Raw genomic sequence first — 144,179 nt, 5'->3', positions numbered from 1 at the left:
TTGAATGCCAAGTTGGCAATCAGTTTAGGCAGTCCACAGAACATGTAGACTTTGTTGGCAACTTTGCAAGGCAGCAAGGAAATCAGCACCACCATGCCTTTAACCCTGGATGGAGGGGCTACCCGAATCAGTCATGGCCAAATCAGCATGGGCCAAAGCTCTTTCCCCAAAATTTTCATCAGTCGGAAAAGAAATCTAACCTAGAGGAGCTGATGACCAAGTTCATAGTCAGTGCTAAAACCAGATTTCAGAACCAAGAGGCTTCAATAAAGAACTTGGAGAATCAGGTTGGGCTGTTGGCACAAATGATTTCAGCAAGAATACTGGGCACTCTACCGGAATTAGAGAAGTGGTAAGGCGCTACCGGAATTAGAGAAGAAAGCAAGGGATGAAAACAAGGCAGATGCAACCCTTGAAACCGGAAACAAGAAGGAGGAGCAATTTGAACCGCAACAAGCAAGACACCAACAACCGCAAGTTCCCTTTCCCAATAGGCTGAAGCAACACAAATTGGAGAAAGAATTTGGTAAGTTTCTTGAAGTGTTTAAAAGTTTACATATTAATATCCCTTTTGCTGATGCTTTAGCCCAGATGCCACACTATCCAAAATTCTTGAAGGAGATGTTGGCAAACAAAAGGAGATTGGGTGAAGTGGCTACAATTGCTCTCAATGAAGAATGCTCAACAATCCTTCTCAACAAGCCGCCGCAGAAGCTTAAAGATCCAGGGAGTTTCACTATCCCATGCACGATAGGCCGTTTAAAAATTGAAAAGGCATTATGTGATTTAGGAGCTAACATAAACTTGATGCCATATTCGGTTTTCAAGAAATTGGGGTTGGGAGAACCCCAACGCATTAGAGTTGCATTGCAGCTAGCTGATGGATCCATAAAGCATCCAAGGGGAATCATAGAAGATGTGCTTGTTAAAGTAGATAAATTCATCTTTCCAGTTGATTTCATTGTATTAGACATGCAAGAGGATGTTGATGTTCCTCTTATCCTAGGGAGACCTTTCCTAGCTATGGGGAAGACAATGATTGATGTCCAACAAGGGCAACTCAGCCTTAGGATTCAAGATGAGGAAATAATTTTTAAAATGTCTAATGCCATGAAACATGCATCTTCTAGTGATGATTCTTGTTACATGGTTGATGTTATTGACTATGCAGTTTATGATTGCTTTCAGGTTAGCAGGTTGGCCGACCCCCTTAACCTTTGCATACAAGAGTGAGGAGCTGCAAGAGATGAAAATGAGGAGATTCAAAGCATGGCAGCATATCTGAATGCCAATCCACAGTTTCAAGGGAAGAGATTTATCAAGTTAGAGAGCTTGGACAGACCGCCAATACCAACAAGCAAGCTTTCAACCCAAGAACCTCCCACCCTTGAGCTGAAGCAACTTCCACCACATTTGGAGTATTCTTTCTTAGAGGCATCATCAGCTCCACCTGTAATCATATCAGCAACATTGAACCCTTTTCAAAAAGAAAAACTGTTGAGAGTGTTACGGGAACACAAGACAACAATGGCTTGGAAGGTAGCCGACATCAAGGGCATCAACCCATCGGTATGCACGCATAGAATTCTGATGGAAGATGGCAGCAAGCCCTTAGTTCAGCCCCAAAGACGCCTGAACCCGAACATGAAAGAGGTGGTGAAGGCTGAAATCATTAAGCTCCTGGATGTCGGGATTATTTATCCTATCTCTGACAGTTCATGGGTGAGCTCCGTACAAGTAGTACCGGGTGGTGAGTATGCATTGACTATAGAAAGTTGAATGAAGCCACACACAAGGATCACTTTCCTCTCCCATTTATTGACCAAATGTTGGAGAGGCTGGCCGGGCGTTAGTACTACTGTTTCTTGGATGGATATTCAGGTTACAATCAGATTCCAATTGCACTAGAAGACCAAGATAAGACCACCTTCACTTGCCCTTATGGTACCTTTGCTTATAGAAGAATGCCATTCGGATTGTGTAATGCTCCAGCAAATTTTCAGCGGTGTATGATGTCAATCTTTTCTGATATGGTTGAAAAGTTCATGGAGGTTTTTATGGATGATTTTTCAGTCTTTGGCTCTTCATTTGACGCATGTTTGAACAATTTGGAGAATGTGCTTAGGCAGTGCAAGGAGACACATCTAATGCTGAATTGGGAGAAGTGCCATTTCATGGTGCAAGAAGGCATCGTGCTTGAGCACAATATTTCATAGAGAGGTATTGAGGTTGACAGAGCCAAGGTGGAGACAATTGAGAAATTGCCACCACCAACATCAGTCTGAGTTGTGAGAAGCTTCTTGGGACATGCCGGGTTTTACAGAAGATTTGTCATGGACTTCTCCAAGATATCCAAGCCATTGTCCACTTTGCTTCAGAAGGAGGTGGCCTTTGATTTCACAGCTGAATGGCTACAAGCATTCAACATCTTGAAGGACAAACTGATTAATGCACCCATTATGATATCACCGGATTGGACACTTCCATTTGAGCTGATGTGTGATGCGAGTGATTCAGCCGTAGGAGCTGTGCTAGGACAAAGATTGAACAAACACTTTCAGCCGATCTAATATGCTAGCAAAACTTTGAATGGAGCTCAACAGAATTACACCACAACCGAAAAGGAACTACTAGCGGTAATATTTGCTTTTGATAAGTTTCGTTCATATCTGATTTTGTCCAAAGTTATTGTGTATACAGATCACTCAGCATTAAGGCACCTACTCGCCAAGAAGGATGCAAAACCGAGGCTAATTAGGTGGATCCTCTTGTTACAAAAATTTGATGTTGAGATCCGCGACAAGAGGGGCACCGGGAATGTAGTTGCTGATCATCTTTCCCGGTTAGATAATGCGGATTTAGAGGAAAAGACAATCAACAACATCCGAGAGGAGTTTCCGGATGAACAACTCTACTCCATTCAGATAAATTCATCACCTTGGTATGCCGATTTTGCAAATTACCTTGCTGCACATGTTATCCCTCATCTTTCATATCAGCAGAAGAAGAAATTCTTCTCTGATGTGAAACATTATTTGTGGGAGGATCCCTTTTTGTACAAGCTATGTGCAGATCAGATCATAAGGAGGTGTGTCCCTGAGGAGGAGATGGAGTTGGTGGTCCGGTACTACCATGATAGAGAAGTGGGAGGCCACTTCGGAGCCAACCGCATTGCAACCAAGGTTTTGCAATCCGGTTTCTATTGGCCTACCTTGTTCGCATGTGATTAATGTCAGAGAGCAGGTAAGATTTCCCGGCAGAACGAAAACTCAAAAACTCACGGATGCTGAAGGAGACCCAAAAACTCATCGACCAAATAGCAGCCTTGAATCGCTTCATGTCAAAGGCAGCCGACTGCTGCCTACCCTTCTTCTGTGCCATCAAGAAGCTGAAAGAGTTCTAGTGGACGGAGGAGTGCCAACGCACCTTTGATGAGCTCAAGGTGTACCTTACTTCGCCTCCCCTTCTCGCCTGATCGACCGAGTGGGAAACCCTATACCTATACCTCTCAGCCGGGGATGAAGCAGTCAGTTCAGTCATCATCAAGGAAGATGACGTGCAGAAGCCAGTGTACTATGCCAGCAAGGTTCTCTAAGATGCCAAGACCAGGTACTGTGAGATAGAAAAGTTGGCTTTCGCCCTCGTGATTTTGGCAAGGAAACTCCGGCTGTATTTCCAGGCCCACATTGTAGTGGTCCTGATGAACTAGCTCCTCATGGCCGTCCTTGCCGAACCTAAGACCTCGGGACACCTGGCGAAGTGGGCCATCGAGCTGTAGGAATTTGACATCTAGTACGAACCGAGACCCACGATCAAAGCACAAGCCCTGATAGATTTCATAGTGGAGTGCATCTTCAGTTGAGCCCTTCGCCTCGATGGATGACGAGGCTCAGCCTCGATGGAAGCTTTTTGTCAATGGTTCCTCCAATGCTAAAGGAAGCGGAGCGGGCCTCTTCCTCCTCACCCCATATGATATTGTCCTAGAGTATGCGCTAAGGTTCAACTTTCAAGCATCGAACAACGAAGTCGAGTACGAGGCCCTCCTCGCTGGTCTCCATCTTGCTAGGGACCTCGGCTCCTCACATGTCGAAGTGTTCAGCAACTCTCAGCTGGTGGTGAATCAGGTGAACAACGAGTACGAGGCCAGAGAATAAAGCATGTCCAAGTAGCTCGCCAAAGTCCAAGATCTAGCCCACAACTTTCAATGCTTCTCCCTACAACGGGTCCCGCAAACTAAGAATGCACGAGCTGACGCTCTCTCCAAGTTAGCAAGTACCTCAAGGGGATCCCTCAGCCAGACCGTGCACGTCGAGAAGCTGCTTGAGCCCTCCATCGAATAAGTCCAAGTGCTCCCCATAGAAGCTGAACCTTCGTGGATGGATCCCATCATCAACTTCCTGTCAACAGGACGGCTGCTCGAAGACAGAAATGAGGCAAAGCGACTCAGACGACTGGCAGCCCACTATACCCTGTTGGAGGGAAAGCTGTACCGAAGATCATTCACCTTGCCTTACCTCCGATGCCTCCACTCGGAGGAGGGCAATTCTGTGTTACAAGAAATTAACAAAGGCATCTGCGGTAACCACTCAGCAGGAGAGAAGTAGCCCAAAAACCTCTAATGCAGGGCTACTTCTGGCCTACCCTCCACAAGGACACAACTAGATTGGTGCAAAGGTGTAACCCATGCTAGAGGCACGCCAACTTATGCCACAAGCCGGCCACCACTCTCTCGGCCCTTAGTAGCCCATGGCCCTTTGACAAATGGGACATGGACCTCCTTGGTCCCTTTCCTCCGGCCACGGGGGGCAAAAAGTACCTTGTTGCAGTAGACTACTTCACCAAGTGGGTAGAAGCCGAGCCTTTGGCCGCCATCACGGCGCGAGCCATCCAAAACTTCTTTTAGAAAAACATCATCTGCCGCTCCGGCCTACCCTATATGCTGGTCACCGACAACGGGAAGCAATTTGATGATGCCAAGTTCTAGGAGTGGTTTGCTTTCCTCGGCATTAGGCAACAGTACACTTCGTTAGGCTATCTCTAAACCAATGGCCTAGCCGAGGTCACCAACAGGACAATACTGGATGGACTGATTACCAGATTGGACCAAGCTAAAGGCCTATGGGTTGAAGAACTGAATATTGTACTATGGGCTTACCGAACTATGCTTCGGATAGCCATGGGAGAAACCCCATTCGGCTTAACCTACGGCACAGAAGCAGCAATCCCAGTAGAGATCGGCCAGCCGACACTCCGAGTTGAAGCATGCGATGAAGCCGAGAATGATGAAGACCTCAGAGCAAAGTTAGACCTACTGGAATAAGCCCAAGAGCAAGCATAGATAAGGGTAGCCGCTTACCAACAGCGAGTGCCCTGCTACTACAACTCCAGAGTAAAAGAAAGACACTATCAAGAGGGAGACCTTGTTCTTAGAAAAGTCATGGTCCCCGAACCCAGGGTCGGGAAGCTTGGCCCCAACTAGGAAGGCCTCTACAGAATCAAACGAGTCGTCGGCCCCGACACTTTCCACCTAAACTAGATGGAGGAGTTGTACCTCAGACATGGAATTCGGGCAACCTCCGAATGTACTACAAATGATTGTAACATCTTTTTGAAGTTGTGGAATGAATGAAGTAAAGTTCTCCTTCGACTCAATGCGTAGTGTGTGGTACCTACTTAGTCCTTATAACTCTTCGGCTTCGCGACTGGCAGGGGTGCACGGCCTCCTCCGAGGCTATACGCCCTCGCTAGACTGAAGCCAAGACTTAACGAATTAGTAGGGGACACCTTAGCTATAACTTAGCCCATCAGAATATGCCAGGATGGCTGAGGGCCCCATGTGCCTCAGCACCCCGCCTCGGCTGCGACTAGCCTCCTGAACTTTCACACTTAGTGCTACAATCAAAAGAAGCCAGCCCCTACAGAGCGTTGCTCTCGACCTCATCGAAACAAGTATGCAGGGATACGGGAGCTAGGCAAACCTCGGCTCTGCCTAGGCCCCAGGGAGCCAGACAAGCCTCAGCTCTGTCTCGGCCACCCCCCTAATAGGGCAGGCCACCTAGGCCTCGCCAAAGCTAATGCAAGGGATGCGGGAGGCAGGCGAGCCTCGACTCTACCTACGTCTCGCAAAGCTAGAGGGACTTTGCTCTGTCTCGGTCACCCCACAATATGGCAGGCCTTTTCGGCCTCGCCGAATTCAACACTTAGAAGAATGAGAGCAGGCAAGCCTTGGCTAAGCCTCGACCCCCATTCTCGCGTTGACAGGTCATCTTTCTATTTACCCAAATATAGGGAATGGGGAGAGAGTTGGGCAAGCCCCACACTCTGCTTTGGCCTCTGTTCATCATAGGCCTTTTTGTCCCTACCTAAGTGGACACATAGAAGGGCGTCAGGACATGCAAGCCCCGGTTTAATCGCGGAGGCTTCGCCTTGGCCACCTCTTCACCACGCTTTTGACGCACAAAGTAAATCGAAGAGAACTACGCTTATCCCAAGCTGTGTTTTTTCTTTCGGAGGGGCAAGGACCCTTCGACAACAAAAGCATAAGTGCAAAAAATAGTGCAAAAACTTACAAGGAAAGATAACACAACAAAACACAAGTGTAACAGTCGAAGCAAAAGATCAAAAAATTCCTCTAATTTTCATTATGCACAAAAAGTTCCTTTGGCTTTACAGATTTGTTTCATGGCCCTTCAGGCCGAATACATACACAAAAAGAAAGAAAGAAAAAGAAGCTTGGATTAAGCCTTGCCACTAGTTGGAGTAGGAAGTGCAGAGTCCGTAACCTTTTTGGGAGTATCGGGAATCACCTTCAGGGATTCAACATCGAAGTCCGGAAGCACCGCCAAGAGTGTCTTCTTGGTGTCCTCGATCCCATCCAAATAAGCCCCGGAAGCGACATCGGCCAACTCATTAGCTTGCTTCTTTGCTTCCTAGGCCCACTTCTCGGCATCAACTACCTTCTACTCGGCGTCGGCAGCCTTCTTAGCTGCCTCCTCGGCCCTATGCTCTGCCTCGGTCGCCTGCCTGTTCGCCTCAGAGATTCCCTCCTTGGCTTGATGAAGACACCGCTCGGCCTCGGAGACGAGGCTCTCGACCCGAGCCCTCTCAATTTGCTCCTTGGCAAGAAGATCCTACATCTTCTTCTAGTTTTTCTCGGCCTCCTTGTGGAACTTTTGTTCATCAGTGTAGAACTGCTGCATCTCGCGGGTCTTCTCCATGGCGTTGGCGACAGTCTACTGAAGCTTGTCTTTCTTAGCCTCCAGCTTATCCATATTGGCCAAGGTCAACTTCAGCTGATCCCCTAGACCAACAAAATGATGGCAGACCTGCAACAAGAAAACAATTAGTACCCAACAAAAAGAACAAAAGAAAAAAGAAAAGCAAAGAGGAACAGACGGTTACCTTGGCCAAGCTCTGCAACCCTTGGTCATACAGCTTGTCCGGGGCCCTCCCCAACATCTGGAAGCAGTCTTGAGACAACAGGGGCATGCTTACATTTGTTGGACCAACTCCCTCGTTGCGGATCGAGTCCCCCTCTCGGACCTCCCACTGAGGGCGGAAGATTTGATCAGACTGCTTGGCGTGCTCCTCCAACGGCGTGGGAGCAGAGAATGGCCCCATCCGCTCTGTGTGGGACCCTCTCGAGGCGTCATTGGAAGAACTCCTAGTGCAGGCCACCTTCTGCTGTGGTTGACCCCCCATGACCCCCTTGACCGACCTTTTCCTCCTTGCCTCGACCTCATCGACAGGTCCTCTTGGCACCTCGGCCGCTTGCTCCTCACGCCCCGGCTGGCGCTCCTCGATGGGCCCCTTCCCCTTCGCTGGGATCTGTGGAGTGGCTCCCTTCGGGGGAGCTGTTGAAGAAGTCCCTTTGGTAAGGACCTGTGCTTTCGTCCCCTTAGCAGGGACCTGGCGGGAAGACCCCCCCTTTGCGGGGGTAGTGACCTTCTCCTTCTGCCCATCAGAAGGCCTCTGAGGTATCTTGGCCTGTTCCTTCTGCATGGCACGAGCACGTTCTAGAACAGCCTTACGGGCATCCATTGGCACCTCTACAAACAAAATAAAGCCATTAGTAAGGTAGCAAAAAAAAAAAAGAAAGAGAAGAGAGAAGAAAAAGGGAGGGGGAAAAAGGACGTATTAAAGGACTGTAGGGTCTCTCGTACCGAGGGGAGTAGGGCTGAGCCCCGCAAAAACTAGTGGGACCTCCTCCTCCACCAAGGGCTGGGCTCACACTCTTCTCCACAACCTGGCTAACCTCTCCCCACCCTGACTTGAAGAACCAACCCTCAAGGCATGACAGAAAGAAGAACTTTCCCTTCCAGTTATGAACGGAAGAAGGGTTGTCTATCGGCTTGTTCTTATGGGGTTGGAGGTTGTACATGTCGTTTTCGGAGGAATGCCTCTTTGGCACAAACAACACTCAGAAGAGCCTTAGCGTCAGTTCCACCCCCTACAACTGAGTCACCACCAGCATGACAACTATGGTCCTAACGGCGTTGGGCACCAGCTGGCCGAGAGTAATCTCATATGTCCTCAACAGTCTGAAAATCAACGGATGAAGGGGAAACCAGAGACCGAACTGGAGGAAATGTTGGTAGATGTAGATTTCCCCCTCAGGAGTCCACGGCCGTTCGCCTACTTCGGGCTCCCTCATACCATAGGACGAGGGAATGAAGTACTGCCTTGCCAGAGCTTTGACCTAGTCCCCATCCAGAGAGTTCTTGAAACCCAGGTGGAGGACATCAGTCTCAGCTACTACTTGGGCAGCCCTCGTCCCGGGAACATGGTCAAGGGTTCCCTCTCCCATGGCTGGGTAGGCCCCTCTGGCCTCCCTCGGTGTTATAGAAGCGACACTCTCACAGGGAGGGTCCTCGCCTTGGTGGCTGCGTTTGACACCCTCAGGGGCTACCATTCCCCGGAGCACCATGACCTCCCGCCAAAGGGGGGCAAGAGTAGAAGGACTCAAGGGGGAAAGGGGAGAAAGGGTACGGGAAGAACTCCCTTCCAACTCATGCGAAAGTTCATAGCACTCTGGTCCAGAATATGAGAAATACTTTGTTTAAAGTTACCTAAGAAATGTGGAGGAAGAAAGAGTGAGAGTAAAGTGTTGAAGGTTGGAGAGTCTGGAAGTTGAGTTCACTTGAAGGCAAAAGCGCTTAGAGGCAAACGACAAGAATGCTGCCGCTAAGGGCCCAATATAAATAGGAACAAACAACCCAGATTTCTCAAGATCCAACGGCTAAGAAGCCACCTTCTCAACTAGCAATGGCCCAGATTTCTCGAAAGGCAAAATGATGTGTTAGCAACGGCTTGGATCGCCCCTGATCCAACGGACGCGAAATGCCTCCGCACCTGTGACCCAGCTGTGCCGCATCCCTAAACGCCCACCCTTGGAAGGCGAAATGACGCTCCAGGTACATCAACGTGTCCTCCCATTGTGTACCACCGACTTATGCGACCCGGCTGCGCGAATGCGTGCACCGGTCAGACCGAAAAGCCGTCCCTTGCGCGGGTCCTTGGGCATCACAGGTCTTCAGGCTAAAACAACCTTCGGCTTCACAGGTCTTCGGCCTAAACAGCATTCGGCTCCACATGTCTTCTGCCTAACCAGCCTTCGGCCCCCCATGTTCTCAGCCCAAATGACGACACTAGAACATTAGCACTGAGTGCACCTCCCAAATCACTCGTTCGAAGCAGTAGTGCCGTAAACCTCTCACAGCCTCGACCCAATTCATAAAGACGAATCAGGCAGAGACACGAAAGAGGATGCCATCACAAGGTACACCTTGGCTGCTGGGCCCACTGGTGGTCACCATTATTACTCCCATCAGCCGAAGCCAAATTTTCCTCTTCGGTCTCGGGAGTGGGGGGCAAGTGATGTGGGGTGACCCAACCCAGCCCATTTAAGGCTGGGAGAACCAGCCCACGAGCGCCAGATCAGGGAACGAGATCCACTATAGCAGGGGTTACCCTACCCCCATCCTACGGAGCCAACCGCGATGCGCTCACATGACCTTACCAAACCCATTGTAGGCCCTCGTACGACTCCCATCTCAGGCGTTCATCTCCACTAACCTCCAGGTAGCTCAAGTATAAATAGGGGTACACCCTCTATGTAAAGGGGTTACACAAACACAAGGTCTACAACTGTTGTCATAATAGCTATTGCAGTAACTGCTATTGCAACTTTAATCTAGAACTATCTAGTAGGATTTTGTTATGGTACTCTCGCTTCATACCTTGTACTAACTAGACCATCGGAGACTGCCTCGGGTTCTCATTCAAAGCATCTGACGAGTTTCTGCCTTGCAGCACTTCGGCAATCTACCCTTGGCTTCTACCGTACTTGGGGTCCACCCCACCTCGACCTCAATAGTGACCTCTCCGAGTCCTCAAAGCCTTCGGCCAGCCTTCGAAGTGTAGGAGTGAAATTACTTTGTTGTCCTTGGCCATTCCAATCACCAACAAAAATAAACAATGATATATCAACAGAAATGACTCATTTCCCATATATTAACAGACAATTACAGAAGATGGTTTTGCAGAAGACACCAGATTCCTTCCTTGCTGATTACACCACCATCTCCATGCAAAAAAGATTGACAAAGAAGACGACTATACAAATCAAAGAACAAACAGGGCCAAGGCTAATCAAGATTCACAAAAGGAAAGCAGCTAAGAAAGAAGAACAGGAACAAGATTACAACAATCACCCGTGGGCTATTCGTATTACCGGGTAATGAAGAAGGAGCGAAGCTTTGAGCATCTGCATTCGATACATTTTTTCAGAAAAAGGAATGCTGGAAATTCGACCAACCTTGGAGTTGTCGCCATAACCATGAATTACAATCAAGCTGGCCAACCCCAAGAAAATGGAACCGCCACAACTTTTCTTGCCATTGTTGCTTTCATTGGTTCCTCGTCTTCTTCCTGCTGAAGGTCACAGTCACACACAATACGTTGACAAGAACCTCTCTGCAATTGTCTACTTTTATATATGGAATAAAAAGAGAATGAAGAGGAGAGGAGAACTTAGAAAAAAGAGTGCAGGGAAAGAGAGAAATCTGTGAACATGGAAAGAGGAGGGCCCAACTAAGAGATGGGTTTCTATGTTTTCATATTAGCTCATACAAATAACACCCACATTGGCTCTTCCTCTATATTTTTTTAATTCCCTCCTCCCTTAACCTTTTTGAATTCTTGTGAGTTGTTAGGCTTAGTTTGGAAGGGATACAAATACAAATATATATAGTGCAAAACCTTCTATTTTGTATTGTTTTGTATGTATTTGCACTATACATATTTGTATTTGTACTGCTTCCAAACTGAGCCAAAGCCTTTGTTTGGTTGCAGTGCAATTTTATTTATACTAGTACAAAGGCATGGAAGTGCAAATGAAAAGAATGCAAATTCTAATTTAATTTTGTTTTGGGTTTTACTTTATTCTGATTCAGGTCTTATTTTACTTCATTTGTATTGCAATTGATGGAGGGTGATTTGTCCCGACCTCATAAGAAGGGGATACATGGACATGACTCGACATAAGTGACAGCTCATCATAACGAGCTTCGTACATCTCAGCGTAACGAAGCTCACTGACCTAGCTTGACAGCCCGCCGAAAGTGGTAGCTCTCTACAAGATAATACTCCGATATCCCGAGCTAAGACTCCCAAATAGGGAGCACCCCGAGCTAAGACTCTCCCAAGTAGGGAAAACCCCGAGCTGAAGACACCTCGGGTTAAGCTCGTCAGCCCCCTAACTTAACCATCGGAGTGTTCCCGTTGGGTGAGCCCCCTGGGATCCTTCATCTTCTTCCTTACAGGTACCTCTTGTTCGTCGCCAGCTAGGAGTGACCAGATTGCGCACCATCAATTGGCGTCGTCTGTGGGAAATGCTGTGAAAAGCCTTTTTCCACCAAACCTTTCAAGTTTAGCTTCCATGGCTTCCTCCAGCAATGTCGGACGCAGCGCGAATATGAACACTTTCGGTGAGCAACCTCAGACCCCGACGGTGTGCGTTGGTCAGTTCACCCTACCACTCTCTGTGGATGGGGTCCCGACTCTAAACGTGCCTCAGATCACAACACCAGTGAGTGCTCCACTCCCCTCCACAGTAGGTACAACCTTCGTTGAACCGTCTATCCCCCCGGTGGCCGGACAGAACCAAGTCGAAGACCTGATGCACTGCATGCGAGCTATACAAGCTCAAATGCAGCATGTTTAGCAGCTCCAACTGTATCAGCAACAAGCACTGCACCATGTTTATCAACAAAAGTACCAACAGTAGTTTCCACTACTGCCCTAGAACCAGCAGCCGATTCCACCTTGGCATCCGACCACACAGCAAGCTAAGCTTCGCCGTCGGAATGATCGCCCCTCTCACCGAGGAGAGACCTCCCAGACCCAGAATACTCCTAGGAGCCAAGTCTCGTCTCGAGGCAGAAGGGAGAAACCATTTACTCCCACCTCGCTGCGCATGGTCAGGTCAGGAGATTCTCAGCCTAACAGACCCACATCACCTTGGCTTTCAGAGTTTGAGATCCTACTCGTAGAAAACCGGTTCGAGGTCTTGGCATCAGACTCTAGACAAGGTCCCTCTATCCACAGTCATCCAGAGCTGTCCGGGCCACTCCTCGCGAGAACTGTGCTTGACAACACAGAGGCCAACAACACCAATGCGGAGCCGACAAAGAAGCAACGGAGACGCCGTAAAGCTCGCCGAGCTACAACCTAGAACTTACCCGAACTCCTCAAAGGAAAGCAAGAAGCGAGCTCGGGAGCAGTGAAAGCCACTCCTCTCCTCTCTGTGCCATCTCCCTTGTCACTCGAACTCCTGGCCGTCCCGATGCCTAAAGATTTCAAGGTACCTTCCCTAGACAAGTATGATGGATCATTTGATCTGAATGATCATGCAGATTCCTTTCAGTCCCAAATGCATTTAGTTGGGGCAGGTGAGTCCTGCATTTGTGTAGCTTTCTCTACTACGTTTAAGGGGGTAGCTCACACAAGGTATAGGAACCTCACGCCCGGGACGATCAAGAGTTGGGCGCAGTTAGTACAGATTTTCACCTCACACTTTATTACCAGCAAGAGGTGTCCGAGGTCCCAAGAGAGCCTTCTCGGCATAGTCCAGAGGGAGGGGTAATCTATCCGCAGTTACATCAAGAGGTTCAATGATGCATGTCTGCAAATACCTGATCTAGACCCCATAGTGAGGCTCATAGTAGCCAAAAGAGGCATAACGCACAAAGAGTTCAAGTGGCATGTGGTTGCCAACAAGCCTAAGGACGTAACTAAATTCCTCAAGCTCGCAGACTAGTTCATCGGAATGGAGGAGGAGATGAACCAGAAAAGCGAGAACCCATCGGAGAAGTGGAAAAGAGAAGGTGAGACCAAAACTAACGGGGACAATAAGTGGAAAAAAAGAACCAGCTTGGGAAGGGAAGCCAGACCAGTCTTTCTGAGCTCCTCCAGCTGAAAGGATGAACTACCCGTCCTTGAACGCGAAGCGAGCAGAAATCCTCATGGCGATCAAGGACGCGTCTTATGTGAAGTGTCCACCTCGGATGAGAGGAGACCCGAAACCTAGAAATAAAAATCCGTATTGCCATTTTCATAGAGATCACAATCATAACACCGAAAATTGTAAAAACCTTCGCGACGAGATAGAAGAACTCATCCGTCGCGGGTATTTGAGAAATTTTGTACAAAGTAATAATAAAGCTGGGCGGTAGGGGGAGCAAGGCAGAGATGCTCTGGAGTCCAGCCACAGGCAAAATGAGCAGCCGCAGAGGCAGCCGCCCGAAGAGAGGCCAGTTTGGGGAACAATCCAAATGATCACCGACGGGTCGATCATCGCGGGCTGCACCTCAACCGCAGCAAGGACCTCGGCTCGCGAGATTGAAAGAGAAGAGCGGAATCCCCCGAAGCGGCCAAGGAAAGAGGAGCCGATTTTCTTAACCGAAGATGATGTATGCGGAGTCCAGTACCCACACGATGATGTGCTCGTTGTAAAGATGAGAATCCATGATTTCGAGGTAAGGCGCGTCCTCGTCGACTCTGGCAGTTCGGCGGATATATTCTTCAGGGCTGCGTTTGACAAACTTCAGCTTCGGGAAAGTGATCTGAAGCCCGCGAACACTCCCCTGGTGGGCTTCAGTGGAGAGGAAGTCAGACCCCTAAGGAAAATTACAGTATCCGTGGAGGTCGTCACATGGCCTAGTATTGTGAGATTTGACCACACTTTTCTAGTGGTCGTGACCCCCTCCCCATACAATGCCATAATATGTCGGCCAATCACTCACGCTTTATGTGCAGTAGTGTCCACCTATTACTTGGCTATGAAGTTCCCAACGAACTTTGGAGTAGGAGTAGCGCGGGGCGACCAACTCGAGTCTCGCAAATGCTACGTTGCTGCCTTGAAAGGGAAAGCCAAGGTGGCCGACAACCTCGAGTAGGAGCGACCTGTGGTGGAGCATGAAGAGCGAGCTACGCCCATAGAAGAGACGATTGCTGTACCTACTTCGACAGACGATCCAGCTTGGACTCTCCAGATCGATGCTTCAATTTGGGAGCCTCTACGATCTCAGCTGGTAAGCTTTCTACTTAAAAATTTAGATGTTTTTGCATGGTCCGTGACAGAGATGCCCGGTATAGACCCTAGAATCATCACTCACAAACTGAACAATGATCCTGTTGTTAGGCCCATTAGACAGAAGAAACGTAGGCTAGCCCCAGAGCGTTGGAGAGCAGTTGAAGAGGAGGTTGGGAAGCTCCTCGCAGCCGATTTCATCAGGGAGGTCCATTACCCGAGTTGGGTAGCCAACCCTGTTTTTGGTAAAAAAGGCCAACGGTAAATGGCGCATGTGCGTCGATTATACCGACCTGAATCGAGCTTGCCCGTTGGACTGCTTCCCTCTTCCCAAAATCGACCGTTTGGTGGACGCCAACTCAGGGCTTGAGTTGTAGAGCTTCTTGGATGCTTATTCGGACTACAACTAGATTAGAATGGACCCTGCCGATGAGGAAAAAATGGCCTTCATAACCGAGCTAGGTCTGTACTGCTACAAGGTCATGCCCTTTGGGTTGAAAAATGTCGGGGCTACTTTTCAAAGACTTGTAAATCGATTGTTCGAGCCATTGATCGGCAAAAAAGTAGAGTGCTATGTAGACGACATGGTCGTCAAAACCCAGTTTTCGAATGATTTAATAAAAGATCTACATTATGTTTTTGAAAATTTGTGCAAGTTTAACATGAAATTAAACCCGAACAAGCGTGCTTTCGGTGTCACCTTAGGTAAATTCTTAGGTTACATCGTCAACCGACGTGTTATTGAGGCCAACCCTGATAAAATTAAGGCCATCTTAGATATGAGACCACCCCGGAAATTGAAGGAGGTTCAGAGGTTGAATGACCACATAGCTACTCTGAGCCGCTTCATGTCTAAGTCGGCAGATCACTGCCTGCCCTTTTTTAAGGCAATTAAAAGAAGCGAGGACTTCGAATGGACCGAAGAATGCCAACTCACTTTCGATGAGCTCAAAAGGTACATCGCTAGCATCCCGGTGTTAACCCGACCCGAGGAGTGTGATAATTTGGATCTGTACCTCTCCGCGAGTGACGAGGTAGTGAGCTCGGTACAGATAAAAGAAGTAGATCGGGTCCAACGACCCATCTATTATGTTAGCAAAGTGTTGTAGGAAGCAAAGATGAGGTATCTAGAGTTTGAAAAGTTGGCGTATGCGCTAGTTGTTGCAGCTCAGAGACTTTGACTGTACTTCCAAGCTCATATGATCGTCGTCCTCACCAATAAGCCTTTGAGGCAAGTTTTGCTCAAGCCCGAGGTCTCCGATAGGTTGACGAAGTGGGCCATCGAACACAACGAGTATGACATCTAGTACAAACCGCGAACTGCTATTAAGGCCCAAGCCTTAGTTGACTTTGTCGCTGAATGCACTTTCAACACCGAAGTCCCCAGGTCGGACGAGCCCGAGCACAACGAGAAAGCTTCAACCAGCGTGGCCTCTCTCCTGGTCAGACCAAACCCGACCTGGGATGAGAAGCCCTGGATCCTCCATGTAGATGGTTCGTCAAATCAGTAGGGTAGCGGTGCTGGAATCATTTTGTACGGGCCAAGTGGTGTGAAATTGGAGTATACACTAAGCTTCGATTTTGCTGCGTCCAACAATGAAGCGGAGTATGAGGTGTTGATAGTCGGGCTAGCCCTAGAGAATGAAGTAAAAGCTAAGCACATCATTATCTGCAGCGATTCCCAGCTCGTGGTCAACTAGGTCGTCGGCGAATATGAAGCTTGCGAGCCAACCATGGTCGCTTACTTAGCTAAAGTCAGAGAGGCTCTGCTAAACTTCCAGTCCTACTTCATCAAGCAAATCCCAAGATCCGAGAATGCTAAGGCCGATGCCCTGTCCCGATTAGCCAGCACAAGCAACAACACCATGAGAACCGTGTGCATAGAGAACCTGCCTCGGCCTAGTATTCTCGGAGGGGGGGGGGTAGAGGAGGTTGCTCCTGTCGTACAAGTAGAGCCGAGCTGGGATGATCCACTCGCGAGCTACCTACTACGCGGGACCCTCCATGCAGATCGTAACGCTGCTAGAAGGGTAGAGCGTCAAGCAGCCAAATACGTCATGATAGACGAACGACTGTATCGATGATCCTACACGCTCCCTTTCTGTGCTGCTTACGACCCTCTGAATTCGAGCTCGTACTTCACGACACTCATGAGGGTTTGTGCAGCGGACACATGGGGGGCAGGGCTCTCTTCCAGATGGCGCTACGATAGGGATATTATTGGCCAACGATGAAGGCAGATGCGATTGAGTTCGTTAGAAGGTGTGACAAGTGTCAAAAGCACGCCAACATCCACCACCAACCCGCTACCGACCTCAAGTACCTCACCAGCCCATTGCCCTTCGCACAATGGGGGATCGATATACTCGGACTGTTTCCACCAGTGATAGGACTGAGGAGGTTCTTAGCGGTAGCAGTTGATTATTTCACTAAGTGGGTGGAGGCCGAACCTCTTACAACGATCACAGCGTGAAGTGTGCAGAACTTCTTCTAGAAGAATATAGTTTGTCGTTTCGGACTACCCCGAGTACTCATCTCTAACAACTGCAAATAATTCGAGGACATCAAATTCCAGAACTGGTGTAAAGACATGGGGATACAACAAAATTTCACCTTGGTGGTGCACCCTCAAGCAAATGGTTAAGCGTAAGTCACAAACAGGGTCATTCTCCGCGGACTGAAGGCCCGCCTAACCCGAGCTAAAGGACGGTGGGTAGACGAACTACCCAGCATACTATGGGCTTACCGAACCACTGTGAAGACCGCGACGGGTGAGACTCCCTTCAACCACATTTACAGGACAGAGGTAGTCATCCCAACCGAGATCGAGGTCCCTACACTACGCCTGTAAGCATACAACGACGAAGCAAATAAGGATGAGCTATGCACCAACCTCGACCTATTTGATGAGGTACGGGACCTCGCATACATTAGGACCGCAACCTTCCAGTAGAGAGTAGCTCGGTATTATAACACCAGGGTCAAGAAGCAAAACCTCCGCGTTGGTGACCTGGTTCTTCGTAAAGTCATGGTACTTGAGCTCGATGTTGGTAAGCTCGGGCCAAATTGGGAAGGACCCTACCGAGTAAAGCGGGTGCTCGGGGAAGGAACGTATGAGCTCGAAACCCAAAAAGGGAAGCAGATACCTCGGGCATGGAATATTGTCAACTTAGGGCAATATTACCTGTAATTGCTAAGCTGAGTGGACCACAAGTCGCTCCCAAAGCCTAAGGGCTAAAGTACCGAGCTAACAAAAGAACCTTGACACTATAAGACCCAGTCGCCTCTTTGGCATGGGCGAGCTCCAGAAGAGAGTGGACTATAAGTCGCTCCCCCAGCCTAAGGGCTAAAACGCCGAGCTTACAAAAGACCTCGACACCACAAAAGACCTAGTCGCCTCTTTCGCATGGGCAAAGTACTCTAAAATGCCTAAAGTATAGGCAACTCGGGTATGAACACCTATGATAGCTCGGGCATATCAGACAATTTGACATAGGCGAAGTAACCAATGCACAGACAGGTCAGGCATGCACCCTACAATGTCGTTCACTTTGGTGTACACCTCGTGAAATTGCCCCAAAGTGACAGTTCGGGGTAACCGCTAAAGAAACCCCCACTTTGGTCATCTAGCTCGATGGCTTAACAGTTCAGGGAAAATTACATCCTTAATTTGCGATCAGGAATAAGGTAATTGCACGACACTTGGCAAGAAAAAGTGTATTTCATTAACTCTACAGTTCATTACAAGGATAGAAGAAACAAAAAATGCTGAGCTCGTAGGCTCAAAATACAAAGACTACTCGAACTACTTGGGGGACTCGTCACTCTTGCCCGAAGCCTCCGCGGAAGTACCAGTCGGGTCGGTGGCATTAACCTCTGATGGGTTGTCGAAGCCCTCAAGATTAGTACTAGTCCCACAATAAGATATTTGTAGTAATAGTGGTGCTAGATCGAATCCCACATGGAGCAAATCAGTAATCTCTTAGCCGAATGGATAAAGTAATTGAGTGGAAAATTTAATAACTAAAATTTAAAAGAATAAGAAAGCAATAACAAACTAAACGAACAAGAGAAAAATCAGTCTTACCGAATTCTGGTTCAAGGGTTCAGGTTGAATCGATTGGCCATCGATCCTAGATACAATTCAGCATTCTTGCAATTCAAGCATTTAACGTTAGATTTATTAGGATAGCCATAATAAACCTTGTGTTTTCCTAATTCAGTTGACCAAACCCAGCATTCGATCAACACTTATCACCACTCAACTGGGTACGATAGCGTCCATATTAAACAGTGATAGCATTAAGATTTGTGAAAACAGTTAAACTAAAATAACAATAGTTGAGATAGCTACAATTATTGAATCTTGTTCCATCGATTCCTTTAAGTTGAACCATGTTAAAACATTGGTCAAAGGCTGTCACAAACAATTGACCCAAAAAGATATCAACCTAATTGCTACTTGCACCATTATTCGTGACAATTACGGATCACCGAAATCATGGATAGCCGTAGGAAAATCAACATTAATTCAGTTTGTCAAACTAATTAACGTCAACATCCAATAAAAATATGCACAAGAATCAATGAATACTTGAATTAGAAAGCAAGAAAATAAATTAACTACAGGACCTCACAATGACACAATCGAACCTCCCCGCTTGAACCAAAAAAAGAAGCTTAGCTGCTCATGATCTGCGCAATCTCCATGCTTTTCTTCTCCATAACCGAACTGCCTTCTTGAGCTTCTTGGTCTTCTTGATGATCTCTTGGATATGAGAGTGAGTGATGCTAGAGCTGGTTTGCCCCCCTCTTTATATAGCCAAAGGAGAGGGCTGTTTTCCAACTCCTTCTAGGAGATCATCTTATCTTTAGGGAGTCTTGATCTTCTTTGAACTAATCCTATCCTATCTAATGATCTAATTTCAATCTTCTTATCTCTCTAGGATTACATTCAAGACTTTAGATCTGATAAGACTCTCTCCTTGGAGATTACATTCGAGATTTGGACTCTTGACTCTTGAATTCGAGTTGGGCTGCTTTAAAACTTGGGCTGCTTCAAGGTACTTCTGCGAGTTGGGCTTAAGTTGTGAAATGGGCTTGACTACGAACTTGCTCCGACTTCGGGCTCGTTTTCGTACTCGATGCGGGCTCGTTTACAGTAGGCCTCCACTAATGCCCCATCAAACTCTTCCGAGTTCTTGTAGTCTTTGACAGCCTTGACCTTGGCCTCATCCATGGACTGGAGAAGAATCTCAGTTCGCTCCTTGACGTTGGCCTCGAGGTTCTCTACCTGGTGCTCCAGAGTTCTTTTATCTGTCTCAAGGATTTCCACCTTGTGCAGCAGGTCTTCCTCCTCTGACATCAACGACTTGATTAACTCTTTCTGAGCTAGCACATCGCCCTCTAGCCGGTGGATCTGGCCGCGAGCTAATTTCAGCTCAACATGGGCCTCAAGGGACGAGCTCTCGGCGGCTAGAGCCCGCTTCAGATGCATCTCAGATTCGAGAGTCAGGGCGTGCACGGTGTTGTTCACCTGCCAAGAGTGCCAGTTAACACTAGTATGGCTACAAATGCAGAAATTGAAGTTTAAACAAGACTTACCACCATGCAGTGGGTAGCTGCTAGAGCTCCGAGCTGAGCAGGCGATAGTTCGGCCCAGTTGGAGACCTCCTCGGCACACACAACCCCTTTGCTCTTGCGAAGGCTATATTGCGGATTCAGAATACTTTGGGCTGATCCCCCTTTCCCCGAAGTAGTAACAGCTGTCTTAGGAGCAGGTCCCGCAGTTGTCTCAGACTCATGAGGTGGGGCCTTCTCCGGTTCCTCTAAATCAATCACCGGGGCACCAGAATGTTGTTCAGGCTCGGGAGTAGGAGGCCGTGAAGATTCAACGTGAGCTCTTTTGACAGCCCGCTTCTTCTTTCCCTTCATTTTCCTGAAGAGCTTGTCCGCGCTGAGCTGCTCCATGGGGCTTGCAACAAAGCTTGACATTAGAAAACATTATCAAAAAGAGATGACAACTATTAAGGTAAGATACTAACTCTAGGCCAAAATGACCTATCAGGGCTCAAGCCGGCTTGTATGAGCTTATCCTCGGTGATATAGTGCTTGTAGTCGAACCCGAGCTCTGCCCAAGATTGGAGCATCTCTCTTGTTTTCAAGTCCAACCTAATACCGAAGTCCTGAACTGTCACCATCCAATGAGTAGGAAAGGGCCACCCCACGGAATTGCGGACTACGAAATAATCTTGTTTCCAAGCCGGGATTTTACTAGGAAGCTTGGGCAACAACTTATAGCCCAGGCGAGGGGACAAGTAGTAGGCCCTTCTATGCTCGGGGAGAACACTAGAGGTATTCTTCTTTATGGATAAGATGGAGGAGAAAATGTCGAGATCGAGGGGTCGGGCGTAGTCGAAGCAGAGAGAACTTGTCCCGACCACATTTCGAATGGAGTTCGGGTGAAGTTGGACTATGGTGACGTTAAAAGACTTCAAGACCTCTATGATTAGGGGGTGCAGAGGAAGACGGAGTCCAGCCGCGAGCTATTCTCCGAAAATCACGATCTCGTCATGACCGTGTTCCCAAGAGAAGTTGCCTGCGGAAAGGTTATAGGTATACTCATTCGGAAGGTTATACTGACGTATCAGGGCCCTAAGTCTATCTACAGAGGGACCGAACTTGTCCGGTACCCGAACTTGATAAAAGGTGGACGCTGGGTTATCCGAGGCCTCCCGTGTCTCATAGGTCGACTGTGCCTCAGAGACACCTACTTGAGCCGAGGTACCGACCTCGGGCTCATCTAGAAGACTGTCGAAGCTATGGTTTGACATAACTACGAAATGAACAGTAAAAAAGAGGAGCTAGGGAAACTCACCAAGGGAAAACGACCGAACTGGGAAGCTAACGAGCTGGAGAACCCGATCTAAGGAGTTTAAGCGTGACCTCAGAGTGAACGCTAGTGAACTTATGGTGGAGAAAATGACTCGGGTCCCCCCTTAATATAGCCGTTACATTCGAGAATCAATGATCAAGATTAGGACGATCCAACGACTCTCAAGAAAACCGGCTGCGCGACCCCGAGGTGAAATCAATTTAGTGCATTTTTTTGGTGTCCGCGGAGTCTATAGATCGTATAACGTCCGCGCATGAACTCTACGCAACCCGGGTTATCCTTGATTGAGCCCAGGAGCAAACTGGTCCGACTAGTGAACTATTTGGCTAGACGACCTAGACTTCGAGCCAAATCCACCCGTCACGTCATAAACTCCCCACACCAGGTCAGGACCCTTGGCCCGGGGAGTGGGGGGAAATTGATGGATGGTGATTTGGCCCGACCTCATAATAAGGGGACACGTGGACATGACTCGACATAAGTGACAGCTCAGCATAACGAGCTCGGTACAAATCAGCGTAACGAAGCTCGTTGACCCAGCCTAACAGCCCGCCGAAAGTGGCAGCTCGCTACAAGATAATACTCCGATATCCTGAGCTAAGACTCCCAAGTAGGAAGCACCCCGAGCTAAGACTCTCCCAAGTAGGGAGCACCCTGAGCTGAAGACACCTCGGGTTAAGCTCGTCAGCCCATTGACTAGGATAAGCTCGCTCTTGCCTAAACTTAAGTAGGCTCAGGGACCCGCCTCGAAGAAGCACCTTGGCGCATCACCGACAGCTCAATGTTTTGTAGCTCATTGCAGAGCAGCTCGGCGTATCGTAGGAGATTTTCTGCCTGACAACCGTACCTGCCAGACTGCACCCACGTTTCTCGCCAGGCGGCATCGTGCCTGCCAACCCTGAAGGTTGTTTCTTATCTGGTAGGACCGTACTCTGCAGCGATCACCTTTGCCCGCCAGCGCAACTCTGACAGATAACGGCCAGCCACTCTAAGCCGTTATTTGACAGTAGATTGCCGCTGCAGGGATTTGGAGGCGGTTGCACCTGACATGTCAGAAGACCAGTATATAAGGACCCAGACCCCCAGGGGCGAAGGTATTGTGTGATCGTCACCCTAGCTCTAATTTCTCTGCAACTCTCTCTTTCTCTCCCAACTTTCAATCCGGTTACTAACTTAAACATCGGAGTGTTCCCGCCGGGTGAGCCCCCCGGGATCCATCGTCTTTTTCCTCATAGGCACCTCTTGTCTGTCGCCAAATAGGAGCGCAGCCACTGCCAACTAGGAGTGACCAGATCGCGCACCATCAGCAATCAAACAAAATAAGGTAATTTTTAAAATAAAAATAAATTATAATTTGCACCAAAATCATTTACACTACTATGATTTTACACCAATACAAATAAATTCGCATTGCAACCAAACACAACCTAAGGGAAAACTAATAAAGAGGCTGATAACCAAACTCTAGCCTTACCTTAGAAATATCACAATATAATCTCAGTAGAGATGTTGATGAGGTGCATCTAGGTTACATCATTTGGTTTGTGGTTGGCAGCTGCCGAAGGCTTGGTTAATGGTGATTGATTTCCACATTTAATTTAATGGGGCCAGCTAGGTTTGTTATAATACATGATTGAATCTTCTAATGGGTTTTGTAGATTAATTGGAGGCATTTATTTGGATGACTTATTTGCTTGGAAAATTGGAGCTACCCATTGAGAAAGAAAGATTCCGACTGCATCATCAAATATTTCCCAAAGGTAGACATTTTCTCTTCTTTGCTAATATCATACATTTTCCCTTCTTTGGGTAAAATTAGATGCCCTACAGGTTCAGACATGAAAAGAGAAATTAAGGCTAGGGCAGTCCACCTACCATGTGGCTCCCATTTCTGCTGTCCCATTCTAGCCATACTGCCATAGAATTATTCTCCAAAATTTCCAAGGGTATTTTGTATAATATAATACTAGTAATTTGTTTATTTGTTAATCTTTTATTCAATAAGGGGCGCCCTACGTGAGGGGTCCCTCTTCTGCCATCAGATTAGAATCATCAACCATATATTAGCACTAAAATCCCTGCCATCAGGTGGGGACCTCATTAGATCACAACCCCTTTTATTCTAGAATTATTACTTAGAAGCAGGATGGAGTGGGCGGATGTGGGAGCAGAGCATATTGTCAGAACCAAGTTTTATGTATCAGAATAGTAGTTGTAGTTGACTGGGTCCAACATAAGAGAAATTAACCATTTGGTTAGTTAGTTTGAAGAGTAATATGAGAGGTAATACTATCAAACTCATGGAGAGACAAGAATACCCTTTACATTCGAGCCAATCTCTCTCTCTCTCCTCACTTTTTCTCTCCTTTGTTTCCAACTTTCCCAAATGGAATTGTTCTAACTCAAAGAAAAAATAGTATCCAAATACAGAGTAAAGGGTTTCCTTTAGGGTGTGTTTGGTTTGAAGGAAAAGTAGGAAAAGGTAAGAAAACTTTTACAAACCTTGTATGGGTTTTTCCACCTTTTCCTTCAAACCCAACATAGCCTTAGATTCTTTTTTTTTTTTTTGAGAAAAAGGAAGGGAGTCCGATACCCTTTTAGGTTGTAGTAGGAAAGAACATGGTTTTTAAAAATGAACCGGTGACCAAACCGGTCAGGGGTCCGGTTACCGGTTTGAACGGTCCGACCGTTCAACCCGAATGACCAGCCCGTTCTAACAAAAAAAATAATAAAAAAATTGAAAAACAGTCAAAACCGTTCGAACAATTAATCAACTGGTTCAGCGGTTTGCTGATCAAAATCAATGGTTTTGAGAAAAAAAACAATTTTGGGAGAAAACGGAACCGGTTAGATGATTGATTCCCGATTTTTCCGTCCGACCGTTCGATCCGATTCAATTTTGAAAACCTTGGGAAAGAAGTACTGAAATGCTAAAAAGTCATGGTCGTCCATAAAGTAATTAGATATAGCGGTTGTTATGCCAACAAAACTTACTTTTTATTTGTTGTTACATTTATGGCCATCATTCACATTATATAATAATAGCTTTAGTTTAAACTTAGTTTGGTTATTAAGTTATCGGCTTCACTTTGCCCATTTTATAACTTACCAGCTTATATATTGATGAAATGTAGCCACCGTGCGAATAATTTCATGCCTCATTCTCATCGTCATCTTCAATACAACAATCAACCAAGCCTTATCCCAATTATATGGGGCTAGACCTATTCATGGACTGGGCTAGGCTTTGCCTCTTTATAAACAAAAAATTATTAAGCTAGTGAATGCCCTTAGCTCCAATCAGATTGATGTATAAATACATTTATTGTAAATGAATAAAAGTACATTATTGTTTCATGTTGTTATTGATATGTTTTTGTTAAATTACCCCTTAAACTGGACACTTATGAGACTCGTGTTAGTTTAGAATGTTCTCAGCTGTTGGAAAAACTTGGGGAGTTTATCCTGCCAAGGCTAACATTGATGTGCTACCAAAGAAGTTTGAGCATCTTGTCTCGTCTACTAGGGTTAAACCCGAAGCACATATAGTGTGTGTTTAGTTAAAACATTGAACTCAAACCATTTTCCAGTTATGCCCTATATGTTGGAGATTGATGGACAAAATTGAAAAGTTACGCATAACCCCTAGACTTGATTATGGGATTCCACTAGGTGTTGGATTAGGCTATCTTTGGTATGCCAATCAGTGAGATTCTTTGTGGGTCAAAACCTGGGTATGTTAGAGCAGTTCGAGAATTCACTTAAGTGGGTGATCGTAGTGATAGGATCACCCCTTTGTTAGACAAAGTGAATGATTGAGACTGCACTCTCTCTTATGAAAATCTAAACTTCCGGTAGTGGATTTGAACCGTGTTTTAGATTTGGTTTTGCAAAATATATTTATATCATATATATATATATACATTATGTTTTAAGAAAAGTGTTTGCAAAAGGTTTTAATTCCCAGGATCCATCTGAGCAGAGAGTGTAACATTCCACCTTGCAGTCAGGGGATAGGTCTTTCTCTGTTAAGCAGTGTTTGATCATTGTGGGCTAAGAGGTTAAGTGTAAGAGACCTTTAAGGGCTGATTACCTGATGGGCTATATCTCACTTAAGTCTATTATCCTTGGGTCTTCATACGATGGTTGTATTCAATGATCATTTAATTGTAAATGTTGGGCCCAATTTGAACCCATAGTGATGTGCTCAGGGGTTCACTGCGTTTAGTAGTGATTTCATTGTGGGGTCCCACGCCATACAAATCAAACCTAAAAGGGCCAACAACACTCTTGGGTCGTGAGCCACATAGCTAATGGGCCTAAAGCCCATGATTAATATGATTAATCAAGATGCCACAAGACTGCTTAAGCTGTCATGTGACATGGGCGAATATGGGTATGGCGCACCCATTCTCTTAAGAGGATAAGATCTATCTCTTGATAGAGTCCAGATCCAAATGAAGATTTGGATATACCTCCTAATTCGATTAGGAGAGGTGCTCCATAAAGAATAAAAGAAGAAGAAATCGAACTGCTTCATACCACTTTGCGAATTCTACATTCTCTCTTCTCCTCTTGCCGCCCAAGAAACCCTAGTTCGATCTCAGTTTTTGGGACTGATCTTGATCAGTTCTTTCTCTGATTTTTTCAAGAAAAATATAGAGAAAATTCGTGCTCACCTCCCTAGTTTGATTCAAGTTATTGGATTGCAGTTTTGCTGAAAAACTGCGTTGCTGAACCGGGTTTAACTTCAAGCTATGCCATCTTCAGTGGAAGCTGGTTTTGAGATTTGATTTGGGTGTGAAATAGCAACTTGGGAGCTACATTTGTGGAATTCGTATCATGTATACATCTTCCTCTTGTTTGGTTTCAAATCTGGTCCAGTTTTAGTGCAAGATCAATCTTGGAAAAATGCAATTTTTTTCTAAAACAGGGAATACGATTCCCAAAAGGTTAAAGAAAAATTTTTGAAAATTTGTCCAGCCATCTAGCATTGTTCGGACATCCATATGATAGATCCTAACCTTCCTTCAGTCCGAAGCCTAGGCTTGAGCTTGAAGCTCGACTTTGATAGGTATTTTATAATATATTATTATATATTATTAATAGTATATTACATATTATATAATATTTTATACATTCAATATATGTAATACTTTTTTTGCTATTAATTTTATTATTATAATATATATTATGTATTGTTAGCATATATTATATTTCTATTATATATCTGTTAGCACCCAATTTTTGCTCGGTCCCTTCTTTGACCCATCTTCTACATTCAGGATGCCTGATTGGACCACACTAATCACTTTAAAACATGCCTAAACCCTAAGAAACCAATTTTTTTGCCCAAATGCCCATAAATCCACCTCCAAATCTACTTGTTTCCCTTTTGATGATCTTGATTATGCCACCTGATCCCTGATCAAAATCCATCACGTGAAACAAAATCCTCAAACAACCAATCACGCAAAATTTCAAGCCCAAATTCCTGGATTTAGCCAATCATCCATTAGAGATCCCATTTCGATGCATATAACACTATGACGCTCATCGAACCTAAAACTTGTGATCTGTACACACCTAACATGATCAAACCCTTCCAACAGCCTCATAATCTCAATCCATACCTACCCACCAAACTTTATCCCAAAATTCATTCGACCTAACGTCAAGCCTGGATTCTGTTTTGGCGAATCTTATTAATCAAAACCTCACCTGTCACAAACCTCCATCATCCAAGCCTTATCTGACCAATCAGACTCCACCACCATGTTTAGTGACCCAAAGAATTTCATCACGTCAAATGTGACGACTAAACACCTCCATTTGACCGTTGAAAAAGCAAGATTCTATTATGGGCCCTTTCGTTGATTAAAAACCATAAGCTAAGACCATGATCTGAACAAAATTAGTCAATCCATACCTCTGATCAAAGATCTGTCACTTTCATCCGATTTGGGATGTTTGAAAATGCCAATTCACCAAATTTCATTCCAAAATTCCCTCGTTTGACCCTTCATCAAATAAAGATTATATTTCAACAAATCTTATTGATCTGAACTTATCAGCCACAGATCTTAATCTTCCCAACCCCGTTTGTCCAATCAGACCTCACCACTGTGTTAAGAGACCCAAAAAACCCCAACGCACCAAATTTCATTACCAAATTCATCCGTTTGACCATTAAACTAGAGATATACCTTTTTGACGCACCCAATTGAACTGCCACATCAGCTGTCCAGCCTAGGATCTTAAGTGGGTGGGGACTGACGCCAGATCCTTACTTAACCCCATTAAGACACCTGGACCAGTGATTTTGAGCCTAATAGGCTTAAAAAAACCCAAAATGCCAAACAAACCCCTACTTAAAATCAAGAAAAGACAAAATGACATTTAAAAGTTCTTCAAATTTACATTTTTTGCTACTGTCAGCCCCAAATACGGGGCTGCAACGTCTAGCACGCCCCAATCCCTCGTTGGATGCACAAAACCCTTGGGAAACCACCCAAAATCGAGAAAATTTGTTGTATAAAGAAAGAAGGGTCAACTGCAACCCCTTTTAAAATCTTTGCCCATTTTGGTGAAAAAACTCTACTAAGCTACAGACACTGTAATTGGACGAGTTTTTGACCCATCTCCCTCATTTTTCTCTATAAATAGAGGCTCAACTTGAGATTGAAGAGGGAGGAGAGTTTTCCAACTCCTGTAACGTACCCAGTTTGCTTGAAATCTCAGAATCTTTGAAGCCAAGCTCAAGCCTAATCTTAGGGCTGTTCATAAGAAGGCCCAACCCGAGTTGGCCTGGTTTTCATAAGCACCGGTCGGTTTCGGGTTGTACAAATTCATAAACCGATGGTTCGGGTCGGTTTCGGTTTTCTAGTGTGAAAACCGAAACCGACCCGAACCGAACCAACTTAGTTCCTACTTAACTAAGTTTCCTCTATCCTAATTCCTAATTACAACCTAACCTAGTCTTCTAGTTCCTACTTAACTAAGTTGTCTCTATCCTAGTTTCTATAGTCTTTTACACCAAATAGGCAACCAATTAGGTAATTATAGTTAGAATTAGGTGCCATTTTTTACTTAGATTAGAACTTAGAAAGTTTTTTGAAATATACAAATTTCATCATTCTTTATATAAAACAGTTTGACTTTCTATTTTCTTGATAACTTTTGTCTTCTAATCTAATTCTAACTTGGTCCGCCCCCCTTAGCCCCTCAACTCAAGCACAATCTCTATTCTCTAATACAATTTGACTCTCAACTCAAGAATAAAAAATTTAAAATTTCAAGTTCTCAAGTCTCAGCTTCAAGACATCATTTGAACTTGGCTCTCCCAACTCCCATCTTCTCAAAGTTCTCATTCTCTCAACTCAAGCTCAAGTCTCATTCTCAAAGTCTCAACTTCAGTCATTCAAAGCTTAGTATTTTTTTATTTAATTTTTTTTTTAATTTAGTGCATGTTACAAGTTGATATATTTTATTTGTGTTTTGTTTAAGTTTAAGCTTTGAAAAAAAATCCGGTTAATGATGATATATTTGCACAAAAAACTTCAGTTTTGTATGAAAAACCTAATCTATTTAAATATATATTTCGGTTTTAATTTAAATATATTTTATATTTAAAACTGTTAAATAAAGATATTTCAGTTTTACATAAAAACTAAGATATCTGAAAAAATCTATATCTAAGAAATGTATATATTCTGAAATATGTGAGATATATATTTCCAGAAAATATATATTCCAATATATTTGTATGTATATTTTTGTTTATATATATATATATATATATATATATATATATATATATATATATATATGTTTCTAAAATACATATTTCAGTTTTAAATATATTTCCAGAAAATATCTTAAAAACTTCAGTTTTTAGTTTTGTATGAAAAACCTAATCTATTTAAATATACATTTCGGTTTTAATTTAAATATATTTTATATTTAAAACTGTTAAATAAAGATATTTCAGTTTTGCATAAAAACTGAAATATCTGAAAAAATCTATATCTAAAAAATATATATTCTGAAATATGAGAGATATATATTTCCAAAAAATATATATTCCAATATATTTGTATGTATATTTTTGTTTATATATATTATATATTTCTAAAATACATATTTCAGTTTTAAATATATTTCCAGAAAATATCTTAAAAACTTCAGTTTTCAGTTTTCAGAATAGATATTTCATTCTAGGCTTCTATGTCCTTTTTGTACAGGAGCAAAGCCGAAACCGACCCATCCCGACTCAAACCGACCAGGTCGGTTTTGCTTAACACTGGGTCGGTTTTGGTTTCCATCTCAGGTAACCCGACCAGGTCAGGTCGGTTGGGAAAACCCCAGTAAACCGACCCAACCCAACCCGTGAACAGCCCTACCTGATATTTTGTTTTTCCAGATTCAACTCCAGAAACGCTAGCCTAGCTCCTGCCTAGTTCAAGTTTTCATTTGAAGTCCCTTCAGTTGCTGGAAAGTTGTTTCAGGGTCGTACACGAGAGGTAAGCCTCTCATTCCACCGTCTTTTTGCTTTTAGTTTAGTTTTAAGTTGCTTAAAGCTCTAAAATCTTGGGGAATTTGCATTCCCAGCTTCCTCTGGATTGAGAAAAAGAAGTAGAGAGAAGAGGGTCTTAGGGAAATTAGTACCTAAGACCCGATAACATCACCTCAAATCAATTCTCAGCGAAGTTGATAACATTTTTGCCAGATTTTAGGAGCTTTGAACAATCTCGTTAGTGCGTGTTTCTGCCGGAATTTGAGCCTAAATTACTTTCGTAGTGGGCTGCTAAGCGGCTTGGAGAGAGGGGTGCCTAACACCTTCCCTCTCCCAATCCTTTGAACTCAATGCCTTTCGGTTTAGTGCCTTTCCTTGGCGGAGACGGAGTCACTATCAAGGCCAATAAACCGTTTTTTCAAACCTGAAAATGAGGGACCATTTCCTCTGAAAAATGGATGGTGACTCCAATTATTTTAAGCCGGCCATGAGCTTTCCAGAGCTTACAATATCTAATATTATCGGTCTAAGCTTGGGCTTGAACTTGAGCCAGACTTATTTAGGAAAGCTTGAGCCTGGATAGTCAGGCTTGATTTTTAGAGCCCGAGCCTATGAGCTTAAAATTTTATCCAAGCTCGATTTAAGACGGGATAGGTCGGGTCAGCCCATCGAGCTACCTCGCCTATGAGTAGGTTTATATGGGGCTGGCTGCATGAATCTTGTTGCGCCATGTGAGTACTTTTATACCCAAGGTTTAAAGTTTTGTCAACGTATGTATCATTTTAGCAAGGGCTCAATATGTAGAATACACAGAAAGCATGTGTTTCATTCCTTTTCATTTGCATCAGACCGATATAAGCCTGTATCAGGCCGTTTTGGATTTGTATCGGTCAATACAAGCTCGATATAGATTAATGCTTTGAGTGTATAAGCACAAATGTTTTTTTTATTAATTCCTTAATGACCCCTATAATTACAGAGTTACTCCTTTTCTCTCTCAGTAACTCATGTTTTAAGGCAACTTTTCAATGAAAGAAATTGATCTAAATGTTTACTCGATATTAGTTAATTATGACCCTTGCTTAGAGGTCAAAAAGTGTTCATTTTAGAAATGAATCAAACTTGTGAATCAAGGGATCTAGAGTTGAAAAGAAATAACGATTTTGGAATACACAAAGAAAGGACTTGGAGAAGAATGTAAAAAAGTTGTTTCTTTGAAGGTATAGTATGCTTTCATTTAAAATGATGAACGGAATCGTTTTAGAACCAAACTTGTAAATATTGTAAGGTAGTAGAGTGGAGTAATTGATGGGAGATTGTGGGTTTTTTTGGGCAATAGAGATTGTGGGGTTGATGGCCAAGGGAAAAGCAACTCAATGCTTATTCTTTGGTTGAATGCTTTTGGTTGCTTCAACCGTTTCTTCATGTTTAGTAAAATAAGGATAAAACAAAGGAAAACCTTCTTCGCGTGTAGTTGACATCAACTCTCCCTAATTCGAGTAACTTTGGCTATTTCTGGTCAATAACCTATATGCTGTTGAGAACATTTTTAGACTGGACATGTTCACCAATTCACGCCCATTATGATTGAAAAAAAAAAAGGAGGCAATTACTATTTTACTCCACTCTATGATAACATGGCATTCCCAAAAATGTTCTCAACAGCAAAGGCTATTGGCCCCCAACAGCCAAAGTTTTTTCCCTAACTCACCTAGTGTGTTGGTAGGGTCAGGATCAACTCAACTCTGAACCGACTCAATTATGAATTGGGTCACAGATGCAGATGCCCATTTGGGTCAAGGAAAACCAGGCGACCCGGTGTAGGGGAGGTGGAATATAATCAATATAAATAGACATTAACAAGGTTTCTTTTTTGTTGAAATAGAGGGATTAAATTATGGTTTTGTGAGCTGTTACATATTATTGTCCTTTTTGTGATTTAAGAGATGAGGAATTCAAATCTATCAGGGAATTGCAGAATTGATCCCTCCAAACGACTGGAATTACAAATTCCTTCCCTTAGGTCTCATCTCCATGTCTCCCACTCCCACCTCACAAATGTAGGAATGATAACGAGGTGGGGTGGGAACGGGAAGCCACTCCCTATACCCGTTCTTGTGAAAACCCCTATCCCTATCCTTGTTCTTGTAGGTTATCTCCGTCCACGTCCCCATGAGGATCCCCACTCCCCGTGATTTTTTCTAATTTCAATGTTTTTATTTTGTTTTTTATTTTATTTAAAATTTTAAAAATAAAATAGTTAGAATTTGTAATCCTATTAAAAAAGGTCTAAATATATTCGAACATATTTTAAAACATTAATATACATACATATACATACATACATACATACACACAAGCGGGGATCCCCATCTCGAACCTGCCAACATGGGATGAAAAATTTTCCATCCCCGTCCCCAGGGAGAAATCATTCCAATCCCTACCCCATTCGGGGTGCGTCCCCTTGAGGATTGGGAAAATGGGAAAAATTGTCATCCCTATCCAAATCCAACCACACGCTCCTTTAACTAGGTAGAAAAGCTTGATAGTTGTTTAGAAATAAACTTTATGAAAGAAGAAAGATAAAGGAGCCGAAACGTTTCAGTAAGAAAGGAAGGGAAGAAGTAAAAGACAATCAGAGAAAGCCAAAAGGAATTAATTTTGGCCGCCCCCGTCCTTTTAATTTATATACTTCATAAAAATAATGTACAAGTACAAGTATGCCCTTAGTGGTCAACTACTTGTAAGTAGCTGAAAAGAAATAACTTAACTTAACATAAACTAATGGGCTTAAGGCCCAATAACTCCCTAATTGAATTATGTAAATGAAAATAAACGAAACTTGCCTAATAACTCAATACTCCCCCTCAAGTTGGGAATTGATATCGCACATTCCCAGGTAGCATAGATCATGCTCCAGCTTGTTTCTTGCAACTCCTTTTGTAAGAACATCTGCAAGCTACAAATCAGATGCAACATATGGTAAGCAAACTTCCCTTAAAGTCACCATTTCTCTTATAAAATGTTTGTCCACTTCAATGTGCTATATCCTATCAGGTTGAACAGGGTTGTGTACAATGTTAATTACTTCTTGATTGTCACATTATATCATCATAGGTTCTTTTGCCTTAATCCTAATCTCCCCTAACAAGGAACGGGTCCAGATGAGCTCTGAAACTCCATGCGCCATGGCTCTGTATTTAGTTTTGACACTTGACCTTGTTACAACTGGCTGTTTCTTACTCTTTCATGAAAATAGATTACCTCCAACAAGATTGCAAACTCCTAATGTAGATCTCTTGTTATCTAGACACCTTGCCCAGTTAGCATCTATGTAAGTCTCTACCTTCAATTGTCCATGGTCAGCAAACAATATGCCTCTATTTGGGTGCCCCTTTAGATAAGCAAGTATCCTGTCAACAGCCTCCCAATGCTGAACTCATAGGCCATGCATGTATTGACTCACCACACTAACTGCATAAGAGATGTCTGGTCTTGTCATACATAAGTATAGTAATCGTTCTACTAATCTCTGATATCTCCCAACATCCTTCACCAGTTCACCTTTGGAAGCATTTATCCTATGATTCTAATAAATAGGTGTACTAGTTGCCTTTGTTCCAAGTTTCCCTGTCTCCTGTAAAAGATGTAGAACATATTTCCTCCGTGAGATGAAGATTCCATGCTTTGATCTTGCCACCACATTGTCCAAGAAATACCTAAGCTCTCCAGAACATACTTCCTCCGTGAGATGAAGATTCCATGCTTTGATCTTGCCACCACATTGTCCAAGAAATACCTCAGCTCTCCAGAACATACTTCCTCTGTGAGATGAACATACTTTTTTGTGCAGATTCTTCTTCAAGCTGTCAATCTCACTTAGATCATTTCCTATGACTACAATGTCATCCACATACACTATCAGAATTGACACCAGGGACCCCCTCCACTTCACAGATTAAGTCTGAGTACAGACAAATACAACCAAGGATTTTCTAAACTTGTCAAACCATGCTTTGGGTGATTGTTTCAAACCATATAAAGACTTCTTCAATTTGCATACATTTTCCTTTTCCATATTATTGTAGAAACCAGCAGGAAGATCCATATACACCTCTTCTTGCAGGTCGCCATTGAGAAAAACATTTTTCACATCAAGTTGGAAGAAGGGCCAAGAGTATGTAGCTACAAGAGAGAGAAGGATCCAAATTGAGCTCATCTTTGCTACTGGAGCAAAGGCCTCTAAGTAATCTATGCCATAGGTTTGAGTGTACCCTTTTACAACCAGCCTTGCCTCATACCTTTCTATACTCCCATCCACCCTGTATTTCACTGTATAAACTCATCTGCATCCAACTATCTCCTTGCCTTATGGTGGATCCACAATCTCCCACATCTGATTCTTAATCAAAGCTTTCATTTCTTCCTGCATAGCTATCTTCCACTTAGGTTTGGAGAGAGCCTCACTGACACCCTTGGGTATAGACACAGGGTCGAGGGAAAAAAAAAGGCCTGGTAAGGAGATAGTCCATTGTAGGAGAGATAATGTGAGATGCAATGAGTATTACACTTTCTCTTCCCTTTTTTGAGTGCAATAGGAAGATCAAGGCCATCTGCAATGGGGTTAGTGATATCAATAGGAACTAAAACATCAAAGGAAACAAGAGGCATACCTAGGCCAGTGCCAACCGAATCTGGAATCTCCGAAGAGTCAATAGGAAGTGATGTGGGTTCTTCTGTTATGGAATCAACCTCCCTGTGTAGGTGTAGACACTATCGTGTAAAGCACTGAGAAACTGGACGCAAGGGAGGTGGTAAAGTAGGTGAGATAGGAGGGTCGGGCACTGGAGTGGACAAGGGGACTGAAACCAGAAGTGGTATAGATTGCTCACTTCCTTCCCCAAAACACCCCCCTTGAGAAGAACCCCCCCGGAAGAAATGTGTGGAATAAAAAAAGGTAACATCCATAGTGACATATCGACTCCAAAAGGCTGGGTCATAGAAACAATATCCCTTCTGTTTTCTGCATACCCAAGAAAGACACACTTCTTTGCCATCGGGTCAAATTTTTAGTGGTGAGGATCAAGTACATGGACAAAGCAAACACAACCAAACACCCTTAGAGGAATGTGAACCACCTCCCCCTCAGGAAAAAGAAGGCTGAATAGGGTGCTATATCCAAGAATACGAGAAGACACTCGATTAATCAGGAAAACTGTTGTGAGAACTGCATCACCACAAAACCCAACTAGGATAATAGAGGTCATCATCATGCTTCTTGCAACTTCTACAATGTATCTGTTCTTTCTTTTTGCTACACCATTCTCTTGTGGAGTTTATGAACAACTAGTTTGATGGACTATGCTCTGATAGATACGATGCTAGGGTTTTTTTTTCAAAATATTCGTTGGCATTGTCTAACCTAAACACTTTCACTCATACCCCAAATTGTGTTAGCACCATCTGATGATACTATCGAACCAATGATGGCACCTCATCATGGGATCTCATCAAGATTCTATAAGAGTACCGAGAAAAATCATCCACAAAAAGAAGAAAGTACTGATAGCCACTCATAGAAGAAACATGGTATGGTCCCCACACATTAATACGAACAACATTAAAAGCAGAAGAACACCTTTTATTACTAGCTTTAAAGGAATGCCTAATGTTTTCCAAGTTGACAACATTCACACTCCAAATTGGACAAATTAAAAGACTCAAATAACTTTGGAAACAAGAAACAAAAATAAGTAAAAGACAAATGCCCTAACCCATTATGCCAAAGCATAATCTGACCCAAAATCCCTGCTGACATGATGACTAGGAACCACATCAAGAAGGTAGATTCCATTCACCTCACGACCACTTTCAGTCATCCTCTTTGAATCCAGATCCTGCAAAACACAATAACCCGGAGAGAAAGTCATTGAGGAATTCAAATTCTTTATCAAACTACTAACAGATAAAAGGTTAGTACCTAGTCTAGGAACATGAAGGACAGAGGGTAGGGAAATGGAATTGATTATCTTAACAAACCCTTTCCCAAAAATGGGAACATGTGATCCATCAGTTGTGAAAACTCTATCTCTGCCAGAACAGAGGTGGTATGAGGAGAAAATGGTGGAAATGTTGGTCATATGCTCTAAGGCTCCTGAATCTATAATCCTAGGGGGGTCCCTCCTTATTTGTAGTAGAAACATAGTTTGTCGTGGTATGTGAACTTCCTATGTGTGCAAAAGATGTACAATGGCCACCTCTTGATCCACATATACCTTGTTGTCCACTCGATAATGGGTTAAGAGTAACTGTTATCTCGTTGATTAAGTAACTGCCCATATCTCTCTAGTTCGACCCTCACTGTAGCTACTACAACTGACTCTAGGAAAGATATAGTAGGAGGTCCAGACAAGTGACCAGTTACTATCATGTTCACATTTGCCTTCTTGTTTCTAAGTCGGCTCAGCACAAGGTGAGGGTGAAGCTTCTAGAAGGTATCTTTGGTATGCTTAGGCTTCTTATAATAGTCACAGATCTGATCCTTCTTATCTTCCTTCTTGAGTTCATTTCCACCCCTGTCCCCCACTCTGCTTTGGTTTCATTATGCTAACCAAAGCAGACTGCTCAAGACTTGGGTTCGTCATCATCACATTTCTCCTACTCTCCTCTTCTGATACAAAGGCATATGCCTGAAAGAGAGTAACACTGTTTCTAGAAAGAATATGATGCTAGGGGTGATCATTTCAGCCCGGCCTAGCCCTGAAATTCTAGGCTTGAGCCTAAGTTTTGTGTTAAGGCCTGGCCTGGGGCTGGGCCCACATCAGGCCCACAAATTTTAGGGCTAGGCTTAGGCATAATACTTCAAGCCCAGCCCGGGCCCGACCCGACCCGCATATATTTAAACTTACACATTTGGTGTATAATATATACATGTTATTTTACATTATAATATATATTTTATAAATAAATATTATAACATGACATGTATAATTTATATTATATGTAATATTTTATATTATATAATATATAAAATAAGTTTATATGCATCTTATGTCATTTAATATATAGATATGTAATTTTTATATATGAGTGACATTGGCCCAGATCAGGCCCGTATAGACTTGGGGCTAGGGCTTATGTTTCAGGCCCAGAACCCCGGGCCCAAGCTCGGCCCGACCCATGATCACCCCTATATGCTGCCATGTAATGTCATACTTGAGGTTAAGTCCAACAAGAAACTCAAAAACCCTAATCTTCAAATGATAGTTTCTGGTAAGTTGTTGTGTCCTTGCTACATTCCCAAACCACAGTCTCCAAATTGTCTATCTCTTGCCATAAGGTTTTAAGGGCCGAAAAATAAATAGCAACAATCTTATCTCCTTGTCTGGTAGCAATTATCTGGTTTCTTAACTAGTAGGCTCTAGCAACATTCTCACTTTGTGCATAGGTTTCTACAACTCCATCCCAAATCTCCTTAGCTGCGTTAGCCCATAAAAAGTTTTTACTTATGGGCGACATGGAATCGCACAGCCAAGTCATTTCCATATAGTTCTCCTTTACCTATCGGGAGTAGTTAGTCTCGAGTTTCACTTCCTCATTGGTGACATACCCCAACTTCCCATGAGCACCAATGGCCATCTTTGCATATTGTGACCATTCTAAGTAGTTCGTACCATTTAACATAATTGTAGTGATTGTCCTATCCCCGAAAAGGTCTCCAGCACCTCCTCCTCCTTGTCCCATTTCACTCCCCAGTTTGTTTTTAACTCTATGGCCCTTCATTATTCCCCAAAAAAGGGTTAGAAAATCACTTTGAGATGAAAAAATAGGTATTTATCTCCTTCAGGCACCACAAACACCCTTCTGGTACCCCAGAAGCTCCTCCCTCCAAAGATTCCTTTTTCGCAGGAGCAGGAGAAGAGAGAGAAGAAGCAACCACTCCCTCTAGAGGCCTCCAAATAAGGATGAACTTGAACCGCCCCTTTCAGGAAACTCCAAGGAACCCTAAAAAGTAGGGTGCCACTTTGTAGGTAAAAAATGAAGAGTTCTACTAAAATAGGACTCTCTCCGTTTCTCCAGTTCTTCCCGATTTTGGTGAAAAACCTAGACCAGCTACAAGGAATTGCAGATCCACAAAAAAAAGGGCTTACCTGTGGTCTTCGATCAGCATTTCACCTCACCATGTAGTCGGTCGATCTGGGGCTGCATGATGGAGCAGCTCAAGAAGTCTTTGATGTGCTCTGATACCAAGTAGAAAATCTTGATAGTTGTTTTGAAATAAACTTTATGAAAGAAGAAAGAAGATGGAGACGAAAAGTTTCAGTAAGAAAGGAAGAGAAGAAGAAGTAGAATAGAATGAGAGGAAACCAAAAGGAATTAATTCTGGCCGCTCTCTTCCCTTTTAATTTATATACTTCATAAAAAGAATGTACAAGTACAAGTTTGCCCTTAGTGGGTCGGCTACTTGTAAGTAACTGAAAAGAAATAACTTAACAAAAACTAATGGGCCTAAGGCCCAATAACTTCCTAACTGAATTATGTAAATAAAAATAAGCAAAATTGGCCAATAACTCAACAAACCACTAATGGCCTTATAGCTAATCAGGGAGTCTATTTAATATTGTTTTTCATAAAAATTGGAACGTTTCTTTCCTATGTTGTTGGGTTGGGATCTCCTACCATCAAAATATGTTCCAACACCCTTCTAACGTGATATGACACCACCTGTCTCATACATGAAGGGTCTCACTTTTATGGTGTGTCTCAGTCCCATGTGTACTCACTGGTTTGTTCTTGGCTTCTTGCATCGTATGAGTTTTTCTGTTATGGAAACTATGAAAATTGCAGTTTTTGCATCTTAAGATTTTTGTGACAAACCATCAATCTATCTATATCCGTATACTATGATACAAGAGTGTAAACCTATTTATGTAACTAATTAGGAGTTAAACATCTTTCATATACGAGATTGGATTTGGTCCTCGTAGAACCATCCTCATAGCCTTTTGTAGTTGTGCATTGGAACATTTCTCTCCATGCTAACATGTTTTTTTTTTCATGCGAGATATTCTCTATGCATGACTGCAAGGGACTGTGAGGACGAGCCTAGAGGATCAAATCCGAATTATCCATAGGCATGAGGCCCAGGTTCACTAGCAACATGTCTCATATTGTTAGAAATTCTCTTTAACCTCGAGTCCGAATCTCTTAATAGCAAAAATCATGTATACACCTTGATAATATGACTTCCGACCATAACAATGGAATATCTCTTGTAGTTGCATGTTAAATTCATGATAGATATTCTTGATGTGCGGTGGATGTTGTACTTACAGGTGTTAGAGATCCCTATGTTTTTTCTTTAGGGGAAGTTATCTAAAACTCACCGTTACTTTTCAACATTTCTCTTAAACTAATCATAACTTTTCAAAATGTTCAGGGAACCCCATATTAGTGAGCTTTTGTTTTCCAAAATTCACCATTCGTTAGAGCACTATTGAAGTTGTCCACATCAGCATAAATGCATTTTTCATGACAAAACTACCCCTGAATAGTGATCCAGCCTTATTAAACATATTTTTTTGACTAAAATGCCCTTAAGTGCCCAACTACATTATATATAAGATTTCTACTTGTTGAGAGACGTTTTGCTCTCATTGTGCTGCTTGAAAGTATTCCAAGGAAGCTGAAAAATGGGTTTTGGGTCGAATAATAACAAGGATATTTTTGAAATATTGAAAAATGGGTCGAATATAACAAAAGGGTAAAATGGTTAATCCATCAACACTCGTTAGTTTGTTTAATGCCAAGATTCTGACATGAGGTTCTTGGACATTTTGAAAAGTTATGGTGAGATTAAGAGAAATGCTAAAAATTCATGGTGAATTTTAGATAATTTCCCTTTCTTTTATTTTTTCCCCATTTCTCAAACATTATTCAGCCATGTTGCCAGTTAGACCTCACGCTTCATAGAGAAAGAGAAAGAGAGAGAGAGAGACTTCAAGGAGTTATCAGAAAGGAAAAGATATTTGACTTCTATTCCACAACAAATACGGTGCTTTTGAAATTTGAACCTCGGGCGACTTCATCAAACTATAGGGGTAGAGAGGCTGAACCGACAACAAAGCCACCTTCTTCGGAGATGGAATTATTAGCAATTCAGCAGATGGCCTAGAAGGTGTTGGAGTAACAACAGAGTGAGAGAGGGCCAGCTTTGCAGTCGATGCAGGACTGACAGAGAGAGTTAATAAGGAGTGGTGAATATAGCCTTACCAATCATCAGTGGTGGCGGTGTGGACTCTTTAGTGATCACCAAGTTCCCAAATGCGAGAATCAAAGCGAATTCCGATGAGATTAAGAAGAGAATCCATAGAAAGAAATTATGGTTGGAGAAGGGAATCAATTCAATTCGCCTTGATTTGCTTCACGATGCGATAAGACACTCGTCTCTCAAACAATCCAAGCCTAGCCAAATTGAGAATGATGGTATGAAGCTTAAAAGCTTTAATATCATGAACATTACCTAAATATTGTTGTAGGCTTCCCAATCAATCCATATAGCTGAGCATCAAAATTTACTCTAATAAAACCAAATTGAAGGCTTTTCAACATGATGGGTCTCCACATTTTATCAAAAGTCAGTGGTAGAGGGTAGTTCGGCTCCAAACATCACACGAACAAATGAAAACTAACTCACTAAAAAGGGCATGAGGTTAAAAGGGAGGGGGTTTCATTTATTCGACAAAGCTTTATACATCAACCCTCCACAAATGGATTTGCTTCCCTAAAATAATACATGTACACCACATCAAGCTCCAAAGACTTGACCAATCTCGAAAATTCCTCCACGATAACCTTTAATCTCATTGGGATCTAACATTGATTCTTCAGACACGAGATCATCAACAATGATCTCTATTTGATAAGATTAAATAGAGTTAATCCCAATAAAACAGGTCTTTACATCTAGCAATTCCTTAAAATGATTGTTAGCAATGCAAGCAATTGAGCAAGCCCCGTCCTTATTCTGGAAAGCATCAAATTTGATTTTGATATCCCCCACTTTCAGGCATTTCTACGTACTTGCTCCCAACATTAGGCATAGAAGGAATCGACCAAGGACTAAAAACGTTACTAATCTCCAAAAAAAACAAAAAGATAAATAAAGCATGTCCAACCAAAGTAGGTGAAGAGACACATTTGTTGTTGAAAATTTTATTATTTCTAATTTTCCAAACCATCCAAAGAATAATGCAGCATTTTTTCAAGTAAATTTCGTTCTACCATTTTAATTAAACAATTCCACCATTCTAAAATAGAAGCATCACTCTTTTTTAGGACCAAAAATTGTAAGGCTAGTGATTTACCACACTTGCTTAGCAATGATTGTGAGTGTCGGAAAACAACTTACTTGGGATTAATTGGAGTCGACACATATCAGTTGAGGAAATGGAGGTGATGAGACCTCTGGGAATTGCAAAAAAAGAACCAGTTTTCATTCGTAGTGTCTCTAAGTCTTGAGGCATTAGTTGAATATGTCCAGATAAGACTTGGATGGGAGAGGGAAGGGGTTAGGCACCCCTCTCCTAAGTCTAATAGGTATGGCCCACATGGGATCCCCGAACAAGTACAAGCACAAAATAAATAATTAATCAATTAACTAAGATTGTAATAGAGTAAAACAAATGAAGAACAAAACACTACAAGAGTTTCCCCCAAATTATTTTATTTTATTTTTTATATTTTTTTGTTATTTTCTTATGGAACCATATTTAATTTTAACTATTTTATGGATTTTTTTATGCTTTCTTTTTTTCACTTTTTATTATTTTTTGAATTTTAATACTTTTATGCCTTTTATTTATTCTTCTTTTTTGTTTTTTCATTTACTTATTTATTTTTTTATTTCTTACAATGACTTATTCTCCCCTATGAATAAATCATATCTATCAAACTGGAAAACCTTGATCTGTTGAACACACCTATTATTAAAGATTTTCAATTTTTTATTATTTTATACCTTTTATTATTATCTTTTCTATCACTAATATTTTTTTTTCAAAATTGTTTTATTTTTCTACAATTGGCACCCCTCTTCATTCTCCCAATCTGTAAAGAGACCTAATCAAAGATGAGCTATGTTTTATTTCCCGATCATCATCTCCCCATTCCTTTTCCTTTTTACATTTTTCACACAACACCTATTAGCTTATGTTTTTCTAGATGTAGCCAAAACATCTTATTTACGGGATGTTCAGGTTGGTTGTCTTCTTCGACTCCGGTGTGAGGGACATTGAACAACTAAGATGGAAAGGTGATTTTCAGTCATAATCCCAAGAGGCCAAATTAAATAATTGCTCAATCCGAATTCATGTAGATGAAAAGTAATGAAATAAATATCCTAACGAATCAACAATCATCTAAGCTAACCAAACATTATTTTTGAAAGAAAACAATACGAAAAAAAGAAAAGCAAACGAGAAATAGAACAATGATCTAGGTGACAATCAAAACATCTGGTGAGAAACTTTGATAGAATTGGGTTGATTGCAGAGACTTTACAGAGTCAGGCTCAGCATAAAGCTTTGTCACCGGCTCCAACACCCAACATAACTGCCAGTTAGCCCATATAACAATGCAACATGGGAGATCTCGTTAAAAAAACTCTTAGATTGTTCTCTTTGGGTAGTAATGGCGACTAAGGGGGCTTGTAACCTCAAAGTTGAAGCAAGATGGCAATGTTCCGACTGTAGATCACATTAATAACCAAGAGAAAGTTGGATTGCTTGAGTTGCCACTACGACTGGAGACTTTGTTTAACCAATGAGGAAAACTGAACAGGGAATCGACGATTGGCTGGGGAAGTGAGAAGTGATGGGGAGGATGAGGTTAGTGAAGAGGAATGATGAGAATTGCGGCGGAGATAGGAGGAAAAAAGGTTCAATATTGCCGGTTAAATTTAAATATGTTGCTCTGGCAAGTGACAGCAGGAGAATGACTTGAGCCATGGTTGAGATGATGTATAGAGAGAGAGAGAGGAATTAGAGAAAGGGGTGTGAGAGAGAGGGAGAGAGAGATGTTAGCACCTGATTTTTGCTCGATCCCCTCTCCAACCCACTTCTCACACTCTAGAAACTCGATCAGGCCCCACCAATCTCCTTAGAACATGTAAAAACCCTATAAAAGTGTAAAGCTTTTTTCAAGAAGGGGACTTACACAAGAAAGAAAAGAGAACCATTTTGACTCCAAGGATGAGAAAATTTCGAACCTAGACAAAACCCCTCTTTATTCTCCACTAAAATTTCGACCAAACCATTACTCTTGACCCTCACCAATGTCCCAAAAGTTTGAGAACGAAAATCTCTTCCTCTCCTCTCTCCCTCCCTTTCCCCCTTGCACTACCAAGTTCTCAACCGAACTCCTTTCTCTCTTCTCATCCCCACTCTATCTTTTCTTCCAAGAGCTGTCACAAGGGAGGAAATAATAAAGAAAAAAAAGAAGTCTACATTAGTCACAGTTTGTTGGTAGCAAGAAGAAGTGAGAAGCTAGAGGAAAAAGAAACAAGGAAGCTCCCATTCGGTTCAGCACAAAGGTTGGAGCACTGACCCCCTGAGTTCATCATCATATTTTTGGATTTTCTTTAGTGCCAAAGGTATAAGAAGTCCCTCCATTATCATCAGTCCATTTGGTCTTTAAAACACTCCAATATGGCCCCTCAACCATTTGGAAGAAAGCCACATAGAGGTGTATTTGCAACCTCTCTAATATAGATTAATATTTTGGTTACTTAAGTTTGCTTTGCTATTATCTTTGTGCATTGGTGCAGTAAAATAGTCTAGGCTAAAATTATATGTATTATGTCTTTGTATGGTCATCTCTTTTTCTAGAATGCATGAAGATAGGTTGTAGGATTTCGGCCTTGGTGTTTTTATTAATTCCTCTATTTTTTTATTTTCGTTTTTCTTGCTAATTAGTTCATTGTAGGGAGTAAGGGTAGGACCGTTTCTCTCAAATGCATGATTTCACCCTCAAGTTAGTGCCCTTGTTGGCAAAAGTGCTCCATATCGACATTGCTTCCTAGTGCTTTTTTTTTCTTTTTGTCTCTCTTACTTCTAGTAGGAATATGGTGTTCTTTCCCCTGTATTGGATTTAATTTGTTTCTTGGGATAAGTTTTGTGTTTCTTGAACTAATAGAGTGGAGGGATTGAGGATTAATTCTCAAAATACATCTAATAGTAAGAAGTCTGTGAGGGAATGAAAAAGAATTGGGAGGAGATCTCCCAATTATTTTGCTTCTGCCTAGTGGTTCCAAAAGAGATGTTAGTTGTAGAATTTCCCTTTGAATAAAAAAAGTTGGGGAGGGGAGATCCCTACCTCACATTGCTTCAAAGGGAGATTTCAAAAGGTCTATGAAAATCAATCTTCAATCCATTCATTTCTTTTTTGATTGCTTTTCTTTTCTATGAATTTAGGAGAATTTTGTCTAAACGGTAATGGGAATGGCATCCTACACAAATCAAGGGAGAGGGGTTCTTAATACCTTCCCTCTCCCTCCCATTAGATGCCTAGATAGCTACCTTGGGTATGAGAGTCTTTTATTTTCTTTGGTATTTTGAACATGGGAGGACCACCACTCCCATGTCTTTCACATAGATGGGTGGCGGCTCCGTCACATTTTAGCGATAGAATGAACCCCAAAACAATTGGGATGTTCACAAAATGGCAACTCCACTAGGAATGGAAAGGTGTGTGTATGTCATTCCCTTCTCCCCTTGAGTCAAGAAAGTATGCTTGAGCCTACATATTGCTCTCTTGACTTTTTCTTAAGATTTTGTTTTCTTGTGTGCTTGAATTCTTTGGGATTGTTAAGGGTTTGTTTGCATATTCATAAGCTGAATTTTCTTGTACCGTTAATGGTTTTACTTGCATACACATAATCTAAATTTTCTTGAATTGTTTATGGTTTTGTTTGCTTGCATATGATTTGCATTTTCTTGGACTGTTAATGATTTTATTTGCATGCACTTGGGTTGAATTTCTTTGCACTGTTAAAAGTTTTATTTGCATAAATAAGAGCTGGATTCTCTTGGAATGTTAATGCTTAGGACTGCATGCATAATTAGCTGAATTTATTGGACTATTAATGGTTAGGTTGGCATGCATATAGGCTGAATCCCTTTGGACTGTTGGTGTTTTGGTTTGCATGCATTTAGGCTGAATTTTCTAGGACTGTCAATGAATGATTTAAATTGTTCTTTTTTGTATTCCTAGTAAGATATGGTTAGGATAATTTGTTTTGCCTATGCTCACTTGCATCTCATGATGGGACACTTGTTTTGGGAGAAGAATCACTTGTTTGCTTGAACAAACATTCTATTTTGTCTCTAAAAAAGCGTATGTACTGTCAACAAACATTCTATTTCTGGTGATTAATAATTCTGGTTAACATTACCTTGAAAAGCCCTACTTAGATCTATCTTGAAAATTGGACCATGGATGGTCCTTTAAATGAGAAAGTCATTCAACTTGATGGTTTGAATTTGCAGTTGAGAGTTTTTGATGTTATTGATGAGGCAGGAATTTGGAGTCTGGATCAGGTTAGGGGGTTTCTTAAGGATGAGACTCTCCAACAGATTCAAAGGTCAGGTGTGAAGTTCTCTAACAGCCAAGACAAGATAGTTTGGTTTCCTGAAACGAAAGGAGAGTTCTTTGTTAAAACAACTTGGTCCTTCTATAGGGATGCTCATCCAACAGTGGATTGGTACAAGGCAGTTTGGAATTCTCCATTGCCCACCAAGATAAGCTTCTTTGTCAGGAAACTTATGGTGGGGAAGGTAGGGTTGGACTCTGATATAAAGGAGCTGGGGATCCCTTTTGTATCTAGATGTGTCTGCTGTCGTGATCACTTAGAGGAGAATGTTAATCATTTGTTGGTGCATGGCTGTTTACTCAAAAAGTTTGGCTTTTCTTTAGCAGATTGTTTGGGCTTCCCTTCAGGGGTAATGAGAGTATTAAGGAGCTCCTCTCTGTTTGGTTTTCAATAGCCTCAGGAAAAAAACCAATGGGCTGTTACAGTTGGGCTGATTTCATTGTTTTGCAGTGTAGAAAATCTGGAAGGAAAGAAATAGGTGCAGAATGGAAAATAAATTCAGATGCTCCATTATGGTGATTTGGGTAATTGTGCGATGGATTCATGAGGTATCCTCTCCTCTACACCTCACCCATAGAGTGAGTTTTACTCAATAACTCTCTTTACAGGGTAGCATGGGAGAAAATTTTGAGACCTTTCACTGAAGGGGGCCTCCAAATTAAAAGTTTATATGATGTTCATAACGCTCTTCAGATGAAGGCTTTATGGCGGGTGCTTTATCATAATTCTTTATGGGCTGAATTCTTTAAAGCCAAGGTTCTGAAACATGAACATTTTTATACAGCCGTCCTTCCTTACTACACTTTCCGGACTTGGAAGGTAAATTTGGAACTAAGAGGTGATTTGGTTCAACTTTCAAGATGGATGGTGGGTAGAGAAGCAATCAGTTTTTTGTTTGATAGGTGGACTATGGATGGCCCCTTGATTGATAAAGTCATTTAGCATGAAGGCTTGAACTTGCAGCTGCGGTTTGTGATGTCATAAATGAAGAAGGGGTTTGGCATCTGGATCAGGTTTGTAGTTTTCTAGAGGAAGATGTCCTTAACAGTATTCAGGGGTTTGGTGTGAGGCTCTCCAACTACCACAACAGAATTGTATGGCTAACTGAGGCAAAGGGGGAATTTACTTTAAATTCGGCTTGGTCCTTTTATAGGACTATTCATCTTTCTCTAAATTGGTCCAAGGTGGTGTGGAATACTCTAGTACCAACCAAGATAAGTTTCCTTATCTGGAGAATTATGGTAGGGAAGGTCGGTGTGGATGTTGATATTAAAGAGGTAGGAATTCCACTAGCTTCCAGATGTGTGTGTTGTTGTTACCCTTCGGAAGAGGACATGAATCAAGTGTTGGCGCATGGTTGTTTAGCTCAAAAAGTGTGGATCTTCTTCATTGCAATGTTAGGGTTGCCTTTCAGGGGGAATGAGAGTATTAAGGAGCTTCTCTCTTGTTGGTTTTTAGCTATATCGCTAGGAATCAATGGGTTGTTGTGGTGGGGCTGATAGCATGCTTTGTTGTTTGGGAGATTTGGAAAGAGAGGAATAGGTGCAAGATGGAAAATAAATTCAGATGCTCAAAATTGGTAATTTGGGTGGTAGTGCGATGGTTACATGAGGTTTCTTCCTCGTTAATTTTGACCCATAAGGTGAACAACAACCAGCATCTCTCTTTGCAAGGACTGGGGTTACAGATCCAACCGATCAGAGGAAGGAACATTAAAGTGGTTCATTTAATGGTTGTTTCAGAGAGCTTTATGAAACTTAATGTTGATAGGGCTTACAGAGGAAATCCCGGCCCCTGTGGTGGAGGTGGTCTTATTAGAATTGGAAGGAATGGTTTTGTCTATGCCTTCTCTAACACTTATGGTACTGAAACTAAATTGGTTGTGGAAGCTATGACTTTGCTAGATGGGTTAAACCATGTTGTTGCTTTAGGATTAAATAAGATTATGGTTGAGTGAGTCTCCAAAATCTTGATTGATGTACTCAACGAAGTTTGTACAGTCTCTTGGAAGCTTTGGTTTTGGTTTTCTCAAGTACAGGAGCTTAGGAGTAGATTGAAATTCTTTTGTGTACATACATATAGAGAGGCTAATCAACCGACAGATGCTCTTGCAAAGCTTGGTTGCTTAACTTCTGCGAAAATTGTTTATGATTGCATAGAAATTCTTCCTTCCCACGTCCAGAACTTGGTTACCACAAATGGTTTAGGACTTCATTTTTTGAGAATTTGTTGACCGTAGGTTTCTGGGACACTTGATGTTTATATGAGTTGGGTTTCCTCTGTATAGATTTGAGGGGTAAGGCCTTATGTCCCCCTCCCCCCCCCCCCCCTCGAGGTTTTTTCTTGAATATTAATAAATTTGCAGTGGCCACCCCTCCATTGGGAGTAAATTTTGGGGTTAAATTGGTTAACCGAATCGGTCGGTTTGATTTTCTTAAAAAATTGATAGTTTCGGTTCGATTTCGATTAACCATTTAAAAAAATCGGTAGTTAACCGAATTGACTGATATATATACAATAATATATATTTATATAATATTATATATATTATATTATATTATATTTTTTTGAAAATCAAACTCAACGGTTTGAGAGAATTTTAGCCTACCGATTTTTTTTTTTTGAAAATCGGCAATCTTGTCTTTCCCCAGACTGACTGCCCCTTCTCTTTTTTTCTCTCTCACTCTCTTAGATCTATCTTAACTCTTCTAACTTCTTGTCTTCTTCGATAGCAACCACTAAGAAACTGTGTGGCTTGCGCCAACCACCAACAGTATGACAGGCAACAACACCAAGTGGCAACATTGGTTTCCACCTCATTGGCAGCGTCATCTGTATCTCTCACCTCTCCTCTCTACACCTTGGTCTCAGTTCTCTTATCTCTTCTAACTTCTTGTCTTCTTTGATAGCAACCACCAAGCAACCATGCGGCCTGTGCCAACCACTAGTAATACGACAGGCGATAGCACCAAGTGGCAACGCCGGTCACTGCCTCGCCGGGAACGCCATTTGTATCTCTCTTCTCTCTCTCTCTCTCACCACTCCTCTTTACGTCTCTGCCAAATGCCATCTCTCACTTTAGGCGACACTCGACAACAACCACCATTCCAACGGCACCGGCAATAACCACCGACTGTGATAGTTTTAGTTTTTTTTTTTATTTTAAGTGCATAAAAAAACCAAAAAACCGAACCGCGGTTAACCGGTTAACTAATTGGATCAGTTCAATTTCGGTTTGGATATTTAAAAAATCAATCAGATCGATTCGGTTTGAAAAAATAGCCCACGGTTTGGTTAACCGAACCATGAGCAACCCTACTTCAAAGGGAGATTTCGAAAGGTCTATGAAAATCAATCCTTAATTCATTCATTTCTTTTTTTTTATTGTTTTTCTTTTCTATGAATTTAGGAGAATTTTCTCTGAAAGGTAATGGGAATGATATCCTACACAAATCAAGGGAGAAGGGTAATCAATACCTTCCCTGTTCCTCCCATTAGATTTCTAGATAGCAACCTTAGGTATGAGAGTCTTTTGTTTTCTTTGGTATTTTGAACATGGAAGGCCCACCACTCCTATGTCTTTCACATAGATGGGTAGTGGCTCCATCAAGTTTCAGCCATGGAACGAACCCCAAAACAATTGGGATGTTCACACGAGAGACCGAAAGAGTGAAAGAGAGAAGAGGGATCCGATGGAGGGAGGTCACCGCCGCTTGCATTGAGTGGAGCAGATGTACAGTAATCTCTTTGCATTAGCTTCAGTTTGAAACTTAGTTTTGAATTTCTAATAGGATATAATGGAAATTTCGTATATTTAGGGAAGTTATGGTGTATTTTTATAATTTCAAGAAATTTTGGTTAAATTCAGTTTAATGGGTCAAACTAGGATTCTAATCCAATGTGAGTGTTCTTGGTCAAAGATCAAAGGGTTGAGATGGGTCTGAGTGTAAAGAGTGGTTTTGTCTGTGCGGGATAACGAGATTAACCAAAACAAATTTTTTTTAGATGAGTGGGTAAACAAGGGTATTTTTGGTTGAAATTTGGCAGGGAGGGTTTTTGAGCATTCTAGGTTGATTGGTAGGGTTAGATTGGCCCAACTAGGCCTAGATTAGGCAGATTTGGAGGGTGAGATATCCAGTCGACCTAGAGCTTCAGAATAGAATCTTTGTACAATGAAGGGGCAAACAAGGGTATTTTTTGTTGAAATTTCACAGGGTAGGGATTTTGAGCATTTTAGGTTGATTGGTAGGGTCAAATTGACCCAAATGGGCCTGGATCAAGCAAATCTGGAAGGATCTTGATTTGGTCAATATAAAGGTTTGAAACAGAATATTAGTGCATTGGAGGGATGATTAAGTGTAGATTAAGGTGAAATTTTACATGTAGGGATTCTAGGATGTATGGAATTTGATGGTGATGTCTGATTGGTTTTGGAGGGTTATGATCATGGGAGTTTTGGTCTTTGATAGGGTTTAAAATTGAATCTTGGCTTGATGAAGGGGTAAATGGAGGAATCTTGGGTTGAAACTTCATGGGTGGATGTTTTGTTGTGTTTAGGGTTCAATTATATGGTCTAATTGGTTCAAATGTGTTTGGATCAAGGGGTCTGGGTTGCAGGTGTTTTAGGCTGACGAGAGGGCTTGAAAGGGAATCTTGATTTGATAGAAGGGTAAATGAAGGAATCTTGGGTTAAAACTTCATTAGTGGGTGTTTTGGTGTATCTAGGGTTCAATGGTGGTGGTATCTGATCTTAGAGACGAGGTGTAAATGAGTGTTGATCAGGGCCATCAGATTGAGGTCAGGCTGGTTTAAGGTGGATTTGAGGGTTTTTTTTTGTTGAAATTCGGGTTTTGTGGGTTTTATGGTGGTGAAGGAGAAAAGTTCCCACGTGCATCATTCTATCATGTACTTGTCATTCTATTCTTGGCAAAGTGACCCCTCTTAGGTATCAAGAACCTTTGGAATAAGGGTATAGTTTTTGTAAAGAACAACATAAAAATAACTTATAATGGGATAACTAATTAATTATGGTGAAGTGACACCTAGTTATCAGAAACATTACAGACTTGGGGTATATTTGCCGTAAATGAAAACAATAAAAGCAACTTAGAATGTGAAAACTATTTATTTTTAGCAAAATGTGCCCTCCTAGGTATCAAAAACCTTATGGAATCATGGTATTTTTGTCATAAAGGAAGGCATTTAAAACAAATAAAAACAACATTGAAAGCAATTCAACATGTGAAAGGTAATTAATTTTGGCAAAGCAACTCCTTCTAGGTAACGAAAACCTTATGGAACCAGGGTACATTTACCGTAAAGAAAAAACATCAAAACAACTTATAATGCAAAAACTATTTACTTTGGGCGAAGTGACCCCTCCTAGGTATCAGAAATCTTATGGAATCAAGGTATATTTTCCATAAAGGAAAACAAGGACAACAACATATAATGTGAAAACTATTTATTTTTGACAAAATAACCCCTCTTAAGTATTAGAAACCTTGTGGAATCAGGGTATATTTTCCGTGAAGAAAACAACAATGAAAACAACATTAAAAGCGGTTAATAATGTGAAAATGACCCCTCTTAGGTATTAAAAACTTTACAAAATTAGGGTACATTTGACGTAAAGAAAGAAAATAAAATCGAAAACAGTAATAAAAACAACACATCATGTGAATACTTTTGACAAAGTGACTCCTCCTAGGTATCATAAACCTTATGGAATCAATGCATATTTTCCATAAAGAAAACAACAAATCGAAAATAGACAAAACAAGATTACAAAACGTAATCACCAAAAACCATGACAACTATTTTTCATCATCATTTTTTATCTTTTTTTTGAAAACATTTTAAAAGATTTTAGTGAAACACTTCGAAGACTTGGCAAAGGTCTTGTGGTTGATATAGTGTAACTTCTTTTTAGATAGGTGAGAAACATCCTTTAATATAAGAGTAGTTTATGCTCAAAAACTCCAACAAAACCATTAATGAATCCAATGAGAGCGCAAACATGATACTTTAAGTTATTATTTTCATTTGTGATCCTTGAGGATGATGGGGAGATATGAAAATTCAGTACAATATGGGAATGGTCAAAGATTGTGACGTCTCTAAACATGTTGCCCCATGCTAACAAATGATGAACCTGCTATCACACTGTTATTGTTATTTATTATTATTATTATTTTTATTATTATTATTATCGTATGCTTTGATACGATTAGAAATAATAATGCTGATGATGATGAAATGCACATTATGTCGCGATGTAATCAATAATCCATTATAAACAAAAAAATCAACAAGAATCATGCTATGCCATGATGCAAATACACTCAACGTTAAAAGATGTTTTATGCCGCAATGCAAATAACAATCCAATGTATGCTAGGAAGCAATAAAAGTCAAAGGTCATTCTAACCCATGATATGCCATGGTGCAAAATTTAAAACATTTATGATGAGAAAAGTGTGTTATTCTGCGATGCAAATAAGAAAATCCACTATATGCTGGGAAATCAGCAAAGTTCATGTTATGCCATGATGCAATTTTTTAACATATTTATGATGAGAAAAATACATTATGTCGTGATGAAATCAGAAAACCCTCTATAAGCCGAGAAATCAACAAAAATCATGTTAAGCCAATGATGCAAATTAGAAATTCACTATATGTTAGGAAATCAGCAAAGGTAGTTTTAGGTAAAATTTCATTGGTAGGGTTTTAGGATGTCCGAGATCTGGTGGTGATGTTTGATTGGTTTTGGAGTATTAGGATTGTGGAAAATCGGGTTCACAAGAGGGTCTGAAATGGAACCTCAACTCGATGGATGGGTAAATGGGCGAAATTGAGTTGAAAATTTATGGGGAGGTATTTTGGTGTGTTCGGAGTTCAATGATATGGTTTGATTTATTCAAAGGGATTAGGATCAAGGGAATTTGGGTTGTAAGTGTTTATGTTAATGAGAAAGCTCAAAATGAAAATTTTGCAGTAAACGGAGGAATCACACTACAAGAAAAACCGTTTTTAACCATGGTTTTTCCTGCAATGGACCAAAAATCGTGGCTAAAATACTATATATAGCAATAGAATATACCATCCGTAGCAATATTCCTGTTTTTTGTATGCATTCTGTTCACGGTTTCCTGGTCGTGGCTTAAATGTAATTTATTCAGACGGTTTTTAATTAAATCGTTACAATACATCCTCATTTTTTATGAAGAAAATGTTAAACCGTGGCAATTTAATTTGCGCAGATTCTAAAATCTAAAAACTTTGGCTTGCGTGCATTCTTGCTCCCACGTCTTTCTCAGCTATCATCTTCACTCTTTCTCTCTCTCTCTTACACATCTGAACTTGCCCCAACTCTCTATCAGTCGAACTCGTTCTCACTCTCTCTGAAAAAAATGGAATCCATCATCAACAAAGTCCATTACTGGGCAACTAATCTTTACCTTGTGAGAGAGCAACTCCCAATAGGGTCATTTTGAGAGATTGGCACCTCTCAGCTTGCATTTCTTCAATCCATTTGTCAGTGAATGGCTCGTTGGCAGTCTGTCAACAGGGTCTGTTCTCTCATTGTCTACATTGAGACCAAGACCAAGGTAACATCTCATCAACTTCCTCATTATTTTTCCTTACCCATTAATTTGTATCTTAATTATGGGTTTATATGATTTATTATTTGGGATTTGTGTTTTCTGATCGATACATCCTAATAAAATCTACTTTGTCTTCTATCTTGCAAGAAAATGTCAACTGAGTTTACTTTTTTGCCTCCTATGATTCTAAGTTTTGGTAGGCAACCATTTGTCAGTGGAAAATCGTATAATCAACTAATTTGGGTGTTTGCATTCATATGATGAATAGATTACTATTTTAGTGGCGAATCCCAAAATCTATATTTTCTTTGTGTGCTTTTCATTCAATTTTAGTAGGTAGCCACTTGTCTTGGTTAATTGGTTTTCTATAAAATAAAACTTTATTTCTTAGCAATTTAAAAATCAAACAAAAAAATTTAAAATGTTAAATTAGTTGGAACCGTTTTGTCCAATAGATGATATCCATGTCTAGCACCACCTATGTTTCTAAGATGTTCATGGCCAAACAAATGGAAAGTTCATTACAATCAGTGCCTTTTGGCATCAACAAATTTTCCATTGGTTTAAAATTGTGGAGGCTTTTCATGGTCAAACAATCTTTCTCATCATCGGTAAGAATCAAATAAGCAACAATATTGCAAACACCCAATTTGAATAAAATAAGATATCTTTGATGGGTGACTGGGTGGAGCATAGGGAACCTAGGACTATCTGGAATTAGGAGTATTTAGGAATTAGGAAGGACATATATGACTCTTTTCGAGTAGAATAATGGGCAGTGTTGCATGATCTAAGACTGGCTAAATCTCTTAACTATAAATGTTTGCAGATTGAATGACATTCAGAGGTAGTTATTGCTTTCGTAAAGAACAAAGCAAGTTTGTGGAAGATAACAGGCACCTCCATTTGGTGCCAAACTGTCAACGTTGGAGAAGAAATCTTCATTTGGTTCCAAGCCTCTATTATCTATCTTATCATCTAAGAAGGAAAACCATAGAGGCATAGCAACACCATTGTTGCATAAAAGAATCAGGTTAGATGACAGCCACTAAACACTTGTTATCACCTTACAAATTCTGATTATTTAGGGTTTTCTTTTTTGGTTTCATCTGCCAATCTATGACAAAACTATGCCAATGACTCAATGTAATGCATCAACTTTGACATTTTTTAGATAAAGGTATACCGAGTCATTGAGTCATCATGTTCTTTTGTATTGCTTATTATTATTTAAAATCTATTAATTAGAACATTGTGCTTAAATAGGCTAGACCAGGTTGAATATCTACTTATCTATCCAAAGTAATTGAAAAGAAGGTGAGGGAATTTATTCCCCTTTAGTTTAATTGATCTATTTGTTTCTGTTTCACATGTCTAATTGTTTTCATGCTTAGTTTAATTGTTTTGGGAAAGACAACATTTTTGGAATCTTATTAATATGGTCCCCTACCAAGCTTTAGATCCTCTGTAGTGTACTAGTGATACATAGTCTCACAGTGTCTCTATATCCCTATCACCATGTCTAGAAAACGGGAGTTTATGAAAAAACAAAGGAGAAAAAATGCAAGGGGTCTCAAATGACTAGGTTGTATGTTCTAATGTAGTGGTAGATAATTCTATTGTTTCTATTTATTTTAATCTTTTGACTCTATTGTTATTGTGTTGCAGGTCTGGAGGCATCACTCCCATTTTTATGACAGAGTTAGGTACATATTCTTTGCTATGATCATTTGTTTTTTCTTTTGTTGTTAGGTACATACTTAGGTATCAAATTACTCTTGTGAAACAGTTTTAATACATCAAGTTACATTGAAATCACATTAACAGTTACAATCAGTGGTTGTACACTATTGTTAATCCTGGTGGTTGAACTAGTGAAATGGTAACTTGGATAGCTGACCGGGTCTTGGGTTTTGTTTGTACTAGACTGCCTAGGCCTTGACTGCCAAGCCTATTAGTTGATCAGCTTTAAATGGTCTTGCTAATTCTTACTCCTTAATTCTTTACACTGTTTAGAACACATCATAAACATTATGTTAGTCCTTAGTTCTTTGCTCTATAGAATTTATTTTGCAAGTTTGGCATACACTAGCTTGCCTAAATTGCTCGATCGTACTATAAGGCCTATGAACTAGTATGTTTTGTACTAGGTAGGACATCTCTTATTTGGTTACTCAACAGAATTATGCCTAATAAATAGGACAAAAAGCTTGGAAAATTTGATATTTTTTTTAAGAAAAGGGAAAGAAGAATTCTTATGTTTTCTTGTCGAACAAAAGGCAAACTTCATCTGGACTATGAACATTGAACTCTATAATAGTGAAGAGAACATCCAATAAAAAAAATGAACAGAACACTTTGGTCAATTGCCCCTACAACTAATCCCCTTGTACACTTGAGTCCTAAACATTCTACAAATATGGTTATTGTGTATAACATGTAATCTAGTTCATGGTACAAATTTGTTTCCATAATCATACATTCTAGAAGTTTGGTACAGATAGTAGCACCATTTAATCAGTTGCATGGAGATATATGGAGATTTTTTTTATCAGTATGGAGATATGGAGATATTCAACATCAAGAGCCAACCTATTCAAAAAGAACTATCATGGTAAGCCCAAGGATTATAATTTTGTCACATATTGGGGGGGGGGGGGGAGGGGGTGTATTGGCCGATAAATGTCATATCAAGGCCCCTTTGATATGCCCCTACACTTAGTGTTTCGGGGTCCAACCTATTTCAGGGGGTAGACCGACCTTAAACCAACCCCCTGAACCAGTTTCAAAGAAAAAGAACCAAAAAAATAAAGAGCTCCGGTGCAGGCCGATACGTCCCATCTGGCATATCAGACTGTATCGATATTTTGAACCTTGGGTAAACCTTGTTTGGCCTTGTTTAAAAGAAAAGTCTCTTATCTAGCTCTACTGTAGTCACCTTTAACAACCACAAAATGGAAGACAAGAATAGAGTCTTTTAAATAAGAATGATTAAGATATTGTTTTTTCCTTGAGAAATGCAATTAGATTTACTCATTTCTGTGGTTCTTCTATTATTAGTAATGTTACTATTTATTGGGATTTCATGGTAATTTCCAAGTGGTAAGTTTTTATAATTTGCAAAGCTTTAGAGAAACTCTTCACACACCAAACGTGTATGCACATGATATAGGAAAAGATTTTTCATATGGTAATAAGGTAAAATATTGTGATTCCAAGACAATAGAAGTAGCTCACGTCCTAGATGAAGGTAGTTTAAGATGGGGAACCATGTGGCTAAGCAATAGGAATCATTAAACAAGGATATGAATATAATTATGAAATTTTCTGGTATAATCAATTTCAAAACCCTAGTGTTATGCATCTTTACCCTTCTAAATATAAAATATTTTTATTAAAAATAAAGAAAAATGAAATCCCCCATTCCACTTCTTCCTCCTTCCTCCACACCCCCTACTCTTAAGGAGGCTTATGTGTTTGGGGTTAATCAATACCAATTGATGTTAAAATATGACCAATATAGAGTGTTGTTACTTGAAACATAAAATTTGATATTTCAACTCTAAACAGCAATGATGAGTCTATACATGCTTTTTTTTATTTTTTTTCCAGTTGAAGTGACTCCCTTATGTAAGTGACAACTCATCTTTCTCATCAATTTGTATTGATCAACCCTGAAAGGTTACATAAGAAATTCGAATGGTACCCAACACAACTAAATAATGTATCATAGTAATTTTCAATGCAAGATAGAAAGAAAAAAATAAAAAGTGCAGACCATGGGAGAAAATTGGGTAGCAACATAGCAAGCCATTCAAGTCTATCTTGTGACATCCATTCAGCATAGGACTACTTTCAATCTGATCACAAATCCCCAACCTCAACGAGTACTCGATAATTATACAAGGGATTCCACCGACTACAAATAGGTCTTTTTGCATAAAAACAAGGTGGATCTAATGTGATGTTATAGGCTGATTTTGCTGATTTGGGTGTGCATTAGAAGGTGAGTTGGTATGATGGCAAGCGCTAGGTCCTCTGAGAAATACATGTATGGCATGAGCCATCACCACCTATCATATATACATGCATATCCAGCATATATACATATAGAATATAAAGCAAATTAACTTTGTGATTTGAGAAAAAAATATGGTTTACTTTTAGATTCATCAATTCATCATAATCATTATTATCTAAGTCTTGTCCCAACTCCCAACTATAAGGGCTAAGCTATGAATATAGCTTGTGAGTGATTAAATTATTCAGTGTTTTATCAATTGTTAACTTGTGAATGCTTAAATCAATTCTTAGGTTCTTATTACTTCAATTAATTAATGTATTTTTTGTTTTGTCCCTAATCATTCTATTCTTTTCAGCTTGGAAAAATCACTTCTAATAGTTGTTGGAGCTGGTCATTTTTATTTATTTATTTATTTGGTAGAGAGCCGGTCTTCTATGCATGTGATCAAACCATCTTAGTCCACTTTTCCCATTTTATCATCTATTTGAGTTATTCTTAGATCTCTTCTAATGACTTCATAAACAATCATTTCTTTCTAGCTTTCCACTCATTGTCTTATCCATCTTGGTGCATGTGTTTCTTCTACACTTGTTTTTTTAGATATGTTGCTTCGTGACTGTCCAATACTCTGCTCCATAAGTATTACCGGACTTGCAACTGTTTTACAATAATTATAACAATTTGATTGGTTTGGATTGATTTATTGCATTAATTTACTTTTTATAGTTATTTATCTACAAAAATAATCTAAGATGGTAGATGGATGGAACATCTAGTTGTCTTTCTTTCCTTAATATTATTTACTTATGTTGATTGATGTCAATTTGTAGGACTTACATTCACAAGGTGTTTTACATGGATTCAGTGAATTTAGATACCTTTGGAAAAGGATGTAAGTGACAACATGTATTTAATTGCATAAAGAGTTGTCTATGTTTTGTTTGTTCTTAAATTTTAAGATCCATATGGCTAGATATCATATGGTCCATCACATTAGAACAATTTAACTTCAGTTGTTTTGGATTTTATTCGAAAGCTATGACTTTGATAGCAAAAATGTAGAGAAATAATTTTTTTAGATCGAATTATTTCCACTATTATGGGTTAAAGTAGTAAGAAATGATTTAGGGGTTCAATAAAATCTGCAATGGATATGATACTAAACAAAATAGGATCCATGCAACTAACCCTATATAATTGGGGTGAGGCTTAAAGGATGATGATGATGATGAAATATTGAAAAAAAAACACTATTAGCTCTAATAGAATGCAAGAACAAAGGTTTTGATTCTTGCATGGGGCTTTACTTAGTCCCCACAAGCTACAATTCTTTGAAAGCATGAGACAAAATCATGACTCATCAGCAATGTGGACAAGTGGAAGAACTGGAGCCGAGCAAGTCATCTCAAAATAATAGAGATCTCATCTGTTAAGATTCAGGTTATGTACTATGATAATATTCTCTTATTCCTTTAAAGCTGAGACATTTTATTAAGGCAGAAAGAACAGATAGGTAGGAACCAGGGGTCTACATCCCCTAACATTTTAGATTAGGTCACAAGGAAACTGTGAAGGAAATAATAGGGAGTTCACTTTGGCTATTTTTTAAAAATAGCCTGGGCTGTTTTGGGAGTCTTTGCACATGTCACCTTTGCTAATTCAGGTCCTAATTTGTGTTTTCAACTAAAAAATATATTTGAATATAAATACCTTTTTACCCTCACTAATTATGAGATGTCAACACAACAGTTTCTTAAATAGAACAACCTTTAATCTGAAAGGGATCCATGGCACTATTGGGCCATTTGGTCAAAAGTTGAAGATTTGTAGATAAGATAGCAATTATGTTACCAACGAGAAATGGTGGACCCAAGGCATGTATAAATTATGAATGGAACACATGGGACATGGCCCATCTAGAAGAAAGTTCAGTCCTAAATTTGGTTTCTATTGGTTCTTATCTAAAAAATAAACATCAAAAGAGGAAACTAACATTTGAGTAAATGTCAACCAGATTTGATACCAATTCATGTTCTATGGTCAGGCATAGAAGGCTGGACATGAACCCCACTTAGGAGTCTCAACAACTGCGAACAGGCCTCCACCTCCCAATTGTTCAGGTTGCACCTGAACTAAGGACACCTGGAGATGCCTGCCTCTGAAAATCAAAACAATCTCAACAATAACACCCCTATTGGTCATATGTGTCAAACTTTTGGCTTAACTCTGTTGATCTTGCACTGTACTATGTGCTTTCCTATTAAAGTAGTGAATAGAAAAGAATAACCTTCCCCTTACCTAACCCAAAATTCTTTGCTATTGCTATATAATTTTGATATTTCTTTTTTAATATCAAAATGCTCTTTCATGGTTTTCATCTTGATGTTTAAAAAAAAAAAACTTGTTTTCTAAATCAGCAGAGATCATGAACCAATTTGTTGCACTATCCATTGAAACTGGGTATGTCTATGTTTCTTTTCAATCTGATAATTTTGGGTTAGGTAAAATTAATTCTAGGGTAATTCTTGTTGCCCCATCTTGATGAATTGCTTTCTAGGGTAATTCTAGGGTAATTTTGGGTATGTCTATGTTTCTTCTCCAACATGAATTGCTTTCTTTGTTGCCCCATCTTGATTTTGGTTCCCTTGGATTTTTTTCTAGGGTAATTCTTGGAGATGCACTTGGATCTCACATCGCATGGGTTAAATCAATGGTAAGTGTATAATGCATATAAAACTCTTACATTATTTAATTTATATAGCTAATTATTTACATCAATGCTTATGTGTTCATTTTTGAACTTGACAGACCAAAGTTATGATCCAAAGCGAAGGTCTTGAGTATGATGCGCGTGCATATAAGCTAATGTTCAGTTGCAACGAGGATAATTTTGTTAATTCTGTTTTCTTTTTTGGTGATGAAAAAATTTATTAAATGTGTATATTGAACAAATACTACTACAAATATTTTGTGTAAATTTGTATAGGTTTTATCATACAAGAACAGGTAAAATTAATTCTTTTGTAATGGCATTCCTTTAAAATTTAAATGAGAAATAAACTTTTAATATCAAACCGTTGCTAAAAGTGCCATACAACAACAATTTTAGGAATGGTTATATTTTGTAACGGCCATTCTATGACATCAGTTTTTGACCCTGACCATAGGTATAAGATTTTTATAGCAATCATTAATGCAAAAAACCGTGGCAATACAAAAGAATAGCTAATTCTTGTAGCGATGGTTTTACCTAAAACCATTGGTATTTCTACTTATTCATCAATAAACCATATTCTATAGCCACGGCTAAAACCGTTGCTATAGCAATTTGTAGCAACGGTATAAAATAAATTCGTTGCAATAAAATTTTTAATTAGCAATGGTTAAAATCGTGGCTATATGTACATTTGTAGCCATGGTGTACAATATTCGTGGCTATAGGTTTTAGCCACTCCAATATCCGCCACTGACAAAAAACCGTGGCTAAACCGTTGTTATAGCCTTTAGCAACGGTTTTTCGTATCTTTTTGCAACGGTTTTGTCCGTTGCTAAAGCCGATTTTTCTTGTAGTGTTATGAGTTGAAGTTTGATGGGTAGGTATTTCGGGAGGTCTTAGGTCTGATGGTTGTGTTTGATCTAAGGGACGGGATGTAAATGAGGGTTGATCAGGGCCATTAGATGGGTGTCAGGCATATTTAGCAATAGATCTAGGGGCTTTGGGGCTGAAATTTAGGTTTTTATGTTTTATGGTGTTTTGGAAGGATCAGAAGGGTCTTATCGGGTATTTATATAAGGTTAATTTTATAATTTTATTAGTGGGGATCCTCGTGGGGTGGGGAGTGTTATCCCTGTCCCCGCCAACGGGGATGAAAATTTCCCCATCACTGTCCCCGTGGGGGAAAAATCATTCCTGTCCCTGCTCTGTCCTTGGCAGATCCCCATGAGGAACGAGAAAATGAGAAAAATATTAGAATTTGAAGTTTGAATGCTTAAGCTTTCTTGAGGAAAAATAACATTGAGGTTTCTTGAGGTACAAAGTCTTTTGTAATAGCATTGATTTTTGAGACATGGAGCCTTTTTTTGTAATAACATTGAGCTTTTTGAGGCACAAAGCCTTTATTTTGTGAGTTGCAAAGCCTTTTGTTTTTGTGGGGCATGGAGCCATTTGATGTGTATCAAGCCATTAAGGCATGAGATTCTTTTGGGATTACCATTGAGCTAGAACCCCCTAGAGTTACCAGTTCGGCTTTTTAGCCTTTATTTTGATATTGAGCATGGAGCTTGCACGAGACACCAGGCCTATGTGCAATAATGCCCAAAGTCATTATTGAGCCAGAACTCCCCAAAGTTACCAAGTCTTTTTATGCAATGTCTGGCTTTAGTGCAATACCAGGGCTTTTTTTTTTAATGGGGATTGAGTCATATTTGTACGGTTTAATAAAATTTATATTGTGAAGTTTATATGTGAGCTATATTGCTTATAATAAAACAATTAATTCAAACAAATAATTATCATATATAATATTAATAAAAATTCTTATATTACATACATTCATCAACACTTTAACCATCTTGGCACGTGGTCCATTAGCAGTTCATCTATTTGGGCCCATGATGTCATAAATCATGTATTTATGTGTAATCATGTTTTTATTAATATTATAATTATGTTTTTGAATGGAAAAGTACAAAAAATTATAATCATGTTTTTGATTTTATGTATTTATCATATTAAACAAAAATAAGTATGGTAAATGAGGATTATTATTATTAATGATGGAAATGGATAAAATTATAAAAAAAAAAGGATTTTAATATCTAACAACTAACATGTTAAGTGGGGAAAATAGTTCAATGGTTCAACCAAATGTATCACAAGGTCATTGGTTGAGCCAATGTCTGTTTGTTTATTTGTTTTTCCTTTAAGTAAATGTTTTATGGACTAAATTAATGGATCTAGAAACTTGAATAAGCAACAGGTCACCCAACATACTTGTCCAATTAACAATGGGTTGAAAACATGATACTTGATAAGATTTTAGTAATAAAGTCAGTTTAGTAAAATGGGTGAGTTTAGATCTCCTGCCAATAATATATTTTCCAACACCCTACCAACATGATCTAAAACCACACGTCCCATGAATGACAGGTCTCACTTTTATGGTGGGTCCTAATCTCATGGTGAAATGTGCGGTGTCAGATCTCATTGGTAGGGTGTTGGAACATGTTATGTTAATTGGCAGGAGATCCCAACTCAAAATGAATCTATATATTTATACTTGAGTATAACCCATATAGATGTATTTATCGGGTGAAAGGATTGGATACGATTTGGGCTACATCAAAATAGATTGGGTATAGATGCTACCAGAAATCATGATATCGAAAGGGTTTTCAAATAATTAATACCCCTTTCCTCGTAAATTTTGATAAATACCACCTGATTGATTATCATTTTTATGATGGTTTAATAGTTATTCGGTAGCATAGTTGAACCCTTTTTTAACATTTGAAAATGAATTTATGATTCACTATCTATCTACATGGTAAAAATTAGGTTAGATTTGTTATTTCATTTATGAGATTTTATTTAGTTTAGTTTGTAATCAACAACTCACTTTTATCTCCAATAATGGGACATACATCAATCTTAAGATGGGTTACTTTTAATTTGAGTTAAAGAAACTAAGTTAGACTTGAATTCATACTAATATGAGCTAACATTTTTAGTCCAATTGGGAGCCAGCCATAAGAAGCCCAAAATGTTGAATTCATACTAATATGGGTTAGTTTTGATCCTATGTTGACCCAGACAGTGAAATTGTTTGGCCTGGGAATCGTTCAAACAACCGATTTTATTTTACTCCAAATCCAATCTTAACAAAAAAACTGTTGAATCAGTCAGTAACCCATTAATCTACACGATCAAACCATCAACCTCTTCGACTCATTCAACGGTTTTTATTTTAATTATTTTTAAATTTTTATCAAAACAGGCCATTCATTTGAACCGAATGGCCAAATCATCAACCCAGCAACCGGTGGTAAGAACAATTCCGATTCGGATCGTTTTTTAAAACATTGGATTCAAGTGTCTAATCCCATGTGAGGTACGTGTAGTTGAGTGTGAGGCTAACATGGATAATCATCTGGTTGCAGGTTCCAAAGGAGACAAATGCAAAACAAAGATTCTAGTGGAAAATATTAAATTTGCATATCCACTGCTGTTAGTGGCATTACTTAATTTATTTACAAGTTAGCATATATCAGATTCTCTGGCATAGAAGAGAGCCGTGATGAACTTCTCCTTGCAGGACAGTAGTAGATGGAGGACGGCAGGCAGCTACTGCCGTATTGCACACAACAGCCTGATTGGGCTTACTTATCTTCTGGACTTCATTAAGATCAACTTGTGATTAATTTATCTCATAAATTGTATTCTTTTTACAGTTAAGGCTTGCATTTGTATCTATTTTCGTACTTATTCATTCTGTATTTTTTTATATATTTTTCTAAAGGGGATTGAATTTCATGTTGATTTTTTCAACACTTTGGTTCCTTGTCTTATTTTGCTCTTTCCGCTTATTGAGTTTGGTTCTATAGAAACTTATATTTTTTTATTATCAAAATGATTGTCTTTTGTGAATTTGGAAACAAGGTGTGGATTTTAAATATTGACCTCACTGTTATAGGCATGTTCATTTTTTTGGGAAATAGGAGGGGGGCGGGGAGTTGGTAAGTGGGAAAATGGTTTCCGTGATCAATTTTACTGTATTTTTGTTTCATTAAGTTATGGGCGTTATCTTCTAGGTGGATAAATAATTTTATTAAAAAATTTTATGAAATATAATGACATAAATTTGTCGATTCTAACATTGTATATCTTACTTGAAAATAAATAATAAAAAAAAAACCCGGATGAATTCATTTGCCTAAATAAATGGCTGGATAGAAAATAAACAGGGCCTAATTAGTATTTCTTTCCCATGTTTGGAACTGATTGGCTTCTAGAATATTTAATTAATTGCATTTTTCTTAATTAGTATTACTTCTAAACTATCGGAGTAATCATTTTGTAGGAACTGGTTTAATTATTGATGAGGCTGAACAACTAGCGGTAGTATTTACATAGTGATCAGGGTGGGCTTTGACCTTAGTCCCTTACTCATTTATAGGTTCATCTGAGATTTTAGGTAATGGTTTTGCTTTGATGACATTTCTGCAAGCACACAAGAATCAGTGATTTGATTTCTTTTTAGTTGATAGACTCATATGGACCCAGCTTTCAAAGATAACTGGTGTTTTATGTTCCTAGGGTAGTAATGTTTGTAGGGTGTATCTCTAGGTTGAAGACGACCCTAGAATTCAAGACAACTATGGAAAAATTTGCCATCTTAACGAAAATTCTCTCTTTGTTCAAACTCTTTAAGATAAAATGGAAAGGTATGAATTCCAGCCCACCCCAAGACATGGTTTTAAAAATCGATCTGAAAATTGAGCTACTTTGGCCACCGGTTCCCGGATCAAACATTCTGACCATCCCATCTGCCCATCTGGTCCGGTTATATTTTCAAAACCATGCCTACACTTCTCTAAACTAGCGTCACAATTGATTTTAAGAAGGGGTGTCCACCACCTCTCAACATGATTTGACTGACCGGGTCATGGAGGAGCTATAGGATCCAAGGCAAGGGGTGTTCTCTCAGGATGCAAATGGATCGGATGAGATTCGAATCATGGTATATCTGAATCCAATCTGATACTATGGATAGCAGATCTGATCCAATCGCACGTACATGGGTTTGAATTCAAATTCAATGAGGAAGTTGGATGTTGGATCTGATCTTATCCGATTTAGTTTTTTTAATTAATAAATTATCAATAGAAAAATAAAACACAACAATTTAAATAAAGAAAAATAAAAAATACAAATATCTTTTCAACTATTTTCATCATATATATATATATACATGTTTTTTTATAAAAAAATAAATAACATAATAAATTTACAAAAATACAATATAAATAATATGTTTATAAATAAATAAATAACATATATCAGATCAGATATTTTCGGATCGAATAAGGGTGATCTGAATTCGATGATTTCCCAAACTTCTTTTTTCAGAAATTTTGGGGAATAGTTGGAGTTGATGTGGTTAAGGATGTGAAAGCTTTTTTTGAGTCAGGATCCTTACTTAGGGAGTTCAATGAAACATTTATAGCCCTGATTCTGAAAATCAAAAAATCTAGAGGAAGCTACCCATTTTAGACCTATCAGTCTCTGCAATTCCATCTAAAAAACTATAGCTAAGGTCCTAGTTAATAGGATCAAACCTCTTTAGGAGGTCTAATCAATGTAAATCAAAGTTCTTTTACCCTAAGCAGATACATACAGAACAACATGCTAATAGCTCATGAAATCATACATTTTATGAAAAATGCCAGAGGGAGGAATCCTTGAATGGCATGAAACTTGATATGAGCAAAGCCTATGATCGGGTGGAATGGAATTTCTTGGAGAAAACCATAGAAAAGATGGGATTTGGTGTTAAGTGGGTAAATTGGATCATGAAATGTGTGACTATTGTTTCTTATAGGATCTTAGTCAATGGAAATCCTGGTCAAAAGTTTGTTCCAGAAAGGGGGTTGAGGCAGAGAGACCCTCTGTCACCATACTTATTTTTACTTTGCTTTGAAACTCTGTCTGCAAAACTCACCGAGCTTGCTTCCCAAAAGAAAATAAATGGCATTTCAATTACCAAGAATTGTCCAATTATCCCTCATTTGTTTTTTGCAGATGACAGTTATATATTTTTTAAAACAGAAATGGGGGAAGGGCAAAGTATTCTGGATGCTCTCAAATCTGATGAAGAGGCCTCAGGGTAGCAAGTAAAATTCTCCAAATCCGAGGTTTTTTTCAGCAAGAATCTACATCATTGATTACAAAAGCTTTTGGCAAATTTTTTAAAAATGAAAAGAGTAGAAACTCCCTCCATATATCTAAGTCTTCCCACAAAGATTGGTAAATCAAAGAAAACTATTTTCAACTTTCTAATTGAAAGAGTGGAGAAATTACTTTCAAAATGGCATGAATCTCTTCTATCCCAAGCAAGGAAAGAAGTCCGGATAAAAGCAGTAGCCAGTGCAATACCTAACTACACAATGTCTTGTTTTCTCCTACCAATGGAAGTTTGTAATGAACTTAAGAGAATCCATACTAGGTTTTGGTGGGGGGAACAAAGGATTAGTGGGAAACACACTAGGTTCGTTGGGAGGTTCTTAGCAAAAATAAATGTGTAGGAGGGTTGGGATTCAGGGATCCTTATAGATCTAACCTAGCATTGCTATCAAAACAATCCTAGAGATTATGTAATGAAGAAAATAATCTTTGGGTTAAGATCATCAAAGCCAAATACATCAAGGGGGGAAATTTCGTGACTGACAGTTTGCTTACTAGGGGTTCATGGGGATGGCAAAGTTTGGTTGCAACTAGAGAGGTCATTTAGAAGGGGGCTTGTTGGGTTGTAAATTCTGGTACAAAAGTGAGGATATGGGATGATCCTTGATTAAAACAGGTTGAGTCATTTAAAATTATAGGGCCTAGAACGAATAACCCATAGTTAACTTGGGTAAAGGATCTCATGATGGTGGAGGGTAGAAGGTGGAATACAAGAGTGGTGGAGGAAAATTGCTAAAAATATTCTGATTATAAATTTAGGTAGGGGAGATTGGGAGGATAAGCTAAAATGGACTTTTAATCCAAAAGGGTTTTATACAGTTAAAACTAGGTACTATGCCTTAGTTTCTCAAAATAGTAAACCATCTGTTGGGACATTGGCCCCTCTGAATGCAATAAATATGGGAAAAATGTTGTGGGCTGAAATCTAGAAAGCAAAAATCGACCCAAAAATAAAAAACTTTATTTGGAAATGTTCTCAAAATGCCCTAGCAGTGAGAGAAAACCTCTATAAAAGAAATCTCTCGAATGACAACATGTGTCCAATCTGTAACCAACAAACTGAAACTATAATGCGCTGCCTTTTTGAATGTGAACATGCAAAAGCTACCTGTTTTGGCTCTCACCTAAGTTTTATGGGTGTAAGAGGTGGATCAAACATACCCTTCAATTGTTGGTTTTCAACTTGGGTAGATTTATGCTTAATAGACAGAGATAGGAAAGATGAATTACTTGCTTTCTCATTTCTATTATTATGGAATATATGGAAAACTAGGAATAGTAAAATTTTTGAGAATAATGACCTAATTCCCAGAGCTACACTTGCAATTTCTTACAGGATGTGGAGGGAGAGAGTGATGACTTCCCCAAAAGGATAGCAAGATTCTTCACCTCAACATCCAAACCTGAGTGAGAGGAAATCTTCTTTTTGGAAAGCACCAGAGACAGGGAAGTTCAAGATGAATGTGGATGGGAGCTTTTTGTGTCCTATTAGTTCAGGTTTTGGTGCAGTTCTAAGGAATGATGTTGGTGTAGTCATAGCTGTAGTTTTTGGCAAATCTACAACGTCGTCTCCCATTCAAGTTGAAGCAATGGTGATACTCAACAGTCTGGAGGTTTTGAGTATATACAAGAAGGAAGATATAGAAGTGCAATCGGATTGCCTACTTTTGGTGCAAGCTCTAAAGGCGGGAAACTTGGAATTGGTCTTGGATACAAACTTTCTATTTTTGGATATTACGTTATTGACTGAAGATCGTGCACTTTCTTTTAATCATGTAAATAGATCTTGTAATGTTGCTGCTTACATGCTAGGCAAGACAGGTCTAAAAGAGTCTGGGTTGTTTGTCCAAGATCCACTTGAGTGGATTCAAGATTTGGCCAACCAAGACTTAATTAGACCTTAATTGTTATATCTTTTTGCACATTGTGGTTGTTTTATTATTAATGAATTCATCTTGCTAGTTTTTACCAAAAGAAAAAATCGATCCAATTTTGGCCGAATCCTATTATCTTATCCAAAGATTTGAAATAGAGGTATGCAAATCTAACAAAAATAAGATCAAACTTTGGATCATCTGGTCCATTTTCACCCCCTATTCTCCTATTACATTGTTGATATAGTGATTTCTGGCAAGTGGTGGCCATTAAAGCCTATCACTTCTAAATTTCTCCTGCGGGGTAATTATCTGCTCGAAACCAAGTTTCCACCCAACTACTAATGTGATAACAGCTTATGTCTTCAATCTCAAGAGCCAAAGGGTAAGGAACCAAATTGCTTTTGGAAACGGGCACCAAAGCATGAACCTAAAGTTTTATATTATCAACAATGTGTCTTTATAGACCGTGTATGATGTATTGTAATTATTAGTGCTTAACTTATAAATCATAATGCATCTCCTTGCCTATGCACCTTAGGCTATGTTTGGTTGCATGCATTTTTATTTGCACTAGTACAAATGCATGAGAGTGCAAATTCTCATTTAATTTTGTTTTGGGTGTTATTTTATTTTGTTTCATGTCTTAATTTACTTCATTTTTACTGCAATCAAACGAAATAAATTAAAATTTGAAACAAAAATAAGTTAAAATTTACACTCAAATCATTTGTACTTTCATAGTTTTAAATCAGGGCAAATTTATTCACATTGCAACGAAACAGAACCTTAACAAGTAAATTTGATGAATACAAAATGCCCGATCCAAATCTATATCTGATGAGGGAAGATTTGGCCCTCCACTAACATCATGACACATGGCATCTTGAAACAATTGGGTGACACCCAGAACCACCTAGGCGACAAATTGCCTTAGCCAAAATGATAGAGTCCCACTTAGCGACCTGGCACTGTCACCGACCTGGCGACCTGTCCCTAGTGCCTACCTGGCGACCTTCCCCTAGTGCCGACCTGGCAACCTGCCTCTAGCGCCGACCTAGTGACCTGCCTCTAGTGCCTACCTAGCGACCTGCCCCTGGTGCCGACCTGGCAACCTGCCTTTAGCGCCAACCTAGTGACCTGCTCCTAGCGCTGACCTGGCGACCTGCCCCTGGTGCCAACCTGGTGACCTAGCGACCTGCCTCCACCGCCGACTTGGCGACCTGCCTTTAGCGCTGACCTAGCAACCTACGAGACGTGCTCGCCGTCGATTTCTACATGCATCCCATCACTCTCGGGTCTCTCAAAAGTCAGCTCTCACACCGAATGTTTTGGGAGAAACCGAGTAAGGCGTAAAGATTGGCCTACGTGCACGACTACCTCTGAGGACTTCAGAGCAGTTAGGCATGTCCTCCCGGAGATCCCGGATGTGTTGCGTGATGCTCACTCCAAACAATGCCTATATAAAGGCCTTACCTCCAACTCCAAGGGATAGATGCGCAATTTAGTTCTCGTAGCTCTCCATCTCTCTCACATTTAGCTATCTTAAAATCTCTAATTCGCTAACTTAAGCATCGGAGTGCCCATCCCGGGTAAAGCAACCCGGGCACTCTGACACTGTCCTTGCAGGTCGTATCAGGGCCACCTCTCCAGCTCATCCCCATTCAGCTAGGCAACAGAGCCATCTCTCCAGCTCGTCACCACTCAGTTAGGTGTCAGAGCCACCTTCTAGGTAGGAACCATTCAGCTAGGCGTCCAAGCCACATTCCAGGTAGGAATTATTCAGCCAGGCATCCGAATCACCTGCCAGCTGAGGAGCTGCCAAAATGTGCATCATCAATATCTATACTATATATAAACGTGTTAATGTAGTGCGGAAGGTTTTTTGGACTGAAATTGCCCTCTATTTCTTTGTTTGAGGAAAGGTATAAAAGTCACTTTATTATAGCTTTGATGCCAGCTTTAATGGCTACTAAAATGCCCATATTTGTGTATTTAATCCATTCCTAATTGTAAGGGTTGATCCAAATCTATATCTATATTTTGCTCAAAAAATCTATATCTATACTATATATAAATGTGTCAATGTAGTGTGGAAGTTTTTTTGGATTAAAACCCTCTATTTCTTTATTTGAGGAAATGTATAAAAGTCACCTTAATATAGCTTCAATGTCAACTTTAATGGCTACTAAAATGCCCATATTTGTGTATTTAATCCATTCCTAATTGTAAGGGTTAAAAATGTAACTTTAATTATTACTTTCCACCTCATGTAATCTCCTCTAATTAAGCCTTAAGGTATTAAATCACATTTTCCTTTATTAAATCCTATATTTTTAAGTTATTTTTCACTAATAAATGCTACTATGTCACTATTTTTAACAATATAAATCCATATCTTTTAAAATCGACTCAAAAACAAAACCATTCTTTATCCAAGTCATGGTTAAGCAATTCAACCATTCAAATCAAATTGATCAATCTACGAAGTCATAGTAAGGTAATAAAATTTTTAAAATAGAAATAAATTAAAAAATTACAAATAATGTAGAAAAGTTAGACACATTTATGTAATCAAATTATTTTTATTGATAATAAAAACGAAATACATAATTTAGAACTAGCCAAAATAAAATGTAAAAATTAATAATAAATAGTTCAACTTTTGGGTTAAATATATTAAACTTTAATGCCATAAATAAATAATAAAAATTAATAAAATATAAAATTCAAAAATAAAAAATACATATGTTTTGCAAAAAAAAAATATTTAGACACATGCATAATATCATATATTTATCATGTTAAACAAAAAGTAAGTGAAAAATATCATAATTAGTTTTACACACAAAAACACAAAAAAATATAGTAAAAGTTGAACACCTCTATAATTTTATATTTACACTACTATTAAATTATGAATAAGATTATGGAATTTTCCTTTGACTAAAATACTCATTTTTTAATTTAGTCCCTATTTAATTGTGAGGTTTAAATTATAAATTAAACTACTCATTTTCATCACATCCAATCCACTCTATTTAAATCTTACATATTTTTTTTTGATAAATGAACAAAAAAAGATACACCAAAAAAATAAAAATTACAAAATGAATAATCTAGCCAAGTAGTAGGGGTGCAAATGGATCGGATCAGGATTCAATTTGATCCTTTTTGTCGTATTCGGGTATCCCCTGTCCAGATCTTCGGATTGGATCAGGCCATATAATAGGATCTGATAAAAAATTGGATTGAATTTGGATCACTCCCTATCTGATCCAATACATATATACATATATATATATATATATATATATATATATATATATATATATATATATATATATGTATTGTATGTATGTATCTGTGTGTGTTATATGTTATTTATTTATTTATAAATATATTATTCATTTTTCCTTTTCATAAATGCTATGCTATTTATTATTTCATAAAAAAAATTATATATGATGAAAATAGTTGAAAAGATAATTGTATTTTTTGTTTTTCTTAATTTAAATTGTTATATTTTAATTTTCTTTTAATGTTTTGTTATTTTTTAAATTAAAGTGGAGAAAATTAGATCCAAATATCTGACTTCCTCATTGGATTCATATTCAAATCGATGTTTATGAGATGTAATCAGATCTATTGTTAATAGTATTGGATCATATTCGGATATACCCTAATTCAAGTCCGATCCAATCCATTTGCATCCCAGGTAGGCTTATCAATGATATTTGAAACTTCACAGCTCAATCCAATTGTCACATATTTGGATGAGGTGTTTATGTAATTAGATTTGAATTTTACAATCTACATTCAATTAATAATAAAAAATAAAAAATATAAAAAATAAAAAATACATAAAGTTTATAAAAAAATTTGGATATATTATTAATATCATCATCATCATATAAAATTGCCATATACAAACTAGTCTATATAAATACCATAACAATCTTATATCTATATTATATTAAATGGATATTTGCTTTGGTTTTTGGTGCAAGTTGTAAAAGCTTATATAACTTGTGTTTTTACTTTTTACTTATTTGTACATGTGCATGGTACTTATTTTGCATCGTCAATTAATTATAGGTTAATTATACATAGTTGATCTACCACTCCCGTGCCCTTTTTAGCTAGTTTTATTATTATTTTTTTAAGACTTTCTGTGGATACTTTAGTTTTAAAGAAACAAAAAAATGAGAAGACAAAAGGCAACGAGTGAGAGGAGAAGGGCCACATAAATATAGGGATGTCAATGGATCAGTTCTATTCGAATTGAACCAACCGAACCAATTGTATTGGTTCTGAATCCATGATTTTGTCTTGATTAATAATTGGGTTAACCAATTGTTTTATTAAATATATATAACATTTTGCTAATTATATTATAATTTTTATTATATCTTTATGTTTGAAACGGTAACTTTGATAGATAACATATATCATCATGACATTAGTAGAAAATACTTAATTTATTAACATATAATTAATCTATATTTTATTATTATTACTTTAAATTATATTATTAAAATTTATATTTTAAGTTATTATTTAAATAAATAAGTTTAATTTTCAAAATAATTGAATTTACCGCTTGTGTGTGGTCTCACTACTTATATATTATATAAATAATTAAAATAAGATATACAAAATAGCCATATATAAGATGTGTTTGGAGTTCATGTAATCGTGTTCATGCTTATTTAACTCAAATCTATTCGGCCTCCCTCCCACTCTCACACGTTACAGTCATGCCCTTCTTTTCCATCTCTCGTTCTGTTCTTCGGAGCAGCACCAGAGGCAGTCTCTCGAGGCTTTCTTGGGTTTCGAGTTCGCAGAACAGATCAATCAGCCATGGCGTCTTTCACAATAAAAGTGACAACTCTGAGAAAATTGATACAAGCGCTTACAACTTGGGTGGAGGCACTACTTTTATGCGTGGAACGGTCTTTTGGGAACCCAACAAACCTCTCACCATCGAAGAATTTCACATGCCTCAACCCAAAGCTGGGGAAGTTCTCATCCGAACAAAAGGTGTTTTTTTTTTTTGTTTTTTTTTAATTTAAAATTTTGATTGTGAAACGAAGTTATGGAAACCTAACACACTCTTCACTGTCTGAGGTCACTCTTTTTTGCTACTTTCTTTTCCTTCTGTTGGATTATGGATGGAGAGTACTAATAGAATGGGTTGGATTGAACGCAAAATGGGTTCTTAAAATTGCCAGGTTTGTTCACAAATTTTTCTTTTGCTACATTTCAGTATGCTTTATAAGTATTATCTTAAATCTACTTTGGAGGAAAGCTGCAATGTCTGCATGTTTTTATGCTAACATTTATTGGTTCTGCTGAATCAGTCGCGTATTTGTTGCAACTGCGCTTGATTGAACTGCTAATTTGTTCAAACTCAGGGAGCACCAGAACCCAATCCGAGACATAGTGCTTGATTAAAGGCACCTCGATAGTTTTGGACAACACCCTCTGAAAGACCCTTGACGACCAAATCCGACCACTTGTCACTGCCCCCACTCCAAATTTCTTCCTTTAGGTTCTTGTTGACTGACTCCAATTTTATTTCCTGTAAAAGAAGTGCCTGGTCTGTAACTCCTGAACACTAATGCCTTTTTTTTTCCCTCCTCCAGACCTCTAACACTCCAACTCACTATCCTTATTCTTAATACCCTACCTTACCCCTGATATATGCTGAACTCCAGCTCCTTACATATCTTATCCAGCACCTCCTCCTCTCCCCCTTCTTCGTCCCAACCTCTGTTCTTTAAAAGACTTTCCTCTCTCTTATTCTTCTCTTCCCTCCTGGCTTTTTTGAACTGTTCGGAAGCCCTCCAAAATCTTCACCTCACCAGAAAATCAAACCCAAAGATTTACACACTGTCCCTCCTTCTCAACCAAAATATTAATTTTCCAAAACACTCTTATGCACCCCTTCCGAAACCCCTTTTTGATAAATAAAGTAATTCATTGTATTAATTTAAATTAATAAGTGAAAGATGATACAAGCAGACTTAGAGAGGCACGAGCTGTATACTCTCCAAGGCAAAAATCAAGCTACAACTGTGCCCAATACAACTGGTCCCTGGCTACCCCTTGCTTGGCTAGACAGTCAGCCATAGCATTGACTGACCTCCCAATCCATTGTACTCATACAATCAGATCCCCTGTTAACCATTTGAACCTCCTGGCTTCATTCTTGTAACACCACACTGCAGACTTAGGATTCTGTAGCCAACTCACTACCACCTTGGAATCTCCTTCAATTAACAGTTGTACCACTCCTAACCGAATAGCAAACTGTAGAGTCACTTGAATTGCAGCTAGCAACTCTGCCCTCGTGGAGACCCCAATGCCTAGAGGGCCCAAGAAAAGAAGTACCACATTTCCATCCTCACCCCTTCTGAAACCCCTTGTTCCCCTTCTCTCCCCTTCACCACTACCTCTTTTTTCCCCCTTCTATTCCTTTTTTTTTATCAGTAAATTCACGATTCCCCCTTCTATTCCTCCCAACAACCTTTCCTATGCCCCTCTCTTAGGCTATGTTTGGTTTGAAGGAAAAAGTAGGGAAAGGAAGGGAAAGGTAGGGAAACCTATACAAATCTTGTATAGGTTTCCCTACCTTTCCCAACTTTTTCCTTCAAACCAAACATAGCCTTAGTGTTTTAAAAGCGCAAGGCGCAAAAAAGGCATAGGGGCCAATTTGTGCCCGAGGTGTGTGCCTTTTTGAAGCAAGGTGCAAAAAAAAAAAAAAGGTTAAAAAAATAAAACAAATCCAAAAATTCAAAAAATGTAAAAAATAAAAAATATAAATTAAATTTTAAAATAAGTGTTTTAAAAAACATATTATCTAAAATTAAAATACATAAACATAACATGTAAAGCGTATTCAAATGAGAATTTAAAAATAAAATCAAACATATAAAACATTTTCCTCAGTTGCATTACTTCAAGTAGCTAATGTGATGTAAAACATATTATATTCTTGATTCTGTGAGCCACCTTTGTGCCACAGTCCTCAACCCAAACAAGTCCATGTTAGGGTCTTAAATTCTTATTTCTCACACAAAAGTAATGATTTTATAATTTTAATTGCCTTAAGAAGATATTTTATTAGGATGAATGAATGAACAACATTACCAAATAGGATGAATGGTGCGCCTTGCCTTGAGGGGTGTGGCATGGGGGTCCGGGGGCGGAGCCTCGTCCCATCTGCTAGGTTCAAAAAAGCAAAAAAGCGTCCAATTTTCAAAAGGCATATGCCTTGGCTGAGGCACAAGGCGCATCAAGCACACACCTAGGTGCACCAGGAAGGAAAACTATTGATTCCTAGGTTAAGATGAGACTATAGCACAATACTGCATATTCCTTGCTCGTTAATAAAGCACATGATGTAAAGCATCAGGGCACTTTCTTTTCTTTTCTTTTTATTAATTAATTTATTTTTATTTTTGAAAGATCTTGAATATACAATTGGGACATTTAAACCTTGTCTCTCCATGGAATGTAGTCATTCTAAAGATTAAATACTACTAAAGGTTACATTTAAGTTTAACAGGCTAATCGCTATTGTAATATATAAAATGTTAGGGTGATATTGAATATTTAAAGTTGAAATATGATTTCTTCTATGCACATCATAGTTCCTCTCATTTCAGAAAGTTTATCTCCTGTTTTTTTTTCCAGTTTTTCCACTTGTGTTAAGTTGTTGATCACTTCTTGTTTGCTTTCCTGTTACCTTAGTATCACACGGTGGTTTCTGAATTTATGTAAATGCAGCCTGTGGTGTTTGTCACTCTGATCTTCATGTTATAAAGGGTGAGCTTCCCTTCGCAAGTCCTTGTATTGTGGGTCATGAAATAACTGGAGAGGTGGTTGAACATGGTGCACATACTGATAGTGGAATCATAAAGAGGTATTTAATGGAATGCTATTATTGTTTCCTTGTGTTTTATTTGTCAGATCTAGAATATTGAGTTAACCATATATTTATGCATAAACAATGCCAGTAAACATGGATGATTCATTGACTTGTTAATGGCTGTCTATATATATGTAGATAGATAGATAGATAACTTGTTATTTCCTACATAGCTAAGGTAGTTGCAGTTCCCCACACGAAATGGAAGCTATTCATATAAGAGCAAATAATTATTCATGACATTATAAATTTTCTATAGTTTTTGAAGTTGTTCATTCAATCCATGAGAAAAGAGAAGATAGAGAAGAGACAAAAAGAGTGGAGCCAAAATTAGTGTCGGTGGCAGCCTCATACATTATTATATTAGGGTGATCAAAAAAGAATGATTACATAAGAAAACAATACAAGTGGACAGCATAAATAACACTCCCCCACAATTTGGGTTATAGATGTCAATCATTCCCAACTTGTTGCATGGTTCACTATGACGAGGGTTAGTTAAACCCTTAGTAAGTACGTTAGCTAACTGATTTGCAAAATTAACAAATGGAATACATATTTCACCCATTTCTTGTTTCTCTATAATAAATTGCTTATCCACTTTGATGTGCTTGATTTTGTCATGGAGGACCAGATTGTGAGGGAATGTTGATGGCAGCCTTTTTGTCATAAAAGGTAGACATGGGTTTAACAACAAGAAGGCCCGGCTCCTGGAGCATATTCTTCACCCATAACATCTTAACAACTCCATGTGCCATAGCATGCTATTCAGCCTCTATACTTGATCAAGCCACCACTATTTGCTTCTTACTCCATGTAACATGACTACCACCAATAGAAGTACAATTAGCAGAGGTTGACCTTTTGTCATTGGTAGAACCAGCCCAGTCAACATCGATATAAGCTTCAACTCTTAGATGCCTATTGTTAAGATGCTTCTTCAAGTACTTGAGAACTCTTTCTACTACAACTAGGGATGGAAATGAGCCGAGCTTTTCACGAGTTGCTCGAGCTCGGCTCGGTTTCAACCGAGCTCGAGCCCAATTCATTGGCTCGATTATTAAGGCTCGCGAGCCGGCTTGAATATATATATATATATATATATTTGATATTTAGTATATATATAATATATAATAAAATTATAGAAAATAATATATATAATAATAATAAAAATATTACAATTATTAATTTTTAAAATATAAAATATTTTTTTATATATAATTTTTATTTTTTTAAAATGTTTTTTCTTAACATTCGGCTCGGCTCGGCTCAAATCCACCTCTAGCTACAACATGTGTAGCTTTTGGAGCTTGCATATACTGGCTAAGAGCGCTCATTGCATAGGCAATATCTGGCCTAGTCATGGATAAGTACAATGGTCTACCAACCAACCTCTAGAACTTTTTAACATCAATAACATTCTCCCTTGTGCACTCACCCAATCTACAGTTAGAGTCAATAGGAGTGTTAGCCAATTTACACCCCAATTTCCTTGCATCTTGCAATAGATGTAAGATGTACAATTTTTGGAAATGAAGACGACTCAACGACAGAATAAGTGACTTCAGTGCTTTAAGCGATGGATGACCGTCTACAGTGCCACTGAAGAGGAGAAAATTGAAGAGCTGTTGATGAACCACCACCACCATCAAGATAATATATAGTCCACCAGCTTCATGCCCTCCACCAATCTTCATCCCCGTCTTGAGATCCTAAAAAACATAAGAAGAAGGGTAAAAGGTGATAGAGCAATTAAGAGACTTGGTTAGCTTACTAACAGACATAAGATTAAAAGGGAATTTGGGAACATACAAAACTAAGGGTCCGTTTGGTTTGTAGTCGGAATCGGAATCGAAATCCTCTGGAATCAGAATCGGAATGGTCCATTCCCATAGTCTGTTTGGTTCGTACAGGAATGGGAATGGGAATTAAAATCAACAGGAATGGGATTTCATTCCCAAGGGAGGGGCAGGGAATGACCATTCCCTCAAATGGGGGAATGCCATTCCAGTAGGAATGGGAATGGGATTCCAATTCCGCCCAATCAAACAGTTGGAATCGGAATAGCCCATTCCAATTCCGATTCTAGACCCCTATTTTTGCAAACCAAACGGACCCTAAGGATAGGGATAAAGGGTCTATGTCAACATTACTAACACCACAAATGGAGGATGTGGAACCATTATCAAGGGTAACAGAATGTGATGTGGATCACTGTGAAAGGGAGGAAAGCACACCTTGAGTCCCAATCATATGATCGGAAGCTCCAGAGTTGATAACCCAAGAGGTGGGTTTGGATGCCAGACAAGCCATACCTGAATGTGTGAGAGTAGCTGTATTTTGTTGAGAGGTGGTCTGGATAAACGACTCATACTCATCACGTGGGACACTCATCATCTCCTTCCTGGAGGCATCCGTAGATGTAGAGGGCATCTGATCAACTTGTTGGATATCCTGTCTTGAACTACCATCATTGGCCACTTCATGATTTGCCCAAGTTGAAAGTGGGCCATGCAAATCATAACAAAAGTTAATGGTGTGCCCTTCCATACCACAATGTGTACACCTCCTCGGACCATTACTACGTCTTCTGCCATGAGCTCCCCCTGAATCTCGACCTCCAACACGTCCACCACCACAACTATACATGGGTCCACCACCACCACTACGACCATACATGGATCCACTGCTACCACTACAACCGGGCTGAACTCCCCGAGCTCCATTTCTAACACCATGGCTTCCCTCTCTCGTCACTACAAAGGTAGACTTGTCAGAGATATTAGAATTCTCTGTGGGCCCAACGGAAATCCTCCGAAGACGGGCAAACACATCTTCTAGAGACGGAAGAGCTGACCCTCTTAGTATCTGTACTCTCACTAGTTCATATTCAGATTTCAGCCCTACTAAAAATCTGGTCACATCTAGTTGTTTTCTCTGTTGTTGCTGAATCTTAACATCAGAAGTGAGGGGATGGTACACATTCAACTCGTTACGAAGGTTCCTCATGCTAGCATAGTACTCCTCAAGGCTCTAATTACCTTGTTGCAGATTAAAGTACTCCTGATAAAGCTGATACACTCTAGTAGTATTGTCTTGTCCCGAGTGCAATTTCTTGGCATGGGTCCAAATCTCCTTGGCTGTATCTAGGAAAATAAAATTCACACTGATCTTGGGTTCCATACTATTCCATAACCAAATCATAATCTGTGCATCTTCTTGTTCCCAATCACTATACTCTTGATAGTTAGTGGGAGGTTTTTCTTCTCTTACATGCTTCACTTTTTTCTTAGCTCTAAGAAAGACCTCTATAGATTTCGCCCAAGGCACATAATTCTCCCCATTCAACTTGATAGAAGTCATCTGAACATTTAGGTAGTCGTGGGAACCATAACACTAGATTTGTGTTCACTACTGTCTCCCATCTCTGAATTCCTTTTTTTTTTTCTCGTATATCAAACTTCTAAATCACTTTTCACCACACTACACACTAGTGAAACCACCTACAGTCACAATTTTCAGCAATACCTGTCGCTGGTTTCTTCACTTTCAGCACCACAAAACTACAACACAACTACCTGAATAAACACCATAACACTAGCAACTCACCAACCACTCGATCCACACTGAAACACACATATAGCCCACCTATTTGATCACCAAAAACCAACCTGACACTCGACTGTCCCTTGCACCACCTAAAACAGCCCCCTTCGTACCATCGATTAGAGGGATTCCTACAAACCACCACAAACACCCACTAAACCACTGACAAGAGGCATGAAAATCTCCAAAGGGAAAGGGCGATCACTCCTTTTCAGCCCTTTTCCCTATCTCCAACAGATGATGAAGAAAACTGTAAAACCCTAGGCTGAATGGCGATAGAATAGAATTCTGGGCAGATCTGATTTTGTCACAGTGGCTCTGATACCATGATAAAGTTCAGACCTGCACTAGATTTCTGTTAGAAATATTATTAGAGGAAGATTAGAAGAGACAGAAAGAGAGAAGAAGAGAAGAAGAGAAGAGACAGAAGAGAGAAGGAGAGAAGAGGAGAAGAGAAGAAAGGAAAAGGAGAAAACTGGTTCGAACAAGAGAAAAGTCACTCTCTCTAGTTGGCCAGGTTATATTTATATGTTTCTATTAAGTAAAACAAAAGATTATTATGTCCTCACTTTAGTATGGGACACATCACTTAACATAAACATTACACATCGGCTTAAACATAAATAGAAAGACTAAACTACCTCTATACAGTCGACACTATTAATAGCATAGCAAATAAATTATAGTTTCAGCTGGGTGAGAATTGCAGACGGGGTGGCAGATGTTCTAGCTTAACTGGGAGTTGATAGACCTAACTTATTCTGGGCAAAAATGTAAACTCTTATGACTAGGCTATGTTGGAAATCTCCAACAGTTGTACTAAGTTTTTATTTTAATTTATTAATGAAATCTTTTTGCTGATCAATAAACAAATAAATAAATTATCTTGGCTTTTTTGTGGAGAGTGGTGATATGATGTTCTTGTATAGTCCTCTTGCTTGCTGAATCTCCCAAATTTTCTCCTATTTCAAATCTGAAAATTCTTCAGTGCCTTTGCAAAGCCCTTAAGTAGATAGGCCCTTTAAATCGCAAAGCCCTTAAAGGATTGAGTTTCAATACATCTATATAGCCATGCATAATTTCTAATATATTGGAAAAATTGTTTTACTTTCAGGTTTCCTATTGGAACCCATGTTGTGGGAGCATTTATTATGCCTTGTGGAAACTGTTTCTTCTGTGTAAAGGTGATTTTTGTTTATCTACTTTTTTAATCTTTCAGGCTGTGATTTCCCTTGGATTGGTGATACTTGTAACCGTAAATGAACTTTGATCACAACTTTGATATCACTAATATTTGAACAAGAACAGGGTCAAGAAGATCTATGCGAGGCTTTCTTTGCTTACAATCGGGCAAAGGGAACACTTTATGATGGTCAAACCCGGCTGTTCCTCCGCAGTAGTGGTAAGGGTTTACCTACAGCCATTGTACTGCCCAGTAGTTGTACTTGCTTGTATCATATACCATCTTAACATTTTCTTTATCATTTTGATTGCTTTATTGGAAAGGATTGTTGTTTTAGCATTCAGGAATTGTTATCCTGCTTGTCTTGTAACACCCTCAATCCAATATTCCAGATAGAAATACACACCACCAACTCCAGCAAAGAAAATTTACTCCTTTTCCATGGCATCATGAGGCTCAAAAAGAGGTACATCAATAACAACTTGATCCTTTTTCTCCAGCTTCAGAAATGGTCTTCTTGCAAAATCCTCACCTCCCAAGAACAAAAGTCTGAAAGTTTTCTTGAACTTCCTTTTCAATTGCTTCCAAAGCAATCTTCTTCTCTACCTGTCTAACCACCTTGACCTCTTTTTCTCACTTTCTGGCTATAGCCTTTTATCTTCAAAGTATCTCCCTAATTCTTCACCAACATCCTCTTTAGCGTCAACCACAAAAAATTCTGAACTCGCCCCCATTGACTCCCTGCCCAAATGACATTGAAGCTGATCAGATTTCAAGCATTTTTTACCAGTATTACAGTATTGGTTATTGTTCTTCAGACCCTTTTTAGAACCTTCTTAAACTAATTACACAGACCTGCCCCATAAAGACCATCTTTCCTTTGAGAGAAAGTTTTGGTTATTGTTCTTCAGACCCTTTCAGGGATTGCTGGATGAGATCTCAAAGGCGATACATACTAATAAGTCAGCAAGGTTGATACCATTCAGTGAGAAGAAAGCCATTATGGAGTTGGGTGACATGCAGACTGACGTCACAAGGTTGAGTAATAGGAAGGTATGGTTCTGATTGAAACTGGAACCCATCCTGCAATGAAAAGGAGTTGAAAGAAGGAAGTTTCGAACTTAGAGTCTTTGGTCTTCCTTTTAATATGTGGATGGACCAAGTGCTGGACATGATCACCGCTGTTTGTGGAGGAGTTTTATAAGCTGTGAATACTACTGATCTTCATGCTGCAAGATTGAAGGTTGTGGGAGCCAAGCAGGAATCTATCCCACGAGCAATTGAGTTGTCTACTGATGGGCGTTGGAGGAAACTGTGGATTGCTTTGGAAGTTGAAGTGGCTTTGTGGGGAGAAGGGAGAAAGGTTGAAGATGATGCTGACGTGGCAGGCTGGAGGCCATGTGGCAGAGGAGTGGGTGGTAGGGTGGAGTCATTGGGTGTGTTAAATGAGGAGTATGGAAAGGCAAAGAAGGGAGAGGAAATATCTCACTATCCACCTAAAGCAAGGAATTTGAATCCTTTTGAATTATTTCAATTGGTGGAAAATGAAAAGCCATCTTACATGGAAGCCCTTAAGAAGAGTGGGAAACTGGAGTTGAAGGAAGTAAACCCTAGGTTGTCCCATCTGGTTGAACTGGGAGATGGGCCAGCCTTACGTGATCACTTAAAGATCACATGCCAGAATCAGAAGCTTAAGCTGATGGGGGACGATAGAGTGGGTCTGTCATCGTCCCCGTCGAAGGTAAACAACTCTTAGGGGTTGAGCGTACGATTGCTATGTTGGGTTAAATATTTCCCTCCCCACCAAGATTGACCAAATCCAAGGTATACTAGAAACAAAGATGGTTGGAAGGAGGAGGACGGTGATAGAGCTGTTAAATGAAAGATTTTAGGGGCAGAAAGAACTAGACCATTTGGTAAGTATCCTAGTCTACCATGACCTATAGAGCTGTTAAATGAAAGATTTTAGGGGCAGAAAGACAATGAAGCTTCCAAGTTTTTTGCCATTTTGGGCTTCCATAAGGTTTTTAGGGCATAGATCTTTCTGGCTTCCTGTCTTTTGTTGCCAAACAGAGAAAGACCAAAAAGCTTTGAAAAGCTCGAAAGACCACATGAAAAGACTTGCCAAATGCCTCCCTAGTATTGGCAGTGTAGAAAGACCAAATTTTGGTCTTCCAAGCTTTCACTTGTTTGATTTCTTCACTTTGGAAAGAGTTAGTTGTGTGCAATATGGAGAAGGGGATGAAGGCTGCAGTAAGTAGAAGCGGGTTGAAGGCCTAAAAGATAGTCTAGAAGGGGTGCAAATTGGATTTGACAGTGGTGAAAACAATTTAGCCTAAATGAAGCAAAGGGTACATGATGGCCGAAAAGGAGGGGAACCATTAGCAAATCCAAGAACAGGGTGCCCAGATGATGGAATTGCAGTTGAACCAGAATATGAGCACCAAATTACCAGTTGGGGATACAAGATTGAGTTTGGAGAAGGATGCACACATGGTTACTTTCTAAACTATTAGAGATATGAATTGAGAGTTGGAACAGGAAAGTAACCAACTCAGGTGCCTCCGCAAATTGTGTTCAAGTCTTTGCCCTCTTTAGGTACAGACATACAATTGACTCTGTCAATTCTGGTTTGGGTACTAACTTCTGTGTAGATGTGTTTGCAGATTCTTTGGCTTCCAGGTCTTTGATAAGTCCAAGCAGTGTTAGTGAATCCTCGAAAGGTAATAAGGAGTTTAGATGGGTGAATGATGAAGGGAATACTAGACAGCTAGGAGAGGAAGTGATTGAAATTAGTAAAGGAAGATAAGGGGATGGAGGCACAATATAGGGGGGGGGGGGATTTGGGGGAACAGTGAATGGCAAAGAGATTGAGGAAGAAGATGTAGAAAATGTTTCTAGTAGAAGGGGGGGGGGGGGGTCTACTGATTTGGAGGTGGAGGAAGAATTAAATTCAGGAGAGAGATTCAGCTGGGCAAGATTTGGTGGAGTAGGCCGATAAAATGTGACCGAAAGTGAACCACCCCAATGAATGAGGTTGAGAAGTAATCAATGATGTAGAAGGAGATAAAGAGTTAGTGCAAGGGAAGTGAGAAGAAAAGGAGGCCTGTGAAGGAGACGGAAGTAATCAAGCCTCTCCTTGCAATTTCTGATAATATATCACCTGTGAAAAATCAGCAAATGGCTCCAAAGATTTAACCCATTGAACCCCCATAATATTGATGGTCTCAATAATAGCCTCTCTGCTTCTTTGTTTATCTGAGAATATCCTTGAATTCCTTTCCTCCCCAATGGTCCAACTCAAAGCAGCCCATGGACATCTCCAAATCAATCTGCCCCTCTTCTTTATGGGGGGTTCCATCTACACCTAAACAAGGAGAAAAACCATTCCCATATGAAAATGACAAAGGGGTAAGAGATTTATGAATGATAGCAAGACTCTCCATTAGTTTTACAAAGAACACATCAGTGTAGGGATAAGCACCAATTGGGTCTTTCTTTGGAGCAAATCACAAGTACTTATTCTTTCCAAGAACACTTCCCAATAGAAGCCTCTAATTCTAGGAGGGACAGGTTTACTCCAATCCTCCTTAACAAGGAAAGGTTGCCCCAAGCTATTAGAGGGCTAAGACCTTGAAAAAGGAAGCACAAGAGAAGGTACCAATGGAGGAATGAGTCCAAATTCAACTATCAGGTCTAGATGGATCCAAGAAAACCCCTTCAAGGATATGAATCAAAGCCAAGACACCATTTAATTCCAAACCCCTTAGACCCCTTCTTAAGCCTAAATTCCAATCAAAACCAATTCTTGAATTAGGAGCAAGAAAAGTGGAAATAAACTCATCTTTGTATCTTGAGAGGGCAAACAAAGAAGGGAATTGATCTTTCAAAGCAAGATCCCCCACCCAGACATGTTCCCAAAATCTTATCAAAATACCAGAGCACATATCATACCTATTACATAGTAAGAAAGAAGGTAGAATAGCATGGATGACCTTCTAAGGAGAAGCTCTTGTAGCCCTTGTCAGTACTCTAGCATCCCAACCATCCCTCACAAGCTTGTGAATGCTTACAGTTACCTTTGCCCATAATTTGTCCCTATCCTTAGGTAGTCTCCAAAGCCATTTGCCCAATAAAGCCACATTTCTTTTTTTGCAAATTTCCTAACCCTAGACCCCCATACTCCTTGCTTCTACTAACTATCTCCCATCTAACTCTATGATCCCTTTTCTCCTCAACTGACTCCCACAAGAAATCAGTCATCATCTTTTCTAGTTCTCTTCCCACCCTCTCTAGGTGGGAATTGGAGAGAGGGCTACATTCACCTTGGAAGTCCATTCATGCTATCCTACCTTCTTTTTTTACCACATGCCAGGTATAGTCTCTGTTTTGGAAACCTTGTTAAATTTTGGGAACATGTTTTGGTGGGAAACTCTTCCTTCAGGGAACAATTTCCACTCTTATATTCCCTTTTTGTGAGTTTGAGTTAAGTAGTTTCCTGTCTTTTCTCCAAGTTCTGGAAGGGGTTTTCTTGGATCCTTCAAAAGGGGATAATTGTATTTGGGCCCTTGCTTCTTCTGGTTCCTTTACTTGTGCAGTTGTGCCTCCTTTTTTTTTTTACCTTAATTCAACCTAGTGATAATCTAGGTCTACCTTTCCTATTTATGAGGTTTGGAGTAAACCTATTCTTCCTAGAATTGGAGGGTTTTTCTAGGAAGCTTTTTTGGAAAGAATTAACACCTGTGATTTACTCCAAAGAAAAGGACCTAATTGGTCCTTATCCCCTCATTGGTGGTCTTTATAAGGCTAATGGTGAGACTTACTATCACTTATTAATCTCCTCCCATTTGTATCTTCTATGTGGGGATTGGTTTCTCTCTTTGCTTGGGTGTAGGTGGAACCCCCTATCAAATGTACACAAGTTGCTATTTGTTGAACAATATGGGAAGAAAGAAATATGAGAATTTTTTTTTTTCAGGGAAGGAGAGGAGAGAAGTATTACTTGAAACCATTACCATCAGGGTGGTCCATTGGGTGAAATCCTGAATCTTTTCAAGGGCATATCTACTGATGACTTTCCTAAAAAGTCGAAGTGGCTGGTTCAGCCCCTTTTGCTGCTGTAATCAGTCTATATTTGGTCCTTGCTGATTGGTAGTTTCATTAAGTTGAACTTTGATGGAAATAATGAAGGAAATCCTGGTCCTTTAGGCACTGGAGGACTGTTTGGGAATGATGAAGGAAGAGTTCTTGCTTCTTTTCTGGACCAATCGGTATTATTGATGACTATTTGAGGGTTGAAATTATGGCTGTAATGGAAGGTGTTCAAAGGGCAAGGGAATTGAATATTTGGAAACTGATTATTGAAGGTGATTCAAAGTAAGTGATAGTTTGGCTTCAAAAGGAGGAGGTGAGGTGGTGGAATTATGTTAATTAAAAAAGAAGATTCAAGTGGATGACACTTGGCATGGAAATTAGAGTACAATGGGTGAAAAGAGATGCTAACTCCTTTGCTGATGCATTGGCTAAACAAGGGGTGGGAAGAGATCATCTTTTTTGGGCTTTGTTGTAACATGACTTCTTCCTTAGGGAGATTTAGGAGAGTTTATTTCTCCATATTTTGATTATATCTTTCTTACTTTTAATCATAATAAATTAATTCAGCTATTGATCTAAAAAACAGAAAAAAATGCCATACGATGTGCAATTATCACAATGCTCATTTTTCTTCATTTGTTTGTAGATATGCTTTTCTTTTTGGTTGTTTATTTGATTTCTTCTTTTGCATGTCTTAAAATACATAGTTCTAGAATTGATTACTAAATATTATAAGCTATTATGTAGGTAAGCCAGTTTATATGTACAGTATGGGAGGACTAGCAGAATATTGCGTTGTGCCTGCACATGCTTTAGCAGTGCTTCCAGACTCATTGCCATATACAGAGTCAGCTATTTTAGGTTGTGCAGTCTTTACTGCATATGGTGCCATGAGACATGCAGCTGAGACACGTGCTGGAGATTCTGTTGCTGTGATTGGTGTTGGTGGTGTTGGGTCAAGGTGAGGAGCCAAAAACATATTTGATTTATATTTGTAATTACTTATATGATAAATATTTATATCTATAATTGTCATCACACACACACACACTATTTATGTCATTTAGAGAACTATAGGCCTGGAAATTTTCCCCATGGCAGTGTCTTTAACTCTTCTTTTAATTTTCTATGGAGCATGTTTTGGGCTGAGAGCCCTGCTCTTTCCCAATCTATCCCTTACTGGATCTTTTTTGGAATATTACAGTTGGATCCTTGAATGGTTAACTTCATTTTGTGAAAGCTCCAATATAGAAAGGCATTTACAGGTGAACAGGAAGGTTGAACATGTTACATGTGGTCAATCTCAGTGGTATCTTATCTGATGGAGAGTTTCGATTTGCTAGATCATCTCTCACATGTCATGTTGTTGGCTGATTAGACAGGAAGTGGTGTAACTAAGGTGACTTCAGTAAGAGGTGGGTGGGGAGGAGTTGATGGCATTATATATGGTCTTAACTCTGCAGAGCAAACATTCTTTGAAAGATTGTTATTTGAAGACCAGAAAATTGCTAGTGGTGGGGAATTTTGAAGAACTATTAACTAAATTATACATTTTTACCCATTAAGCTCATGATGCAAACCATTTACAGAAGGTTATTCGCTCTTAAAACCAAAACATAAAATAGTGACTTGACTGGTTTCTCAGTCAATCACATATCCAGTTGGTCTGGTTGTGCTATTTTTGTTTTAGGTTTGCTATTTTTTACCACTTAAGTATGAATTAGCCCCTATTTTGAAAATGAAATGGTGTTCTATTTAATTGGGTTTTCAAAATCTTGTACATTGGTGTTTCTGAATAATTGTTGAAATTAGGCAAACTTTATAACCTAGAATTTTAGCCCCCTATAAAGGCTGCTTATTTGACTATTTTTAGAGAAGTATGAGAAAAATTAGGAGAAATTATCCCCTAAAATTTTGGCAAGGAGTATAAGAGCATCTCCTTGGAAAGCTATTCAAGCTATTTTACCTTTGTTCTTTCCATGGATCAGGTATGACTTGCACTCAGGCAATCTCATTAATTTTTTGGAACATGTTTGGATTGGGGATTCCTCCTTAAAAGACCAATTCCCAAGCCTTTTTGCCCTTTCCACTTTTAAAAATGAACCGGTGTCTTCATTCATTGTTCCTTCTAGTTCTATTTCTGGGGTCGGCTGGAACTTGGGTTTGCGAAGAGATATCAGGGACACAGAGCTTGATGGTATCTCATCACTGTTATCCATTCTTGAAGGGGTGTTCCTAGAGCCAACAAGGGCAGATAGTAGAATTTGGACTCTCACCCCCTCTGGTTCTTTCACTTGTGCCTCTTTCTTTAGTGCTCTCACACATTCTTCTTCTCCGGGCTTGTCTTTCCCTGTTAAAGAGGTGTGGTGTCATCCTATACCTCCTAAGGTTGGGAGTTTCTGTTGGGAAGCCTTTCTAGAAAGAGTTAACGCAGCAGATTTACTTCAAAGAAAAAGACCCAATAGTTGTTTTTGTCCTCATTGGTGTGTCCTCTGTAAAGCTGATGGTGAGTCTGGATATAACTTTCTAATCTCCTGTCGGTTCACTAACATCATTTGGGAGTGGTGTACTTCTTTGTTTGGGTGCAAGTGGACCCCCCTTCGAATGTGCAAAGCCTATTCACATGTATGCCATTTCGGCCAACAAAAAGGGCCAAGTTTATGTGGAGGTGTATGAGGGCTGCAGTCTGTTGGACTATTTGGGAGGAGAGAAATCCACGAATATTTACAGATAAGGAGAGAAGTTTGGAAGCAATGCTGGAGGTCATCCACATTAAGGTTATACACTGGCTAAAAACCTTGGCTTTGTTCACAGAATTCTCAGTTGATGAGCTGCAAAGAAAGTGGAAGGAGATAGCAGAACTTGTTCCAATGAGGAAGGCCTCAAATGTTTGTTGGATCCCCCCACCCCATGACTTTGTTAAACTGAACTTTGATGGCAGCAGCTTGGGCAATCCAGGGCCATTCGGAATAGGAGTAATAAGAGATGAACAAGGGAAGCTGTTAGCTATGTATTCTGGACCAGTTGGGTGGGAGATTCTTTGAGAGCCGAGATTCTTGCAGCTCTTGAAGGGGTACAAAGAATCAAAGATATGCATATTAACAAGTTGATCATAGAAGGAGATTCTGAAGTGGTGGTAAACTGGCTGAAAGAGGATAGTCTTAGACTTTGGAATTACAGTAATGAAAAGAGGAAATTCAAGTGGCTGACTAAGGACATGGAAATATACAAAAGGGTAAAAAGAAGTGCAAACTCTTTGGCAGATTGTCTAGCTAGACAAGGGGTGAACAGACATTCTGTTTTTTGGGCTGTCTTGTAATTTTTGTTCTTTTGATGCTTAATGGTCGTTCTTGGGAGATAAGATTGTTTAGCCCCCTTGCCCTGTAATTTTCTCATATTTTTAATATTAATTCAATCCACAGTTATTGATAAAAAAAATCTTCTAAAATTTGGAGAAATTATGTGAGCATCTTGTTTCCAACGATTGTGAAATATTGTTGAAAAATTAGCCCCCAAAATTCTGAGGGGTTTTGGAAAGTTAGCCCCTTGGGAGTATCTTAAGTTTAAACTAATTACGCAAGAAATTGAACAATTCTTATGTTTTAAACTGTCAAATCTGGTATTGCGTGATGAGTAATACGAGATTATAAGAGTTTTTGAAATTAGCCTCCATGTTATTGGTGCGAAGCCACTAGGTGTATTGTTGAGTCAATATAAGAAGTGTCATGTTGTTGGTATTGGGGTAGTAGAGCTAAGCATACATGAATAAATAACATAAGGGATGTGAAGTGTAAGTCTATGAAACACGAGTATGCAAGTATGTGAAGTATAAGTTGTAGGTCACTAGTGTGAACTTGTTAAGTGTACTAGCATATGACATACAAAGCATTTGAACATTAGTTATAAGTATTAGCTTATGAGATGTGTGTGCATGTGAAGCATGAATGCATGAGTATATGAGCATAGTTGTCAAGGCGTCTAAGCAATTCTGAGCAACACTGGGGTGCCTTGTAATTTGAGAATTTTCAATGAGGAATCTTATATATTAAAGGGAAATACTGCCATTTGGCAAAAGGGGAGACCACTCCTTTTATCAAAAAAAGTAAATTATCCATTTGGCAAAAGGGGAGACCACCCCATTTCTGAAATTCAATTGTGGAGTAAATTATCCATTTATCAAAAAAAAGTAAATTGTCCATTTTCATAACCTAGCATTCAGATTTTAGACTTCAAACCAACAAAACAACACCTCATATGTATTTACTTTGGGAAATGAAGATGCCCTTCCTGGGTTAAGCAACCTAAATCCCTAAAACAAAACCATTAGGAGTAATAGTACATAATTTGGAAGGACATGCACCATGTTTCAAGTTTATTTCTTGACAATTGACTAGTGTTAGTTCTATAATATCTGGTATCTCTACAGTGAACATTCTTACTATCCTATGCTCCCTCCCTCTCACATCTTTTGACATCTTTCACTTTTGGTTCTATAATATCTGGCTTTGTAGACTTGGCAACCTGAATTCAGAGACTTTTTTTTTGAAGATGGTGCTTGATGAAAATTCCTGCCTTTTGTAGTTTAGTTGATAAATCTCATGTTGCTTGTTCTTTATTCAAAAATCATTTATCTAGCTTCTGTCATTCTCCTATTGGCACTTCACCATTTGATATTATTCATGGTAATATATGGGGGCTTGCATTGAGAATATCTCTATTGTGGTATAAATATTTTGTGTTATTTATTGATGTTTTCACAAAGGTTCACATGAGCATATTTTCAGTGGAAGAAATTCGAAGTGGTCTCATGTTTGAAAACCTATTATGTCATAAGACATTAGCACAGCTAGAGTAGCACCAAAACACATTAGCACCACCAGAGCAGATAAAGATCCTTTCTCACAAAAATTGTGGCGAGTCCTAGATTCTTAGGAGAGTAGTTATAGGTACTATTTTACTACTGATATTTGCATGCAAATATTTATATTTTGCAATATTAAGTTTTGTTGTGACCATGGCAGAAAATCTGTTTATTTTATTTATTTTTTGCATGGTAGATGAGCATGATACAGTTTATTTATATAGCTAAACAATGGGTCTATTGATCCTTTTATTCCTTAACAATAATATATGCTATTGTTATTTGTCACTTATCAGAAAAAAAAAACAATAAATGTTATGATCTTGATCAAGTTTGTATGCCATTTTGGCTGCTGATATGTTCATTTTGGTTGGTTTCTTTTCAACATGGTTATGACTAAATTGCATGTTGCAGTTGTTTGCAGGTAGCTAGAGCATTTGGTGCTTCTGAAATTATTGCTGTTGATATTCAGGATGAGAAGCTTCATAATGCAAAGATGCTAGGAGCTACTCACACCATAAATGCATTGAAGGAAGATGTTGTTGACAAGATAAAGGCACATAATCTATGCCATTCTCTATCTCTTTTCATTGGACGTCTTTTCTTCTGCTTGTTATGTGTAAAGATGTAGAGCAATAATTAGTGCTGTTATATTGCTGTCAGTTATATTACTGCTGTTAGTTATTTCCTGCTTTATGTTTGCTGTTAGGTTGCTGTTAGCAATGTTAGTTTTTGATAGTTATTTGCTTATGTAAGCAGTAGGGGCATTAGTGTAATTTCAGTCTTATATTTTAATGTTAATATAAATAGTGGAGTGGGGCAGCAACTAAAGGAGACCCACACACCCTTTTTCTCATCTCTCTTCTCTCCTCTCTCCTCTCTATTCTCTCTTCTTTCTTCTTTTCTTTTCATTGAATTTACATCAAGAATTGGACTGATTAGTCCTGATTTTCCAACTTGGTATCAGAGTGATCTAGGGTTTCTCATCTGTGTCTAATCCAGCCGACTACATGAGAACTTCCTAGGACTGGAAGTCTAGCAAGATCTGTCCATTGGCTGATTCTTGGAGGTTACCGGAAGGGTTTAGCAGTTGTCCAAGGGCTTGTAGAAGGCTTGGAGAGTGTCTGGTAATCAGGAAGAATCAGAGAAGAATAAGAAAGATCAAGATTAGGGTTCAAATTGAGATTGGAAGTGGTGATCAGATTTTTCTGGGTAAGTTTCTATTTTTCCTTGAGATCGACACCAGTGATAGCTTGATTAGACCTATCTAGGAGTGGCTGAGGTTTTCTCTGTTTTCTCAGTGTTTCTTTAGGGTTTTCTCTTGACCCTATGATCAGACCTGACTGTGACTTATTTATAAGGTGCAGCCGAGATTTTTTCTGTTCTCTCAGAGTTTTCCTCTTAACCAAGGTTCAAAGTATCAGCCGATATGTATCGTGTTGATGGCTTCCTGATATGCCCCTCCAGGGGTTGAATCGGGTCAGACACTGGTTCAGAGGGTAGTCGGGCCTTAAACTGACCCCTCTGAACTGGTTTCGAAAAAAATAAATAAAACCTAAAAAAAAGTACCGATACCGGCGTATGGGCCTGTGTCGATACTTTGAACCTTGCTCTTAACCCTACAATCAGACATGACTGATATCATTTTCGAATGAACCCTAAATCCCTTAGAGAAATGACAGGAGCTGAGTTTAAGACTTAAGGGAAAAGTGTTTTGGGGGCTGGAAACATGGCAGAGAACAGTTTTCAGATTACTACTGTTAAATTTGATGGTTCTAATTACTTGGAATGGGCTCAGTCAGCCATGATGGCAATTGGGGGCAGAGGAAAGTTAGGTTATATGAATTGGAGATATAAAGAAACCAGCCAAGGAAGACCTTTCATATATCAAATGGGTTCAAGAGAACTATTTGGTTAGGACTCGTCTGTGTAACTCTATGCAACCCCATATTAGCCGAAATTACTTGTGGGTAAAAACAGCTATAAGGAGATTTGGGAAATGATGGAGACCTACTCTCAGCCACTCAATGTTGCTAGGGCCTATGAGCTGAAATGTGAAGTAAATACTCTAAAGCAAGGGGAGAAGCCAATCTCAGTCTTTCTCCACCCTGAAATCTTTATGGCATGAAATTGATCACCTGGAAACTATTGATTGGGAAAGCCAAAAGGATGCAAACACCTATAGGAAACAGGTTGAAACCAATAGAATTTTTGAATTCCTAGCTGGTCTGAATTCAGAGTATGATGTTGTGAGACAATAGCTACTCACCAGGGATAGTGTGACCTAATCATGAAGAAATAGTTGGTTAGCCACAAGTGTGGGGTTCCATACCCACACTTAGGCTCTAGTGTGTGTGGTTCCGTACCAACACCTAGTTGTCTCTAATTTCTTTTATTAGTAGTTTCTAGTTTCTTTTTAGTAGTTTCTAATTTCTATTAAGTTGGGCAGGCTGGCCTTATTGTTTCTAATTTTTGTTTATTTCCAATTCTTGTAAGGATCCTAAAAGCTATAAATAAAGGAGTGTATGGGGCAGCAGATCATTCACTACTGAACCCCTTCTTTTTTTCTCCTCTCTCTTTCTCTTTCTCTCTCTTCTTCTCTTCAAACCTCTAATACAGTAAACAATTCTTCTTCTTTCAAGTAATCACAAGCCAATACTCTAGTGCATAGTGAAGAAAGTAGGAGAAAGGTTACGTTGAGCCTATGGAATCAGCTTTGGTAGCAGTTAAACCAAAATTTGGGGGTGACAAGGAAAATGACATAAAGGAGGATAAGAAGGATGTTGTTAGATTTAAGTTTTTTACTTCTGATGTTAGAATGCTGTCAACCTAGGCTACTGTCAGCATGTTCTTTTCTTTATTTTTAGGGTGTGTGCCAGGGACCTTCTTGTAATTCTTTATATTTTATTTGTTATATCACATTAAGATAAAATAGAAGCTGGGTGCCACCATCCCTGTTCTTTTGACTCATATAATTTTTCTTCCTCTTCTCTTCTTCTCTCTTCTCTCCTCTCTTCTTCCTCTTTTCTTGTAAGAGAACATGGTATTAGAGCACAACTATGGGCAATAGGAGTTGTTTTTTCCGCTGAATTGTATCCATTCGACCCAGGCGTCAGATTTCTTGGACTATGAAGACAAAAAGCCTAATTGGACTGATCAGAACTATTTTTTGTCACTTCTTCTAGGTTCTTCCTTGGTCTTAGCACCAAGGTAACCCTAGTAGGAGGAGGCCAATGCTGTGAAGCTTCCTTATTTTCCTTTCGCTGATGCTGTGAAGGCTCAATCGTGATTTTTGCACCTTCATACAGGTGCTGTACAGGGGTGTGTGATCCCCTTTGTCACAGGTATGTACTGCATTTAAATTGGTGTGTGAAGTGCCGAGATTACAGCAGTATACTCCTTATTCCTGGACTGTTTAGTTGCTGCCAGTAGCCCTTCAGTATTGTGTGCCTGTTTTCAGAAGCAGTGTGTGGAGTTTTGTGCCCTAATTGTGACTGTTAGAAGTAGTACTGGTGTGAGGACTGGTCTTGTGCACCTGCAGTTTTGTTTTTTGACTTGTAGACCTGCCTTTGAAAGTGGTGAATGATGATTCTGCCTCATCTGGGGTTACATTAGCCCATAGGACAGCAGGTATGGGGACTGAAGGTATGATGTTCCCTATGCCAATTACTCCTTTAAATGGTCTGAACTATCTAGAGTGGGCCAAAGTTGTAAAACTTTATGTAACAGCAAGGGAAAAAGTTGGTTACACAAATGGAAGGGTGAAAGAACCCAAGAGTGGGACTGCTGAATATGATCGGTGGGACCAAAAAAACAGTATGGTGATGTCCTGGCTTCTTGCAACCATGGAATTTGATGTGAAAAAGAACTTTATGTGGGCAGCCACTGCAAATGAGATATCAGAACAGGCCAAAAACCACCTATTCTGAGCAAAGGCACTATGCTAAGATCTACCAGTTACAAGCTGAATCCTCAACCTATAAATAGGGAAACCGTAGCTTATCAGCCTATTATTCAGCCCTGACCTCAGTATGGAAGGAATTGGAACACTATCAGGCTATAGAATGGAAACATGATGATGATGCTAGAGCTTTTAAGAAGCTGGTTTCTCAACTGCGGGTTTTTGCCTTGTTGGGACTAAACCCCATATATGAACCCCTTAGAGTTTAGATTTTAGGAAGTAAAGAGTTGCCATCAGTTCAAGAGGTGTATTCCCTTGTTCAGTTTGACGAAAGTAGGTAGAGTGTGATGGTTACAACTGAGGGGGAGCAACAGGTAGCATTAGCTGCAATGAGTGGAAATAATATGGGAAAGAAAAGTGACTCCAGGACTGATGATAAGGATAAGTTGTTCTGCACCCACTACTGTCGTTTAAGATATACATGTGACACATGTTGGGGTCTCCATGGGAGACCAAAGTGGGCTGTAAAGAACCAAAAATAGGGTAAGGTACAGGGTTAGAAGAAGCCTAATACAGCACACAATGCAGCCAATGTGGTAACTCAAGAAACTCAGTTTGTTGGGGTGCCAACTGATACTACTCGAGAGCACTTCATTGGTTCTGACCACAAGGAAGACATTATGATCTTCTCTAGTCACTTGGAATCATGTGGTAGGGCCTTGCGCCAGATGGACAAATCAGCTACTAGTAACCTTTCTACTTACAAAGGTGTGAAAGGACAAAAGTGCCCCTCACATTACAAAGAAAGAAAAGAAAAGAAATAATATACAAAAGGATGTACAATGTATACATAGTCCCACAAGGGGAATCACCCCATATCTCTACACCCCCCTCAATCTGATGCCTAGGAATAAACATTAGTTTATCACTGAGAAATTGATATCGAGCATGTGTTAAAGCTTTGGGGGGTGAAGAGATCTGCCAGTTGAAGACCCGAAGACACATGTGGAAGAGTGATGTTACTAGCAAGATATCGACCCCTAATAAAATGGCAGTCAACTTCAATATGTTTGGTTCTTTCATGAAATATCGAATTGGAGGCAATCTTGATTGCATTAACATTGTTCGCATAGAGAGGGATCGAGGAGGGATAAAGAAGGACAAGATCATCTAAGAGAGTGTGCAGCCACACCAACTCACTACAACTAGAAGACATGGTATAATACTTTACTTCAGTGGAGGATTTAAAGACAATTTGTTGTTTCTTACACTTCCATGAGATCAAAGAATCTCCAAGAAAGACACACCATCTAGTGTTTAGGCACCCAATGCAATCTGCATCTACATAAGCCTTAAGAGTAAGCAGGGAAGATAAAGAGAAGAGGCCATGAGATAGAGTCCACCGAACATATTGGATAGCTTGAAGAATTGTTGATAGAGCTTCCAATAAATACAAACTAGTTAACAATTTGAATGGCATATGAGATGTCTGACCAAGTCATTGTTGTGATATATAAAACTAACAACAAGACATCAATAATTAGTAGCACTAGGAAGAGGTTCACCATCCTCCTTAGAGAGTTTATGATTAAGTTCAAGAGGAGTAATGAACTGTTTATCATCTGTCAAGGAGACTGAATTTACCAAATAGGGAGCATACTTATGCTGATTGACAAAGTATCCACGATTAGAGCAAGTCACTTCTAAACCCAAGAAGTACGACAGAGGATATGCCATCAACATCATCTCCTGTAATTAGAATGCCATCCATAAACTAACAATAGAGTGATGCCACATGGACTATTAAGAGTGAACAAAGCATAGTCAGTAGAGCTTTGAGTAAACCTTGCATCAGTAAATGGTGGACTGAAGTTTTTCAAATCAAGCTCTAGGAGCTTGTTTAAGACCATACAAAGACTTCTTCAAATGACATACTAACACAGGTACAACACTTTACCCAAGAGGCAGATTCATATAAACTATCTCCTTCAAATCCCCATGCAAGAAGGCATTTTTAACAGTCATCTTTGCTATGGGAACAAATGTTTCTTCATAGTCAATGCCATATTCTTGCTTGTGCAACTTGTAGAGCCTTATGCCTATCAAGGCTTCCATCAAACTTTAATTTCGTCGAGTATACCCAATGACTTCCAATAACTGAGGCATTTGGGAAAGGATGAACCGGTTCCCAAGTATCATTTTCTAATAGAGCCTGAACTTCAGTATTCATAGCTTCCGTCCAATGTGGGACAGCCATAGCTTGTTGGTAATTCTTTGGAATTTTGTAAAGGACAAAACAACTAAAAAAGAACTGCGGCCTGAAGGGAAGCCATAGTGCTCACATGGGCATGAAATACAAGTAGAGCGACACAAAGGGGGATCTAACAAAGGTGATGAATCAATGGTAGTGAAGGGGGGCAAGGATGTCGGTGCTGGAGCAATCAGATGGCTCTTCATGTATGCCTAGAAGGGGTGTTTAATTGGAACAATTGAAAAGGAGAATCCACAAACCCTGCAAAATCAAAGGAATATAAGGAGGAGCTAGGAGTAGTTGATTTTCCCATATGATCGAAGAAAGAATATTTTCTAGAAAAATAACATTCAGAGAGACACAAACTTGATAGAGTTTGGGATCATAACGAAGAAAACCCTTGTAATTAGGGCTATACCCCACAAAAGTACACATAGTCGCTTGTGGTGAATGCTTTGTGCATTTGTAAGGAGGGAGATGAACAAAACAAACACATCCAAACACATGAAGCTATCCACCTCCACCGAAAAGGAACTAGGTGCATGGGAGTCAAAAACAAGGGTTCTCACATTACACTTGGTATATGTCCATGCCTGTGCTCTACCACCCCATTCTATTGCAGGGTACTAGGGCAAGATCTCCCCCTGAATCAAAATGCAAAACTCTCATCGAAGCATTAAATTGGGTTTTCACCATGACAATAAACAATTTAAATGTAGGGAAGACTTAGTTCTTTCTCAAAAAATATACCCATGTGTATTTGATACAATCATCAATAAATAAAATGAAGTATTTATATCCCATCGCCGATAAATAAAAGGAATAGTATTGTGCTCAGAATTAGAAGGAAAAGGTAACACGACTTTTTTTTTCAAACAATAAGAGATGCAAGATTATCAATATTAAAGTGCAACCCAATGCATGAGGTGCTCACCAATGTGGGGGTCTTGGGATGCAGCCTTACCCTTGCACATACAGAGAGGTTGTTCCAAAGATTTGAACCCCAGTCACCAAGGTTGCAATGGAGCAACCCAAACCGTAGTGCCAAGGCCCACCCTCAATATTATTGAAAGAAATATTCTTAGAAGTCAAACACCCAGATTGAAACAAAAGGTCGAGTTTATTAGCAAAAGGATGTCCTACGCACCTGTGCCAAAGATGCCACAAATTTTTTTCTACAAATAATTTCAGAATTCAAAGTAGTAGAGAGCAAACAAGAAGAAGATAAAGTTAGTGAATGTCCAAATTCCAAGGCAAACAACTGCTCCAGCCTATGCCCCTTCCCCTTCACTACTCTAGTGTGTTGGTTCTGTATTAAATAACCATCATGAAAAAATGAAACAACATTACCATTCTCAACTAGCTTCAACAAGAATTAAATCAGTGGTAAGCTTAGGTACAAAAAAGGGTTTTGGTAAGGTGAAGACTTTATAGGTTTATCAATTTGATTTGAATGGTTGAATTGCTTAGCCATCAATTTGATTCATATGGTGATGTCTTGGCTCCTTGCAGCCATGGAACCTGTTGTGAAGAAGTTTATGTGGGTAGACACTACTGGTGAGATTTGGGAACAGACCAAAACCACCTATTCTGAGCAAAGGCATTACCAGGTACAAGCTGAATCTTTAACCTGTAAACAAGGGAATCGTAGTTTGTCCGCCTATTATTCAGCCCTTACTTCAGTATGGAAAGATTTGGATCACTATCAGGCTATAAAATGGAAACATGAAGATGATACCAAGGCCTATAAGAAGCTGGTTTCTCAGCAGCGGGTTTTTGCATTCTTGTTGGGACTAAACCCTGCTTATGAACCTTTGAGAGTTCAGATCTTAGGGAGTAAAGAGTTACCTTCAGTTCAAGAGGTGTATGACCTTGTTTAATCTAAGTAGGCTAAGTGTGATGGTTACAACTAAGGGGGAGCAACAAGTAGGCTGATGATAAAGACAAGTTGTTTTGTACCCACTGTCGGCGCTCAAGACATACACGTGAGACATGTTGGGGAGATTCATGGGAAGTCCAAGTGGGCAGTGAAGAACCAAGAACAAGGTAAAGTGCAAGGTCAGAAGAAGTCGAATACAACACAATGCAACAAATGTGGCAACCCAAGATAGTTTGTTAGTACTACTCGGGACCACTTCACTAGTTCTAACCCCAAGGAAGATATCATGAATTCCTTCAGAAATCACTTGGAGTCATATGGTAGGGCTTATGGATAATTCAGTTACTGGTACTCCTACTTCATTTGCGTCTACATCAAGTAATGCGGCCTGTGCATTCCATGCCACCACTACCACCGACTCCCCTTGGATCATTGACTCAAGGGCCTCTAACCACATGACCGGTAAGCCGAACTTGTTTCAAACTTATAGCCTTTTGTCAAAAAGGGATAAAGTGAGGCTTGTAGATGGATCATTCTCCTCCATTGCAGGCCAAGGATCAATATCCCTTCCCCATGGCCTTAACCTGAATAGTGTGTTGCATGTCCCTCAACTTCCTATAAATTTGCTGACTACTAATTCATCCCATCATGAGTTTTTTCATGTGGGAAAATTTTGGTGTGCTACCAGAAAGGTGTGCATGGTTTGAAACTTAGAGAACAATTGAAGCTGATAAAGAAAGGCAATGGAGACAGGAAGCTTCGAATCAATGGGGAGATGGAGAAAGGAAGTTTCCGTTGAAGCAAGATTTTTTAAGTTCAAGGAAGTGAAGTCAAGGAGGATCAGAGAAGAGAAAAGAGCTTCCATGTACCTACCGAAGGATGTGGTTGTATGGTTAAAAGGTTTCTTGGATGTAGCCATAGTATAAGTTTCATGTTTAAGTCTAGAAAATCAACATTTTATGAGAAGAAAAAGAACAAAGTAAAGAAAATTCAAAAAATATAGGGGCTGAACCCCTACTTTTGTTATAGGAAAGAAGAAAAGAAAAGGTGGAAGAAGAAGAAGACATGGAAGAAGAAAATGTGTTGATTAGACAAAATTTTAAGTTCTTCCTTTGCTTATTGGTTCAGGTTTTGAAAATTTTGAGGGTTCAATCAAGGATCAAAATTTCGATATGATACGCCCCATATCGGGTGTATTGTATTGTATCTTTGGGGTTCCGATACCTGTTTACAAGTGTTTTTGGGGGACCCATTTTTTAAATAATATATATTTAAAAATGATATTGAAAACCAAAGAAATAAAAAAAATAGGGGGAGTATCGTTATAAGTACCGATACACCTCTACCAATACATAGAGGTGTATCAATACTGTGAACCATGGGTTCAATACATTAGTTAGCAATGTTGCATTGGTTAAACCCTAAGAAAATAAGAAAATAATAAAAGGAAATTAGTATATAAACACATAAAATGAATATTCTAGTTTAATAATGTCTATTTTATAATTATAATGTCAAAAAATTAAAAATATAAAGGTATTTTATAACCCAGTGCACAAAACTGCTAGGTGACTGGGCAAGGTGAGCCTCCAAGGTCACTTTGTCGCCTTGACAACCGAAAGGTTTTTGAAGCAAAACAACGGCTTAATAGGAAAGGGTGGTTCATCACAGTCACAAAGTGGTTCGGACTGGGCAAAAAACAAATGATATGTATCCCCTTCGAAAACCAAAGCAAAGGTTGGACCATGTTTGTGAAAGAGTTGCAGGATTTCTTGTGGAGAAACAAGGAGCAAGCAAGGAAAACCCAGGCCAGCCACGATGAGGCAATCCAATCAAAGATAGGTCGGGGAAAGGAGAAAGATGGGAATGGTAAGGATTGGAGTAAAATGTATGTAGTCTATGCAAACAAGAAGGTATCCAAATGGAGCTCGATAGCAGAGAATTGAAACATAAATTGAAGTTTGAAGGTCCCTTCAATTTGCGACCCTTTCGGGCAGACAAGGCTCTGTTAGAAGTGGGTAAGATGGTAGAGGAGATTGTTAGTGTCGAGTCTGTAGGGGTATTTTTGTCTTTATACTTATATTGAGGTTGCTTATCTGTAATATTATATTAGAACTAGTGTCCCTCACTTAAGTAAGGGCACATGTGCTTTTTCCATTATGTTAGTAATATAAAACATATTTGGCCGAATGGGAGAGGTAATTTTCTCTCATTCGAACCAAACTTTTCTTCTCTCCTTTTCTCCTCCTCTCTCTCTCTCTTTCTTTCTTCTTCTCTCTTCTTGGCTGTTATCAGACTAACATAACTCAAGGGAAGGCCGAATCATAATATTGTATCAGAGCACAACTAAGGGAAAGGGAAAGGGCACCCAGTCTAGGGTTTTCTCTTGATTTCTCTGTCATCAATTGGAGATAAGGGAAAGGGATGGAAAGGAGTGGTCGCCCTCTTCCCTTGGAGGTCTCTATGCCTCTAGTTGTGCTGTTCGTGGTCGGTTGCTATGGTTTATAAGAAGCCCTCCCCTAATCGATGAAGAGAAGAGGGTTGATTCGTGTGGTGCAGTGGGTGTCTTGTGTGGTTTGATTTTCAGGTGATGAGGTAAGAGATTTCTATGCATATTTTTGTTATGAATCAAATAAGAAGTATGTTTCAGATCATATGGTGGGATTTCAGACTGTAGTGTGCTAGGGTTTATGCTGTTTTTAGTGTGATTCAAAGGGGGAGTGGTCATCATATAGTGTGGTGAGATTTCAAGTAGTCGTGGGGTAAAGAGTGCAATCTTTAGCAATAACAAGTGCTGAATTCAGTGTGATCAGTGTGTGGTGTGGTCTAGTATGCAGTGTGCCGAATTCAGTAATAACAGAATTCAACAATGGGAGATAGCAGTGATAGAAAATCTAATGTGATGATACCCATAGACTACCTGAATGTTCAAGTGACCTCCATTAAACTGAATGGAGAGAATTATGTACCTTGGGCTAAATTTGTAGAACTTTTTTTGAAGGCAAAGAAGAAGGTGAAACACATAAGGGAGGAAAAACCCTCCACTGATTCTCATGAGTATGATGACTGGGAACAAGAGGATGCACAGATTATCACGTGGTAATGGAATAGTATGAAACCCAAGATTAGTGTAAATTTCATGTTTCTTGACACTGCCAAAGATGTGTGGGACCATGCTAAGAAGTTGTATTCTGATCAAGACAATACAACTAGAGTATATCAGTTGTATCAGGAATACTTTAATCTGCAACAGGGCAATCAGAGTCTTGAGGAGTACTATGCTAGTATGAGAAACATTCGTAATGAGTTGAATGTTTATCACCCACTCACTTCTGATGTCAAAATTCAGCGACAACAGAGAGAACAACTTGATGTGACTTGATTTTCGGTGGAGCTGAAATCTGAGCATGAACCAGTGCGGGCTCAGATACTACGCGGGTTAGCTCTCCCTTCCTTAGAAGAGGTGTTTGCTCGACTTCGGAGGATTTTCATTGGATCTACTGAGACTCTAAATGTTTCTGATAGATCAACCTTTGTAGTATCGAGGGGCCGTGGTGTTAGAGGTGGAGCTTGGGGAGCTTAGTTTGGCCGTAGTGGTAGTAGTGGTCCGGTATATGGCCAAAGTGGTGGTGGTGGACCTACATATAACCGTGGTTGTGGTCGTAATGGAGGTAGAGATTTAGGGGGAGCCTGTGGCAAAGGACGTTGTTCGGGTCCAAGGAGGTGTACTCATTGTGGTATGGATGGACATACCATTAATTATTGCTATGACTTGCATGGTCCACCCTAAACTTGAGCCAATCATGCCATGACTAGTGACACCAATTTTAGACAAGAGAGTCGTTCGGTTGATCAGATGCCTCCTACATCCAAAGATGTTCCCGGGAAGGAGATGGTGAGTGTTCCCCGTGATAAGTATAAGAGGTTTGTCCAATCCACATCTCAACAGAACACAACTACTCTCACACACTCAGGTATGGCTTGTTTGGCATCCACACCCAATCCCTGGATTATTGAATCTGGAGCCTCCGATCACATGATTGGAACTTCAAGTGTGTTTTCTTCCCTCTCTCATTGCTCAACATCACAATTTGTTACCCTCGCTAATCGTTCCACAACCTCCATTTGTGGTGTTGGCAATGTTAACATGACCCCCTTATCTTTACCCACAGTTTTGTATGTCCCTAAATTTCCGTTTAACCTTATGTCTATTAGTAAGTTGACCAAGTCACTCAATTGCTCTATTACTGTTTACCCTTCATTGTGTGTTTTTCAGGATCTCAAGACGGGGATGAAGATTGGTGGAGGGCATGAAACTGGTGGATTGTATTATCTTGACGGTGGTGGAAGAATATCAATAGCTCTCTAGTCATCGTTCTCTCCTCTCTAGTGGCACTGTCAATTTGGTCATCATTCGCTGAAAGTTTTGAAGGCTTTGGTTCCTTCGTTGAGTCAACTTTCTGTTTTAGATTGAGTCGTGTCAGTTGGGGAAACATCATTGTGTTCCCTTTAGTCCTAGGGTTGATAACCGTGTGTCGACTCCTTTTTCTTTGGTTCATTCAGATGTTTGGGATCCTTATAAAGTGATGTCATACAATAGATATAGATATTTTGTCATTTTTGTTGATGATTATTCAAGGATGACGTGGCTCTATTTAATGAAAGAAATGAGTGAATTGTTTACCATCTTCTAAAATATTTATGCTGAGATTCACAACCAATTTGGTGTTCACATTAAAATTTTTCGTTCTGATAATGGCTGTGAATATTTCTCTTCATCATTTCAAGAATACTTGGACCAACATGGCATTATACATCTGACCTCATGTACCTACACCCCACAACAAAATGGGGTGCTAAGAGAAAGAATCGTCATCTTTTGGAAATAGCTCGATCCCTCATGCATCACATGAATGTTCCCAAACCCTTTTGGAGTGATGCGGTGCTTACTTCTTGCTTCTTGATTAATCGGATGCCCACGTCTATCCTTGATGGTCATTCCCCATTCATTACCTTGTCTCTATTTCCTCCTTCTCCTCGGGTTTTTGGGTGTGTCTGATTTGTCCATAATCTAGGCCCCGGGAAGGACAAGTTAGATGCACGATCCATTAAGTGCATCTTCCTTGGCTATTCCCGGAACCAGAAAGGGTATAAGTGTTATCATCCTTGTTCCCGACGCTCCTTTGTGTGTGCTGATGTTACCTTCTTTGAGTCTACTCCGTTTTTCTTGGGGTCTGGTGATGTTTCTTCCTCCACATCACCTCCTCCTCTTCCACTTCCAGTAGCGGATTTTGTTCCTCTTGTTCCAGCTGTGATCAAGTCCTTGCCTCTAGTGTCACCACCTATTGAACCACCTATCCGTCAAGTGTATACACATCGCCCACATGTACTTGTTGCTCCTCCATCTCCATCAACGTCGATAGATCCGACAGTTGTCTCCACACCAGCCCCAAACCTAGTATCTGATCTTGATCTTCCCATTGCCTTGCGGAAAGATTAACGCACTTGTACCCATCATCCTATTTCTAATTATGTTTCACTCACCTTTCCGCTTCCCATCGCCTGTTTATCTCTTTGTTATCCTTAGTTGTTGTCCCTAAGGATGTCCAGGAAGCGCTTGCCTCTCCAAGATGGTGCCGTGCAATGGAAGAACTCTCAGCTCTAACTCATAATCATACTTGGGACCTCACCACTCTTTCTCCTGTGAAGCAGGTTGTCGGTTGTAAGCGAGTTTATACTGTTAAGTATTTACCTGATGGTAATGTAGAGCGATTGAAAGCTAGATTGGTTGCAAAAGGGTACTCTCAAAACTATGGTAGTGACTACACAGAGACATTCTCCCTAGTTGCTAAGAAAAGTTCGGTTCGTGTTGTGATCTCTCTTGCTGCTATGTATGATTGGCCCCTCTATCAGCTTGATATCAAGAATGCTTTCTTGCATGGTGATTTGCTCGAGGAGGTCTATATGGAGCAACCATTGGGGTTTGTTGCTCAGGGGGAGGATGGTAAGGTATGCAGACTAAAGAAGGCTATTTATGGGCTTAAACAGTCTCCTCGAGCATGGTTTGGTAGGTTCAGTGAGGTGGTAAAGAAGTTTGGTATGAAACAGTGCCAAGTTGGTCATTCAGTCTTTAGTCATGACTCTCAAGCAGGAAAAATCCTATTGGTGGTGTATGTAGATGATATTGTTATTACCGGGAATGATAAAATGGGCATTGACAGGTTGAAGACTTTTCTACAGGAACATTTTCAAACAAAGGACCTTGGAAAATTGAAATATTTCTTGGGGATAGAAGTAGCAAGGTCTAAGCATGGTATTAATTTGTGTCAGAGGAAATATGTGCTTGATTTGTTGGAGGAAACAGGTTTGTTAGGTGCTAAACCAGCTGAAGCACCTATGGAAACAAATACTAAGCTGAGCAGTGATATGGGTGAAGTGTTTGAAGACCCTTGCAGATACCAACGACTTGTAGGTAAACTGAACTACCTAACCATTATTCGGCCAGATATTTCATTTGCGGTTAGTATGGTAAGTCAGTTTATGCAGAAACCTCTGGTTCCTCATTGGGATGTGGTTCTAAGAATTGTGAGGTATTTAAAAGGTGCTCCTGGTCATGGTTTGATATACAAAAGTGGTGGAAAACTTGAAATAAAAGGATATACTGATGCTGACTGGGCCGGTTCTATGTCTGATAGGAGATCTACTACAGGCTATTGCACTTTTCTTGGGGGTAATCTGGTGACGTGGAAAAGTAAGAAGCAGACAGTCGTGGCGAGAAGCAGTGCAGAGGCAGATTATAGAGCTATGGCACATACTACTTATGAATTAGTGTGGCTAAGGAACCTTCTACAGGAGTACAATGTTAACACTCCAATGAAGCTCTACTGTGACAATCAGGCTGCAGTTCATATTTCTTCTAATCCGGTGTTTCATGAAAGAACCAAGCACATAGAGGTTGATTGTCACTTTGTGAGAGAGAAGGTGCTGAATGGAGTGATAGACACTGCATATGTTAACACAGGGAACCAGTGGGCAGACTTATTTACTAAAGGGTTGAGTCGGCGAAGAGTGGACTACATATGTAACAAGTTGGGATTATATGATATATACTCACCAGCTTGAGGGGGAGTGTTAGTGTCGAGTATGTAGGGGTATTTCTGTCTTTATACTTATGTTGAGGTTGCTGATCTATAATATTATATTAGAACTAGTGTCCCTCACTTAAGTAAGGGCACATGTGTCTTTTCCATTATGTTAGTAATATAAAACATATCTAGCCGAATGGGAGAGGTAATTTTCTCTCATTCAAACCGGACTTTTCTTCTCTCCTTTTCTCCTCCTTTCTCTCTCTCTTTCTTTCTTCTTTCTTCTTCTCTCTTCTTGGCTGTTATCAAACTAACAGAACTCAAGGGCAGGGCGAATCATAATAGAGATTTATGCTCTTTCTTTTCAGACCACCAAAGGTGTAATGGTAATTAGCCAGTGGACTCCGAGCCCAAATCGCATAGACCACATAGAAGTCTTTCGTATTAAGGTTTTAGGGCTTCCTTTTGTGAAGATATATCTTGATGTACATTATTAGAGTAGTCCTTGTTGTACAGTATCATAGTTATTATTGTTTTATTTGTTCTTTTTATCTTTCAGCCCTGTAAGGGCATTCTTGTAACTGTACATACTTTTTATCTCTTTAATATAAAAGAGGCTCTTTGGGGTGGGGGTCGACTATTCTTGACACCCCTAGATCTGGTTTCTTCTAGATCTGATTCTGTTCACATGGTACCAGAGCGGGTTGCTCTTTAATCTTCTTTGTCTCTGATCCATCTTGCCTTCGTGATCTATTGAAAACCTATAGCTCTGCCGAGTAGTCCTAGACTGTTTTGATCTATCCAGGAACTTCTCTTCTGTTTTCTGCGCACATAGGGAGAGATTTTATTGGATCTCTCTCGTTTGATCTCCGTTTGCAGCAAGAATTGAAGGGAATTGTCGCCTAGCCCTTCTCAACATATGCTGAAATTTTTACAGAGATCTGTGAAGTTTTGAGAGAGATCTGGACTCTTCTTCTTGGCTGCTGTGGCCAGACTTTCCTTTTCTGGACTATGTGTTCAACTTTTCCTTGTTTTGGATCTTGAACAATCTCCGGTGAAAGTAAGGGGTTTCTATCTTAGTTTTTTGACGCTCTTTGATTGATTACAACTTATTTCACTTGTCTTTGGATCAAGTTTTACTTCAAATTAGTTTCTTTAAGCTTCAGCCGAACCCTATTTGTGCTATTGTCTTGCTGTAATGGCTTCAGACAGAGGTGACATCATCCCTGTAAAGATGAATGGACAGAACTATGGGATGTGGAAGTTCCACTTCGAATTTTATGTTGAGGGAAAGGGTTTAGAAGGATATCTGAATGGAACAGTCACCAAACCAGCTGAGACCGGGCCAAAGCTTTACAACAATGGAAGTTGGACAATGGTAAACTTGTTTCTTGGATTTTGAGTTCTATTGACTATCATATATCTGTACCTATGAGGAGAATGAAAACAGCATATGAGATGTGCATGTATCTAGAAAAAGTTTATCAACAGTCTAACGTGTCTAAGCAATATCAGATAGAATAAGAAATATTCTCTTACAGCCAAGGAGATAGGAGGATACAGGAGTATTATTCTGGTTTTCTTGATTTATGGGCTGAATATGAGATGGTTCACATTGAACCCTCGGATCCAATTGAGTGTGTGAAATATCTTCAAAAGCACTTTGAGAAGAGAAAGGTGACTCAGTTCTTGATGAGACTTAGACCTGAATATGAGATAATCAGGTCCAACATTGAGTAGGGGAATACTTCAGATATGAGTTCTGTTTTAGGGGAACTTTTGAGAGAAGAAACTAGACTTCTCATTGTAGCCGGGTTCAATGGGAAGATGGCTGAAGTTGGGGCTGAAACAGCCTTTATTGCTCATGGGGGTAAGAGACCAACCTCCAAGGACCTCTCCAAAACCTAGTGCTATGAGTGTAAAGGTTTTGGACATATTGCATCTCACTGTAAGAAGAAGAGTGTGTGTACCTATTGCAAGCAACATGGTCACATCATTCCAGACTGTCCAGTCCGACCAGCTAAGGGCTCTCAGAAAAAGACTCAGCCCCGGGCCTATCAGGCAACAGATGGACCAGCAACAAACACTGTATCTACCAAGGGTGAGTCTTTAGTGAAAGTTGAATCAACTAGTCTCATGGATGAAGAAAGGGTTCGACAACTAGTATCTTCTGCTATTTCCTCTGCTTTCTCTGCTATTGGCTTGTCTAGTAAGTTCTCTGCATATTGTTCTTCCCCTTCACATGCTTGGATTATAGATTCAGGTGCCACCAACCATATGACAGGAGCCTACCTCAACCACCCAATCCCTTCCACTAAAACTCACCATAAACTTATTATTACTACTAATGGTGAAAAGTTAGACATCATTGGTAGTAATGATCTGTCCCTTAAATTGTCACCAACCAAATCCTTTCCTCTCTCCAAAACCCTTTTAGTACCCAACCTTACTACTAATCTGATTTTTGTTGGTCAACTTCTTGATGAAGGAAATGTTCTCACCTTTTCTTATGATGGTTGCTTGATATAGGACCAGTACACTGGGAAGGTGAAAGGGAAGGGGCATAGGCTGGGTCGTCTGTTTGCGCTGGAATTCGGGAAGTCTCAACTGGGGGCATCCTCAACTTTACTTAGTTCTTCTTTGTCTGATTCTATGTTGAGTTATTGAAATAATGTTTGGGATTTATGGCATAAACGATTGGGTCATCTATATTCCCAAAAATTAATTTTTTTCTGACTTTGGTTTGATTAAGAATAAAATTCCCCCTGTTGATACTTTTGATGTTTCTTGCACTACGTGTTATTTGAATAAAAGTCATGTTTTACCATTTGTTCATAAATCTGAACATGCCACTAAACCTTTTGAGATAATACATAGTGATGTTTGGTCTGCTTCTATTGCTTCACGATTAGGGTATAGATATTTCGTATTATTTATAGATGATTGTACCTGATATACTTGGATTTATTTTTTGCGACACAAATAAGAAGTCTTTGATGCATTTAAATTGTTTCATACTATGGTGCAAAATCGATTCAAGTGCAATGTGGCTATCCTCCGCTCAGATTCAGGGGGAGAATATAGAGATGGAGACTTCTTGGCATATTTGAGGAGTCATGGAATTCAGTCTCAGCGTAGCTGCCCAAGAACTCCATAACAGAATGGTGTAGCTGAACGGAAGAACGGACACATTCTCAGTGTTGTGCGAACATTACTACAGGTTTCTCATACTCCAACTTTGTTTTGGGTAGAAGCAGCCAGTACAACCGTGCATTTGATCAATTTTCTTCCATCCTCTGTTCTAGGCAACACCTCTCCCTTCCAAAAACTTTTTGGTTATCCCCCAAATTTCTCTAGCCTTCATGTTTTTGGATGTCTTTGTTTTGTTCATCTTTCTATTCGTGAACGATCTAAATTAACTGCTCTGTCTGCTATGTGTGCCTTTGTGGGATATAGTCTTGACCACAAAGGATTTTTGTGTCATGATCTTGTTATTCGTCGTGTTCGAATTTCTCGGAATGTTGTGTTTTTTGAACATATCTCTTTTGTTGGGGTTGCTAGATTGCCTGCTCCTTCCATCTCTGTTTTGTAGGACTTTGATTCAAATGACACTACTACTTCCTCAACCGATAGAGATCTTCTTGTCTTCACCGCAAGCGGCTACGTGTCCCGGCTCCTGCGCCTATAATCCCCCTTCCACCCAGTCCAGAGCATTCATCTTAGATATCCTCTGTAAGTGATACCTTGACTCAAGATCTTCCTATTTCATATAGTAGTTCAGTTATTCCACTTCGTCGTTCTACCCATATCTCTAGACCTCCTGACCGCTATGGTTTTCCTTTAAACCATAGTTCCTTTTCTGTAGTACTTTCTTCCACAGATATCCCTAGACCTTATCAGCAAGCCATTAGAAGTTCTCAGTGGAAAGAAGCTATGGATGCCAAAATTCAAGCTCTCCATAAGAATGACACTTGGGATCTTGTGCCAGCTCTTCCAGATGCTTCTATTGTTGAAAGCCGTTGGGTCTATACGATCAAACTGAAATCGGATGGCTCTCTTGATCGATATAAGGCTCGGTTAGTTGCTCAAGGATACTATCAGGAATATGGGATTGATTATGAAGAAACATTTGTCCCGGTCACTAAGATCACCACAGTTCGACTCTTATGGCCATTTCTGCTATTTATTCCTAGACTATTTATCAATTAGATGTGAAGGATGTGTTCCTTCATGGCGAATTAAAGGAGACAGTCTACATGAAACTTTCGCGTAGATATTGTAGTGATCCTTCATGTGTCTATCGCCTGAAGAAGTCTTTATATGGCCTGAAGCAAGCACTCAAGGCTTGGTTTGAGCGCTTCCGGGATGTTGTTGTAGCTGGGTATAATCAGAGTTCCTCTGACTACTTCCTCTTTGTTAAGAGAAGACCCCGGGGTATTACTATTCTTCTATTATATGTTGATGACATGCTCCTAACAGGGGATGACCATGACGACATTTATGAGCTGAAGTCCCTACATAACTCATTTCAGATGAAGGACCTGGATCCTCTCACGTACTTCTTGGGTTTGGAGGTTCATCATAGCAGTCGAGGGTATTTTATTTGTCAACAAAAATACGCCTCTGATCTCGTCAAACTAGCTGGAATCATTAATGAGAAACATGTTGATACCCCCTGGAGCTGAATGTCAAGCTATCCAAATCCGAAAGCCTCATCCTTCCTAATGCCACCCTATACCGTCAACTTGTTGGCTTTTTGATCTATATTACTATGACCAGGCCTGATATTTCACATGCTGTTCAGGTCATCAATCAATTTGTCTTTGCCCCAAGACAACCTCATATGACTGCAGTTTGCCGCATCATCCGTTGTGTTTGAGACACAACCTCTCAGGGACTATTTTTCTCTTCCTCATCATCCATATAGTTGGGGGTTTATGCTGATGCTGATTGGGCTGGTTGCCCTGACACTCGCCGATCCAGTACTGGGTGGTGCGTCTTCATGGGCAACTCTCTCATCTCCTGAAAGTGCAAGAAACAACAAACTATCTCTAAGTCTTCCACTAAAGCTGAGTATAGAGCTATGTCTTCTACATGTAGCGAGATTGTTTGGCTGAAGTTACTTTTCATTGATCTTGGGATTTCTCTTCCTACTCCTATCCCTCTACATGCTGACAACACTAGTGCTATCAAGATCGTTCTAATCCTATCTTTCATGAGAGGACTAAACATATCGAAATGGATTGTAACTTTATTGGAGACCTCTTTGTTGCAGGCTCTATATCTCTTCCTCATGTTGCCTCTCACATGCAGATTGCCGACATCTTCACCAAGGCCATGACTAAGAGTCGACATCTCATTCTTGTGGGCAAACTGATGTTGATGTCTACGCATCAGTTTTAGGGGGAGTGTGAAGTTATATTTTGATGTACATTATTAGAGTAGTGCTTGTTGTAAAGTATCATAGTTCTTATTATTTTATTTGTTCTTTTTATCTTTCAGCCTTGTAAGGGCATTCTTGTAACCATACATACTTTTTATCTCTTTAATATAAAAGAGGCTCTTTGGGGTGGGGGTCGACTATTCTTGACACCCCTAGATCTGGTTTCTTCTAGATCTGAATTCTCTTCACACCTTTCAACTTATGGTCCCCTGAAATTTTTAAGAAAGTCGCATCCATGTGCGGAGGAGTCTTGGAAGATTTGGATACTTCAAACCTCAGTGTGGCTGTTTTGGGTCTGAGAGGGATCAAAGTGGAAGAAGTCCCAGGAACTGTAGAGGTGGAAATATGCGATTCTCAAATTGTGGTTTGGTTGCTTTCGTCGGTGGAGGAGAGACTATGGAGAAACTTGTGGGAGGTAGAAGATGATGACGTGGCAAGGGTCAAAGAAAGGGAAGAAGAAACAAAGAAGTTTGACTGCTCTTACAAAATAAAGGAAACTGAACAGTCATCGTATTCGAAAGTTGGAAACCTGTGCTTTAATGAAGAGGTTAAATCTGAGTTGTCAATTAATGCATGTGTGGCCTTTCAAAGATCTTTCGTGGAGGTGACAGCTGGAAGAGGTAGTAAAACGGCATTAAATTTTAAACCTGCGCCATTTAGTCAAACCGATGGGTGAACCGAGCGAACCAAGGGTTCAAAGGAAAGCAACTGGGAATACCTAAGGCAAGTGAAAGGTCTATCAATCGGAGCTAGAAGATAGTATTGGAAGTGTCAACACTGCTAAACTGTGCATCTTGTGGGACGACGAAATGCTGGGAATAGAGTTGTTGTTCGAAGACCCCTCTACCTACGCCAGCGTGGCTCCAAGAGAAAAATCCGATGATAGTCCTGCCCCAATCCTAGTGGTGAACTCAGTTTCAGCCAGAAGGGAAGATGGAGAAATCCTAGGGGAGGCACAACGACAAGATATTAATAAAGGACTGTCGAATCTTGATACTAACCCAGACAAAGAAGCACGGGAGGAACATAACATTGGTGTTATATCAGAGTTGCCTACCAAGGTTTCCGAATCAATGGGTATTGATAAAGGGAAGGACTCATGCTTGCTGGCACAGGGAGTCCCTAACCCCTCTTCTTCATGTTTACCTTTTCAGTCTGTGAGTCCTTGTTTAGACCCCTCTAAATTATTTTCATGTGTTTGCGCAGGTACAACCAATGCCAGTCCTCCCAAGAATCTCTCAATGAAAAGTGCCACATCCCAAGATTCTGAGAACCTATCAGACAATAGCCTAGAACAAGAAAGAGCTAGAATGTGGTTCTTAATTCTGGAAAACCTATTTGACCCAACCCTGGTTTTGGAGAATAATGAAAATAGAGTAAACCACCCTGTGGGTGCTTGGAGGCTGAATCAGGAGGAGAAAGAAGAGTTAGAAGGAAAGAGAAGAGTGGGAAGGAAGAATGAAGTAAGTTATATTTGAGGAAAAAAGGAAAGAAAAGAAGTAGAAAGCGAAGTGAGTTAAAGAAGCTTAAGTGTGGAATAAATTATGAGAAGGAAGAGGGGAGCCTGAAAAGGAAAAGAGGGGAATATTAGGCAGCTATTGATAAGGGGTCACAAACAGGTTGAAATGAAGATGGTTAGCCGAAACGTAAGAGGCCTAGGAAGTACCAAAAAGAGGAGGATAATCAGGAATACTTAGACCAGATATGATATTGAATCAATAAACCAAACTTTCAGAGCTAAATAGAAGGTGGGTAAGAAGTATTTGGGCAGTCAGGCGTCTAAGCTGGTCGTATGTCCCATCATGGGGAGCCTCAGGAGGGATTTTGACCATTTGGAGAAATGAGGAAATGGAATGTGTGGAGGAATTGATTGGTAGATATTCAATCTCCTTAAAAGTTAGAAGACTATCTGATGGGAGTGAATGGGTGGTAACTAATGTATATGGTCCTAACTCCTATATAGACAGGGAGGCTTTTTGGGAGGAATTATGTGCTATTAGGGGAATCTGGGAGGGACCATGGTGTGCGGGAGGTGATTTCAATGTCATCAGATTTTCAGGAGAAACAATCCAAACCAAGGAATCACTACCAACATGAGGAAGTTTAATAACTTAATTGATTCCCTTGAATTGAGTGAACCTACGATGCTAAGGGTGGACTATACTTGGTCAAATTTTCAATCCCCCCCAACTTGTTCCAAGCTGGATAGGTTTCTCATTACTCCCGACTGGGAAGAATTGTGGGGCTCAATAGTAGTGAAAGGGCTACCTAGTTTTACTTCAAATAAGTGCCCCATTTCCATTAAGGAAAGTCCAAGAGGAGGCCCTACTCCATTCAGGTTAGAAAATATGTGGTTTGAGGATCACTCATCTAAAACCAGATTGAAGGAATGGTGGTAGGAACTTAGACCTTTGGGGAGTATGAAAATGTTAAGCTTTGCATGGAAATTAAAGAGGATAAAAGGGAAAATAAAAGAGTTGAATAAAGAGCATTTTGGGAGGGCAGAGGAAATAAAAGATAACATAGTGAAGAAGATTGAGGAGCTAGACAAGAAAGAGGCTATCAGAATGTTATCAGAAGAAGAAAGAGAGGATCGATGGAAAATCAAGCAAGAATTGGAAGAGATATTAAGAAAGGAGGAAATACGTTGGAGGCAGAAGTCAAGGTGTCAATGGATTATTGAAGGAGATGGTAACACTAAGATTTTCCATGCAATTGCAAACGAAAGAAGAAAGAAAAACTTAATCTTCAGTGAGGAGGGGGGTCAGGAAGTAAGAGAGAGCTAGGAGATCACAAGGATCTTTGTAAACCATTTCAAGGAAATTTTCACAAGTTCAAGTGGGGTGACAACAGAGCTACCAGAAGTGGAAGGGGATAGGATCTTAGAAGAGCACTCCTTGTTTTTGGAAAGGAATTTTACTTTTTAAGAAATCAAGGATGCAATCTTCTTCATGGAAAGATCAAAAGCCCTTGGGCCGAACGAATTTTCAATGGCCTTCTATCAAGAATGCTAGGATTGGATGAAAATTGATATTCTGGAAGTGTTCAATGAATTTTTTCTCAAAGGAGAGGTGCCTCGAGGGGTGAATGCCACTTTTATCACTTTAATCCTAAAGAGGAGAGAGGTCAAAACCCCTAAAGATTATATGCAAATTAGTCTTATTGGGAGTGTACATAAAATTATTGCAAAGGTTCTCTCAGAAAGGATCAAGAAAGTGCTACCATCGATCATCTCATCTTTCCAAGGTGCCTTTTTGGAAGGAAGGTAGATTGTGGATCAAATTCTAGTAGCCAATGAGTGTGTTGCAAAAAAAATAAAGGGTAGAGAAAAAGGGTTGGTTTGTAAAGTGGACCTAGAGAAAGCCTATGATATGGTTAACTGGGAAGTTCTTCTTCAAATGTTAGAAAGGTTGGGCTTCGGAACCAAATGGAGATCTTGGATTAGAGGATGCTTAAGTTCTGTCCATTACTCAAATCTTATTAATGGTATAGTGTAGCGAAGGATTTCTTTTCGGATGAGAGAGGAATTAGGCAAGGAGACCCTTTATCCCCTTTTCTCTTCACTATAGTGGCTTAGGTGTTAAGTAGAATGGTGGCGAAAGCTAATTCCCAAGGACTGTTTAGAGGGTGGAGAATAGGTAGAAATCAAGTGGTTGTTACCCATCAATTTGTAGATGACACTATATTTTCTTGTGAGGGTGGTAATGAGGAAGGAGTGGTAAACCTAAAATTGCTATTGGATAACTTTGTGGGGGTGACAGGTTTAAGGATAAATTGGACTAAAACAGGCATTGTAGGGGTCAATCTAGAGGAAGGGGAACTCCATAGATTCGTAGAGATTTTGGGGTGTGAGATTAGAAGTTGTTCAATGAGCTACTTGGGGTTACCTTTAGGAGGTAATCCTAGGTCAGAAGGTTTCTGGAAGCCAATCATTGAAAGATTTGCTAGGAAGCTAGCTCTGTGGAAGAGGAATTATATATCTCTAGGTGGAAGGATAACCTTGATTAGAGCCACTTTGGCAAACCTCCCTATTTATTTCCTTTCAACCTTTAGAATACCCTGTAGATTAGCAAGGAACTTAGAGAAATACATGAGAGATTTCCTTTAGGACCCAGGAGAGGAGAGGAAGTTCACTTGATTAAGTGGGGTCAAGTTAGAAAGCCCTAGGATCAAGGGGGTTTGGGAATAGGAAATATTTCACTCGGGAACTCGGCTTTGTTAGGAAAATGGCTGTGGAGATTCCCTTTTGAGAGAGACAGGATATGGCACAAAGTCATTGAGAGTATTCATGGTTTGGATGGAAATGGCTGGGATGCAAAAGTTGCCCCTCGTGTTTCTTTAGCTTCTCCTTGGAAAGCAAGTTTTGAAATTTACCCGACATTCCTTATTCCATTCAACTTGATGTGGGCCAGGGTAATAAAATTCGTTTCTGGGAAGACCTTTGGGTGGGAGATAGTACACTTAAGGACCTTTTTCTTGACCTCTACACTTTGTCAAATTTCAAAGGGGAAATAATAAGAAATTTGGGAAATCCTAGTCCAAATGGGGTTAATTGGAATCTGGGTTTCAGAAGGGGCCTCAGGGAAAATGAATGTGACTCTTTAGTTCAATTGCTGGACCTAATAGGACAAGTTCATTTGGACCCCTCCTTGGAAGATTCCAAAATATATAAAGGATCCTCAGATGGCCTATTCTCTTGTTCTTCCTTCTTTAGTGTTCTTGCTTCACCTAGCATCCCAATTGAGGATTTCCCTGTGAAAGAAATCTGGAGTAAGCCTATTCCCCCAAAAATTCAAGCTTTCTGTTGGGAAATCTTCTTTGGCAAGGTAAATACTTGTGATATGCTGCAGAGAAGAAGGCCTTTTGTATGCCTTTCTCCTCACAGGTGCTCCCTTTGTATGGATAGTGGTGAGACCTTGGCACACCTATTATTATCTTGCTCCTCTGTGCGTCACATTTGGGTATTTTTTTGTAGTCTCTTTGGTTGCAGGTGGGTTCCCCCTCAAGATGTGGCAGGGCTCTTCAACCGGGAATTTTTGAGTCAACCAAAGAAAAGAGGGAAGGTTATGTGGAAAGCTACAAAGGCAGCTATTTGCTGGGTGATTTGGCAAGAAAGGAACAACAGAATATTTTTGGACAGGAGTAAAACAATGAAGGAGGTAATCAACACCATCAAAGTTAAAGTATCTCATTGGGTAAGATTTATGCATATCTTTCAAGATTTCTCAGTCACAAACATTATAAGATCTTGGACAGAAGTAGCACAATCCTCAAGAGTGAAAGAGAAAGTAAGGATGGAATGGAAACCTCTAGATGGTAACAGGTTTAAACTGAATTTTGATGGAAGCTCTTTTGGAAATCCGGGACTATCAGGTATTGGGGGAGTGATCAGAAATTCTGAAAGGAGAATATTAGCTTTGTTCTCTGGACCAATTGACATGGGCAAATCTCTAAAAGCTGAGTTAATGGCATTGCTACAAGGGCTGAAGATAGCTAAGAAACTAGGAATGAGGCATATTGAGGTTGAAAGGGATTCCAAGGTGATCATTTCTTGGGCTAAAAACAATAGAAGTATTCCGTGGACCTTCAAACAAGTGATAAGGGAAGCGGAAAAGGTTGCAAGAGAGTTAGAGGCTGAATTCAAATGGATTAGGAGTGCAAATGGGTTAGCTGATTATCTTGCTAAACAAGGGGCTTTGAGGCAACAATTGTTTTGAGCTACAATGTAAAATGGGACAGGAATTTGTAAGTGTGGGAGCACTAATCCCATACACAGATATAAAACCTTATTTTAACCCTAATTTCAAATAAAATTTTCTTTTGCTGATAAAAAAATCTTCCTATAAATTTGCTTTCAATCAGTAGTGTCACAAACTCTTTAAATTGTAGTGTAACATTTTTTCCTAGTTCATGTGTTTTTCAGGATCCAACTTCTGGGAGGACGATTGGTAGAGGAAGCTTAGTGGATGGTTTCTACGTTCTTGACAACAAAGTTGGTCTCTTGAAGTCATATAGTCAATCAAATAAGAGTCAAATTTTTCTGTGGCATAGTCGGTTAGGTCATGTTTCATTTGAAATAGTAAAGTTTTTGTTTCTAGTTTTATTTAAGTCATGTTCAGTGTCAGAGTTCCTATGTCAAACATGTCAGTTGAGCAAACAATGTAGAACAACATTTCATTCAAATAATTAAAAATCAAGTTTTCCTTTCCATCTTGTGTATTCTGATGTATGGGGGCCTACTACTATAATCTCTAAGGGCGGGTATAAGTACTTTATCACATGGGTATTTCCCATGCATAGCAGAGACGAAGTGCCAAAGATTGTGAAAGACTTCCAGAGGATGGTTTTTACATAGTTCATGTTAAAATACAAATCTTTTAATCAGATAATGCAAAGGAATATTTCTGTGGTGAGCTCAATGAGTTCTTTGCCTCCCATGGATCTATTCATAGGAGCTCATGTGCAAGAACACCACAACAAAATGGTGTTGTAGAAGGAAAAAGCAGACACCTCCTTGAGGTAGCTCATCAATCGCATGCCCTCTAGAGTGCTTAACTACATGACCCCTCATCAGTTGTTGTTCCCTTAGTCTCCTTTATTTTCTATTCCCAAGAGAGTATTTGGTTGTCATGCCTTTGTCCATGATTTGTTTCCGTCTCGTGGTAAATTAGACTCTCAATCCATTCCTTGTATCTTTCTGGGGTATCCCTCTTCTCAAAAAGTGTACCGGTGCTTTGATCCCGTTAGTTGTAAGTTTTTTGTCTCTATGGATTGTGTCCTTTGAGTCTGAACCGTTCTCCCCTGCTTCTCCTCAGGTGGAGAGTAGCATAGAAGAGAAGCAGGTTCAGGTTTGCCAAGTCTCTCTTCCTTCTATTCCGGACCTTGCCCCCTTTCATGTCTTCCAACGTAAACGCCGTAGAGATTAACATCGTCAGACTCCCAAGAGGTAAGTCCAAACCCATTACCCTACTGTGGATGACCTTGACATTCCTATTGCTCAAAGAAAGGGAGTCGGGTCATGTACTACCAAACACCCCATTACCCAATATGTCTCCTATGATCACATTTCCCCCCTAATACCGACCCTTCCTATCTGCAGTTGATTGCATCCCTGTACCAAGAAATGTTGCAGAAGCCTTAAAATACCCTGAATGGACAAATGCTATAAAGGAGGAGATTAATGCCCTCCATAAAAATCAAACTTGGGAATTGGTGGATCTTCCAAGGGGGAAAGACCCAGTGGGGTGTAAGTGGGTGTTTACAGTTAAACACAAAGCGGACGGGACAGTTGAAAGGTATGAAGCAAGATTAGTAGCAAAGAGGTACACTCAAGTGTATGGGGTTAACTACGATGAGACATTTGCTCCAGTAGCTAAGATGAACTCAATTCGAGTTCTTTTGTCATTGGCTGCTAACCTTAATTGGGAATGGTGACCTAGAGGAGGAGGTGTACATGGTTCAACCCCCTGGATTCTGTTCCAAGGGAAGTGAAAATAAGGTGTGCAAGCTAAGAAAGTCTCTTTATGGTTTAAAACAATCTCCCGAGGCTTGGTTCAGTAAGCTTTATATGGCAGTCCAGCAAGTAGGATTCAAGCAATGTCAGTCTGATCACACTCTCTTTGTGAAGAGATGTTAGGAACATGTTGTATTGATACTATATGTGGATGATATCATCATTACAGGAAATTGGAGTTCAAAAATACAAAAGTTGTAATAATTCCTTGCATTTCAATTTGAAGTGAAAGATTTAGGTCCTCTAAAGTATTTTCTTGGAATTGAAGTTGCCCGTTCAAAAAGGGGCATCTTCTTTTCTCAAAGGAAATACACCCTTGATATGTTACAAGACATTGGCAAGTTGGGTGCAAGGCTAGCAAATACTCTCATGGATGTTGATCATAAATTGGGTGACTGTGATGGTGAACCTCTAAAAGATGTGAAACAGTTCCAAAGGTTAGTGGGAATGTTGATTTATTTGTCCATGACCCATCCAGACATTGCCTATTCAGTTGGGGTCCTGAGTCAATTCATGCACTCTCCTAAGAAACCACACATGGAGGTAGCAGAGAGAGTTCTTAGATACTTAAAAAGTATCTAGGAACAGGTCTACTGTTCTGTAAACATAATCATTTAAAGGTGAAAGTCTTTATAGATGCTGATTGGGCAGGTGTTGTGGATGACAGAAAGTCCACAAGTGGGTATTGCACATTTGTGGGAGAAAACCTAGTGACATGGAAAAGCAAGAAACAAAGTGTGGTAGCAAGGTCAAGTGCTGAAGCGGAGTATAGAGCTATGACACATGGGGTGGCTGAAGTTCTATGGCTAAAAAACCTTCTAGTGGAGCTTGGAGTTGTTCATACTCTTGTCTCTTTACTTTGACAACAAGGCAGCCATAAACATCGCCAGCAATCCTGTCCTACATGGAAGTGGACAAACACCTCATAAGGGAAAAATTGGAGAAAGGGGAAATCTGCACCCCTTATGTCAACTCTAAGGAACAACTTGCTGATGTCCTCACAAAAGGACTTCCATACTTGTGGCACAATGAGTTATGTGACAAGTTGGACATGATAGACATATTCAGCCCAACTTGAGGGAGTGTTGGTAGGGTTATTTAGTTGTTTTTTATAGTTGTTTCTAGTATGTTGTAAACCTAAGATGTTGTCAGCTGGTTCCTTTCTTTCTTTTTTATTTGTTTGTTATTAGGGAGTGCCACCAGGGGCATATTTGTAATCTCCTACCTATTTTATATTAAGTTAATATAAATAAGAAGCTGGGTGCCACTAGCTATTGTCATTGACTCTCAATCGGATCTCTCTCTCTCCCCCTTCTCTTCTCCTCTGTTCTCTTCTCTCCTCTCTCTTCTCTCTCTCTCCAAGAAAGAAAACAGGATCCATCTACTAAAGTGATTCCTTACTAAAACATAGTCTATAGGAACCAAAGTTTGAAGCCATTACCAATCATATGGTTTGAAGCTCCATAATCAATTATACAAGTTCTAGGAGTAGCAACGAAGGGGAGGGTACAAGGGAGATAAGGAAGGGGAGGAAGTGGTGGAGAAACTTTGTAGGGAGACAAAGATTTGAGAAATCATTGAGGGTCTAATGGGTGAAGTGGAAAGGAAATGCAGAGGGGGTTTACAGAAGGGATAGAAAGGACAAATGATGGAGGATATAAGGAAAGGAGTGAGAAGATCCCTGGGAGTGAGAAGAGAGGAACTTTAGATAAGGAGGAAACTAGCAAGGAAGAATCAGTTGCAGAATTTGTGCAAAAGCTGGGGTATAAATTGAAGAATCCAAATGATCTAAAAGTTTATCTGCATAAAAAAGAGGATAGTAAGGTAAAGAAAAGAAAGTTGAGTGAAGTAGAGAGGTTGAAAAGAGATATTGAGGGGGACAAGAAGTTTGAGGTGAGAGGGGATAGAAGGAAAGGGGTTAAGTAGAGGGTGGAGGAATTGGGGTTGAGCTTGAGAAGTTAAAATGAGAATTCTAAGTTGGAATGTGAGGGGCTTGGGCAGTGTTAGGAAGAGAGCAACAATTAAAGAGGTGATTAAGAAGTTTAACCCGGATGTGGTAATGATTCAGGAGTCTAAAAGAATGGATTTTGATTGCAGATGGGCAAGGAGTGTGTGGAGAGATGGGGGAATCAAGTGGGTGGCCGCACCATCTTGGGGATCCTCGGGTGGGATTGTAACACTGTGGAAAGAAGATATACTAATCGGCTTGGAGGAGCTAATAGGTGATTACTCTGTTTCCCTGAAGTTCAAACAGGTGGAAGATGGGTACGAATGGGTACTAACAAACGTTTATGGCCCCAATGACTACAGGCAGAGAAAGAAATTGTGGGAGGAATTGAGGGATGTTAGGGGCCTCTGGGAGGGACCGTGGTGTGTGGGAGGGGATTTTAATGTAGTGCGGTTTACAGAGGAAACCAACAACCCCAGACAGAGAGTGACAACTAGTATGAGAAAGTTCAACCATTTTGTGGATACTTTTGAGCTTAAAGAAATTCCACTCCTAAATAATAACTTCACTTGGTCCAACCTTCAGTCGAGGCCAATATGCTCCAAGCTGGATAGATTCTTGTTCTCAACAAACTGGGAGGAACATTGGGGTAACCTGGTATCTAGGGCACTCCCAAGAATTATTTCAAACCATTGGCCTATAGTGATGTGTAAGAAGGAATTGAGAGGTGATGGACCCACTCCATTCAGGTTTGAAAATATGTGGTTAACCTATTCGGGATTCAGTGAGAAGATCAGGGAGTGGTGGGAGCAATCTAATCCGATAGTGGGAGGGAATGAGGTTCCACAAGAAACTTCAATTTCTAAAATCACAATTAAAGGAGTGGAATAGGTTGGAGTTTGGGAGAATAGAGGAAAGGAAACACGTCCTGCTAGAGCAAATTGAGGATTTGGATATGAAGGAAGAGAGGGGATCCTTTGGAGAGGAAGACAGGAAAATGAGATGGGAGTTGAGAAGGCAGATGGAGAATATTCTAAATAAGGAGGAAATAAGTTGGAGGCAAAAATCTAGGTGTAAGTGGCTAAAGGAGGGAGATAGAAACACTAGATTTTTCCATTCAATGGCAAATGGGAGGAGAAAAAAGAAATAGTAGAGGCCTTAGTAACTCATTTCGAATCTATATTCAGAAGGCCTTTGAATGAGAGGGTGTGGTTGGAGGGTTTGGAGTGTCCGACTCTAAGTGCAGAGAACAGAGAATGGTTGGAAAAGAGGTTTGATCGGGAAGAGATAAAGGCAGCAGCATTCTCAATGGATAGGACAAAAGCTCCAGGCCTAGATGGCTTCACAATGGCTTTCTATCAAGATTGTTGGGATATAGTGGAGGAGGATCTTAGGTCAGTCTTCGAGGAGTTTCACAGTAGGGGAATAATTAATCTGGGCCTGAACTCAACTTTCATTGCTTTGGTCCCAAAGAAGAAAGAGGCATCACAACCTAAGGATTTCAGACCTATTAGTTTGGTGAATAGCTTGTATAAAATAATTGCAAAAGTGTTTTCCCTCAGGATAAAGAAGGTCCTCCCTTCTATTATTGCACCCAACCAAGGAGCATTTGTAGATGGTAGACAGATCACTGATCAAATCCTCATTGCAAATGAGAGTCTGGAGAGCTTTAGGAAATCTAAGAAGGGAGTGGTATGCAAATTGGACTTGGAGAAGGCTTATGACTTAGTGGATTGGTCTTTTTTAGTGGAGGTGTTGAGAAACTATGGCTTTGGAGATAGGTGGTGTAAATGGATTTGGGGTTGTATTTGGACTTGTCACTATTCTATATTGGTGAATGGAACAATGGTTGACTTTTTTCCTGCTTTGAGAGGTATAAGACAAGGAGACCCACTCTCCCCCTTTCTTTTAACCCTGATGGCTGATGTGCTTGGGAGATTGATCCATAGAGTAGACTCGAGGAATCTGATAAAAGGGTGGAGAGTTGGTAGGGAGGAGGTACCACTGACACATCTCTAGTTTGCAGATGACACAATTTTGTTTTGTGAGGGTGGGAATATAAGCTAGATCCGGAATTTAAAATTAGCAATACAACTTTTTGAGCAGATGTCTAACCTCAAGGTGAACTTTGATAAGAGTTGTGTGGTGGGGGTGAATGTGGAGGAGAGGGAGTTAAGGAATTATGCAGGTGTGTTAGGTTGTGCAATCTCAGAATGGCCTTTGACGTACTTGGGCCTCCCTTTAGGAGATAACCCTAAGAATGAAAGCTTTTGGACTCCGATAGTGGAGAGATTTGAGAAGAGGCTTGCGTCCTGGAAGAGAAATTATCTTTCCTTAGGAGGGAGAGTCACTCTGATTAGGTCCACCCTACCTAACTTACCTGTGTATTGTTTGTCAATGTTTAAGATCCCCACCAAGGTCTCCAACTTATTGGAAAAATTAATGAGGAATTTTCTGTGGGAGCCGGGAGAGGAGAGGAGAGATCATAGGGTGAGATGGGAGGTGGTATTTAGATGTAAAAAACTAGGAGGTCTTGGGATTGGAAACATCAAGAAAAGGAATATGGTGTTGTTGGGAAAATGGTTGTGGAGGTTCACAGTGGAAAAGGAAAAATTGTGGACAAAGATCGTGGCTAGCATACATGGGCTGGAAGACAACGGGTGGGATTCTGGAATTGTGGCAAGGGCTACAGCTGCTTTTTTGTGGAAATCCATCCATGATTTGCTTCTAGTTTTCTTGCCTTGGATCAGGTACAATGTTAACTCTGGCAATCGAATAAAATTTTGGGAACACTTTTGGGTTGGGGTTTCACCTTTGAAGGACTAGTTTCCTTCCTTGTATGCTCTGTCAGATTTGGAAAATGAACCTATCTCTTCTTTTTTAGTTCCTTTAGACTCCACTTCTGGTTTTGGGTGGAACATCGGCCTGCGAAGGGCAATTAGGGATACAGACTTGGACAGCCTCTTACCTTTATTAGCCATCCTTGAAAATATCTTCCTTGATCCTAATAGGGAAGACACCAGAATTTGGATCCCTTCTACTTCAGGAACCTTCTATTGTGCTTCGTTTTTTGAAACCTTAACTCAGTCATCTGTCCCTTCTGGTGTGTCCTTTCCGATTAAGGAATTTTGGAGCAAGCCCATTCCTCCTCGGGTTGGATTTTTTTGTTGGGAAATTTTCCTGGAAAGAATAAATACAAATGATCTACTTCAGAAAAAGAGACCCAATTCTTGTTTACTTCCTAATAGATGCTCTCTCTATAAATATGATGGGGAATCCGGTTACCACCTTTTGGTCTCTTGTAAGGTTACTAAAACTGTTTGGGAGTGGGTACTTTCTCACTTTGGGTGTACTTGGAACCCTCCTGAGAGTGTCCAAGGTTTGTTCTCCCTTTCGTTTTTCAGATGGCCTAAGAAGCGAGGGAAGATGATGTGGAGTATTAGGACAGCCGTGTGTTGGTCACTATGGCAGAAAAGAAACTCTCGAATATTTTCGGAAAAGGAAAGATCCCCGGAAGAACTATTAAACCTAATACATTTAAGGGCTGCCCACTGGCTAAAAACTATGGAACTGTTCTCAGACTTTTCCTATTGCTGACCTGTTAAGAAACTGGAAAGAGATAGCAACCTCTACTCTGTGTAAGAGGACTCTTAGTCCCTTGTGGTCCCCTCCTCCCTCCGGATTTATAAAAGTGAATTTTGATGGCAGTAGCATAAGGAATCCAGGGCCCTCTGGGATTGGGGGAGTTTTCAGGAATGAGGAAGGGATTGTTATTGCTCTGTTCTCTGGCCCTATTGGAGGAGACTCTATTAGGGCTGAGATCCTTGCAGCTTTGGAAGGGGTTCAAAGAGCAAGGGAACTAAATATCAGTCGGCTGATTTTGGAAGGTGATTCAAAGGTAGTGATTAGCTGGTTGAAGAAAGAGGACAGTGGCTTGTGGAGTTGCAATAATGAAAAGAAAAAATTCTTATGGCTATGTAGAGGCATTGAGATACAATACAGCTGGGTGAAAAGGACTGTTAATTCTTTTGCAGATGGGTTGGCCAAGCAAGGGGTGAATAGGGAGGCTATTTTTTGGGCTAATTTTTAATCTTCTTTCATTGTAATTTTCTGATGGGAAGATAAGACTCTTTATCTCCCCCTTTTTTGTACCTAAAGCTTCATGATTCTTAATAAAGTTTGTTATTGATCAAAAAAAAAAAGTTCTAGGAGTAGCAAAATTAAACCCAAATGGATTACTTAGCATATGTCATACCAGTCATATAGATAAGAAGACCCTTGACCTTTTCCAATAATTCTGTATCTTTTATGTGGTACACCAACAGGATGAGATGATTAGGATGTCTTAAATGTAGTGGGCCTAGTGGAAAAATTAGCTTTGCCCTTCTTTGCAGTCTTGAATTGTCTTGCTTCAAGTGAGGATAGAGCTTCTAGCAATGATCTCTTGTATGTGTGGACTTTTTATAATACTAATAGGCTGCCTCCTATGTCTTACCAACTAGACTATATTTGCCCATAGTATTCCGCTTAGATCCAGAAGTAGCAAGAGACAAATGGTCTCCCTTAATGATCTAACCCATGGCTACCAACCAACTGTCCTCCCCCTAAACCCGAGAATAGCTTCGGGAAGGCCTAAGATGTCAGCACTCAAAATATGCTGTCTAGTAAAGTCAAATTTCATATTAAGCGTAACTAAGAAATTCAAATACTTTGTTTTTCTCAGTGACTTTCTGATACTGATCAACACCTATTGGGTCCCTCCATTCCAAAGACTCCAAATGGTCTATCTCCCCCTATAAATCCCGTAAAGAGGAGAGGTACATACTGACAGACTTTTGTCTCATGCTACTGGCTTCCCTCCTTAACTGATAGATCCTTGTAGTGCTCCAATGTTGAGAGTAGGTAGCACTAACTCTATGCTTGATATCTTCATCTATAGATAGGAACATATAATTCCTTGCAATATGGGGCTGCATTGAACAGATCAGCCATAACATGACAGATAAATTTTCCTGCTCCCTTCTTGGGTATGCTGGATCATTTGTTGGGGGTCTAGTTTCCTTCTCGGTATGGTACACCAACTGCCCCTGCCCTCCAATAGAAATTATTGCTGATTATGCCCAATTCACTTCTCTTGAGGGAGCAATCTCAAGAATATTTAAAATGAGGCAATCACAGAAGGTCCTCATTACACAGCAGCTTGGTGGATGAGATGGGCCCACAGCTTGTAGATCTCCCACAAACAATCTCCACAGCCCTAAAAAAGCTAAAAAATAGGGTTGGCAGAAAATATGGTTAGAGAACACACCACCATTCACTTCACAGGTGTTCAAATGACATGAGACTACTTCAGGTCTCTCCCAAAATGTCAGATGGACCAAAACTAGCATCCAACTCCATAAAAAAGGTAGATCTGATCAAACAAACCAGTAAATAAAATCTTCTATTTTTCCAATTTTCCACTCGAAAATCCACACAAATATGAAATCTTCTGCAAACAGCTTGAAACAGGTACTAAAAAAATATAAAATCATTATCTACCCAAAAACACGAGCTCATCTCTTTCTGACCTACAGCTGATGTCAGCTGCCAATGGTGATCGCATCAGAAACTAGCTGGACTCTTGAACACCAATAGCTGTCTTCTGTGGTACCAAGTTGATGAACATTTGTAGTAGAACCTCTAGTATTAAACAAGAAGTAGAAAAGGAGAAAGAAGAAGAAGAGAGAACTACAGAATGACCTGAGTTTAGAGTTCCTTCTCATTCCCCTAAACTTTCTTATATAATAATAGAGATTGGTTATAAACTTATAATAACAAACTATTATCAATTAGTCTCTCTCAGAAATAGAAACAAATAAATGTCTAAATCTCTTGCTATAACTGCTCCAATTGTGTGTTACGAAAAAAGGAAACAGATAATAGATTTAATCTCTCGACATGTTGAATGTGGATGTTTTGGAAACTGAACTTCTGAAAACATCTATAAAAATATTGTAGCTGGTCTCCACATGATGGATTATGAGAGATGGTACAGGTTTTCTGATTGTTTGGGTGAAATCAGAGAATCTTTTGGGGTTCTAGTTGTTATGTGTGAGTATGCTACTCTGACGCTAGGTGCAGAAACATGTTCAAATTTCATAAACACAGTGCCAAGCCCATCATGATTTGATCCCATAGAATTCAAATTTCAATGTAATATGATCTTCACAAGAAATGCATTGGAAGTGATCAACATAATATAGATCTGGCTTTTCCTGAATTTTGGATTGGAGAAATTTTCAAGTCCTTCAAAACTTTATCAGAAAAACCAAATGTTTCGCAATTAATAGTGTAGAATGTCAGATTGCTTACATGGCCAACTGCTGCTGATACCAATCTTATACTCAGTTGGCATCACCTACATATGCAGGTAAGCTATAGAAAGATTAAATACATCTATAGGATGGTTGCATGCTCTGACACCTTTCATGATGTACTCTTATCAGAAAATGGAGAAGAAATTGCATGGTACATATGATAGGAAGAGAGAGGGCAGAAGTGAAAATATTAAGCAAGAAATCAAATAGGGTTGCCTGAACCATTTCCTTTCTATTAAACATATTTCAAAAGACAATAATACCCTTGGGAGGCACCCATACATTTGTTTGATGTCTCATTTTTACACTAGATATTTTTCACCTTTCTCATCATTTTGATATTTTAAATGAATTTTTTTTATAATAAATACACAATTATACCTTACTCGGGAGAAATGCCATTGTAAGATCTGTTATGAGCTTTTTTTATAGTTATTTCTTTCTTTGACAGGAAATAACTGGTGGAATGGGTGTGGACATCGCTGTGGAAGCACTGGGGAGACCGCAAACATTTTCACAGTGCACACAGAGTGTACGGGATGGGGGAAAAGCTGTGATGATTGGGCTGGCAAAATCCGGTGCTATAGGGGAGGTAGATATAAATCGACTCGTCCGAAGACAGGTCTGTCATATATCTGCAAAAACTTACTAATTGATTTTATTTATTTGTTTATATGTTTTTGGTTTTCATGCTATTAAGATTTTCACCAGCTAATTTTATAAAAATTACAATGTTGTCTGAAAATATAATCGGAGTTAAGGAGATGAACTGCAGGTTTAGAACGGTTTCTTGGAGCTACTTAAGATGTGCAACATGACCTATAAAGGCCTATAAAGGTTTCTAGGTCAGATTAATAATCTACTGGTTTCTCTGTCAATGGATGAAATTTGTAAAAACCAAGCGTATGCCTAAGAACAAAATATTTCTATGAAACTGTATTCATACTTTGAATAGGGAATTAGGGATATGTATGAGGTTATAAGCAGTTTGGACACAAAATACAAAAAACATCCTTTATGAGAGAAATCCTAAAATTTTGGAATTAGGGAAATGGAAATTTGGCTTGGAAAAGATAGAATGAATTAAACCAGATAATAATGAAGGATGACTAAATTTGGGTGGTATTTGAGTTGGTCTTGTCATGAAAAGGCAAACTTGTCCCAAATAAAAATGATCAAGATGGCTCACATTGAGGAAATTGAAAGAGAGAATGAATAAAACTTGGGCTATTTGAAGGTGCCTAAGGAGTAATTTGAAACCTTGTGGAGAGCTGGAAGAGATGCTAACCAGAAAATCTTATTAAATTTATAATAACAATAGGGAGGAACATGGATTGAGCTGAGATAGGCCCATGCCAGGTTTTTATAGGGGTATAAGAGAATTTTATATGTGCAAGCCCACTATATGCTTAAGCCCAGTTCTATGCAAATGGGAATGGGCATCTAGCTTGCCATAATAAGTCATTGTGGTCAAGCCTATTGTAGAACCAAAACTAAAATCTAAGCTTACCTTGAAACTTACAAAGGATAGGTCCTTGATGTTAAGCCTATTGCAAATTGCAAAACCAAAACTAAAAATCTAAATTTACATTGAAAATTACAAAAATATATTATCAAGTGAAAACTTGTTTTCATGTTCAAATCCGGTCCTAAGGTTTTGATGACAATTCTTATAGTGTTCTTTTGTCATTTTATTGTTTCTTTTACCCATCTACTCCAAAGTCCCAATAATAGAAGCATCTAGTGGGTAGGAACCAATTTAAGTGTCATTCTCAAGAAGAGCTTGGATTTTGGCATCCATATTTTCTTTCCAGTGCGGAACAGCCATCGCCTACTGTAAGTCCTAGGAATATTTGTGACCAATTCTGAGTGAGAAATTTGCTCCCATTTTTAATGAAAAAACAGTGGAAGAAATGCACTCACACCAAACACCTGCAAAACTGAACCAGAGTGCAAATTTGCTTTGGTTCTTCAGTTGCACTCTTACCAAATGCAGCCTTAGGATTCCACCATTTGTCTGGTAGAGAGGCATTATTTATTTTTTTTCTGGGTTAATAGAAGCATTATTTCCCCCACATTCAAAGTCAGTTATATCGCCAGTCATGCTTCTGATTTTTGTCCCTATAATATCAGCCATTGAAGTTTGAAAAACTGGGATGAAAAAAAAGGTGATTAAAATATGAAAGTGGTTTTGAAAGCACTAGTCTTTAATTTGTGTGTACTAACTCCTGGCTCTACCCTTGATTGTATATAAACGAAATTCTGTTGTAGTGTAGTTTTTTACAGCTCCTTTGCATGTTGTATAATGATTATTCTACCTTGTGGTCCATTTAATTAAAATTCTGAAATAAGCTAAATGACATGTTCCTTTTAATGATCTAATGGAGCAGGTAAAGATCATTGGGTCATATGGGGCACGTGCCAGGCAAGATCTTCCCAAGTTGGTTAAACTTGCTGAGACAGGCATCTTCAATCTTAGTGCAGCTGTTACAAGAAAATGCAAATTTGAGGAGGCAGGCAAAGCATACCAGGATCTTGACAGTGGAGGCATAGTTGGACGAGCTGTAGTTGAGATTATGTAATATTCTGTCCATCTTTCTTAATAATGGTTGGGGCTTCTCCAGTGAAAGTAGATGGTTGATGTTGTGTCCATCTTTGATCTTTCTTAATAATTGTTGGGACTTCTCCTGTGAAAAGTACAGATCCTTAGGAAGTTAATGCAATTTCATGTTCTAAAAGAGTTTCCGACGAATGGGGAGTACTAAAAAAATTGATGGCACGGTGCAGTAAAATAATGTCAGTACTTACTGATTTGGCCTAGCCATTTAGTGCAATAAATAAATAATTGCAGGGGGTTAGGTTTAGTTTAGGTTCCTATCCAGTTATCCACCCCTTCCAGGATAGCCATTCATTGGTTCGTCTGGGCTAAATTTATACGGATCTCACGGAAGGGTACAGTTCGGGTTGGGTTAGGTCACTGGATTTGGTTTTTCCATGATGTGGAACCGAATATGCTGGTTATCTATTGGCTGGATCTATTGCCACATCCCCAATAGACCAGTAAAATGAAACAAGCACAAAAATCAAACCTAGAGTCAAAAACCAAGTTAGCTCCAATGTGTTTAGTCATAGATCAGTAAGGCTGTGTTTTTGCATTGCAAATTTATTTGCACTAGTACAAATGCATGGAGTGCAAATGTAAAAAATGCAAATTCTTGTTCAATTTTACTTTATTCTGCTTCATGTCTTGATTTATTTCATTTCTACTGCAATCAAACAAAAGCTAAAATTTAAAACAAAAATGTCACAATTCATACTCAAATCATTTGCACTGCCATGGTTTTGCATCAGTGCAAATTTATTTGCATTGTAGCCAAACACAACCTAAACAACTAAACAAAGGAGAGAGAGAGAGAGAGAGAGAAAGAGAGAGAAGATGAACAAGAATGAGCAGGGTGGTAAGCTTATTTTAATTTAATGCAAAATTACTATATCATCTTCAAATATGACAACATCAAATTTCTTACAGCTGGTGGAAAGCTTATTTTGATTAGGCATGCACCGACTAGCACCTCAATACATCTTCTTACAGGTGTAAGTAACCACCCCTAAGATTGTAATTAAGAGAGTGGAGCAAATCTTATCTCGTTTTTTGTGGTCGGATGGCAAACAAGAAAGCGAACATTCTTGGGCATCATGGCATAGACTAGCTCGCCCCTACAAGGAGGGCGGCCTTGAAATACAAACGATGCAAGATGTTCATCAGGCCCTTCGATTGAAATCGCTTTGGAGACAGCTCGCCCCTACATGAAGAGAATTGGCAGTTCATTGAAGATCTTGTGGAAGGCTCTAAGTGGCTAGTGGGTGAGGGGACAGTCAACTTCTGGCTAGATTAAATGATTAGATATAGGCCCTTTCGGTAGACTAGTAAGTGTGTACGTGGTAATTCTAGATAACGATAATGATAGTAATAATGTATCCAAAAATTTTTATAAATACGTATTTTTATTTTTGTTTTTATATTCATTTTGCTTTTTATTATTAATCTGATGCATATTGCAAAATCCAAATTTGATTACATCAACACCTCATCAAAATATGTGACAATCGGATTGAGCTATGAAGTTTCAAGTATCATTGACAGGTCTACATGCTTGGTTAGGTTCTTCTTTTTATAATATTTTATCTTTTTTGTGTTTTTCTGTCTATTTATAAAAAAAATGAAAGATTAAAATAGAGGAAATTGAATGAGGTGAAAAGTAGTTTAATTTACAAGTTAAACCTCAATTAAATAGACTCTAAATTAAAAAATAAGTATTTTAGTCAAAAAAAAGTTTCGCAATCTTATTTATATTTTTAGTAGTCTAAATATAGAATTATAGATGTGTTTAATTTTTTCTATATTTTTGTATATTTTTTTGTAAAAATAATTTTGATACGTCACACTTACTTTTTGTTTAATATGATAATTAATTAATATTATACACGTGTCTGAATTTTTTTGCAACATTTATGTATTTTTATATTTTATTAATTTTTATTATTTATTTATGACCAAAAAGTTGAACTATTGATCTTTGCCAAATAGTAAAATAAATTTATTTTTGGTCAGTTCTAAAGTATGTATTTCATTTACATTATCGATAAAAATAATTCCTTTTATTACACTTATTTTTTTAATTTGATTAATAAAAGTATCACAAATGTGTAATTTTTTCTACATTTTTGTAATTTTTAATATTTATCTCTATTTTAAAAATTTTATTACCTAACTATGACTTCATAGGTTTATCAGTTTGATTGGAATAGTTAAATTACTTAGTCATCACTTGGTTAAAGAATGTTTTTGTTTTTTAGCTAGTTTTAAAATATATGAGTTTATATTATTAAAAATATTGACATAAATCTAATTAGTACCATTTATTGGGGAAAATAACTTAAATATAGAATTTAATAAGAGAAAATGAGAGTTAAAACCTTTAAGTATAAGACTTAATGAAAGGGGACTAAATGAGGTGGAAAGTAATATTGAAATTACATTTTCAACCCTTACAATTAGATATGTAATAAATAAACAAATATGGGCAGTTTATTAGCCATCAAAAGTTGGTATTAAAGTTGTAATTAAATGACTTTCATATCCTTTATCAAACAAACAAATAGAAGGTAACTTTAGTCCGAAAAATTTCCACTCCGCACTTTTATATATAGTATAAATAATTTTTCTTTTGTTCATTAATTAGAAAAATCCATGTTTTAAATAGAGGGAATTGAATGAGGTGAAAAAGTAGTAGTTCAATTTATAATTTAAACCTTACAATTAAATAAGGACTAAATTCAAAATCATTTTAGTCAATGTTTTAAAAATTGGACTAGACCAGACAGTCAAACCTTTTTGGCCCAAAACTGGTCAGGTCACTGGTTCCATTTTGGCCATAAACCGCTATTTTAGAAAAAAAAAACTATTGAAATGGTCAAAGAACTACTGATTTGAACAGTTTAACCATTAAAATGTTCGACCCATTTAATGGTTCTCGAGGTGCTTTCAAACTATTTTCAAATTTTGTATTTATTTTAAAATAGATATTAGAAAATAAAAAAATGATAAAAGAAACTCAAAATCTTGTTTGATTACTCCCAATTACCAAAATTAGTTAGGGTTTTTAGTTATTCTATTTTGATTTTGATTTTTCTCATTTCTATGATTCTTTTTAAGTTGTAACAAAAAAAAATTGCAACAACAATGAAAAAAAAAATGAAAAATTGATGCAAGAGAGAGAGATCAAACACCAATCTTATATTAAAAGTTGAGATACACCAATGAATTAAATGATCTAGGATTTGAGAGAGATTTAGAGAGATGAGATAGATGTAAGAAGAGGGCAAGTGATGTTGCAGCGATGGTCCACTGACTCGGAAACCAGAAGCCAAAATGGTTCTGTTTTTGTGTGAGTTTTTAAAACATTGATTTTAGTCAAAAGAAAGTTCCACAATCTTATTTATATTTTTAATAGTAGTGTAAATATATAATTATAGATGTGTTTAATTTTTTTATATTAGTTTTATATTTCTGTGTAAAAATAATTTCGATATGTCACACTTATCATAAGTGCGGTGGTTAGGCTACATACGAGGGTCACCTTGAAGAACGAAGGAAGATTTGAGGTAGGAGGTAGGTTGGAGACTAGGGCAAATGGTAATGATAAGATGACAGGATGGAATGGTGATCCCATTATGAGATGGACCTGAAGGAAGGGTTAGAATCCATCATATGGATGGCCGAACCACGCTAGATGGCTGGGCTAAATTTCAAAAATTTTCTAATCCTTTCGGGAATCAAATTCCCTATGTTTTGATAAACTGTATTTTTTAGGATCGGTCTTGCACTTAACCAAACTAGATTTGAAACCAAACAAAGAGGGAGATGTATACCTGATATGAATACCACAAACGCAAATCCCAATGTGGAAGTTCACAACCAAATCAGTCCTAAAACCAGCCACCACTGAAGATGGCGGTGTACTCCTGAAGCCGGTTCAGCAACACAATTTTCAACAAAACTGCAATCCAGTTGCTTGGATCGAACTAGGGTGGTGAGCACGAAATTCCTTTGAATTTTTTGTGTAAAAATTAGAGGAAAAACTTATCTATATTAGTCCCAAATAGTTGAGGTCAAACTAGGAAAAAACTAGGAGACAAAAGGGTGTAGAGAGGACCAGAAACTGCAAAAATATGAAGTTGGCTTGGATTGGTCCACCCCCTCTTCTTTTATAATCTCTTATGGAGCTATCTCCTAATCTAATTAGGAGATAATCTAGACCTAAATCAAATCTAAGCTCTAATTAGAGATATACCTTATCTTCTTATAAGATTAGGTGCTCCAAACCCATATTTGCCCCATGTAAGTTGTCATGTGATTGCTCAATTAATCATATTAATTATGGGCTTTAGGCCCATCAGCTATAAGGCTCACGACCCAAGGGTGTTGCATGGCCAACTTAGGCCTGATTTGTAAAGTGTGAGACTCCACAATGACTTCACATAAGTCCACATGGGTTCGGCCTAGCCTCTGTGAAAACTCTTGGCCGAATTTACTACAAAACGCAATGAACCCCTGAGCACATCACCATGGGCTAACAATGGGCCCAACATTTACACTTGAATGATCCATGAGTCCATCCATCCTATGAAGGCCCAAGGATAATGGACTTAAGTAAGATAAATGCTATCAGGTAATCAACCCTATAATGGTCTCTTACACTTGACCTCTCGGCCCATAATGATTAAACACTGCTCGATAGGGAAGGACCTCTCCCCTGGTTGCAAGGTGCAGTGTCACACTCTCTGCTCCAAATCTCAAATACAGTTGAAATCCACTGCCGACAATATAGGTTTCCATCAGGGAGAGTGTAAGCCCTATCATTCACTTTGTGTGACAAAGGGGTCGATCCCATCACTATGATCACCCACTCAGATGAATTCTCAAATTGCCCCAACATACCTAGGTTTTGACCCTCAATGGATCTCACTGATTGGCATATCAAAGACAACCCAATCCGACACCTTGTGCAGTACCATTATCAAGTCTAAGGGTTATGTGTAACATTCCAGTTTTTCCCATCAATCTCCAAGGTCCAAGGCATAACTAGAAAATGGTTCGGGTTCAGTGTTTATCCAAACACACATTCCATGTGCTTTAGGTCTAACCCTAGCAACTGAGACAAGTCAATGGAGTCCTCTCTTGGTAGTTACTTTTGTAGTGAGGATTTGAGGTTGGGAAAGTAAGTCGATGGAGTTGGTTCCATCGAGCACTCTCGTAGACTTTCATCATCAACCCAATCTGACCTGAAACTATGTTATTTATTACCTTGCATCGGCAAGATCTAAGTTAACAATGCTATCATTCTTATTTTTTCTTGTTTTTTTTTTCTTTCATGATTGAATGTTGTTAATGATATGGTTCTCGATGGCTTTGCTTACAAACTTACTTTGCCTGTTCTAGAGTTTAGGTTACTGAAAATATAGGATTTATAGTTCAGTTTGTTATCCTTTTTCTAGGTCTCTTATCAGTTTCCAACGTAGATTATTTATGTATTAATGTTGTAAGATGGGGGTGTCAAGCTAGGTTAGGGAGCGATTTCTTTGAAAGACGAAGAGAAGCCTCGAAAGTGAGGGAAGGTCAAGGTCTTTAGATAAAGGGCTTAGAAAATGAGAGGTCTGTGGATACTCGAGAGTATCAGTCACAAATGCTTAGGATCCGATAAGTTCTAATGTGAGGAGAGTCTCTATTTATGGAGGAGGTCCCCAGATCCTAAAAGATAGGAGATTAAGATATTCACTCCATATCAAGGAAGAAAATATTTGATTCGTTGTTAATCATTGGGTGCGCTACTGAAGTATCGCCATGTGTTTCATGAGGATCTTCTCAAGGATTGGCTTTCCTTATCCTTGAGATTCCTCATTACTTACGTGCGATACTACCTTTTTGCGCGTCATAACTAATCCTATGTGGCAACAGTGACGTCACCGTTCGGAGTTTGGTACTTCGTCAGTTCTACATGGCAACTTGCAATGTCCTTTTTGTCTTGGGTTCACATGTGTCTGGGCACACGCGGGCCTCACTGTTGGTTTGGCCTACTGTCCCTCCTAGCCTGTCATCCAAAGCGGGCTCGTAGGTTGTGAGTCCATCGCATGTTATAGCGGGTGTGGCTTCATCGCACACTTAGGTGTGTTTGGGTCCCATTGACGGGTCTTTCTGAGGTTCATTTAGGTTTAGGCGTTAACTGGACTTGGTGGATCACGGGTTTATCACAGCTTTGCTTAATGTTTTGCGGGTTCATCGCAGAGGTGGCAGTGTACCGCAAGTTCATCGCATCATGGGGGTTGATTACAAGCTGCTCGTAAGTACTTTTGTGGTGTTACTCTTGGTGTCTGAGTGTTCTTTGAGGGTCTAGGTGAGTTGTACATACCTACATTAGTCCCCCTGCTTATCGGTAAATGGTAGCTTATCGATAAGCATATTGCCTTTTCATCTTTGGGCTTTGCGATAATTTCGCTTGTGTGCGTTGGGTCTGGTGTTTCTGCCTACTTTGTGGTTTTGTGTTGACCGCATGCATCCTGCGTTCGTGTTTGGCAGCTCATTATAATCTAAGTCTTAGCCCCCCTGTCTTTAGGTGATTTCTTTTCTAGCAGCAGTCAGTGTTGCTCGTTAATTGTGTTCTCTAGCCCCATAACGGTTGATAGGAAGAAAATCAACAAAAGACAACAACACAAGCAATAGTAATGAGTGCAGCCTTTTGACAGTGGGCATGAGAGGTGATTGATGACTAAGCTGTGATCGTAGTCATCGTTTTGCTAATTCCATTGTAATAGGTGCCGCGTGCGTCGATTGGTTTCTAGTGTTTAAATGACGACGCTAGGTGCATCATTACATCAAGGTAAGTGTTTCGCAGCGTCCCATTTTCTTCGGGGCATATTTATAAGTTGTGTCATATTGCCTTTCGTGACGATCGTCTGGGTATGCTTGTTCGATTCCCTCTTACCGAGTCATAGGTTGTTTATAAAAGGGTGCGGTGTGTCTTATTTCTTATCATCGTCTGTGTTCGATCTATCTTTCTTGTTTTCGTTGTTCTTTTTCCCCTTGCGATTTGCGGTTAGTGATGGCTCTTAATCAAAACAATGCACAGATGGCTATCAACAAGTAGGGTGGACAACGATCCGGAGCTCACCCTAGTCCATCGACTGCTTATGCAGCATTGTGAGGAAAATTCCATATCTCCTTTCGAGTATGAAGCTGTCAATGGAGTTCCTGTACAGGGCGTTCGTGTAGGTGACAGGTTTGTAGTGACGGGGACAGTAATGAGATTTACGGAGCAATTATTCGCTTTGGCTGGCTGCCACCATTCGAACTTCCATCCGTCATTGTTGGTCTGGCACTAAATATGCTTGCAACGGTGATGTCTGAGGTTATGAACCTCCCTCTCGACCAAAAGTCATGGTCAGTCCTCACATAGTGGTTGAGGAGTTGTGAGAGTTTTTCTGTGATCGGTTTTCACATCGCAAATATTGAAGACCGCATCATTCTACTAGCGCATGTATTCTGGAGGGCCGGTCTTGGGGAGTCACAGCTAGTTTATGGGTGGTCTCTGAGGGACGTGCGTCGTCAGGTGGAAGTAGCGGAAGCAAGGCTGGCCAAAGCAGCTAGGAGGCTCACAGAGCTTGAGGCATAGTGTGTTCGCCAACGCCAACTGGTGGTAGAGTATGAAGCGGAGGTGGGTGAGATGACAGCGTATGAGGCACGAAGACCTTTGCTTGGCAATATAGAAGCAATGAGGGACGAGTGAGCTGCTCTGTGAAACCTGTGTTTTTTGTTTGTAATCATGTAAATTAATTTTGAATGAAATCAATGAGCTTCTCTGCATTCTAGTGTGCTTAATTTACTATCTTTCACATTGTATTATATTTCTGAGATTGGATTGTGGGTAGCTTTAGTATGGTTTTAATCATTTGCAACCAAATGACACCCATGGTGTATGTTCATCCAAATTTGAGTGACGCTCATTTCAGTTTCCAGGTTCAGCTACAACGTTGCCCTCCGCTTGGGTGTTGGTAATGTTGCTGCCCTCTTTTGTTGTGTTCTTCAACCTCGCTAGCTGATCTGGATATGGCTATTACGTCGCTAATCCTTATCGGACTGTTAGGCGGTGGCCTTCCATGTTTGACAGTTGGATCAATACTGTGTCTACCTCTTTGTCGAGGATACAATTTATTTTCTCGTCAGTGTTTGATGATCGATTAGGACTAAGTGGTTTATTTGGGACAGCCACGTGGCACTCATTGGTAGTGGTCTTTCAATTGTCCCTCTTAAATCATTGCAGTTCAGTCGCACGTGTGGGGCGAATTCGATATTCAATATAATTCGGTGACAGTTACTGACGTGGCGTTTAAATGTTTTTTGTTGGTCCCGCTTTTGGAAGAGTGTTCGGGTAATTTTCTATGGTTACTTTTCCGCTAAGCATCGTTTCAGGTATTGCACAAACATCTTATCATCTTCTCCGGCATTGTTTGGTCTGCTGTAGTTGTGGAAGTGGGAAATTGCTATAAAATGAGGGAGAGTAATCGCATTTGCTCATTTTTCAGCTCTTGCTATTGTCTCCGCCTTGTCATTTGTTCCTTGAGTTGCTTCAAAAGACCCTTTCCTTTCTTTCTTGTCTCCCATTTTTGTGTCTATTTCGTTTGCCTCCATGGCCACTCGTTAGGGAAATCCAGACTTCTTTTTCACTGACTTCGTTAGGCAAGTCGATACTGCATCATTGTTGGTGGAGAGGGAGGCAGCCATGGCCGTTGATGGTGGGAGGGGTTTTTGGCCCCCTATGCCTATGTCTTGGGTTCAAGGTGGCTCTTTTGATGTCATTACTGGCATGGAATTAATGTGTCTTTGCGATACTACAAATGTTTCTATGTCCTACAAGTGTCAGGAGCCCTGAACCGATGGTTCAAGGTCTCTCACTAACTATATTGCCTGGACGCGGTACATCCTTGAGAACCCCATGTATTGTCGGATGCTTCATGACGCCATGCTTCTTAGATTCGTGGATTTCTACACAAATCTCTGAGGTCGGGAAGGCATGAAGTATGTAGGGCACCTTCTGAGTCATTGGTGTTCTCGTATCCACACCTTCGTGGGTGCATTTGGGGAGTTCACCATCACAATGGAGGATGTAGCGGCATTGTGAGCGCTGCCAGTTGGGGGTGTTGTGTCTGCGCAGCATTTACAACATGTTGAGTCCGTTCCTATAGAGTTGAAGGGATTGTGTGGGGAGCTTCTTGGGGAAGTTCCTCCCTATAAAGCATTGGTGGACCAATCCACCTCTCGGGGAAAGATGCCAATGGATCAGTGGATGGCGTATTGGTTCGAGTGCCGTGGCGGGAGGGATGTTATGGTGCAAGGGCCAAGCTCTCAATGTCACCTTGCCACCTACATCCTCTATGTGGCCACCCATTTCATGTTCCTGGGATACCGAAATACGGTCTCCACACCGTTCGATTCCCCTAGCTGTCCTTGCTACCAGTGGGCATCAACTTCCGTTGGCATCGATGTTCCTTGGATATTTGTACGAATAGTTGGACGACACTGTTCAGCAACTTAACGACACCAGCTGCAGGAGGCATCTGAGCTATATTTTTGCACCCTTTATTTGGATGTTTATTTGTGAACGATTTGAGCTCAATGTGAAGCCACAAAGCCTGCGTCCCCTCCGTCTTCATGTCGCTACTCTCAATGGTGACGTGTCGGAGGAGAAAGTTTTCAAAATCTGTAGGGGAAAGTGTTGGCTTCAGGCTAAGAGGCACAAAAGCTTCAAACGGAGTGAGATTAGCATGAAGTTGGCCTCTTTAGACAGCTATATGTGGAGGTCGTATGCTCAGACAGTGCGCCACTCTGTGTCATTCTGCATCGGTGTGCCTATCTCGGAAGGTGGAGATAATCAGTGTGCTCTTGATATGGGAAGAGTTACTGTAAGTATGGCATGGTGGATCCTATGGCCTGATGTTATTGGCTATTTAAATCGCTCAGGTGAGGTATAGCTCTCTGTGTACCAATTGGATCGGGTGCTCCGACAATTCAGGGATGACAACATGGGCACCCAATTTTTGAGGCCCGTCGGCAAGGACGTGCTCTGGGTCCGGTGTCAAAACCGTGCTTTCCCTGGGTGTGCTCGGTTTCTAATGGCAGGATATGACAGGGTACAGGTGAGCAGGTCTCTCCACTTGTCATATCTCTGCACATTGTTCGGGTTCCAAGAGCTACGATGGACGAACCCCCATCTACGTCATGTGTCATCCCCTCCTAAAGATCACGCTGCTAACCAGGGGGAGTGGAGTAATTATTCACCTCGGTCCGCAGAAGAGGTCGTCGTCCAAGCGTGCCGAGAAATGACATATGGAGAATGCCCTGTTCTTTCCATTCCGATAGGGCGCCAGAGCCTTCGCTTGCGAATTTTTTGCAGATTCGTAAGGGTGCCCAGGTGTTACGGGGCTAATCGACGGGGCCCCGTGCGGCGCTCGATTGGGGTCGAGAAAGCCTACAAATGCAAGCAACAACACACAAAGGGAAACAAGAGTGCACACAAATTAGACAAAAGGCAACTTGTATTGCATTAATCAGTGGTAAGCACAAGCACACAGTACATTGTCGAGGGGATCTCGTGCTTAACCTTTACACTCTTATGAGCTCACTCGACTACCTACCTCCCCTCAAAGAGTACGTTAAGCTTTTGGGGGAGTGACAAAAGGATACATCAAAATACTGTACATGCATACTACTATTTACATAATTGCCATTGGCATACCCCCCTTACAAAAAGACTACAATGACCCAACCCAAGACACTTAGATGGTGTGCTGATGGCGCTGATGGTGGCTGAACCGTCACAGTCTCCCCCACTCAATTCAATCTTCGTCCTCGAAGATTCTTCCTCAGGTACCCGTCCAGCTTCACTGCGAACGGAAGGAGGTCTTCTGCAAGCTCCCAGGTGTCTTCTTCTGCAGGTCCCTTCCACTTCACCAGGTACTCCCATTCTGATGTTTGGGAGGATTGGGACAACCTATGGTTGAGGATGGAGTCAAGGGATCGGTTCTTGGGTGGTCGGTAGGATGGGTGTGGGCGTTGACTTTGGTTTCGGGAGGTGTCTTGGTCGTCGGCATGGTAGGGTTTAAGTTGGCTTACATGAAAGACAGGGTGTACTTTTAGCCATGGAGGTAGTTTGAGTCTGTAGGCTGAAGCTCCTACTTTGGCTAGGATTTCACAGGGTCCCTCATATTTTCTCACAAGCCCGGGGTGAACTCTTCGAAAGAACCTAAGGCAATGGGTATGGAGTTTTACTAAGGCCAGGTCACCTACTTGGAAGTTCTCGGGTCATCTACCCAAATCGGCCCATTTCTTCATTCTTCTAGAGGCTTTCTCTAGGGAGGCTCGAGTGATGTCAAGGCATTCTTTCCATTCCTTGGTGAAAGTGAAGGCTCGAGGGCTTCTTCCTTGATGGTCGTTGATGATGTTGTGCGGACATCTTGGTAGTTGGTCGGTGATGACTTCAAAAGGACTTTGATTGGTGGAGGAGCTCTTCTGTGTGTTGACGGAGAACTGTGCAATATCCAGCAATCGAACCCAATTCTTCTGTGTAGCTGATACAAAATGGCAGAGGTACTCTTCAATGAGGGAGTTCATTCTCTCTGTCTGCCCATCTGACTCTGGATGGCTGCTGCTGGAGAAGTTCAAGTTCGAGCCAAGAAGCTTGAATAGCTCTGTCCAGAAAGCACTAGTGAATCGGGGATCCCGATCACTAACAATGTTCTGTGGGACTCCCCAATATTTCACCACGTGCTTGAAGAAAAGGTATGCCGTGTCTTCAGCTGAAAGGTGCTTTGGTGCAAGGGTGAAAGTGGCATACTTGGAAAATCTATCAACAACAACAACGATGGATGTAAAGTCTCCCACTTTAGGAAGACCGCTGATGAAGTCCATGGAAACACTCTCCCAAGGTTGTGAGGGAGTTTGAAGAGGTTGTAGGAGTCCAAGAGGCTTGGCACGTTCGGGCTTGTCTTGCTGGCAAATCAGGCATGTCGTTGTGCATTCTCGAACATCTTGCTCCATATGAGGCCAATAGTAAGCATGTTGTAGAAGTGCCAAGGTACGCTGCCACCCAGGATGTCCTGCCCATAAGCTGTCATGACATTCACGTAGGAGAGTCTTCCTCAAGTCTTCAGCTCTCAGTACAAATATCCGCCTTCCCTTTGTCAAAAGAAGGCCTTCTTCAACCCAAAACCGCCTAGTCTTCCCTTCACGAGCCGCTGTCAATAGGCTCTGAGCAATGGGGTCCTTCTGGAGTCCTTCCTTGACGAGCTTGATGAGGTCCAGTCTGATCTGGCTTTGAGAGGGACCTTCACCTGTGGATAGTGCTGCAAGCTCGGCCTTCCTGCTAAGTGCATCAGCAACCCTGTTCATCGGCCCTGGCTTGTACTCTAGAGTCATGTCAAACTCCGCTAAGAAATCTTGCCATCAAGCTTGCTAAGGGCTCAACTTCTTCTGAAACTGAAAGTAACTAGTAGCTATGTTGTCAGTCTTGACCACGAACTTCGAGCCAAGTAGGTAGTGTCGCCATGTGCGGAGGTAGTGGACGATGGCTGTCATCTCCTTCTCTTGCACAGTGTACCTCCTCTCTGTATCATTCAATTTGCGGCTTTCAAAGGCGATGGGATGTCCTTCTTGCATCAAGACCACGCCAATAGCAAAATCAGAAGCATCTGTGTGTAGCTCATACGGCTTGTTTGGATCAGGCAAGTCGAGGACAGGTTCTGTTGAGACAGCTCTCTTCAAATCATCAAAAGCTGTTTGGCAACATTCACTCCAGGTTCACATACTATTCTTCTTCAGTAAGTTGGTGAGGGCAGTGGCTCGTGCTGAGAATCCAGAGAAGAATCTTCGATAGTAGTTCACGAGGCCAAGGAAGGAGTAAGTTCGGTGACCCTGGTGTGCGGTGCCCAATCTTGAATGGCCTTGACTTTAGCTGGATCCATACTGATTGTGCCTGCTCAGATTATATGTCCGAGGAAGGCCACCTCTTCTGTGGCGAAAGAACATTTCTCCTTCTTAACAAATAGGTTGTTGTCCCGCAAGACCTGGAAAACAGTGCGGAGGTGGTCAACATGTTCCTCCAAGGTTTTACTGTAGATTACAATATCATCAATATACACAACAACAAATTGGTCTAGGTAGGGATGAAATATTATGTTCATCAATGTACAAAAGGTGGCTGGAGCATTGGTGAGCCCAAAGGGCATGACACGAAATTCAAAGGACCCATAACGGGTAACACAAGCTGTTTTGTGTTCATCACCTTCGGCTATACGCACTTGATAGTACCCCGACCTCAGGTCTAGCTTGGTGAAGTACTTGGCCTTGCTGAGCTAGTCAAAGAGGTCGGCCACCAAAGGTATGGGATATTTGTTCTTGATGGTGAGCTTGTTGAGAGCTCGGTAGTCAATACAGAGTCGAAGAGATCCATCATGCTTCTTTTGAAACAGGATTGGTGCTCCAAAAGGGGCCTTAGAAGGCTGAATCCGGCATCCAACAACTCATTCAACTGTTTTCGTAGCTCGGCCAGCTCAGGAGGAGACATTCTGTATGGCGGGCGTGCCGGTGGTTTGGTTCCAGGCTCCAACTCAATCTTGTGATCAACTTCTCTCCTTGGGGGAAGCTTCTTCGGCAATGTGGGAGGCATGACATCCTGGAATTCTTCTAGTGCCATTGTAATCGCAGGCGGGATTTGCCCGGTTGGTGGATCAGGCAGGTCGGAGTCCACCAATGTGGCTAGGTAAGTGGTCTCTCCTTTCCGCACTCCATCCATAAGTTGGAATGCTGAGAGCATCTTGGGGGTGGACGTTGTCTCTGGCACAACTGGAACCATGCAAGGAGCCTGATCTTCGAATATGCACACTTTGTTGAGGAAGGGCATGGGCACCGCCTTTACTTGAGTTAAGAAGTCCATGCCGAGAACAACCTGAAAATCATTCATGGGCACGACTGAGAGGTCTATCATCCCTTCCCAGTCACCAAGTTGCAAGACCACCACATGAGCTACACCTTGTATGGGTTTGGCATTAGAGTTCACAGCCTTCAACCATCCGACTTCCTTGGTAGGTGCAAGTTCTACCTGGGATGCCTCCTCCATAGAGATAAAGTTGTGGGTAGCACTTGTATCCACCATGGCTCTTGTGGGCTTACCATTCAAGCGAATGTCTACATACATCAGTCCCTTCGGCTTGAACTTCGATGCTCCTTGCGGGCGCGTCTTCTTCTTCATTGCATTGAGTCTTCGTAGAGCCCCCATTCTTGTCTCCCCTGGTTCCTTCTCCTCCTCGCTATGCTCATCATCACTAAGCTTTGCAAGCAAGGCATTGAGCTTCCCCCGACTAGGACAATCCTTAGTCCAATGCTTTCCCTCA

At 40.0% G+C, this 144,179-nt stretch overlaps 2 protein-coding genes and 1 long non-coding RNA gene across 3 annotated transcripts in view; 2 read left to right on the top strand and 1 right to left on the bottom strand.

The window, feature by feature from the left end:
* Window positions 1–42,367: 42,367 nt before the first annotated feature.
* LOC148803116 (uncharacterized) lies at window positions 42,368–60,203 on the top strand. Its single transcript, XR_016081234.1, has 4 exons — window positions 42,368–43,651; window positions 58,114–58,175; window positions 59,945–59,996; window positions 60,092–60,203. It is a non-coding gene; the product is annotated as an uncharacterized LOC148803116 (long non-coding RNA).
* A 12,613-nt stretch (window positions 60,204–72,816) lies between these two features.
* On the top strand, window positions 72,817–129,916 carry LOC104608274 (GroES-like zinc-binding alcohol dehydrogenase family protein). Its single transcript, XM_010274208.3, has 8 exons — window positions 72,817–73,162; window positions 75,914–76,049; window positions 80,776–80,845; window positions 80,970–81,063; window positions 86,686–86,899; window positions 91,214–91,355; window positions 127,630–127,800; window positions 129,569–129,916. The coding sequence occupies exons 1-8, from the start codon at window positions 72,880–72,882 to the stop codon at window positions 129,758–129,760; spliced, it is 1,302 nt and encodes a 433-aa protein (XP_010272510.1). The 5' UTR covers window positions 72,817–72,879; the 3' UTR covers window positions 129,761–129,916.
* A 12,326-nt stretch (window positions 129,917–142,242) lies between these two features.
* LOC148803115 (uncharacterized) overlaps window positions 142,243–144,179 on the bottom strand; it is a 2,716-nt gene continuing 779 nt past the window's right edge. Inside the window, exons 1-2 of the mRNA XM_088894139.1 lie at window positions 143,257–144,179; window positions 142,243–142,562 (exon numbers count right to left, since the gene is read on the bottom strand). The exon at window positions 143,257–144,179 is cut by the window's right edge and continues 779 nt beyond it. Coding sequence (XP_088750265.1) covers window positions 142,243–142,562; window positions 143,257–144,179 — 1,243 coding nt within the window. The remainder of the gene's footprint in view (window positions 142,563–143,256) is intronic.

Source organism: Nelumbo nucifera, chromosome 1 (genome assembly GCF_055504915.1).
Source record: "Nelumbo nucifera cultivar China Antique chromosome 1, China Antique-T2T, whole genome shotgun sequence".
Lineage (NCBI taxonomy): Eukaryota > Viridiplantae > Streptophyta > Magnoliopsida > Proteales > Nelumbonaceae > Nelumbo > Nelumbo nucifera.
Note: the sequence above shows the minus strand (reverse complement) of the source record. Positions and strands in the feature narration are given on the sequence as shown.

Coding starts and splice junctions, on each gene's coding strand:
- LOC104608274 (XM_010274208.3), top strand. CDS start 72,880: ATGCCCTTCTTTTCCATCTCTCGTTCTGTTCTTCGGAGCAGCACCAGA. Junction 80,846..80,969: donor ACTGTTTCTTCTGTGTAAAG/GTGATTTTTGTT, acceptor GAACAAGAACAG/GGTCAAGAAGATCTATGCGA. Junction 91,356..127,629: donor ATGTTGTTGACAAGATAAAG/GCACATAATCTA, acceptor TTTCTTTGACAG/GAAATAACTGGTGGAATGGG.